This window comes from Impatiens glandulifera, chromosome 1 (genome assembly GCF_907164915.1).
Source record: "Impatiens glandulifera chromosome 1, dImpGla2.1, whole genome shotgun sequence".
In the NCBI taxonomy this organism is placed as follows: domain Eukaryota; kingdom Viridiplantae; phylum Streptophyta; class Magnoliopsida; order Ericales; family Balsaminaceae; genus Impatiens; species Impatiens glandulifera.
The window spans coordinates 68,143,794-68,287,972 of NC_061862.1; the positions used below are offsets into that span (position 1 = coordinate 68,143,794).

At 31.8% G+C, this 144,179-nt stretch overlaps 7 protein-coding genes and 2 pseudogenes across 11 annotated transcripts in view; 5 read left to right on the forward strand and 4 right to left on the reverse strand.

Annotated features, from left to right (window-relative positions):
- The first annotated feature begins 12,276 nt into the window (after positions 1-12,276).
- On the forward strand, positions 12,277-13,745 carry LOC124946249 (F-box/LRR-repeat protein 14-like). Its single transcript, XM_047486840.1, is given in 5 exon segments — positions 12,277-12,507; positions 12,510-13,075; positions 13,077-13,197; positions 13,200-13,524; positions 13,526-13,745. Coding segments are annotated over 5 exon segments (1,404 nt in total). The 5' UTR covers positions 12,277-12,335.
- Positions 13,746-25,041: 11,296 nt separating this feature from the next.
- Positions 25,042-26,444, reverse strand: LOC124931022 (protein phosphatase 1 regulatory subunit 16A-like). Its single transcript, XM_047471410.1, has 4 exons — positions 26,345-26,444; positions 25,916-25,995; positions 25,181-25,276; positions 25,042-25,101 (listed from the first exon to the last, which is right to left on the reverse strand). The coding sequence occupies exons 1-4, from the start codon at positions 26,442-26,444 to the stop codon at positions 25,042-25,044; spliced, it is 336 nt and encodes a 111-aa protein (XP_047327366.1).
- A 4,614-nt stretch (positions 26,445-31,058) lies between these two features.
- On the reverse strand, positions 31,059-51,263 carry LOC124931031 (annotated as a pseudogene).
- Positions 51,264-55,252: 3,989 nt separating this feature from the next.
- Positions 55,253-56,482, forward strand: LOC124931040 (annotated as a pseudogene).
- Positions 56,483-66,449: 9,967 nt separating this feature from the next.
- LOC124918806 (26S proteasome non-ATPase regulatory subunit 12 homolog A-like) lies at positions 66,450-71,749 on the forward strand. Its single transcript, XM_047458855.1, has 11 exons — positions 66,450-66,608; positions 66,724-66,918; positions 67,507-67,614; positions 67,709-67,813; positions 67,892-67,948; positions 68,045-68,238; positions 68,765-68,864; positions 68,968-69,080; positions 69,189-69,342; positions 69,423-69,500; positions 71,246-71,749. The coding sequence occupies exons 1-11, from the start codon at positions 66,606-66,608 to the stop codon at positions 71,462-71,464; spliced, it is 1,326 nt and encodes a 441-aa protein (XP_047314811.1). The 5' UTR covers positions 66,450-66,605; the 3' UTR covers positions 71,465-71,749.
- Positions 71,750-95,573: 23,824 nt separating this feature from the next.
- LOC124922170 (ethylene-responsive transcription factor ERF110-like) lies at positions 95,574-99,102 on the reverse strand. Its single transcript, XM_047462900.1, has 4 exons — positions 98,748-99,102; positions 97,548-98,130; positions 95,772-95,868; positions 95,574-95,608 (listed from the first exon to the last, which is right to left on the reverse strand). Exons 1-3 carry the CDS (start codon positions 99,043-99,045, stop codon positions 95,814-95,816), a joined length of 936 nt encoding a protein of 311 aa, XP_047318856.1. The 5' UTR covers positions 99,046-99,102; the 3' UTR covers positions 95,574-95,608; positions 95,772-95,813.
- An 8,106-nt stretch (positions 99,103-107,208) lies between these two features.
- On the forward strand, positions 107,209-114,569 carry LOC124918807 (protein LIKE COV 2-like). 2 transcript variants are annotated; one of them, XM_047458857.1, is made up of 8 exons: positions 107,209-107,407; positions 111,621-111,673; positions 111,968-112,077; positions 112,285-112,452; positions 112,941-113,038; positions 113,612-113,738; positions 114,278-114,383; positions 114,472-114,569. In XM_047458857.1, exons 1-7 carry the CDS (start codon positions 107,294-107,296, stop codon positions 114,376-114,378), a joined length of 771 nt encoding a protein of 256 aa, XP_047314813.1. In that variant the 5' UTR covers positions 107,209-107,293; the 3' UTR covers positions 114,379-114,383; positions 114,472-114,569. The 2 variants fall into 2 exon arrangements, with proteins under 2 accessions (XP_047314813.1, XP_047314812.1); XM_047458856.1 differs by having other exon boundaries at positions 107,210-107,407; positions 114,278-114,569.
- Positions 114,570-134,740: 20,171 nt separating this feature from the next.
- LOC124918809 (RNA-binding protein 39-like) lies at positions 134,741-140,723 on the forward strand. The gene is made up of 13 exons (XM_047458858.1): positions 134,741-135,412; positions 136,308-136,386; positions 136,488-136,544; positions 136,950-137,005; positions 137,611-137,836; positions 138,201-138,287; positions 138,363-138,437; positions 138,517-138,600; positions 139,289-139,353; positions 139,676-139,880; positions 139,975-140,063; positions 140,276-140,390; positions 140,474-140,723. Exons 1-13 carry the CDS (start codon positions 134,871-134,873, stop codon positions 140,513-140,515), a joined length of 1,722 nt encoding a protein of 573 aa, XP_047314814.1. The 5' UTR covers positions 134,741-134,870; the 3' UTR covers positions 140,516-140,723.
- A 794-nt stretch (positions 140,724-141,517) lies between these two features.
- LOC124918810 (cellulose synthase A catalytic subunit 2 [UDP-forming]-like) overlaps positions 141,518-144,179 on the reverse strand; it is a 7,682-nt gene continuing 5,020 nt past the window's right edge. For 3 of the 4 annotated variants that reach the window (XM_047458861.1, XM_047458859.1, XM_047458860.1), the window contains exons 11-15: positions 144,045-144,179; positions 143,616-143,892; positions 143,335-143,531; positions 142,578-142,928; positions 141,518-142,327 (exon numbers count right to left, since the gene is read on the reverse strand). The exon at positions 144,045-144,179 is cut by the window's right edge and continues 78 nt beyond it. In XM_047458861.1, the coding sequence (XP_047314817.1) occupies positions 141,746-142,327; positions 142,578-142,928; positions 143,335-143,531; positions 143,616-143,892; positions 144,045-144,179 (1,542 nt within the window). In that variant the 3' untranslated portion in view covers positions 141,518-141,745. The remainder of the gene's footprint in view (positions 142,328-142,577; positions 142,929-143,334; positions 143,532-143,615; positions 143,893-144,044) is intronic. The other variant, XM_047458863.1, reaches the window with a different exon arrangement.

Genomic DNA, 144,179 nt, shown 5'->3' on the forward strand with positions numbered 1-144,179 from the left:
ACGACCCTTGGTTTGAAAATCAGCATATCATCAACAAGGAGGAGTTTCAAAATACTCGTATCAGAAGGGACTGCGCAAAAGCGAAAATCAGAGACATCAAAGACGGGAATTGGAACTTGCTCTTGAGAAGAATTCCAGAAGGAAAGAGGATACTTGATCATATAAGTAACATACAACTACACGACAGACCGGATATTCATGAATGGAAAGCTGAGGACAATGGGAAGCTGGTATTGAAGAAAATATGGGAGGTAATCCGGGAAAAAACGCAGAAAATAGAATGAGCTCCTCTTGTATGGTCAACGAAGATTATCCCTCGACACCAGTTCATCCTATGGCTCACCTTCTGGGAAAGACTCAGCACTCGTGATCGTATCAGTAAGTATATGAGCATCCCGGACGCGAGTTGTCTTCTATGCATAGGAAATGAAGAAACCATAGATCACATATTCGAAAGCTGTCGTATTGCTTCGGAGCTTTGGGACAGATTCTATAAAAGCCTGGAGCTGATCAGTTTCCCGAGCGAATGGAATGAAATCAAAGAAGCAACACTACTCAAAGACAAGGGAAATAGATTTGCAACAAGCGTGTTCAAGTGCGGCTTTGGAGCAGTGGTGTATAACATTTGGCAAGAACGGAATGCAAGGGTATATGACAGAACCCGTAGGAGCATTGACGAGTTATGGAAAGATATTGTATCGGATTGCAGCGCCCTCGCGGGAACGTGGATAAGAATTCCAAGCACGGAGCAGAACTGGAATATCTGTAGGAACTGAAATTTACCGTTTTTTAAACTCACTAGAATTGAAAGCATTGTAAACAGATAATTCATTTACGTTTTTAGCTTTTTAACCTTTTTTTAGAATGTTACGACTTTGAAATCATTCTAGGCCTGTCTAGAATGATCTCTTAAACTCGTGGTTTTTTTCCCATTTTTGGGAATTTTTAATGAAATGACGCTAAGTCGTTTTTCCCCCCAAAAAAATCAACCATCTCCACCAATATTACTAATATATTTTTACCAATCCCCAATCGAACTTCTCATCGAGAGTCAAACTATTTTACCCTCACTTTGTCCCACCAATCCTCAATCAATTTAACTCTCTTTTCTCAAGACCTTATATTCAATTCGGTCAACTCCAACATTATCAAACTCTTTTTCCTCACTTTGGCCCACAAATCTCTAATCTAACTCTCATCTCGTAACTTTATTTTCATCGACTAACCAACAATCTCATTCAATATTTTATCCACCAATCTCAATTGAGCTCTTCTAGAGACCTTACATTCACTTCGTTCAAACAACCAATCTCTTCACATATTTACAAAATACAACCCAACTTTTCTTATCCTCACTTCAAATAATCTCATTCCACACTTATCCATCCCCTTAATATTTCTAATCTCCTTCCACTTTTACTTCGGTCAAATCAACCATCTCCATCACATCACTTTTCTCAAGACCTTACATTCACTCGGTTAACCAATCTCCACATATTTGTAATATACAACATAACTTTTTTTAATCAAACAACTAATCTCCTCACATATTTTAACTACAAAAGTTGTGCATAGTGGGATTTGAACCTTAGTCTTAATATGTCTCATAAATAATTTAACCACTAGACCACTCAAGATTATTAATTTATAATTATAATTTTGTGTATACATATATAATTTACGTGATTAATAATTTAAAAATCACATATATGTTTATACATAATAAATATTTATTATTTTATTATAATTTAAAATTAAATTTTAAAATATATTAATTTTTGTACTATTATGTTGATTATATATATATATATATATATATATATATATATATATATATATATATATATATATATATATATATATAATATTTAATATATTTTTGTTTTATTATTTGAAAATATATATTACCAATTTATTATATTTTTTATCTCTTATTTATAAAAATATATTTATATAAATGAATGATGAAATATATTTATTATATATAGGGGTGTTTAACGGTCGGTTAATCGGTTAACCGGTTAAACGGTTTTGATTAAGTTCAATTTTACCTCATATTTTACAAACCGGTTAACTGGTCAACATTGGTATTGGTTTTATCTGTTTTTGTTCTACTTGTTCCGGTCGGTTAACCGGTTTAACCGTGAACCGATAATTTAATTTTTTAAATTAAATATTAAACTTATTAAATGATTTTGTTTTTCAAAAATCCTTGTTTGCGCCGTATTTTATGTTCTTCTTTTATCTATGTAATAATATATTATATTATTTGTTATAATATATTATATTTTTTTTATATTTCATAAATATATTTAAAAACATGTGATAATATATTATATTATTGGAATAATATAATATTTTAAAAGTCTCCATTTTTAAACTAATAGGTATATAAATTAAATTTTTAAAAAATAATTCTATACAAATTATAATTTAAAATAACTAATATATATTATTTACAATATATCTAATATTTACAAAATAATTAATATAAATATATATAATTAAATTATTACCGGTTTACCAGTTAAACCGCTATAAAAATAGTTTAATCGAAAACCGAATCATTTAACCGGTAAAAAACCAGTTAACTGGAACCGTTAAAACCGGTTAACCAATAAACCTATAAAATGAAATCGGTAAGCTATTGATTCGGTTGGATTATCGTTTTCCAGTTTTAAATTGTTATAATATCTATTAATACTTAATTATTAAATTGCCTCTTACAGGTCATGTCAGGTCAGGTCAGTCGAAAATTGTGCGTGATTAATTTGAATATTAGTGTTAGTATAAATGGGTACCTGATTATATTTGAGGATAGGTGAATATATTTAAATACAAAATGGAACGATTTAACTATTGGTATTCTTTACATTAATATATATATTTATCTATATATATCTATATATTAAACATTATATTATATATAAAATCAATTGTAAGAATTAATAATTTTTAAAAATTAAATTAAAATAATAAATATATGAGTAGTTTAAATTATTAATCATATAAATTATATCATTTTCTTTAATTCACTTTTTATTTTCTATTTTTCATATATATATATATATTATAATTTTTTTCAATCTTAATATTATTAAGTTGATAATATATATATATATATATATATATATATATAATATATATATATCCACAAGCTGTACCCATTTATACTCACCCAAATTTCAAATCAACGACAACTTTCAACTTTCAACGCGATCTTTAAAGCAATTTAAGAATTAAGCATTATAAGATATATAGACTTTCAACTTTCAACGCGATCTTTAAAGCAATTTAAGAATTAAGCATTATAAGATATATAGATGGTTAAGTTTGTTTGTGAACCATTTTCTTAACCACTGGAAATAATACATTATATATTATAGAAGTAAAATCCAGCGTTCTAAATTTTCTTTTATAAAAACTCCCCAAATTTTACCAAATTAATAAAAAAAACTTATGAAAAATCAACTCTCCAAAACAAAAATAACGTACAAATGGAGTTACTATCTTAGAAAGAAAATTCAAGTTAGTGAAACATTTTCAAAAAAATCCTATGAGAACAAAAGTATCCAACTTTAGATAATAGATAAAATAGAGAATGTTTTTTTTAATATATTTTAATTAAGGATATTTTATTTAGTTCAATCATATATTTTATATCATATATAAATAAATTATTTTTTATTTATTATTTCGACAATTTTCATTTTAATTTTAAAAAATGCTAGTAAAAGTACAAATTGGTGTTATAAATTTATGAAGGGTACATAGGAGTGTTCAATCGATCGGTCAATCGGTTAACCAATTAAAAAGTTTCGATTAAGTCCGATTTTACCTTTTATTTTTACAAACCGGTTACGACCAATATTAGTATTTTACTGGTTCTGTTTCTACTGGTTCGATCGATTTCAATCGGTTAATCAGCTTAACCGTGAACCGATAATTCATTTTTTTAAATTAAGTATTAAATTTATTAAATTAATTTTTTTCAAATTTTTTTGCGCCATCTTATTTCATTCTCGTAGATTTATTTAGAAATATGTTATAATATATTATATTATTGTAATAATATAATATTTTTTAATTTTTTAATTAATTGTTATATAAATTATTTTTTTTAAACAATTCTATATAAATTATAATTTAAATTTTAAAATAACTAATATATATAGATATATTATTAAATATTATTTATAATATATAATATTTACAAAATAACTAATATAAATTATAAAAATATAAACATATAATTAAATTACTATCGATTTACCGTTTAAACGGCTAAAAAATGGCTTAACTAAAAACCGAACCGTTTAATCGATAAAAAATAATTAACTAGAATCGTTATAACTAATCAACCAATAAACAATAAGTTATCGGTTCAGTTATTAGTTTTCTCGTCTTTTCATATCCCTGAGTGCACTTATCATTTGCTAATTGATGATGGGTTTTAAGATTATATATATTTTCAAAATTTTATCACAAGAACTTGTATGGAGGATATGTGAATTTTTTATTATCATAAAATATGAGCACGTTTAGTTTAGCATTTTAATTCGAGTGTATAACATTTACATAATATTCTAGTACATTAATTTTGCGTAATGAGCATAAAATTATAATTAAACATATTTTATGTTTAAATATAATTTTTTTTATTACTCTCTTATTAGAGAAAGATCTATGTGATGAGCTGAAACGCATATAAAATAATATTTTTTTTAAATTATGCTAAAAATGTGATATTACCTTATATTTTTTTTTAATATTTTCAATAATATTCACGGTTTTGTTTATCTAACTATTAAAAAAATTATAAATTTTATATTTATTTACTCGTTTTATTCATATTTTTCTCAATATTTATTTAAAGTTCACCCTAATTTTTTCAAGCTCATCCCACCTCTGAATTCCGAGTCTAATCCTGAGTCTTTTCTCTTAGTATTTAAACTTATAAATTATAATCATAGTATATATTCTCTCGTGACATTTTAATATTTAAACTTATAATATTTTTGTTTTGATTATTTTTTTTTTATTTTCTCTTTCAATTTTTTATATATATTTATATAATAATAATAATAATATATATATTTTAATTTTAATTTTTTTACACACAAATACAAAGGTTACATATTATATGTATATACTCTCCTCACTTTATTTTTATTTTTTATATATAATAATATAATATTATTTTAAAAAATATTAATTATAATTTTTTTGAACACATATTAATAAAAAAATTAAAATAATGTATGTTAGATTTTACAGACTTATTATAATATTATATATACTTTTACTTTTATATACATTAATAAATTAAAATTTATAAACTTTTATAATGAATAAATTACATGATGAATAAAAAATAGAGAGTATATTTAGAATATAAAAAATAATATTATATATTTACTTAATTACTTACAACAAAATATAAAAATATACTGAAAAAATACTTATTTAAAATAATATATACAGGAAAATTAAGTTAATAAAAAAATATACAAATATAACATAATATATAATATTAAATATTATTATAAATATAAAAATAAATAAGATGAGTGTATAAACTTAACCAAACCTATCCAACTATAACAATTAAAATAAACTGAATCATTTCAAATGTAATTAAGAATAAGAATTAAACTTGACCGAATAAATTGAGCATAAGCTAAATCAAACTTACTCTACTTAAAAAGTAATTAATTCTTCCTATTATATTTTATAATTGTTAAACTTCTTATTTGGTAAATTTACATCACATTTAACTATATATATATATATATATTTGTTTAAAATTTATTTATCTAATTTAATCATATTTTTCATATCAAATTAAACAAAATTATTTTCAATTTTTATTTTCACTTTTTATATTTTACATTTTTTATAATAAAAAAAATTGATTGTGATAACACAATGATGGTAATAAAATATTATTTTAAAATATGAATATGAATATGAATATGAATATGAATATGAATATGAATATGAATATGAATATGAATATGAATATGAATATGAATATGAATATGAATATGAATATGAATATGAATATGAATATGAATTAGAGAGTTGGTGAAGAAATCCGGGTGTCTTACACTTACACTTATGGTTGAATCTGTTAGAAATCTTGTCTTGAAAAAATACAGAAATATATATATAAACGATGTTACAAACAAATTAAATAAATACAATGTTACAAAGAACGAAATCACCAGATAAAATGTTGATTCGAGGCATGTGCTTAGCACATTTCCCTTAAAACAGTTCCATCGTCTCCCGTTTGTGCTGGAGCTTATCGCGGATGGCTGTCTCCCAGGGTACAACGAATCCTGTAGTGATTCTGCACTAAAATCACTACTCATTGAACTTGATCAGCGTACCTGAACTATCACCGGGTTTCAACGGAAATATCGAGCAAAGAACTCGAAGAAAATTCACAAAACAAGAAGAGGGCTTTTGGAATTCTAGAGTGAGAAAAATATAAGATGATTGAATGATGTGAAATGAATAATGAATGGGTATATATTGTTGAGAATTAAACCTTCAAATAAAACCATCCAAACGTTTATTAGCAATAAATATTGCTCATTCATTTGTTAATTAGTCCATAACTAATTAACATCGTTGCCTATACGTTAATTTGTTGAAATACAATGTTAGACATTCAATCCTAGCAAATTGAAGAGTCTAAACCTTAGCCAATTGATAGGCAATTAAAGTTAAATGTTTATCATAACATTATACTTTAATTTTCTAATTAGGCATTAAATATTAATTAAATAATTAATATTTAATTGTAGTTTGGATTAAATTCACCGTTAATTCACGTTTGAATTTGTGTGAATTTTATTTGATTTTATTTATTCACAATCTTATTTCCATTTATTAATGGAATTAGCTTAATTCCAACAATCCCCCACATTAATGGAAATTGAAAGATTAACCCAGTGAAAGGTTCAACAGTTGAATTCTACATAGGATAGGTAGGTGTAACCTTTGAACCTTCCCTTGTGAAAGCATATAACTTTACTAGCTGATTAGTAGACTTGATGTCCTTGAACTATTCTGCCTTTTGTGTAAACGATTACACACTTTCACATAGAATTCTCCCTGATACATGTCAAGCTCTCATGGTTGTGTCCGTTTTGGCCATGGAACACGCGCCTGGTTCTGTGAGAGGGTCTAGAATTGAGCCGTGCAATTCCTTCAAAGCGGCCCCACTTCTCCCTCACATAGGTGATCTCTTTGTTCACAAATAATCATTAAAAGCGATATGCTTATCCTCGTCAAAATATATATTGTTTCATTATAGGATTAATCCTCAACAATAACTTTCCAAGTCAGTACAATTAGGTTGTCCCATTGAACCTAGTTCTTGGGATCTCCAGTCTGCATAGGTTGGGTTTTCCTTCATACCAACTTATAGTAGGCTAATGTCTCAAAAGACTCCAAACTATCTCTCTATTCAATAATCTGATTAGTGGATCCACAATGTTATCTTTGACTTACATAGTCAAATTTGATAACTCCATTAGAGAGTATAGTCTAATGACATTATGTCTAAGACGTGTATGTCTAGACTTGTCACTGACTCTAAGCTTGTCCAATTTCTAATTACTATCACAATAATTAGAAATTTATGTTGGTACATTCTTAGTTAACCTTGGAACATCTTCTAATAAGAAGCATAGTCATTCGTACATGCTTATCATTTAATTTTTTTATGAAAATATTGTTTACTTGGCTAACTAGTAGACAAAATGTCTTTGAACTATTCTGCCTTCGTGTAAACGATTATATATTTTACATAAAAATATTTTATTTTTCGACATAAGTCAAAAATATAGATTATAACGTTTAATCTATCCATCATAAGTTTCTTAGAATATTCCATACGTAGATTGCACTTCTAAGTATAAACATATTCACTTTAAGACGTAAAGTCTTTCATTTAATAATATCAATATATCATTTGATAACAATATGATATTTCGTGTAGTGCAATTCAAATCCTTAATGGATTTAATCATTTTTATCGTAATTTTCAACGATAAAAATATCGTACAAAAGACACGTAATGAAATAATTTTCATTGTCTTCATGATATATATAATTGTCACATCCACTTTTTAATAAAAGTATGATCAAATTTTCATATTATTATTATAAAATTTGTTATAAGTCATATCATGACTTTATAAACTTTCTTTTTCATTTATTTCATAAAATCCTTTTGAAGACATTGGTTCTTCAAAGTTTTATGAAAATAATGTCAAAATATGACACGTTTCTTGATTTCAAAATCCTCAAATCTAAAATATCGATTTGAACACCAACTCAGCAAATATAAACAAGACATTTTCTTGTTATTTTCTTTCTTTTTGTAAAGTTGCACAACTTTATCTTTTATAGAGAACATATTTCTCTAACAATAAATTATATTTTTATTTATCATAATATACACAATTATTTTTGTGTTATAATCAACAAAAATATTTGCCCCCACATTCGTGTTGGTACCATTTTTTTTAAATCACACACTTATATGATTTAAATCAATGATTTTCTAATCAAGAAATTGTCACACAATTCTTCTACAAATTTCTTTTGTTATACTTATCATACAATGAATAAAATAACTATATCATAAATAATTAATTGAATAAAATATAATTTCTATACAAGAGATTAGAATGTTTATTCATATATAAATCATTCTTCACATAATCTCCACATAAGAAATTTAATCAATTAAAATATTTATTTCAACACTTAATTTCTATAAAAGAAATTAGAATATTTAATCAAATAAATATTCACCAAATTATATGATTTTACAAAAGAAATCATAATATTTCAAGCATCTTTGGCCAAAGCCGCTTAAACATTTATTTTCGGTTGCACGTTTGCATACCGCAATATCGGCACGTTTGCCACATTATTCTCAAATCAAACAAGACTCTCCTTGTAATTGTTTGATTTCAAGATTATCAAATTAAGTAAGTCTTAATGATGCAATTGAACAATGTATATCAAATATATTATATTAAACCAAAATTAATATATCCATATATATATGATATTATATATTATTGCTTCTTTCATTTTAGTCACCACAATGACAAAACAACTATAATATATATAGTCAATAACATAGAAACGTAATCAGGTAAATAATATGTCATATATATTATTAAATAAATATATATACAACTTCATTTATCATTAAAAATACATGATAAATAATTAAAATATTAATTATTACACTTAATTAGAATGTTGATCATTTATCTTTAATCAAATATAAAACTAACTAATTATATAAATAAATATTCATGTCATCAATTATTCATTTCTTAATTAATTAGGTGACATTTAATATTCTATAACAAATCTTTGTCAATCAAAGAACACATGTGACAAATTTCAAAATTATCTATTAAAATAAAAATAGATAGAAAATAAATCTTAATTTATATATATATATAAATTTCTAGATAATCATACTTATTATGAAAGAACATGAATCATCATATTATTAGCTAATATGCATGATATATATAAATAATCACTTAGCAATATAATCAATTAAAACATAACTACAAATGTACCTCATGTCTTAATCGAAGTAATTACATTATCGTGTTATGAACGATAATCCACGTGACAAATCTAGGTGGATCATTCTCACCGAGATAATTCTTGCGAAAATATTTCGACTTACATAATTGTCTCTTTCAATGCATGATTAGAATAAGTTCTAACACAAACAACTTATTTAATCTTAAGAAATTAAAATTTCTATACTCAATTTATTTCATAATTTCTACATAAGAAATTATAATGATTTCAACATTCATAATTAATGTCATTTAGACAAATCATGTTTTTTTTTTATAAGAAATCATTATCGACCTCATTCATCTCCAACATATAGAGTCATTTTAAAATTCTGATTTCTACCAAGAAATTATTGACTATACATTCATCTCATAATTTCTACACAAGAAATTGGAATGATTTCAACATAAATGACTAGTGTCATTTTATAACACATCAAATTTCTTTACAAGAAATTTGAATGGTTCCATCAAAGAAATCATTGGCTAAATGGGATTCGAACTAGGGACCTTTAGCCTCTTCACACCCTTGCGTCTGAACTTTGAACCACTGTGCCAATACGCCCTTTTATTGTTGTATTACTGTTTACGAACTTTTGTCTTCTCTTCAGAGAAACTTATTTTTCTCTTATTTTTGACTTAAACTCTGTCAAACAAAATTGATAACTTAGTATCATAATCAAACGGTAAATATATAAGACAATTTATATGTACATATATAAATAGACTATATTTCGTTAATAATCAACATATCACATTCTTATTAATTATCACGCTTAATTAATTTAAGAATGTACATATATTATAATTAATTATTTTAAAACTGAAACCATATGTTTCAATTATAATTAATTTTAATTACTATTAAATATAACCACAAATTTCATTTTATTTTGAAAATTATAAGTTAACCTTTTAGTTACCTTTTCATTTATTAATAATAATAATTCTAGTAACTCTCAAACTTTTAATGAAAAGGAAAATAAATTATTGTTTTCTAAATTATTTTCAAGATAACATTTGTATATTGAATATACAATTTTTTTCTTGAGAAAATTTATATGTCAAACATATATCAGCTTATAAAATTAAGCTTTTAATAATACAAGAAAAATATTAAAAATTAACATTATACGTGTATAATAAAGACTTATCTTTATTAGTCGATTCTTCTTGTTATTAAGATGAATAATTTCAACTTGTCGAAATGAGCCATCATCTCTTTTGCAACATCGTGACTCGTATTTTTGAAACATCAAAGACAAAGATTTTCGACGACAAAAGCTACTAAATAACTTAGCACATGAAACTGTTTTAAGATTGTTAGAAATCTTGTCTTGAAAAAATACAGAAATATATATATAAACGATGTTACAAACAAACTAAATAAATACAATGTTACAAAGAACGAAATCACCAGATAAAATGTTGATTCGAGGCATGTGCTTAGCACATTTCCCTTAAAACAGTTCCATCGTCTCCCGTTTGTGCTGGAGCTTATCGCGGATGGCTGTCTCCCAGGGTACAACGAATTCTGTAGTGATTCTGCACTAAAATCACTACTCATCGAACTTGTTCAGCGTACCTGAACTATCACCGGGTTTCAACGGAAATATCGAGCAAAGAACTCGAAGAACATTCACAAAACAAGAAGAGGGCTTTTGGAATTCTAGAGTGAGAAAAATATAAGATGATTGAATGATGTGAAATGAATAATGAATGGGTATATATTGTTGAGAATTAAACCTTCAAATAAAACCATCCAAACGTTTATTAGCAATAAATATTGCTCATTCATTTGTTAATTAGTCCATAACTAATTAACATCGTTGCCTATACGTTAATTTGTTGAAATACAATGTTAGACATTCAATCCTAGCAAATTGAAGAGTCTAAACGTTAGCCAATTGATAGGCAATTAAAGTTAAATGTTTATCATAACATTATACTTTAATTTTCTAATTAGGCATTAAATATTAATTAAATAATTAATATTTAATTGTAGTTTGGATTAAACTCACCGTTAATTCACGTGTGAATTTGTGTGAATTTTATTTGATTTTATTTATTCACAATCTTATTTCCATTTATTAATGGAATTAGCTTAATTCCAACAGAATCTCCATCTATATAATTAATGTTTTCTCTTTTAATAGTTCGCATTGCCGAGTTGAAGTGAGCGATATAGATAAACAAGTAAACACAATTTGCTACTTATATAGGATTTCCAAATCCTATATCACAAAACCGTGCATTTTACTATGGATTCACGTACATTTATGCAACTTCTACGCATTCAATGTTTTAACAATCATGATTTTCTCAACGTTTTCATGTTCTTACATTGAGATTACATGTTTTTCTTGTGCGCGACTTCCAAATATGTGAAATCTGAAAATATTAATTGAGAATGTAAGATGTTTTAGGTTTATAAATTGATGCTATAATAATTGATGACTAAGATATATATTACCATTTTTTATCTTGGATTTCCAGATATTGGACAATTCATTTTCTTCATCATTAATCATGATACAGCCCTAATTAATTGATGTGTCTATATGTAGTAATACCAAACTGTCTAGCTAAAACCCCCTAATTGTGGTGTATATTCATTTTTTTTTACATATATGTTATTTGTTTAATGATAGTTGTACAAATGTGTAAATAAAGAATGTAACAAATATTGATGTGTTATAAATGGTTTCCATTTTGCTTGTAACAGGTTTAGAAAAAGGCATGATATTCTTGGTGGACAAATTACCGGATCATATAATATGGGAAATCATGAACAGGTTGGAGAAGACAAATGATAGAAACTCGGCATCATTAACATGTAAGCTTCTCTATCAAATAGATAACAAACAAAGGATTTTCTTCGGGTTGGCTGTGGACTAAACCCAGCAAACGAAGCCTTGATTATGCTCTGTAATAGGTTTCAGATTATTCAAAATCTGGAAATTTCATATTATGGTTGGAGTCCTGCATTAGGAAACCAGTTGGACGACCATGGTATCCTATTACTATCAAAACATTGTCCTAATCTGAATGAGCTTTCTTTAACTCATTGCACTTCTATAAGTGATCAATGTCTGACCCCAACCGGTTCTTTCTCAAATCTCTCTGCTTTGAAGTTGAGTTTTATATCGGGGATAACTGCAACTGGGATATTGCATTTAGTTGTTGGAAACAAAAACCTCAAACTTTTCCATCTTATCGAATGTGAAAATGTCAAAAGTTTGGAATTTCTTACAAATCATGAAATACTTGAAGATCTATGCATTAAGAACTGTAATGGGATTAAGGAGTCTGAATTATTCACTATTGGGCAGTCATGGCGTAGCCTAAGGCGTTTATGGTTAGAAGTTGTTCGCAATACTCGAAACGAAAACTCTATTGATACAATCCCGGACAAAATTTGACAGAAAGAATTGATATGTTTTTGATAATTTGGAAGAAGTTTATCTGAAGAACTGTGTTTTCAATTCTGGAAGAGGAGGCATGGTTTGTGTACTAGAAAACTGTATGAAATTAAAGAGTGTCAATTTGGATATGTGCTTTGGGTGAATGATTATCATCTTCACCAATTATCGCTACAATCTAGTGATCTTCGAGCATTTATAATTAAGATTCGTTCAGATTTCATTATCCCATATTCAAGTTTAAAGGAAATAGCTAAAAATTGTTCTAAACTTGAATGGGTATCTATTACTTATGATCCGAACCTGCTAAGTTATTCACCATTCAGATTACATGGAATTATGGCCTTGATCCAAAAATGTCCTCTACTTTACCTATCTTTGGATTTGACTTACCCTTTTATTGATTTTGGGATGGAAGCCTTTTCTTCAGCTCAACACCTTGAAACCTTAGAAATCAGGAGATGTCAGGGGAATGAAGGTTTTGAGTTGTCTCCCTCGATTGCGTTGCTTGTTGATAGTCCAATGTATGGGGGGGATCACCGACAACGGGTTCAAGCCGCTGGTTGGATCTTATAAACTCGATGTGTTGGGTGTTTATGATTGTCCTAAAATATCGCCTCAAGGAGTTTTGGAAAGAGGAATTGCCACATCTGTGAGGTACAGACAAGATTTGGCTTGGATGCATTGATAGATGATGTTTTTTTCTATAATCTATAGTACGTTGTTTAAACATTATGAAGACAAAATAAATCCTTCTTTCATATTCTTATGTAAGAATTCTATTTTATACTTTCTGTATTTAACTTTATGGACAAACCAGTTTCAGTATTAATTTTGGATTGGATTTCAAATGTTGGTTAGCATAGAATTGCAGAATTAATAACATATTAAGAAAAAAAAAATTGATAGGGAGCACTACTTTGAGGAGCGACTCGTACAGCGAAAATGACATCGTTGTTATACGAAAGTGACTTCACTGTTATACAAAAGAGACCTCGTCCCTTTTGTATAACAACGAGGTCTCTTTTGTATAACAACGATGTCACTTTTATATAACAACAATGTCACTTTCGCTGTACGAATCGCTCCCCAAAGTAGTGCTCCCAATCCTTTTTCATTAAGAAAATAATGCCATTTAGTCTCAAAAGATGGTGTTAATTTCACTAATCTCCTTATAGGCCAAAAATAAATTAAATGATTTTAAAAGAAAACATTAACAATGAAACCAGAGAATTTGAAGAGGAGTTATATTATCAATGTCAATATGAGCTATGGTTAAATTGTTAATTGATGAAAGTTTATGTTAGTGTTTGTATATTGTATGTATACATTAAGTGATTCTCTCCATTTGTTTTAGAGAAATATATTCTTACAATTGATTAGTTTTCAAGTAAAGTTCATCGTGTGATATGATTTTAGTGGGTTTCCCAAGGATTCCTTTTTATTCTAATTTTTACTTGCATTGTCTTCTTTGAGGTGGATTATGCTATTAATGACGATTTTGTAGTTTGTTTAGCTAGATACCCACAATAATACTTCTCTATCTTACATAGTTTTAATTGTTGGCCGAGCCTAAAAATTTAATGTATATGTAAACATTTTGTTTGTGTTGCATGCTCTCTATTTCAACTATTTGCACATTCAAATATAAGTTTATATCTCAAGAATAAATTTCTATATTAATCGTTATTAAAAATTAACTCACTAGAGTAACTCAAGTAACAATAATCTTACTTAGAAATTATAAATTTTATTTTCATTAAAACTCTCATTTAAAAAGGTTATATTAGCGATATGAAGAATAAATTTAGGTAAAAAAAATACACAAAAGATCATAAGTTCGAGTCATACTAAGAACTGTCTTAATTTCAAATTTGGAGTTGTCTAAGGATGAAAATTATAATCCGCTTTCTGATTTTCGATTTGAATTGTCTCGTTTGGAACGGTTTTTCTCAATTTGGCTGGTAGTTAACCGGAATGGAGTGAGAATGGTATTTGTGTTCCCTACCCGATCTCGACATTATTTTTCTCCAAACATTAATAAACACAATTAAATATATAATATCACTGATATATTTATTTATTTTTTATATTTTATAATAATATGAGTTTCATAGAAGCATTAGACATGATTGTGGGGTGTCATGCTAGTTCTCTTTAATTCAAAAAATAATAATAATATGTGTTTTAAGTCGAATCTACTCGACAAGTATTTGAAGGAGTTGGGAAACTGTATATAAGACATGTCTTGGAGATTATGAACCTAGGTAACACATAAGCCTATATATTTTTTAAAAGTAAGATATGTCTCGGAGATTATGAACCTAGGTAACACATAAACCTATATATCTTTTAAAAATAATTAAGTAAAACTCAGCCGTTCCAAATATAATTTCTTTGCTTCCAACCAGCAAATCCATGCACTATTTAATGATTATCATTCAAGCCGGTAACAAAAGCTTATTGTTTTGCAGGATCATCAAAAGGCATCGATGTAGTTTCTTCTTCAATGTGCTCAACTGGCTCGTCGTCGTTAACATCATCACTGTCGCCTTCTTGAGTGTATCTCCTATGATCAAAACTCATGGCAAGTGGAGTTGCATACAAATTAATAGAAATCTTAGTAGATGAACTAACTTCTTCAACCTTTATACTATCACATGTAACTTGGTCTTTAAGAAACACAAAATCTACTTCTCACGATCTTCTTATTCATCGGATCCCATAACTTGTATCTAAACTCTTCGTGATCGTACCCCATGAAGACTCAAGGTTTCACTTTTATCGTCAAACTTTGATTTTTCATCTTTTGAGATATGAACGAAAGCTCATCAACCAAAGACTCTCAAATTCTTGTAAAAGACATCTTTTCATGTCCAAATCTTGTTCGGAATGTCATTGTTCAATTTTGCTAAAGGAAAAATGCTTATCAAGTTAATTGCGGTTCTTGTTGCCTCTCCCCAAAAGGACTTAGACAACTTCGCATTAGACAATACACCGCGCTATTTTTTCAGCCGTTCAATTTATTATTTCAGTCACACTATTGTGTTGATGTGTTTTTGAAGACGTTTTCTCCGATCTGATACAATGATCTTTATAATATCATTCAAACAACCCCTATATTCATCGTCGTTTTCTGACTTCACGCATCGCAATTTCCTACTTGTTTCTCTCTCAACTCTAGCATGAAAAATCTTTAAAAATTTCTAGAACATGGTCTTTAGTTTTCAAAGTATAAAATCAAACATTTCTAGAGTGATCATCAATAAAGGTTACGAAATAGTAAGCTCCACCGATAGATTTGTCTTGAATAAAACAAACATCGGTTTGAATCAAATCAAGAATATTTGATTTTCACCCTTATGCCCTTCATTTTGCTCTCGTTTCAATATTCGACATTCTCTCTTCACGTGTCACAGTTTGTTAGTTGTTATAGTGATAGCATTTAAGACCACCATGAGACATTCTTTCTTTCCTTTATGTCGCGTGGATATATAATTTTACTCCTTCAACACGACTTTGAATTTTCACCTATTAAAGTTTATGAAGTTGGTTCACCTTTCTCTCTTCTTTTAGCATCTTCGTTGAAAATACTATCTTTAATCACGTTCATTGTTAGAATTACATCTATCACTAAATTGCTCAATGAAATCTTGCTCTTGCCGATAACTTCAATAACCCCATAAACCCTATCGTTTTAGTAGAGCCCACATCTTGATCTTCCACTTTATCCTCTCCTCCAGAATGACAATCTCAACAGTTGTTCTTCTCCTACCAATAACATCAGCAACAACATAAGCCTTGTCGTTTTAGTAAAGCCCATATCTTGATCTACCACATTATCTTTTCCTCCGGAATGACAATCTCAATGGTTATTTCTGCTCATGTTGACAGCTTCAGCGACCCCCATAAGCCATGTTGTTTCAGCAAAGCCCGCATCTTGATTTGCCACATTTCCTTCTCCTCCTGAACTTGTCGTCTTGATTCTTACTACTGCCATCTCAATTAAAAGAACAAACAATCGAATAACTGAAGCTCTGATACTAGTTTGTTGTAACAGGATGCGTAAGATGACGTAAACAATAAAGAACAACACAGATTTTAACGTGGTTCACCAAGATAAAACTTGGCTACGTCCACCAGAAAGAGAGAATCTTATTAGGAGATTAGAATAGAGATTACAATAGTACAAACTTGGGTTATGACACGAGTTTATATAACACTCGGTCCCCTGAAACCCTAACAGATATAGAACAGGGACTGGAAACGATGCTCTCAAGGAAAAGACTTCAACTTTCTAAAGTGCCCGACTACACCTTTAAATAGTCTTCAACTAGGTCAACACAATATTTTGGCAAATAATCTCCAAAATATTATCACAATAATTTCATAGTTATATTACCATAACAAAATATCACATTTTCTTCTGTGTTAATCTTATTTTCTTTAAATTAAGATTACACACCAAAAATATATATACTTTCTTTTTGTTCAATATTCTCTTTCCTTCCTTGCATCATCAATTCAAGACATCTCAACAGTGGTAATGCTAGCTATTACCCTTATTTTTACTAGTGAGAGGAAGAAGGAAAAGAAAAGTCAGAGAAGAAAGAAAGCAATGAAATTAAAGAAACAAAGGATGCCGAAGAAGTTCAATCTGAAGACAAGGAAGATGAACTAGGGCTGCAAATGAGTCAAGCCGCTTGTGAGCTACTCGCGAGCCGCTCGGTCAAAGCTCGACTTGAGCTTGACTTTAATCGAGTTCGAGCCGAGCTCGAGCCGACTCGTTTAATATTCGAGCCGAACTCAAACTCATATAATGCATGCTCGATGGCTTGTCGAGATTTTTCGAGCCTGATAATATAATATATTTTTTATTTATTTTTAATATTAAAATTTAAAACAATATTTTTTCTCTTTCCTCCTCTCTTTTCAAAGCCAGCCCAATCCATATTATTATATTATCTAAAGAAAAACCCTAATTTTAATCTACATAACTCTTCATTTTTTTTTCTTCTCTCTCTTCTGTTTTCAAAATTTCTTCTTCTTCATCATTGTCATTTCATCTTCTTCTTGAAGCATTTCATCTTCTTCTTATCTTCTTATTCTTTTTCACCATTTCATCTTCTTTTTTTTCGTCCTTACTATTTCTTTCACTCATTGATAATAGGTTGATTTCATTTTTCATATTATCTTTTATCTACAATATTTCTCTCATTCATTCACAAGGCTTACAGGTAATTAAAATCTATCTATTTTTACTTCTATTATAGATAACATTGATTTCTTAGGTATGATGAGAAACTAATGCTTATAAGATGAATATAGAAAAACACTAATTATTATATATATATATATATATATATATATATATATATATAAAAGCATGAAATTATATTAGAGGTTGGATAAATATAGAAACATTATTAAATATAATGATCTTCAATTTATATCAGAGTTTATATAAAATGATTTTCAATTTATATTATGGTTGGATTAATGATAAAAAAAATAAAGATATAATAATTAGTATATAATATTCGAAGGAGATAAAAAATGTTAGTATATATTTTATATATTATATGAAGGGATAAAAAAATTATAGTATATATATTATATATAATATGTTGAAAGAAAAAATGAATTTATAAGATTAATAGTATATTTATATATATTTATATATATATATATATATATATATATATATATATATATATATATATATATATATATATATATATATATATATATATATATATATATATATATATATATATATATATATATATATATATATATATATAAATTAGTAGATTCTAGCTATAAATAAGTTTATAAATATTTTTTCGGCAATATCTACTCCTTAATATATAAGTTAAATTTAAGATATTTTTTAACATGTATTTTTATATTAATTATTTTTAAGCTTAAACATTTCATATTATTGACTGCAGGTAAGTACGTGTGTTAATGCTTGAAAAACATACTTAAAAAAGATTAATATATTGATTGTTCAAACAATTTATATTATTTTGTACTTTAATTTTGAAATTTTATGTTTTAGAATTTTGATTAGTAATGGTGGTTTGATGTTTTTAAAGTTTGGACTTTGGATTATCATTTTTGAATTTTTTAATATTTATGATTGTTTAATATTTTATTTTGAAATATAATGTTTTAAATGTTGAATATGTATGAAAGTTTGATATTTTCATTTTGAAAATAAATTTGGGTTTGGGTTTGGGTTTGGGTTTGGGTTTGGGTTTGGGTTTGAGTTTGAGTTTGAGTTCGAGCTCGAGTTCAAGCTCGAGCTTGAGTTTGAAAATTTAATTTTAGTTCAAACTTTTCGAGTCGAGCCGAGCTTGTAGGTTAATAGTCGAGCTCGAGTTCGAGCTCAAATTTATAAACTCGTTCGAGCTCGAGTTCGAGTCGAGCTAATAAATACTAAATCGAGTCGAGCTCGAGCTCAAGCTGGTTCGAGCTCGATTCGGCTCATTTGCAGCCCTAAGATGAACAAACAAAAGAAAAAAAGCAAAGAACTAATAGAGGAGAAGAGTGAGGAGGAAACTAGGGTTGTTGATCCTCAAACCCATAAAACCGAAGTAAAGAAAAGCATTGATAAAAGTCCTGTAATTCTGAAAAGAATTATTTTTATCAGATTTGTATAGGTTCATTTAGAGGTAGGCTAAACAATGGGAGTAGACATGTATTATCATATGCTACAATTCAATCACCTTTCGTGAAGTATGAGCGAGGAAGGGGACGTGGAAGAAAACAACATGACCTACAATATGAATATGGAAATAACAACAAAGATTGGGAACGTTAATTGTAATCTTTGATTGTACCGTTCAGGTCGTTTATTTGTTATCTTATAATCAAATCTAAGGTTTGTCTACTTTTGATTTTGACCCTTCTATTTTTTTGACTTCTTAATAAAATGATGATAAACCGTTTAAAAAAAGGAGAATGTATAAATCATATTAATAAAATACATAAATGTATATTTTTTAAATATATATATATATATATATATTAAATTATATATATATATATGTTAGGATCTAGGTCGCGGCTGGGGGACCGGAGTTGGACCGGTTAGCGCGTTTCACTCAAATGGTGGTGATTAATCCGGTTAGAGATTAACACCGGGGTTTCAATACTACACAAACTGTCACAAACCCTTGAACTAGGTTCAAGCGCGGAAGTGGTTTGTTTCAGGTTGAAGCAGCACACTCACAGGATAGGCAGAACCGGTTTTTGAATAGGACAGGTTTGGAAATTGATGGGTCGGTTTTTGTAACTTGGTGATTCTATTTAGGTGGTGTAGAGTCGGTTAAAGCGGTGTATGTAGGTTAGTACAGGTCGGTTAGAATGTAGAACCAGCAAAAAGTAAATAACAAGACAGGTTTTTATGGATGTTCGGAGATAAAACTCCTACGTCACCCCTTCCTCTCGAAATCGCGAGAAGGATATTCACTAAGGAATACAAATACAATCTGATCGAGACTTATTTTCTGCTCGATAATACCCGTACAATTTATACCGAAATTGTAAATACACACTTCAACTTTAGCACTTAAGCCTTTTCTAGAGAGAGAACACACTCTTATCACTTGTAAATTAATTGTTCACTGTATCTCCCGTAAAATCTCTTGTCTCTCACATTTACTCTTCTTCAGCTGCTCCTTTTATAGGTGAAATATGTCAACGGTCATATTTCACTTCCTTGAATTTGATTGGCTGAGCAGAGGTTTAGTGTTTCAGACCTGGCGGTCAACCTTTCAGACCTGATGGTCTGATCTTCCAGTGTGTAAGACAAACCTGCTAGGTTTGTCTTTTACTCAATATGGTGACTGTTGGTTAGACAGTTGTCTGTACTTGGAAGATTGCCTTTCTGATTTATCCTGAAGTAGAAAGATCTTGTAGGACGGTCTTCTGCAGCCTGCAGACTGTCCTCAGACTTGTATGAATATGGCAATGTTCAGTCTGTTCCTTTGGTATCGTTTTCAACAGATACCCAAAGTATCTTCTTATGTTGGTCGGTCATTTGACTTAACCGGATGACTTCCGGTTATGACTTCTGAATGACCGGCTGTCTGGTGTTTCCAGCCTTCTTTGAGCGGTCATGTTTCTGGTCGGTTTGATAGTTTGACCGGTTGAGCTTCTTAACCGGTTGGGTACTTTGACTGGTCCGGTTCTTTGTTCCTACATGGAAGGTTTATTTGTGTTAAGTTCTATTAATCGGTCTAATTTTATCTAACAATTTCTCTCTTTTTGATTATTTTATTTAAAATTATCAAAATCATGTAAGATTGCAAACGTAGGCCGGTTCTTTATTTGACCGGATTTTTGAAACTAACTTGAGAGAATTTTTCGAAAAATTTGAAAAATTTTGAGAAAAAATTTGGAAAATTGTTATCTTTTATCTTATCAATTTCTCCCTTTTTAATTATTTTATTTAAAATTATCAAAACCATGTAAGAATGCAAGTGTAGGCCGGTTTTCAAAAAATAACTTTATATATATATATATAAGTAACCGAAAAAGGGAAAATATTATATATATATAGAAACCGAAATAAACATAGATTAAGAAAATAGAGCCCCTATTCTGATTCGGATAGCATGAAGTCTCTCATCATGTCATCGGTCGATTGTTCCTCATCCGGTTGAGCCGTTTTTGAAGATGATTCTCCAGCTTGCGGTTGACCAACCATGCTGATTGGAACCGCATTGAGAACTCGCTGTCTTGTAGATCGCGGCTCGAGATTCTCTTCGTTTTCATCCTCGGATTGTAGAGCTGGGTTCGGTTGAGTTTCAATAATCGTTTTGGTAATCCTTTCCAGCATCCTGGCTACCTGAACATTCCTTGATGATGTTTTCCTTTTCCGTTTTGCCGGAACCGAAGAGGAAGAAGCCGCCTTGGTCTTCTTGTGAGCCTTGGCATATTCTTCAAGCCCTTGTTTTTGTGCGTTTAGCCGCTCTGCATCTTTTGATGCTTGAGCTGCCATGGACTTCGCAAGTGCCGGATATTTAGCCGTTATGTTTTGTTCGCGCACGGCTATTTCCTCTTTGGACAATCGTGGTGCCTCCTTTACTCTCCGCGTTTCTTCATCCAGCGCATCTTGAACTTCCTTAGTCGCTCGGGCGTTTGCCTCCTCAACCGCTGTATCAGCATTAATCTTGGCCTTGATTAATTCATTTACCTGTTCGGTGAGCGCCTTGAGATCGGTTTCAAGTTGGGTATTCCGGTCCTCAAGGCTTGCATTCTTTTCCTCGAGGCTGATGACTCTGTTAAGTGTGGAAGCGGCTTCGTTGCTTGACTGCCCCAGGTCTTCATCAACCTTTGTGAGCTGTTGTTCGGTTTTCTCTTGAAACCGATCCATGTCATCCACCATTTTGGAGGTCTTTTCTTCCAAGTCTTCGGTTCGCTTAAGATGTTCGTTGTGTAGAATGGTGTCGTCCCGGTAGTCGGCTTCGATTTTTGAGATCCGGTCATCTGCCTTCACAAGATCATCCCTCGTCTTTTCAGCTAACAAGATTGTTTGGCGCGCGGCTTTCTTGATTTTCCTCTTCCACGGTCGAACCTTTGAGTTGGCAAACTCTTGGATAAGAGTCTTTACTCTTTCTTCTGTGACAACCGGTTCTGAATCCCCCGGTTGACCGGTTTCAAGTGGCCCGGTGAAAAGATTCTCTGTCCTTTCGTCGGTTTCGTTTATGACCGATCCTCTAGAGGAGGCGTTTCACCTCGATTCTGACCGTCATTGGTCTGAGGACGCGGAGAGTGCGCTGTTTCTCACTGTCTGCGCATCGCGTCAAGCCGATCTATTTCGTCAATGACTTCTCCTTTCTTGACTTCAAGCATATCCAACACCAAGAGTTGTAACTTAGCCTTCGGTGTTCCCGCAACATACCTTTCTGTAAGCTTTCGTATGTGTACGGTTAGCTTTTATAGCCGAGCACGCGGTTTCACGATTGCGTGTCGGTCCATGGCTTCGTTAGGATCCTCGGCGTTTGTGAGGCTTATAACGTTTTCTTCTATCTCCTTCAGCCTTCTGAAACTTTGTTCATCGATTAGGCCCGGTAGCATGTGTTTGAAGAATTTGTCGCATCGGTACTCGTATCACTTGTAAATTAATTGTTCACTATATCCCCCGTAAAATCTCTTGTCTCTCACATTTACTCTTCTTCAGCTGCTCCTTTTATAGGTGAAATATGCCAACGGTCATATTTCACTTCCTTGAATTTGATTGGCTGAGCAGAGGTTCAGTGTTTCAGACCTGGCGGTCAACCTTTCAGACCTGATGGTCTGATCTTCCAGTGTGTAAGACAAACCTGCTAGGTTTGTCTTTTACTCAATATGGTGACTGTTGGTTAGACAGTTGTCTGTACTTGGAAGATTGCCTTTCTGATTTATCCTGAAGTAGAAAGATCTTGTAGGACGGTCTTCTGCAGCCTGCAGACTGTCCTCAGACTTGTATGAATATGGGAATGTTCAGTCTGTTCCTTTGGTATCGTTTTCAACAGATACCCGAAGTATCTTCTTATGCTGGTCGGTCATTTGACTTAACCGGATGACTTCCGGTTATGACTTCTAAATGACCGGCTGTTCCAGCCTTCTTTGAGCGGTCATGTTTCTGGTCGGTTTGATAGTTTGACCGGTTGAGCTTCTTAACCGGTTGGGTACTTTGACTGGTCTGATTCTTTGTTCCTATATGGAAGGTTTATTTGTGTTAAGTTCTATTAACCGGTCTAATTTTATCTAACAATATATATATATATATATTACTAAACTTTTTCTTTTTAAAATTTATTTCTCTTTTATATTAGTTTGAGTTGAATCATAAAAAAATTATCTTAGATATAATTTTAAATTAAGTAAATATGTATAATAATTTTATAATTCAAAATTAAGAGAGATTAAGTACTAATTAATTTTTTTAAATATCAAAAAATATTAAAGAGAAAGAAATTATTAAATAATTTTATATGACATGTAAAATTTAAAATTAAAATATAAATGGATACAAGACCCTAACATATAAATCTTTTGCTTCTTTTATGGTTACTCTTAAATAATATAAAATAATATATTATTAATCTAAGCCTAAGGGTGACACCCAATGACTAAACATTATTAGTTATTTGTGTTTTAGAGTAGTTTATTTTCAAACTGTTATTTATATCAATTAGTAGTATATAAAATTATAAATATAAATTAACAATATAAAATGTTTGAATCTCAGTATAAAAATTTATATGTAATGATCCTATTTAAATATATGAATGAAATTTTTCAAAATGAGATTACGAGATTAGTAATGATAAGTCAATTAAGGAATAAGAAATATATTGTGGCTAAATATGTTAGTCGACCGAAGTGAGATGATAAAAGTCGATAAAATTAAAATGGTTAGATGTAAAATGTTCTGAATTTGTCCAGACGAGGTGAAGTCACTAATATGATAAAATGACTGAGTAAAATTTTTGGAAGTGTTGTAAAAAAATTAGTAATCCCAAACTTTATTTGGGTGGCATAAAAATATTCAATATGAAATTTTAAGTAAAAAAATAGTATTACATAAATTTTATACGATAGTGATGATATTTAAAAGGTGAAATTTGAAAAGAAAAATAATAATCTATGTTAGTTATATGTCTTGATTTTGTCCATTTTTGAAAACTTTAAGTGGATTTATTTGATTGGAAATTTGAATAATATATATACTTTGCATATTAATGTACAAAATATTGTACTTCAAAATTCTTGCATTCCTAACATGAAAAATTGTTTATCATGGCATTAAGGAATATTAAGAAGAAAATCTAAAAACTGTAACCGAATTCTAGATAACTCAAATTGACCATAAAAATCATAATAAAATCTTAAATAATATAATATGTCACATCACTAATCACTTGTTTAAATAGAAAAGAACCAAAATTATATTTATAATATATTAAAAAATCAAAAAAGTCATTTTAGTTTCCCTCAAGTATTCTCTTAATTTCTGAATCAGGTTTGGCTAACTCATATGGAATCTACAAAATAAAACAAAAAACTATATAAATATTTGAAATAAAAACAAAAATAAATGAAAATATATTTTAATAAATTTACTTTTCCATCACGGTTCGTTTTATATCTAGAAGCACCAACTTCCAACAATAAAGTTACAATTTTAGCATTTCCAAATAGAGCTGCTTTGTGTAGAGGCTATCCAAAAAAGAAAAAGAAAATTATATTACACTTTAAATATAAAAAATTATTTCACTTCTAAATAATAACAATTAGCAAACTTACAGTTTCACCGTGTATATCAACTGATTCTACCAATTTTGTTGAACTATCAGAATAATTGGTCTCAATATCTAACAATAATTTCACAATATTGATACTTCTACCGACTACTGCTTCATGCATAGGTTATTCAAAACAAATAATAAATTTTAAGTTATAATTTTTTTAGTCTTAACTTAAGAGATGAATCCACTCACCGTTTTACCAAAGATATCGGTTGAGTATAACATTCTGCGTATAATATCTCCATTGTTATTATTGAATATAAATTCAACAGTTTTAAACAAACCTACAAATATAATATTTTATTAAATATTATATATATAAATACATTATTAAATATTATATATATAAATATAATGTTATTATAAAATTAGAATAAAGATAAAAATTAACCTAATACACAAGCTGTGAAGAGGAATAGCTCCATTTATATTTGTAGACTCTAAATTAGCCCCCCTTCCAACTAGTAGCTATATAATAAATTTGTACATCTTCTTTAAATTTCTATATTAATTTGTTAGAATATTTAGCTATTGATGATTAAATGCTTACCTCACTGAAACAAATACATGCATGATGAAGAGCAGTTTCACCATCTATTGAATCTTCGTCTATACATCCAATTAAATTATCTATAGCAACAAACAAATACTATAATAACAAAATAATAATATAAGATTTTTGTGAAAATATTTATTTATAAATTTGTATACTCTAGAACATATATTCTTAATATTAATAAACTTTAAATATTCAAAAAACATTAAAAGTTACATAAAGATATATAAAAAATATATATTCAATTAAAGTGTTATTATTATTGGAATCGATAAAATCTAGCACATACATACCTATAGCTAGGTGAAGTCCATTGAGATCTCCTTTATTAATAGTGGTTGCTATGTCTAGGAAATGGGGAGAAGTATTAAATGCAATCTCGGCCATAATTAAGCTGTTTTCACATAATTAAGCTGTTTTCACCGAATCCCTCTTTTTCGTCGCTACTACTGAAATCATCGTTGATGCTACTAAAATCGTCTACATCACTTATATTGGAATCAATCAAATCGGGTATAGCCATTATTTATTTTTGGTTGAAATTGAAAAAATAGTTTTGTATTGATAAATATATATATATATATATAAATATATATATATATATATATATAACAACCCTAACAAACAATGAGATATACTAGGCTAGGGGGAAAATAAAATTAATTATATATTTATTAGTATATATATATATATTAAAGTAGAAATTAAATTTCAAATAGTTTAGTTGGGGGGCGTTTTCATTCATCCGAAGAGTGTGCGCTGAAAACCCTAATGCTCAAACAATGCGGTTGAGTGAGTCCCTCCCTCACTTTCATTTTTTTTTAATTAAATTAGTTTAGAATTATTAGTTTGATTTAGCTTATAACCACAAATAAGTCGCTAATAAGTTGTTACAATAAATTAACACGAATAAATAAAATTAAACATATTTAAACTTTTAACTAACATGATAGATAATTTTAAAATAAAATAAAAAGAATAAGTCTTAACATTAAACATATCTAACACGTTATAATATTCAATGTGCTATAAATATATCTCTAATCATTTAACAAATTAATGAATTAAACTAAATAAAACTAGGTCGTCTCTCGTATGTATATATAAATATAATTTGATTATACGCGTTAATATGGAAAGATTGGCCATGTAAATTGCTCAGTAGATAGTTTCTGATAAAGTGAGCAACCTTTTATAATAATAAAACCAGTTTATAAATATAAAAAATCAAGATTCTGGAATTCTCTTATAAATCATGGGTAAAAAAACTAAAGGAAACAACTATAGCTAACTTCAAACACTCTCCTTACCTTGACCGTCTAGTCTTAATATCACAGGTTTTATGTTATATATTTTTTCTTTTCGAGTGAATTGTAAAGTGAGAAAAGAGGAGGGTATATTATTAATGTTTATCTCATATTGAAATACAACACTCTTGTTTCTTAAATTAATTAAAACGAATCGGAAATTGGATGCCTATCACGATTAAGACACATAGGTGAAAAAGGGTGGCACCGCTTGTATTCACTACTTGGTTTGAACTCACTAATCTCATTGATTCCACATACTTAATATTTTGCCACGCCACGGCCGTATATTAGATCCCACATTCTCACCACAGGACGTTTCATCCGAAAAATGTGTACATAACCAACATCGAAGTCTTACACCAAATAGTACTTTTCCGGCATTTATTTGTCGACATATATTAAGTGCCGGACAACTATATAAAATTAAAAAAAAATTAGATTTACATTTGCGCGTGATAACCTTTTAATTTTCTTTTCTTATTTTAAATTTAGTGACCTTTCTTTTTATCATTATTGTTTTTTTATTAACTTTTTTTAATGAAGAAGACATAAAATTCATTTAGACCCTTATAATAAAATCCTTTTACGATATCTTACTCTATCAAATAGATTATTTTGCCTTAAACTTATCTGACGTTGAGGCTGGTGATATTGGAGATGTTCTTAAATCGAAGACTCGAGGCTGCAGGTGAAGACAAAGCCAACGTGAATAGAATGGATTTGTGTGTTCATAATGGATTTTTTCGAGTTGGACTGAAATCGCCTTAGACTGTATAAGAAATTTAATAAAAGAATGGACATTATTCAATAATAAGAATCGTGTTCCTAGTAATATAAATGTGAATTGCATAATTTTATGGTGTTAATTCCACATTTCTTCAACTTATTTATTTGCACATTATAATGAATTCAGCAAAATTCTATTAATCAATTTTAATTAAGGCCGCAAAAGTTGTGATTTTCATTTGAGTCAAGATTTTTATCCATAATTTAGATGCATCTGACATTTCTAAAACAAATTGATCTAACTGAGATCTATTGCAAGAAAATCACTGGTTTATTCTGGAGCTCTAAAATAATCCTATTTTAAAATGATTTTTTAAATGATATGTATGGCTAGAGAAACAAACTAGGGCATTCTTTCTTCATGTGTTGTAGTTTGTTAGTTGTTTAAGTAATAACATTTAATTAGATCACCACGAGACATCGATCTTCTTCTATTCGAGTCATTCCTTTCTTTTCTGACGTGTGGAGATCTATTTTCACTCCTTCCACACGACTCTAAATTTTCACATACTAAAGCTGCTGAAGTTGGTTCACATTTCTCTCTTCTTTTAGCCTCTTCGTTGAAAATACTATCTTTAAACATGTTCATTGTTAGAATTTCATCTATCACTAAATTTCTCAATGAAATCACCAACGTTTCCCAATTGTTCGGTAACGAGCTAAGAAGTAGAAGAGCCAATAATTTATCATCGAGAGTCTAATTCACAGTGCCAATAAACTTGCTAGTGTGCTTTTTCATACTCCCACTATCTTTGTGCTTCTATATTATTTGTCGGTGGTTGAAAATCTCTTGAAGAATATCATATTTTTCATTATCACTTTAATCTCTAATGACATGATTTTGTTCATCACTTGTTTCTTCATCTCTAATTCATTTTCTCATTATTTATGTCTTCATCTTTAAGAATCGAACATTAAGAATAAAACTTTATTTTTTTTCATTGAATAGTTTAGAAATCGATCCAACTAGTGACTTTTTCATTGCATTAAGCTTATTTATTCTATTATAAGATCCGGAAGTTTGTTTTAAAAAACCTTACTCTATTTTGATTTTTATTCTTGATCGTTACTCATAAAATACCTATATTAAAATAATTGATTTTTTTTATAACAGATAATAAATAACAATTTAACAAAAATGTTATGAGTTATATAATTATTTTTATTTAACATAATCCTAAATTCTAATTTCTAAACTTGCAATCTAATAACTATATATCATATTAATTACTAAATTTATTAGCCTAATAAGCTAACCTAATTGTTTTGTTTTTTTTACAAAAGTGAGGTAACATACTCAATTTGTAAATGACAACAATGAAAAATTAGTCAGTCGAAGTTATGACATTATTTATATTTAACATAAATACATAATTCCCTAAATCCTAATTTCCAAACTCAAAATTTAACATAAATATAAACTAACATTATTTACCAAGTTTATTACTCTAACATGCTAACATAATTGATTTTGTAAAACTAAACATAGTTTCTTTATTATTTTAATAATTAGATATTATCTACAATTGAGATAATTATCAAATACAAATCTTTCAAAGCTACACATAGGCCATAGTCATTACAACAATATTGAATATAAGGGTTGAATGTAAGGGAAATTAAGTATTTTAAAAATAAATTCCTAATTTCCTTATATTAATGCTAAGTAATTACAAAACTACCATATTATTATACTAACATTAACTATTAACAATGTAATATTTAACTTAAATACTTAATTTTCAAAAAATCAAAATCATATAACTATAATAAAAGATTAAAGCATATTTTAAATTAGAAAATTCTTTAATAAAGTTGAAAACTAATTCAGAAATTAAAAACAAAAATAATAAAATTAAAATATAATCTATTGAATTTATAAGTAAATATAAGGAGTTTATAGAATTTATAAGAAATATATTAAATTAAGAAATTATGAAAAAATAATATAAAAGAAAAAGATTTATGTTTGATGCGGGCAAATATATAAATTAGATATTATTTGAAATTATAGAAGAGAGAAAAGGTAAATAAAAAAGAAAAAAAAAAAGATTAAAAAAAACTCGTTACAGGCTAAGAAAAGGTATAAAACAGTTACAGTAATTTTTTTTAGAATCATTGGGCTGTCCCGTCTGCTCTAGCCCATGGGCTTATCTCTGGGCCGGCCCTGGTGGTACGGTCAATCATCACATGAGTTGGACTAAACCCTAAACCGATATTAGTTATTTGAAGTTTAGAGTAGTTTATTTTCAACTATTAGTTATATCAATTATGTAGTAAAATATAAAATTATAAATATAAATTAATAATATAAAATGTTTGAATCTTGGTGTGAAAAAAAATTTATATGTAAATATGTGAATGAAATTTTTCTAAATGAGGTCACGAGATTAGTAATGATAGGTCAATTAAGGAATAAGAGAGATGTTGTGGTTAAATATGTTGGTCGACTTAAGTAAGATAATAAAAGTCGGATAAGTTGAGATTGTTGGATGCAAAATATTCGGAATTTGTCAAAATGAAATGAAGTCACTAATATGATGAAATGATTGAGTAAAATTGTTCGAAGTGATGTCAAATTTTCAATATAGAATTTTAAGTGCAAAAATTATTATTATATAAATTTTATACGATAGTGATGGTATTTAAAAAATATAATGTATATATTTTGTTTATATCTTTTAACTGTATAAATGTAAAATGAAAAATAATAATCTATGCCTTAATTTTGTCAATTTTTGAAAACTTTGAGTGGATTTATTTGATTGGCAATTTGAATAATATATTAATTTTGCATATTAATGTACAAAATATTGGCCTTCAAAATTCTTGCATTCCTAACATGAAAATGGTTTATCATGACATTAAGGAATATTAAGAAGAAAATCTAAAAACTTTAAGCAAATTCTAAGGACTCAAATTCACCATAAAAATCATAATAAAAACTTAAAAATATAACATGTCACATCACTTGTTTAAATAGATCACTTGTTTGAATGGAAAAGAACCAAATAAAACAGAATTATATCTATAATATCATTTTAATTTCCCTCAAGTATTCTCTTAATTTCTGAATTAGGTTTGGCTAACTCATATGGAATCTGCAAAATAAAACAAAAATTGTATAAGTATTTGGAATAAAAACAAAAACAAATGAAAATATATTTACAAAAAATTACTTTTCCATCGTGATTAGTTTTATATCTGGAAGCACCAAATTCCAACAATAAAGTTACAAGTTTAGCATTTCCATATATAGTTGCTGTATGTAGAGGCTGATTCCAAAAAAGAAAAAATGAAAAAAAATTTGTGTTACACTTTAGATATAAATAAAATATTCCACTTCCATATAAAATATCACTAACAAATTTACCGTTTCACCGTGTATATCAACCGATTGTATTAGTTGTTTTGTACTATCAAAATTATCGGTCTCAATATCTGACAATAATTTCACAATATTGATATTCCTACCGGCCACAGCTTCATGCATGCATAGGCTGTTCGAAACAAATAATAGAGTTATGTTATAAACAGTTTTATTTAATTTAAAAAACAATCTTAATTTAAAAGATGAATCCAGCTCACAGTTTGACCAAGCACATCGGTTGAGTATAACATTCTTTTTATAGCATCTGCGTTTGTATTATTGAATATAAATTCAACGATTTTAAACAAACCTACAAATATAATATTTTATCAAAAATATTATATATATATAATGTTATCATAAAATTAGAATAAAGATAAAAATTAACCTAATCCACAAGCCGTGTGAAGAGCAATAGCTCCATTTATATTCTTAGTCTCTAAATTAGCCCCTCCTAAATTAGCCCCTCTTCCAACTAGTAGCTGTAATATAAATTTTTACATTGTCTTCAAATTTCAAATATTTAGTTATTAATGATTTAAATATTTACCTCAAAAGATCGTCGGCTAAAACAAATACATGCATGGTGAAGAGCAGTCTCACCGTCTATTGAACATTCATCTATACTTCCAACTAAATCATCTAATAATAAAATAATAATATAAGTTCTTTGTGAATATTATTTATTTATAAATTTGTATACTCTATAAATATTCTTAATATTAATAACTTTTATGAAAAATATATATATATTGAATGAAAAAAAAAACATTAAAGTTTCATAAAACTATATAAAAAAATATATATTCAATTAAAGTATTTTTTATTATATTATTAACAACTGCACCTACAATTAAATAAATAATATGAAATTAAAAAATTATTAAATAAAACATATCAAAAAATATAACACATACCTATAGCAATGTTAAGTCCATTGACATCTCCTCTATTAATGGTGGTTGCGATCTCTAGGAAATTGGAATGAGTATTTAATTCAATCTCGGCCATAATTACACTGTTTTCACCAAATCCTTCTTTTTCGTATATTGGAATCGATCAAATTGGGTATAGCCATTATTTATTTTTTGGTTGAAATTGAAAAACATAGTTTGGTATTGATAAAGATACAGTATATATAAAACAACCCTAACAAACAATGAGATATTCTAGGCTAGGTTAGCGGAAAATAAAATTAATTATATTTTTATTAATATATATATATATATATTAAAGTAGAAATTAAATTTCAAATAATTTGGTTCTTTCCGGAAGAGTTCGTGGTGTTTTCATTCCTCCGAAGAGTCTGCAGCTGAAAACCCTAATGCTCAAAAAAGCGGTTGAGTCCCTCACTTTTAATTTTTTAATTAAATTAGTTTAGAATTATTAGTTTGATTTAGTTTATAAACACAAATAAGTCGCCAATAAGTTACAAAAAAAAATCAACACGAATAAAATAAAATAAAAATATTTAAACTTTTAGCTAACATGATAGATAATTTAAAAATAAAATAAAAAGAATAAGTTGAAACATTAAACATATCTAACACATTATAATATTCAATGTCCTATAAATATATCTCTAATCATATAACAAATTAATGAATTAAACTAAATCAAACTAGGTCGTCTCTAATATGTATATATAAATTTAATTTGATTGGCCATGTAAATTGCACTGCAGATAGTTTCTTACAAAGTGAGCAACCTTTTTTTAATAATAAAACCAGTTTCGAAATATAGAAAATCAAGATATTCTGGAATGCTCTTATAAATCATTGGTCAAAAAACAAATGCAGTAAAATGTCATGCATTTTCATAGGAAACAGCTATAGCTAACTTCAAACAGTCTCCTTACTTAGACGGTGTAGTCTTAATATGTCCATTCTTATATTATTTTTCCTTTTCGAGTGAATTGTAAAGTTGAGAAAAGAGGAGTGCATATTATTAATGTTTATCTCATATCGTAATACAACACACTTGTTTCTAAAATTGAAAAAAAATCGGAAATTAGATGCCTATCACGATTAAGGCATATATGTGAATATATAAAGGTGACACCGCTTGTCCTTACTAGTTTAGAACTCACTAATCTCATTGATTCCACCTACTTAATATGTTGGCACACACGGGCCGTATAATAGATCCCTCCACATAACGTTTCATTCGAAAAATGTATACATAACCAACATTGCAGTCTTACACCAAATAGTACTTTTTCCGGCATTTATTTGCTGACATATATTAAGTGCCGGACAAATATATAAAATGAAAACAAATTAAGTTTACATTTGCGTTTCTTGATAACCTTTTAATTTTCTTTTTTTCTTTTAAATTTAGTGACCTTTCCATTTATCATTATTGTTTTTTATTAACTTTTTTAATGAAGACGACATAAATTCATTTAGACCCTTATTATAAAATTCTTTTACGATATCTTACTCTATCAAATATATTATTTCGCCCTAAACTTAGCTGACGTTGAGGCTGATGATATTGGAGATGGTCATAAATCGATGACTCGAGGTTCCAGGTTAAGACAAAGCCAACGTGAATCTGGCGATAGAGAAGAACAAGAGCGGGGAATCTGAGTGTGGATTTAGTGTATCCATAATGGATTTTTCGAGTTGGACTGAAATCGTTTAGACTGTTGGAATTTTTAGGGTCACTTGTATAATAAATAATTGTGCATGTGTCATATTTAATATAAGCCAAAATAATGTGATTCAATGTGAAATTAAGTTTATGGCTTATGGGTGTATTTGTCATGAAAATAAAGTGAGGATACCTAAGTGACATTTCTAATTTTATGAAGGGGTTAAATTAGAAATTGTCAAACTATAATAACTAACTTATTGTTGGTTATATGTAACGGTAATGGTCCCCATTTGAAGTAACGTCAATTCTCCTTTGTGTCCCCATCAACAGAGAGAAATCTATTGACTTACTCATCAAATGCAAGAACCATTCCATATAAGGAAAGTTTAAGGAAAGAATCATTCAATCCATGCAAAGTTTAAGGAAATAGAAGATTCATTATTCATGCGATTAATTAAGGTACGCTTCCGCCTCATTCAGATTTTAATTTCTCATACATTATTAAATTATGGTATCAGAGCCATCCTAATTTAATTATGTGAGAAAATTATATCGGTGATATATATGCATGCAATTTATATGATTTATATGTATGAAATTCATAATAAAAGCATGTTATTAGGAATAATTTTTGATAATTTCAAATAAAGTTGGTATAAAGATATAAAGATTTATTTTATATTTATGAATATTTAGTTTCTCTGGTTTGATTAAGTTCATAAATATTTAGATTTATGATATTTAGATTCGGATAAGGTCAGATGAACGATTATATATTAATTAAGATTGACGATAGATTTAAGATATATTATAATTATCTATTTTGACTAGTTATTATATTATTAAGATAAGATCCCTAGATTCAGGGATATTTAGATTCTTTGGAATGATATATGCATTCATTTATGAATTGGGATTAATTAAGATAATTTAAAAGCATGTATGTTAGTCGGATTATATATATATATATATACGACGATAAATTAAGGGATATTTAAATTTTATGATTATTAAGATAAGATCTCAATATTCTAATTTTCTCTCTCATAATTTCGGAATATATGGATATTGATTTCGGAATATATGGATATATTGATTTTTCCAATAATATGGAATAACTGATTAAAGAATATAAAGATTTATGATATTATTTAATAATGTTTACTAGATTTAGATTCATGATAATTAGATTCTCGTTTAGATTTTCTAGTTAAAAGAGGAATTTTCTGTTTTAAAGTTTAGATTTTATCGTTAAAGGGAGAAATTCTCTGTTTTAAATTGACGGTTGATATTTGTTGTTAAGGGATTAAATAATATATAATATATATTATAAATCAAAAGATAAGGAATAATCTTTAAGTTTAATTTAAGTTTAAGTGTATATATATATAAATCAATATATAATAAAATTTTAATTATATCCTTTATTTTAGGATTAAAATTTTTAATTATATCCTTTATTTTAGGATTAAAAGATTGAGGTTAATAATGATTATTAATAATTGGATTTAGGCTAATATTTGAAATTTGGTCAAATAAATCTTGAAGATTTATTATTTAATTTAATTAATATAAGATATTACAAATTTCAAATTCAAGAAGTAAGATTTGACTTACGGTATAATTTTATTTTTTATACTAAAATAAACTATATGTTTCTTTGGAAAAATATATATTATTGATTTGGGTTATATATAATAATATGACATTTAAATTTAAAATAATGATATTATTGTTCATTATTTAGATTGTATTGATTGATACAAATAATCACCAAAAGTGACAATGACAATGTTTGTTGAAATTAATTCAAGACAATTTTGAATGGTAGTATTGTGTAATTCATGTGATTATATTATTTGGCCCAAAGGCTGATAATTAATTGACAGAATTGCATTAATACTTGTGATGATAAATATGTAATAATTATAAAGTCTTATTTATGTAAATAATTAATCCATCCAAAGATAGATTGATTATTTGACATGTCTTATTATTAATGTTTGATCATTACACCAAAATACTATTAGCAATTAATATTACTGTCCAAAGACTTGATATTAATGTTGCATTAAGTATTTTGAGATGGGATAAATCATTATTTGAATTTAATTGTTACTTAAGTTTATAAATGTGATCAACTATTTTATTAAATATTCTAAGTGATTGAGGGCTATAATTTTTTATTATGTCAAGTTGAAAATAGTTTTTTTTTTAGACGAGACTGAAATATTTTTTTGAGGATATTGAGTTTGAGGGGAGAAATGATTGTGTCTTTAAAAATGATTTAGATCAATAATTCCTATTGTGGAAGATTTGATTTATATCTCAAGTGTTTTTTGACATTGATAAGGATTTTATTGATATTGAGGATAATGTTCAAAAATCAAGAGTAACAAGACAATACGATCAAACTCATTAAGTACAAACTCAACAACCTCAAAATCAAGTGTCTTTATGACAATTCAATTTAATTGAATTACTCTTTAAGAACAATTTATGGTACCCGTTACATATTTTGATATGGAGCTTCACCATAGTAGATGTTAAGGGGTTTTTCAATAGAGACATTGAAAAAACAATTTGGTGCAATGAGAATACTTTGTGTCGAGAGACCAAATTAATATGGTTTGCAAATTAAAGAAATTCATCTATAGACTTAAAGAAGCGTCTCGTTAGTGATACCATAAATTCCACAAAATAACAATTCTCTCTTTTGGTTTTGAGGTGAATTTAATTGATTATTTGTGTATCACAAGTTTAGTGGGAGTACACGTCCATTTATGGTTTTATATGGGTGACATTTTGTTTGTCACAAATTTTGCTTGACATTAAGTAGCCAATAATTATGAGATATTTGAAAAGAACTAAGAATTAAATGCTCACATATAGGAAGTCGGATAGTCTTGAGATCATTGAGTATTCTAACTCCGATATTACGGGATGCCAAAATAGTATGAAATCCATTTTTCGCTAGCTGGTTTTGACACTTATGGCGTCATCCACTATTGCAGCGAAATTTATAACATGTTACTAGGCATCAAATTAAGTGATTTTGACATCAAGTTTATTTTATGAAATAAATGATACAAAGTGGATAAATTTCTATAAAATATATATGTACAAACTCTATGGTTATGAACCTCATGCCAATAAGTTTATCATCTAATATCTTTCATGAGGATATTGCTCGTATGAGTGTTGTAGAGATCAACGATCTCTAACTTCAGTGGGAGTTTGTAATTTTGACATCTTCCAGTTTAATTATTTTATAGATATTTATAAAGTTTTTATTCTGATCAGAACTTAAGTATTATTCAGTTCATTACACTTTGTATAATTATGTTTAAAATATGATCTCACTAAAGTTAAGTAGGACCAGTTGAAAATTGACATGAAAAGATCGCCTTGCATGAAATTTTCATTCCTCACATTCATGATATGATTTGTCAATTAATTGTATTGATTTATGTGATCATTGTTGGGTCTAGTTGTGCTTAAATACAACGATGAGCTCTTTGGTCCTATATTGATATAATTAATTGATAAAATTGTTTATACAACATATGATTAAGATGACATAAAACTTCAGGCGCATTATGGTTGATACATTTATTTGTGTACATACGTGACCCAGTGGGAGATTGTTGTAATTTTTAGGGTCACTTGTATAATAAATAATTGTGCATGTGTCATATTTAATATAAGCCAAAATAATGTGATCTAATGTGAAATTAAGTTTATGGCTTATGGGTGTATTTGTCATGAAAATAAAGTGAGGATACCTAAGTGACATTTCTAATTTTATGAAGGGGTTAAATTAGAAATTGTCAAACTATAATAACTAACTTATTGTTGGTTATATGTAACGGTAATGGTCCCCATTTGAAGTAACGTCAATTCTCCTTTGTGTCCCCATCAACAGAGAGAGAAATCTATTGACTTACTCATCAAATGGAAGAACCATTCCATATAAGGAAAGTTTAAGGAAAGAATCATTCAATCCATGCAAAGTTTAAGGAAATAGAAGATTCATTATTCATGCGATTAATTAAGGTACGCTTCCGCCTCATTCAGATTTTAATTTTTCACACATTAAATTAGGATCTAATCAGGATAATTCTAACATAGACTAGATAAGAAATTTAATAAAAACATGGACATTATTCAATAATTAGAAAATCATAAACTTAATTAGTCAACAAAATCGTGTTCCAAGTAATATAGATGTGATTTGCAGAAATTTAAGGTGTTATTTCCACATTTCTTCAACTTATTTATTTACCCATTATAATGAATTCAGCAAAATTCTATTAATCAATTTTAATTAAGGACGCAAAAACTGTGATTTTCGTTTGAGTCAAGATTTTTATCCATAATTTAGATGCATCTGACATTTCTAAAACAAATTGATCTAGCCGAGATCTATGGTAAGAAAATCCCTTGTTTATTATGGAGCTCTAAAATATTCCTATTTTAAAATGATTTTTTAAATGATACCACCACGAGACATCGATCTTCTTCTATTCGAGTCATTCCTTTATTTTATGTCATGTAGAGATCTATTTTTACTCTTTCCTCACGACTCTGAATTTTCACCTACTAAAGGTTTAAAGTTGGTGTTGGAATTATTTCCAATATTTGGGTACATATATTATTTAATAGTTGCATATTAGTTGTTATCATAATAAAAATTAAAGCTCAATTAAAGTGATCTATTAAAGTATAAAAATTATGGGGGCTTATTTAGACACCTATAATAAATGTGGGGATTATTTGTGTAGAAGTAGAAATACTATTTAATTTTTTATAATAAATGAGTATATTAGGGCTAGGTCCCCAACCCATATTGATAGCCTACTTAATTTGTTTTTTCTCATCAAATAAAAAATTTATGTTCATCTCTCAAGAACATTCAAAAGGACTATTGATATAGGGCTGGAAGACTTAAACCCCGCCCACATCAGACATTCTAATTCAGGTCCATATCCAGAACAAGAAAATCCAAGATCTAGAGAAGATCCAAGGTCTAGAGAAGATCCGAAGAACGACTTAATGAATCGTTCTTCATTTTAGATTCAAGTATGTTTCCACAACTTATGTTTGTCTCAATTTATCGACATAGAGTATAAAAATTATAGACTTAATGATTAAAGATTAAAGATCTAGATTACAGATTCTAACAAGTGGTATCAAAGCCTTCTCTATGTCTATCTATTGAGATTTAGGTTTATAAGATTTTTAAGAATATGAACCGACATTTTTTTATATGTTCTTGATCTAATTCGACTAGAACTTATAAGGACATATATTATTAATAGAATGGTGTTAAACCGTTTTCTAAAAAAAGAATAAATGAATCAAATTAATTAAATATATAAATGTATATTTTTAAAATATATATTAAATTATAAATATATATATATATATATATATATATATATATATATATATATATATATATATATATTACTAAACTTTTCTTTTTCAAATTTATATCTTTCTTTTTTTATTTTCATTTTTTTAAAAGATGTATTAATAATTCAATTCAACCAGATCTTCTATTTTGTACTAGTATGAGTTGAATCATCAAGAAATTATCTTATAATGATCTAATTTCAAATTAAGTAAATATTTATAATTAAAAATTAAAGTGATAAATTATTAATTAATTATTTTTAGATATTAAAAAAGTTAAAGATAAAAAAATTATTAAATATTTTTAGATGTAAGGTAAAATTTTAAAATTAAAGAGAGAAATGAATACGTTTCATTGCTTCTTCCTTCATCATTCCTCTTAAATAATATAAAATAATATATTATTATTTTAAGCCTAACGGTGATAGAGTCAATCCAACACTCATCACATCACCTGAGTTGGACTAAATAATTATTAGTTATTTGTGTTTTAGAGTAGTTTAATTTTAACTATTAGTTATATCAATGATGTAATAACATATAAAATTATAAATATAAATTAACAATATAAAATATTTGAATTTCGGTGAATTTGAAATAATTATAAAAATTCATATTGAGTAATCCTAGTTGAATATGTGAATAAAAATTTTCGAAATGAGATCACGAGATTAGTAATATAGGTCAATTAAGGAATAAGAGATATGTTGGTCGACAGAAGTGAGATAATAAAAGTTGAGATAGTTGAGATAGTTAGATGCAAAATGTTCAGAATTTGTCAAAATGAGGTGAAGTGTAACGAAGGGTCTGTCTAATGCGGAAAAACTCACCAAAATTCAAAACTTTGGTTAACCCTTTGTCCGGCTCAGGTCCTCCTCGCAAGCACCTGATCAGCCAACTCCTTACTTAAGATTTCGCCTAAGTAAACAACTTCCCAGCAAAAATATTTTTCCAATAACGAACAAAATAAAACGAAGATAGAAAACAGCAAAGAGGCAACACAATTACGGCCGAAGCCAACCCTGTATCTTACTATTGATTCACACTCAACCAAAGAAGTTTACAAGGAACCCACGGGTAGGCACAATCCCCAGGCTCAAGAATATCTCTCTAGTTCTTAATTGATGACTTGATCGATTTCTTGATTGAATGCCTTAGGGTCGCCTCCTCTAGAGATATAAATAGGATAGAAAACGTGTACAACCAACTTTGCATAAGTCTACGCTGAATAAATCATCTAAGACTTAGTCTTCCGAAAATATAGGGACTTTGACCGGACCTTCCCGAAATACTCGGTCTCGGCCAAGACTTTGACCGGGCCTTCCCGAAATACTCGGTCTCGGCCAAGACTTCTTCCGTCTTTGACTTAACGCTGCGCCTTTCTTCGGTCGCCCAGTGGATCGGGACTTTAACGGTCCATGACTGGCCCAAGGCCCAATCCCTGGTCGAGGCCTAATCCATGCACAATGATCTGGCCCATGCTGAAACGCTTCGGTCCTCGGTCTTCTCTTTCCCTCGGTCGGATGCGTCGGCCAGGCTACCTTCTCTCGGTCCCTGCTTCAGCCAGGTTACCTTCTCTCGGTCCCTGCTCCTTCCTGCACACTTTTCCGCACCTATGCCAAGGCCCCCACACGCGTGCCTTGGTATCTCCGGTCTGGTGCCCGAGCTCCACACTTGGCTCTTTTCTGGGCACCTCCTCTCGGTCCTGGCCTGCACTCAAGTTGGCCAGGCCGAGAGTCAGCAACTAGGGTTGTGACAAACCAGCCCCACCCACCGGACTCAACGTCCGCGTTGAGGGGTTCTCCACCAGACCCTTACTCGTCAAGTACGCCTGCACCTTATCCGCAAACTGCCACAGGTTAGTATTACGTACCCATGTAGCATCCTCCCGGCTCTCTCCGTGCCATTGGACTAAGAAGTCCGTGGGCCTGTTCTTGACACTATGACCGGCTGTCCTGTGATCCAGAATCTGGGCCACTTCTTTTTCGGTCTCAAACTGCACCACGGGTGGGGCTCGCCTAGCCTGCACCCTGGTACCATCGGCCATGTCCTCGTGAAACTTCTTCAAATAGCTCACGTGGAATGTAGGGTGGATCTTCAACCGGTCTGGAAGAGACAACCGATAGGCCACCCGACCGACCCTTTTCAACACCTCAAAAGGCCCGTCATACTTAGGAATTAGTGCTCGCTGCCGACTCTTAGCACTAATCCGCTTCCAAATCTGTGGAGTCAGTTTCAACAAGACCTGATCTCTGACCTGGAATTCCACTTCTCTTCTACCCGCATCAGCATACTTCTTCATACGCCTCTGAGCCTTCTCCATGCTCTCCCGAGCCAAGTCTAACATCTCTTGCTTAAGCTTGGCGAAGCGGTATGAAGCAGGACAATCACCCCCACCGTTCCTTGAAGCTACTGTGTGCGGGGTATTGGGCTGGACCCCCAATACTATCTCAAACGGACTCTGGCCCGTTGATGAAGACCGATGCAAGTTGTAACTGAACTGTGCAACATCTAGCAAGCCGAGCCAATTCTCTTGGCTGCTTGTCACATAATGCCGCAAGTACTCCTCGAGCACTTGGTTGATTCTCTCCGTCTGGCCATCGGTCTGCGGGTGATTGGCCGTCGAGAATTTGAGTTATGACCCCATCATATTGAAAAGAGAAGTCCAGAACCTGCCTGTGAACCGAGCGTCCCGGTCGCTCACCATGTCCTTCGGCACTCCGAAATTTTTCACAACATTCCGGAACAATAAGTCAGCTGCGGTCTCGGCTGAACACACCTTGGGCACCGGTATGAAGACCGCATACTTCGAAAACCTGTCCACCACAACTAGGACCGAGGTCTTCCCCTCCACCTTGGGAAAACCGAGAATAAAGTCTAAGGAAATCGACTGCCACGGTCGATCAGGTATGGGCAGGGGCTGCAGCAAGCCCGCTTGTCTCCTCTTCTCGGTCTTGTCTAGTTGACACACCAGACACGTCTTGACATAGAATTCCACGTCCTCCAACATATTGCTCCATGTGTAGGACTGTGAAAGAAGCGCCATCATTCGACCTACTCCAGGATGACCGGCCCATTGTGGATCATGGGTCTCTCTGAGTAGTTTCTGACGCAAGGGCCCGGTTGGAACGACCGCGCGCCCTCCTTTGGCAAAAAGCAGACCATCTTCAAGCCAATATTTCGTGTTTTCTCCCGCAAACACCTGCTTCACCGTAGCTTGGTAAGCAGCATCATTCTTGGCAGCTTCTCGGATCTCATCCATGAACCCTGCCTCCACCAGTGTCAAGGCTGCCACATATTCCTCGGTCGTCTGGCGGCTGAGTGCATCGGCCACTTCATTACTTTTCCCGGGCCGGTGCAGCCATTCGAAATCAAACTCGCTGAGAAATTCTTGCCACCTCGCTTGCTTAGGGGACAGCTTCTTCAGAGTCTTGAAATAAGTGTTAGCCACGTTGTCGGTGACCACCACAAACTTGGTGCCCAAAAGATAGTGGCGCCATGCCTCAAGGCAATGCACAACCGCCACCATCTCCTTCTCATGAGTTGAATATCGAGTCTCAACATCTTTGAACTTCCTGCTTTCGAATGCAACCGGATGCCTCTCCTGCATCAGCACCCCGCCCAAAGCTCGGTCGGATGCGTCGGTATGTACTTCAAAAGGCCTGTCAAAGTGTGGCAGTTGCAACACGGGCTCGGTCGCGACCGCGTGCTTCAGGGCTGTAAATGCGTCTTCACATCTGTCTGACCAGACCCACTCTCGGTTCTTCTTTAGCAAATCTGTAAGGGGCCCGGTCTTCTTGGAATAATCTTTAATGAACCTGCGATAATAGTTGGCAAGACTGAGGAAGGACCGCAGCTCGGTCGCTCGGCTTGGTCGTGGCCACTTTTCGATAGCAATAACCTTGACTGGATCCATTCTGATTTCACCATGTCCGACAATGTGCCCCAGAAAATTGATTTGCTCCAAACAGAACTCGCATTTGCCCTTGTTTATGTAGAGGTGGTGCTCTCGCAGCTTCTCAAACACCCACTCCAAGTGGCTATAGTGCTCCTCGGCCGAGGCACTATAGACTAAGATGTCATCCAGGTAGACCACAACGCTTCGGTCTAGCCTTTCATACAAGACATCATTCATCAGGTTGCAGAACGTAGCAGGCGCATTGGTTAGGCCGAAAGGCATAACTAGGAACTCATATGACCCATAGCGAGTCACACACGTAGTCTTGGCCACATCTTCGGTCGCCACCCTAACCTGCCAGTACCCTGATCTCAAGTCTATCTTTGAATAGACCCGCGCCTGTGCTAGTTTATCAAATAAATCCAACACGTTAGGGATCGGGTATTTATTTTTGACTGTTACCTTATTGAGGGCGTGGTAGTCCACGCACATCCGCAAGGAGCCGTCCTGCTTCTTCTGGAACAGAATGGGAGACTCGTATGGCGCTTTGCTGGGCCTGATCAACCCACCTTCCAGCAGCTCGGTCAGCTGCTTCCTCAATTCCACCAACTCTGATGGACCCATCCGATAGGGAGCTTTAGCCGGTATCACTGCCCCGGGCTCCAGCTCGATTCTGTGGTCGATGTTCCTCTTCGGAGGCAACACCTTAGGTAACTTGGGCGGCATGATATCTTCATACTGCCCCCATCAAATCTGCAACTCTACTCGGCACATCCGAGTAAACGTCGGGCTTCATCTCCACTAATGTCGCCACGTAGGTACGCTCTCCACGCCTCAAGCCCTTCTTGAGCTGCATGGCAGATAGCATGGCCGTCTTCTTCTCCTTGGCTGCCTCATAGCGCCCGGCTATGAAGGATGGATTCTCTGGCGCCGCAATGAAAATCCCTCCTAAGTGTGGCATAACCGCCACATGGGCCGCGGCTAGAAATTCGATTCCTAGGATGACGTCGAAGTCATCAAGGGGGATGGCCATGAATTCCACCCGGCCCTTCCAAGACCCAATTTGTAGCTCCGCCGTGGCCTGCCCCTTGACTGGCTGAGCTTCCGAATTCACCGCCTTCATCTTCGAGCGGTGTTGAGCAATCTCTAGCCCAAGCTTGCTGATCTCTCTATCAGCAACAAAGTTATGGGTTGCACCGGTGTCAACCATAGCCATAACTTCCTTCCCATTGATCTTGATCTTCACGTACATCAGACCACGGGGGCTTTATGTGGCACATAGGCGCCGGCCTGCATTGCGCCTAACATCTGCAGCGGGTTCACCCTAGAAGGCACATCATCTTGTTCATCCTCTTGACCCTGGATCGCACTTACTCTGCCGCGCTGCGGGCATTCCCGCATCAGGTGATCACCATTGCACAGGTAGCATCCAGCTTGTCTTCGGGCCGGACCGGCTTTACTCCCTCGGTCCGACTCTGTTTTCTTTCGGTCATGACCGGCACTTTTGCCTCGGTTATGACTTGTCTTTCCCCCTGGTCCTCGGTCTCTACCTTGGACTCTGCCCTTCCCCTTGTCTCTGGCGGAGGGCTTACTTGGCTCGGCGCTGACCGCGCCAATTGTTCTGTAATCGGCCAACCGATCGGCCCCAGCTATGGCCGAAGGTAGGTCCTTCACATCCAATCTTCGTAGCTCGGTCTGGGCCCACGGTTGCAGTCCGGCTAGAAAGTTGAACAACTTATCCTGCTCTGACATGTCCCGAATGTCCAGCATAAGGGAACTGCAGCTCTTTACATATTCTCTAGTAGAACCAGTATGGCGTAGACGGCGGAGGGACTCGCGGGCTAGCCAAGAAGCATTCCCCGGGAGGAATTGCTCCTTCAGTTCTCGCTTCATCACATCCCAAGTGTCGATCTTGTCGCGCATCGCACTAGCATCATCTGAAAGGCGGGCTCTCCACCAAAGCTTGGCATCGCCTACTAGATACATGCTTGTTACCGACACCTTCTTATCTTCAGGGATCTTGGAGGTCTCGAAATAGACTTCCATATCCCAAAGGAAATTCTCTATCTCCTTAGCGCTCTTGGCTCCTCCGAAAGAACAGGGCTCGGGTACCTTGAATTTCGTCGATGGAGCTGCTGCGTTCGGGGCATCCGAACCAGCCGCGCGCCTAAGCAATCGCACCTCGATCTCCAGCTCTTCTATCCGTGAGATGAGTGCGTTCTGCCTAGTAATCTGTTTCTGCTCTAACATGTCGCTCAAACGCCCAATGTTCTTTTGAGCAGTTTCCCATTGCGCCTTCAACTCGCCCACCTGACCGAACAGGGAGGGCTCGTTTTCTTCAGCAGGCATGCCTACGAGCTCCTCGAGCTCGGTCAGCCGCGTGTCCGTTTCTGCTTCGAAATCTTCTTGGACCGCACGACTGCTGCTACTAGTCTTCTTCATTATTTTCTTTCGCACAAAATATACGTCGCTGTGCTCTGATACCACTTGTAACGAAGGGTCTGTCTAATGCGGAAAAACTCACCAAAATTCAAAACTTTGGTTAACCCTTTGTCCGGCTCAGGTCCTCCTCGCAAGCACCTGATCAGCCAACTCCTTACTTAAGATTTCGCCTAAGTAAACAACTTCCCAGCAAAGATATTTTTCCAATAACGAACAAAATAAAACGAAGATAGAAAACAGCAAAGAGGCAACACAATTACGGCCGAAGCCAACCTTGTATCTTACTATTGATTCACACTCAACCAAAGAAGTTTACAAGGAACCCACGAGTAGGCACAATCCCCAGGGTCAAGAATATCTCTCTAGTTCTTAATTGATGACTTGATCGATTTCTTGATTGAATGCCTTAGGGTCGCCTCCTCTAGAGATATAAATAGGATAGAAAACGTGTACAACCAACTTTGCCTAAGTCTACGCTGAATAAATCATCTAAGACTTAGTCTTCCGAAAATATAGGGACTTTGACTGGACCTTCCCGAAATACTCGGTCTCGGCCAAGACTTTGACCGGGCCTTCCCGAAATACTCGGTCTCGGCCAAGACTTCTTCCGTCTTTGACTTAACGCTGCGCCATTCTTCGGTCGCCCAGTGGATCGGGACTTTAACGGTCCAAGACTAGCCCAAGGCCCAATCCTTGGTCGAGGCCTGATCCATGCACAATGATCTGGCCCATGTTGAAACGCTTCGGTCCTCGGTCTTCTCTTTCCCTCGGTCGGATGCGTCGGCCAGGCTACCTTCTCTCGGTCCCTGCTTCAGCCAGGCTACCTTCTCTCGGTCCCTGCTCCTTCTTGCACACTTTTCCGCACCTATGCCAAGGCCCCCACACGCGTGCCTTGGTATCTCCGGTCTGGTGCCCGAGCTCCACACTTGGCTCTTTTCTGAGCACCTCCTCTCGGTCCTGGCCTGCACTCAAGTTGGCCAAGAGATATGTTGGTCGACAGAAGTGAGATAATAAAAGTTGAGATAGTTAGATGCAAAATGTTCAGAATTTGTCAAAATGAGGTGAAGTCACTACTATAATGAAATGATTGATTAAAATTGTTGGAAGTTATGTCACAAAAATTAGTAAGTACAAATTTATTTGGGTGGCATAAAAATAGTCAATATGAAATTTTATGTGCAAAAAATAGTATTACATAAATTTTATATGATAGTGATGGTATTTAGAAGATATAATGTATATATATTTTGTTTATATCTTTAACCGTAGAAATGTAAAATGAAAAATAATAATATAGGTTGGTTATATGTCTTCATTTTGTCAATTTTTGAAAACTTTAAAAGTGTGTTTGATGAGGGGGAATTGGAATTGGAATTGAAATTGGCATTGGAATTCTAATTCCAATTTCATAAGAATTGGTAGTGAATTACAATTCAATTCCTATGTTTGGAAAAATTATATAATTATAATTCAATTCCAATTCCTATATTTGGGAAAATGATAGAATTGTAATTCAATTCTAATTCCTATGTTTGTAAAATAAAATATCGGTTCAAAATATTAACTTTTTAAATATGTTTTCACGTTTTTGGCACGTTTAATACGTTTTTGACATGTTTAACACGTTTTTGACATGTTTAACACGTTTTGACATGTTTAACACATTTTTACACGTTTTTGGCACGTTCAAACACGTTTTTGACATGTTTAACACATTTTCACACTTAAAACACATTTTCACACGTTTAACATGTTTTTCACGTTTTTAGTATGTTTAACACGTTTTGACATTTTTAATACGTTTAACATGTTTTTCACACGTTTTAACAAGTTTAACACGTTTTTCATGTTTTTGGCACGTTTTTAACATGTTTAATACATTTTTCACACGTTTAACATGTTTTTCACGTTTTCAAACGTTTAACACGTTTTATACATTTTTGACACGTTTAACACGTTTTTTCACGTTTTGGCACATTTAACACGTTTTTCACACATTATCACACGTTTAACACGTTTTTCACATGTTAAACATGTTTTTCACGTTTTAACACATTTTTCATGTTTTCACACGTTTTTCACGTTTTTCACACATCTTCACACGTTTTAACATGTTTTTCACGTTTTTCACACGTTTTAACAAGTTTCACACGTTTTTAACGTTTTTCACACGTTTTAACAAGTTTAACATGTTTTTCACGTTTTTCATATGTTTTCACGTTTTTCACACATTATAACAAGTTTGACACGTTTTTCACGTTTTTGGCACGTTTTTAACATGTTTAATACATTTAACATGTTTTTCACGTTTAACACATTTTTGGCATGTCTAACATGTTTTACACATTTTTGACACGTTTAACACGTTTTTTCACATTTTGGCACATTTAACACGTTTTTCATACGTTTTCACACGTTTTTCACATTTAACACGTTCTCACATGTTTAACATGTTTTTCACGTTTTTGGCACGTTAAACACATTTATGGCATGTCTAACAAGTTTTTCAAACGTTTTACATATTTTTGACATGTTTAACATGTTTTCACGTTTTTGCAAGTTTAACATGTTTTTCAAACGTTTTCACACGTTTTCACATGTTTTTCACGTTTTCACACGTTTTTCACACGTTTTAACACATTTTTAACGTTTTCCACAATTTTTTAACATATTTTCATGTTTTTGGAACATTTAACACGTTTTTGACATTTTTAATATGTTTAACATGTTTTCACACGTTTTGATAGGTTTAAAACGTGTTAAACGTATTTAAAATGTGTTAAACGTGCCAAATAAGTGAAAAACTTGTTAAACGTGCCAAAACGTGAAAAATATGAAAACGTGAAAAACGTGTTAAACATGTTAAACGTGTCAAAAATGTGGTAAATGTGTCAAAAATGTAAACAAATGTGTTAAATGTGTCAAAAATGTGAAAACGTGTCAAAAACCTGTTAAACGTGTCAAAACGTGTTAAACGTGTTAAAAACGTGAAAATCATGTTAAACGTGTTAAATGTGTCAAGGACGTGAAAAACGTGTCAAGGACGTGAAAAACGTGTTAGGTGTATCAAAACGTGTTAAACGTGTCAAAAACGTGTTAAATGTGTCAAAAACGTGTTACAAACGTGAAAATCATGTTAAACATGTCAAAAACGTGTTAAACGTGTTAATGACGTAAAAACGTGTTAAATGTGTCAAAAACGTGTTAAACGTGCCAAAATATGAAAATATGTTTGTTAGGATCTAGGTAGCCGCTGGAGGACCGGGGGTTGGACCGGTTAGCTGTTCTCACTCGAAGAGTGGTGGTTAATCCGGTTAGAGATTAACACCGGGGTTTCAATACTACACAACCTGTCACAAACCCTTGAACTAGGTTCAAGCGCGGAAGAGGTTTGCTTTCAGGTTGAAGCGGCACACTTGTATGATAGGCAGAATCGGTATTGTATAATGGAGGTTTGAGATTTGATGGGTCGGCTTCGGTAATCTGGAAATTCGGCTTGGATAGAGTTAAGTCGGTTATAGCGGTACGGATAGGTTAGATAATGAAACCGGCAGACAGTAAATAACAAGACAAATTTTATGGATGTTCGGAGATAAAAACTCCTACGTCACCCCTTCCTCTCGAAACCGCGAGAAGGATATTCACTAAGGAATACAAGTACAATCCGATCGAGACTTATTTCCTGCTCGATAACACTCTTACAATTTACACCGAAATTGTAAAACACACTTTAACTTTAGCACTTAGGCTTTCTTAGAACAACACAGTCTTATCACTTGTAGAATAAATGCTCTTATAGTTTCTCACTTGTCCCACTGTGCCGCACATTTACTCTTCTTCAACTGCCCCTTTTATAGGTGAAATATGCCAACGGTCATATTTCACTGCCTTGAATCTGATTGGCTGAGCAGAGGTGCAGTGATTCAGTGTTTCAGAGATTCAGACCTGCGGTCGTTTCCTCAGACCTGATGGTCAACCTCAGACCTGGCATTCTGTCTCAGACCTGGCGGTCTGTTCTTCCGGTATGTAAGACAAACCTGCTAGGTTTGTCTTTTACTCAATGTAGGCACTGTCTGTTGGACAGTTGTCTGTACTTGGAAGATCTTCTTTCTGACTTATCCCGAAGTGGAAAGATCCGGTAGTACTGTCTTCTGCAGCCTGCAGACTTTCCTCAGACTTGTATGGATATGGAAGTATTCAGTCTGTTCCTTTGGTATCATTCTCAACAGATACCCGAATTGTCTTCTTGTACTGGTCGGCCATTTGTCTTAACCGAATGGCTTTTGGTATGAGTGATGTAACCGGACTTCTTCTGGTTATTCCTCTGCCTTGTGGCTGATCGGCTGTTTGATGTTTCCGGTTTTAAGCTTTGGCCGATCCTTTCTTTGTGAGGTCAAGTTCCAGGTATTCTTGGTCGGTTTACTAGCTTGACCGGTTAGTTTTCTTTAGCCGGTTCTTTTTGTTTATCCGGTCCGGTTCCTTGTTCCTGCATGGAAAGTTTATTTAAGTTAGGTTTATTTGAACCGGTCTGATTTTATCTAACAATTTCTCCCTTTTTGATTATTTTATTTAAAATTATCAAAATCATGTAAGTTTGCAACCGTAGGTCGGTTGTTTTATTTGTCCGGATTTTTTTGAAACTGACTTAGGAGAATTTTTCGAAAAATTTTGAGAAAAATTTTGATTTTGGAAAAATCTTATCCTTTATCTTATCAATTTCTCCCTTTTTGATTATTTTATTTAAAATTATCAAAACTAAGTAGAAACGCAAAAGATGGCCGGTTTCAAAAGTAGCTTTATATATAAGATAGATAACCGAAAATAACATAATATGTAAAAACACTAAGGCAAGTAAAGGAAAGAAAGCCCTTATTCCGAGTCCGAGAAGTCATATATGCTCCGCTTTTTCTTCTTCGGTTGCGGTTGACTGGCCGGTTCGGAAAATCGTTGTCTTGTAGACCGGGCCTGCAGGTGTTCTTCAACTTCATCCTCTTCGACTGGAGTAGCATGCTGCGATGTACTCGTGATGACCGTTTCAGTGACCTCATTGAGCAGGTCGGCTATTTGAACTTTCTTAGGGGCTTCCCTCTTTCGCTTTTTCGGCGCTGAAGCAGAAGAGGCCGCCTTTTTCTTCTTGTTGTCGGCTGCGAAGCCTTCCAGCCTCCGTGTTTCCCTTTCCAACCGCTCAGCATCCTTCGCAGCTTGAGCGGCTGCTTTCTTAGCAAGTCCTGGGAACATGGCCTCTGACCTTCGAATCTGTTCGACTTCCTCTTCTTCTTCGGTAAGTTGGGATGATCGCGGTGCCTCCTTCTCTTTACCCGCTTCGGCATCCAGCGCATCCTGGACCCTCTTAGCCGCTTGAGCATCATCCGCTACAGCCGCGGCGTCCGCGTTCATCTTTACCCTTAGCAATTCGGCAACTTGTTCGGAAAGCGCCTTAAGTTCGGCCTCGAGACCCTCATTTTTCTTCTCGAGTTTGGAGACCCGTTCGAGTGTTGTGTCGACCAGGTCATCAGCCATCGTTGTCAATCGTTGATCGGTCTCTCTTTCAAGCCGGTCGAAGTCTTTCTTTAACTCGGAGGTCAAATCCTCCAGAATTGCGGTTCGCTTAACATATTTACTGCGCAGAGCCGCCTCTTCCTACAGATCTTCGTCCATTTCTGAGATCCGTTCCTGATTTCTGTTCAAGAGATACCTTGTGGTGTCGGCGAACTTGAGTGCCGAGCCAACGATTCTTTGGGATCTCTCCTTGAATGGCTGAACCGCGGAGTCTTCAAACTCTTGAATTCAGCTATCAATCCGTTCTGCGGTTGAGTCTTCAAGCCTTTGGAGACGGCCCTCAACCCATTCCTTTGTGAAGTCTGATGCGAAGAGTTCTGGTTGTGAAGGAGGGGATTGCCCGGTGGGTTTAGGATCCGCTCTTTCATCGGTTTCTTTTGATGCCGCATTCTCCCTTGGAGGTGTTGGACATTGATCCGGACTTGTTTCGATCCGGGGAGTAGTGTAGACCGGTATTTTTTTTGACTGCATATTGCTTCTAGCCGGTCAATTTCTTGAATGAGGTCTCCTTTGGCTTTTTCAAGCCTTTCTAACACCCGCGGTGTTAAGGTGTCTTCTGGTCCCACCGCTTTGAACTCCTCCGTAATTTTCCGGATGCGTGTGGTTAGCTTCCGTAGTTGGACCTTTGGTTTTAAGAGGCAGGTTCGGTGTAATACCTCTTGAATTGTGTTGGAGTTTGTAAGATTCATGATCAAGTCCTCAACTTCCTCTAGTCTGTGGATGCACTCCAAGTCTGTGTGGCCCGGTAGGATTTCCCTATACGGTGTGCCGAACCGGTGCTCGTGCCATTCCAGGTATAACTCCTCAATCGACTCGGCTCGCTCTTTGGCGATCTTTAGGAGTTTTAGAGTTACCCTATCGGTCTCTGCTTCTTCGGCCTCCTCCTTATCTTTGTCGCCGCCTTCATCACCGGCTTCTTCACCATCCTCCTCACCATCCTCTTCACCACCTTCAGTGGTCTCAGGGTTGGTGTTAGGTCCAGCATTATTGGGGCTCTGGGCCGAATGCTCGTCTTCATTGACCGATCTTTCGTCCTCGGTCTTCTCTGTATCAGTTCTTTCAGAGATGGAAGCCGACTCCTCATCCTCCGTCTGCTGCGGCGGTTCCGAGAAAGTTACTTTCTCTTTTCCTTTGCTTTCGGCCTTTGCTTTGGCTGGAGCCGCTTTCTTGTCGGCTTTCTTCTTTCGGCCACCTGTGGAACCGGGGGCCGGCTGCTTCCTTTCTAAGAATTGTTTCGATCTGATGAGGCATCTATTTGCGACGGTGACGTCGGGACCGATGTTGAGATTGTGGTGAAGGAAGATCTTACCGAGAGGAACGACGTATCCCCATGACCGGTTTGAGTCCGGTTTCACCATATCCATTAAGTTGTTGAACACCGCTTTTGCCTAGTTAACCTTTGTTCCCTCTATCAGGTCGATCAGCATCCTGATTTTGTCCTTTGTTAGGCTGCTATAGTTTCCTCCCCTTGCCAAAATCGCCCTTGCGAAGATGTCACATATTGGGATATACTCCGGCTTCAACGTTGATTTGCTACCGGATACTTTTATCGGCTCCTTAGTCGCCGAGAGAATCTGGCAAGCCGCCTCAAAGGTTTTGATCTCTATGTCCGCCGTTGCATCCTGGCCGGTTGTTGGAAGGTGTAGGCTCTCTGCCACTGATGCCTCGGTGAGCTCTATTTCAGTACCGCATACAGTTGCGGTGATTTTTTCATTGGAGATAGTTGCTCTGATACCAATTGTTAGGATCTAGGTAGCCGCTGGAGGACCGGGGGTTGGACCGGTTAGCGGTTCTCACTCGAAGGGTGGTGGTTAATCCGGTTAGTGATTAACACCGGGGTTTCAATACTACACAACCTGTCACAAACCCTTGAACTAGGTTCAAGCACGGAAGAGGTTTGCTTTCAGGTTGAAGCGGCACACTTGTATGATAGGCAGAATCGGTATTGTATAATGGAGGTTTGAGATTTGATGGGTCAGCTTCGGTAATCTGGAAATTCGGCTTGGATAGAGTTAAGTCGGTTATAGCGGTACGGATAGGTTAGATAATGAAACCGGCAGACAGTAAATAACAAGACAGATTTTATGGATGTTCGGAGATAAAAACTCCTACGTCACCCCTTCCTCTCGAAACCGCGAGAAGGATATTCACTAAGGAATACAAGTACAATCCGATCGAGACTTATTTCCTGCTCGATAACACTCTTACAATTTACACCGAAATTGTAAAGCACACTTTAACTTTAGCACTTAGGCTTTCTTAGAACAACACAGTCTTATCACTTGTAGAATAAATGCTCTTATAGTTTCTCACTTGTCCCACTGTGCCGCACATTTACTCTTCTTCAACTGCCCCTTTTATAGGTGAAATATGCCAACGGTCATATTTCACTGCCTTGAATCTGATTGGCTGAGCAGAGGTGCAGTGATTCAGTGTTTCAGAGATTCAGACCTGCGGTCGTATCCTCAGACCTGATGGTCAACCTCAGACCTGGCATTCTGTCTCAGACCTGGCGGTCTGTTCTTCCGGTATGTAAGACAAACCTGCTAGGTTTGTCTTTTACTCAATGTAGGCACTGTCTGTTGGACAGTTGTCTGTACTTGGAAGATCTTCTTTCTGACTTATCCCGAAGTGGAAAGATCCGGTAGTACTGTCTTCTGCAGCCTACAGACTTTCCTCAGACTTGTATGGATATGGAAGTATTCAGTCTGTTCCTTTGGTATCATTCTCAACTGATACCCGAATTGTCTTCTTGTACTGGTCGGCCATTTGTCTTAACCGAATGGATTTTGGTATGAGTGATGTAACCGGACTTCTTCCGGTTATTCCTCTGCCTTGTGGCTGATCGGCTGTTTGTTGTTTCCGGTTTTAAGCTTTGGCCGATCCTTTCTTTGTGAGGTCAAGTTCCAGGTATTCTTGGTCGGTTTACTAGCTTGACCGGTTAGTTTTCTTTAGCCGGTTCTTTTTGTTTATCCGGTCCGGTTCCTTGTTCCTGCATGGAAAGTTTATTTAAGTTAGGTTTATTTGAACCGGTCTGATTTTATCTAACAATGTTAAACGTGTGAAAAACGTGTTAAACGTGTTAAAAACGAGTTAAATGTGTTTAATGTGTGAAAACGTGTTAAACATGTCAAAAACATGAAAAATGTGTTAATTTATAATTACAATTCCGACCTAAAAAGATTGAAATTGAGAACTATCAAATTACACTATATTGAATTCCATTGGAATTCTAATTTCAATTCCAATTCTTAATATTAAAGTGTCTAACAAACATCAGAATTTGAATTGGACCCTCCAATTCCAATTCCAATGCCAATTCCAGGGTTATCAAACGCACCCTTAAGTTTTTCTAGCCAACATAAATAGTTTTTGATTTTTGAAAAAAAAATTGTTATAATTAGGACTATTATGTATCATAAATTTTACACTTGAAATAGGAAATACTTTTTCAATGTGAAATTTGACAAAATGACCCTAAAAAATGGGTTAAATGCGCTAGTGACCAGCGCATAAATTAAATTGAGTTGGTGACCACTTAAATTTTTTTTGACGAAAATATCCCCTTCGCGTAACGCAAATGGAATGATCGTCACGCGAAGAATTTTAGTGGGTTGGTCTGGTATGAGAAGTTATGGGAAAGAGTATATTACAGCATTTCTAATTCGTGAATTTCTAATGATCGCCGCCCTAATTCTTTATATAAATACTCAAAAAAATCATTTCGTTATTTTTCTTTCTTTCTCTCTACTTCGCGTTCTCTCTCTCGCGACGGCGAAACCTTAAATGAACACATCATACAGATCGACGACGAAAATCGTTCTAATATCATGTGATTTATGTTCTTATTTCCATTATAGGGTTATTTAATGTTTTTGTGTCCATCTTCAATGCATGTTGGATGTAGATGAAACCCTAAACGATGGAACCTTAAACTATGATATTTGCAGATGCATACAGATGACGTTGTTCTTATTGTTCATCTTCAATGCAGGTTGTATGTAGATGAAACCATAAACAATGGAACCCTAAACCATGATATTTATAGATGCATGCAGATGAGGTTGTTATTGTTGTTCATCGTGTTCATCGTGTTCATCTTGTTCATCTTGTCGATGATGATATTTGCAGATGATGCTCTGATTCGGTTCCATTTTAGGGAAGATTCATGTGATTCTCGCGATGGGGTTTCTCGCGAAGGGTCGCCCCTTCCCTTCTCTCTATGGTGCTTCTCACGATGGGTCATCCTTTCTCGCGATGGGCCTTCTTGTGACGGGCACAATTGTCTCGCGAAGGGCCCGATCTTCTCACGAAAGACCGTCCCTTCTCGCGATGGACAGTCTCTTCTCGCGATGGGTTTAGGGTTTAGGGCATACCGTTACTCTCCTTGTTGTTTCTTGAAGAAGGGAATGACTTGATGGGTGAATTTCTTTTTCCTTTCTGCTTTGCTTTAAACATTTATTTTCCGTGGCTATGCCTATGTATTTTGTCTACTTGTTTCACCATTATTGTCGTGGAGGGATCCTTGGAAGCTTTGGGAAGTTAATGTCTATGGGACTTTAATTGTTACTGTCTTTCTGGCAGCGTATGGGTCTTTTGTGTACCATGGACGTGTACTTGTTTCATTTCTTTCATGATTATTACAAAGATCCTCATGCTCAAATATATTATTATTGCCAGATCCAACAAGTTCTAAGTTGGGTATTTCCATTTGGTAAAGGACTTTTCCATGCTTATTGGGCTCCAAATTTCTGGGTTTTCTTTATAATATTAGACAAAACATTAGCATTCGGATTAACAAAGTTGAGATTCAGCTTCCAAATTCCATCAACTTCATTCACATGAGGGCTAGCTGGAGATTCCTCACCATTTGTTGTTCTACCAATGGTAACTATCATATGTTAAGTATCATTAGCTTATTTGATGTAAGGTTATTTGTTGACATTTGTTGTTATTTGGGTTAAATTGGTTGACATGTTCACGAGAAAGTGTCACTCCACTTTGTTATCCCTTTAGTTATTGTTGCAGTGCAAAGTGTGGACGATGCTAAACATTATTTCTTATTGTCCATTGGTATGATTTTACTTTTTTTTGAACTTCTTAGAAATTGAATTGATTTGATTGACCCTTTTGTGTTTGACATATGTTTTTGTTGTTACTGTGCAGTATCCACGAGATAATCTAAATGCAAAGGACACGAATGACCATAGATTCAACATCAGGTGGATTGAGAAAACTTATTTGTTTGGTCTTGTGCTTGTAGAGATTTGGTGTCAATTTTTTGCATCCTCTTTTTTAGGAAACAAGCTTCATTTCCTTCCTCTTACGACGATTTATGTATATTGCACTTTTGGGATGGCATATTCTTGGATTTGGCAATTTAGACGAATTATTGAGTTATCATGATTCATATAATTTATACAGAATTGACTTCACCTTAAAGTTTTATGAATCCATTGTTGTGTCGTTTATTATGTTTTGATTTTGTTGATGAATTGAAAAAAGATAGAATAAAGATTCAAAGGTTCATGAGCCTAATTCAATAAAAAAAATCCAACTTTCTAATCCTGCTTTATTATTATTTTTGAAAACAACTAAACTTGCACGTTCGTTCTCATTCAGTTGAATAACCTGAGAAGGGTCGATTTGGAGGAAACTATAATAATATATCAAGTGATTTTAACAAAATAAAAACTATTAATAATAATAATAATATTGATTTATTATATTCAATAGTAATATTAATATATTTTGAAAAAAAAATACATTTTTTATATAGGTAAATAATTGATCTTCATCTTCATTCTTTTTCTCTTCATCTTTATTCTCCTTCTCCTCATCTCCTCATCTCTTTATCTTCATTCTCATTCTCATTCTCATTCTCATCATCTCATCATTTCTTCATCTTCATTCTCCTTCTCTTCATCTCTTCATCTTCATTCTCCTTCTCCTCATCTCTTCATCTTTATTCTCCTTCTCCTAATCTCCTCATCTCTTCATCTTTATTCTCCTCATCTCTTCATCTTCATTCTCCTTCTTCTCATCTCTTCATCTTCCTTCTCTTTCTCTTTCTCTTTCTCCTTCTCCTCATCTCCTCATCTTCATTCTCCTTCTCCTCATCTCCATTCTCCTCATCTCTTCATCTTCATTCTCTTTCTCCCTACGCGAGACAATCGTTCCCTTCGCGAGACCCCTTCGCGAGACGATCGTTCCCTTCACGAGACGATCATTCCCTTCATCATTCGCGATACACGACCATACAATTTTTAACGAAAACAACAAACAGGTCAAGGAAGAAAAATACAAGTTCCCACAGTGCTCATGCTCGTGCTCATGGTTGTGTCCGTCGAAGATTGTCGTCGTGGTTGTCCGTTGATCGTCGCCGTTTAGGTCTTCGTTTAGAGAGAATGAGGAGAAGAGCGGGAAGAGAGAGAAGGAGGAGAAGAGAAATGAAAAAAATAGAAGTTATATTAAATAGTAAGAGTATTTTGGACTTTTCACAGACCTTCCCTTCGTGTGACGATTTTCCTCTTCGCGAGTTCGCGTTACGCGAATGGGATATTTTCGTCAAAAAAAAAATTAAGTGATCACCAGTGCATTTAACCCTTTTTTAGGATCATTTCGTCAAATTTCTCTTTTCAATGATTAGTTTAAATGCACGCAAATGACCAAGATACCCTTATGTATAACAATGTTTTATTTTTTATTTTGTAAATAAAGTTAATTTGTAATTTTTTAATACACAGTTAGTTTTAATTCCATGCATTGTACAGTCGAAATTATAAACTTAATAATAACTTAATAACTAAATACACAATTATAATCAACAAATAAAATACATAATCATAACAAATTTTTAAGAAAGAAAATATTATAATCTAACAAGTAAAATTTACAATTTAAGATTATTTAAAATATGATTTTAATTATATATCATGAGAATAGTAGTCATTTTAGAAGTTGAAAAGTCATCTTAATGGTCCCCAAGAAATGACTTGTTTATCTTTTCACTACTCAGATTTGAGTTAATGTTATGTTTAGCTTGGTACGACAATCTATTTAGTCGGAACGAATGTGTTATCTCGAAATTTTGTAATATGAATAATACTCTCAATCTTTAATAGGTCGTTTGTTGTTTATCTTCAATCGTGTTGGTGACCATTTCTCGAGTTTGTATTCATCTCCTTTTTGCAACAAATGAAATGATGTTGTCAAATCTAAAGTTCTTTCTTATTTTCTTATAAGGAGTTTTTTAAATTCATCTTTCATTTTCATTTGAAGGCCATTTTACATGTATCTTTTAACAATTTTATGGGTTTGTCGCTATCTTAATCATATTTGTATATGGTCAGTTATCATTTCACAAAACAAATTTCAGCGTTGGTTACCAACTCTTGGTCAATGATAAATTTTACTATTTCTCAGAATTCTGTGTAAAAATTATTCTGACACCGCTTAATTAGTTTGTTTGACTTGTTCTCCTTCGTCACTCATTGTTATTAAATTCAAATGAGTTCGTCAGTTGACTTATTCTTATAAATTGCGTGATTGGTGGATTACTTCCATTAGAATCTTAATTTCTTTAAACTTTTATTATCTAACTTCTAGATTTAATTTTTTTTAGATTTTATTTTCTTTTATTTGTCAATTAATTAATATTCTATATCTAACCTCTTATTTGATTTAATTAGAATTAATTCTTTATTAATACATAAACAAATATTTTATCTCATTTTAGATGCATTTATAATATTTTATTTATAATATTCTAGTTATTGACTCTTTAAAATTAATATGTAAAAATAATAATAAAAAAATAGAAGATAATACTAAAACCAAAAGAAAATAATAGTCATATAAGTGAAAGTTATATTGTTGAGTTAGACAAATGAATCATGTCAAAATTTAAAAGTATTTAGTCGTTTATTTTACCTCCTTTTAGATTTATTTATCATTTTCCTTCTCTAATCTTTTAATTGAAATTTTCAAGATATCTTACACATTTTCAAAAACTAATAGTAAAACTGACATAAAAACATATTAAAATAGGATAGAATATACTTAATTTTTACAAAATCATGTTCATACAGAATTTACATCTTTTCTTTTAAATTTTAAACATTAAAGAAAATTTAAAAAATAACGCAATACAAGAACAAGAGTTTTTTACCCTACCAAATACGTAGTCTTTCGCACTGTAACGCACAACTTTATGTGTCTGTAAGCGGGTTGACCCGTCCACAAAACTTGGAGGATTTAATTTTAAAAAAATAAGATTAAAATTAATATACATGTTTTGAACTTAAAATATATATATATATATATATATATTAATAAGATTATTCAACCAAATATTTATAAAAGTTTTTTGTTTTCATTTGATATGAAGAGTGTTGTTGTTTACAGTATATTGAAATGTTGTATTCATAGCGTATACCGTATCAAATTCTCGGTATATGTAACATGCCGAATTTTTGCGATATACCGAGAATTCAATACAAAAATGGTATCATACCGTGCATACCGAAATAAGTGTCGGAGCACCAACGAGGACGATGTAGCGATAGATGTGGAGTCTGACAAAGGTGCAAAAGAGATTTGACGCATACCTAATATTATTGCTGAAAAACATATTTGTCGCGAGGACAAACAAGAGTGGTCGATGGTAACAAAGTGATCTATTCTTTAATCAAAGAAAGATTGTCGGGAGTAAAAAAAAGGGTAAGTTATAAAAGAGGGAATATATATTTTGAGAGTTCATCGTCAAAAGATTGAAATGAAGCCGGTGAGCTTGGTTGATCTATTGATTGGCAGTTTATTCTTACTAAAAACTCTCCCTTGAATATAATTAAATAAATGAAAATTAAGGCTTTATTATTCAACAATTTATAATTATTTATAAATATTATTTCGGTAATTTGATACCGTATCGATAATTTCGGTATCGATATTATATATCAAAAAAATAATATTTTTAATGTTTATTGGTATAATATTTTTGATTCACAAAAATAACGATAATTTTTTAACTTAAAATATGAAATATGTGATTAAATTAGATAAAATGTTTGTAAGAAATTTTTTTGAAAAAAAATAATTTTTTTGATAATATTTTTTTACACCAAAAATGATTTAATCATTCTTTTACAAAAAAAAATAAAAAATTAATCAATTTTTTCCTAATAAACTTGACCGTTAATTTGTTGGAATCACGCTTAAAAAATTTGTATTATCGTTAAATATTATTTATTAATTAATTATATATATATATTATAAATAAATAAAAAAAATCAAGATCGATCAAGAAATTTTAATTTTTTTAAATAAAATAAAATTTAGAACTATAAAAACTGTCCTGTTCAGTTTTCAATCAGCAACTCATGTATCGTACGACGTTATGTCTTCGCCGACGAGGATGCCTCCGAAGTCTTCTTACGCCACCTCCGACGATGACGATGATGCCTCCAAAGTCGTCTCCGATTATGCCGCTGTTGTCTCCTCCGCGGATTATGCCGCCGATGTCGCCTTCCCCGCCGCAGATGTTGCCTCGGCTAGAGAGTTAAATAAAGCAAAAACAAAATTGAAGAATTTACAACTGCAAATGGCAGATCGATCCATTTCTCGGAAAATTTTCCAAAAACAAAAGCTCAAGTGTAGAAAAAATATTAGAGGTTTTCAGAACATGGCAAATAATTGTTAGTATTTTGTTTTCTAGATTTTTTTTTCTGAATAATTTTGAAGTGTTTTGTGATGTGATTGAGATTACAAGAGTTTGAGAAAAGTGTACTTACTACTTACTTACTGGTTCTTGATTTATAATTTCTGAATAATCTCATAGTATTATGTAATTTATTATGGAAAATCAAGATTATACCTGTTATTGCACATGGACACACATAGTTATAATACTACAAATATCAATAAAATGAAAAATACCGTTCTAAAAATTATACAAATTTAATGAGAGAATAATTCCAATATAGAACCAACAAATTAAATTTTTTAAATTTTGTGTATTTTTTATTAAAAAAATAATTTTATAACTTTTATTGGGTGGGGGCAATTGACTCTTTTATTGTTATATAATAATTACATAATTCTTAATTATGGGCCATCCGTAATTTATTCATAATATCAATATGCTATAATTTCAATTCTTACTAATATATTTATTAATAAATATATCATAATAATTTAACTCGGATAATTATAGCACAAAATATATTAATACTTCATTTTCTTAGTCAAACAGACTAATATTTAAAAAATATTTAGATGTCTAACAAACTTTACATGACAAATTAAATAATTTAAAATAAAAATATTAAATTAATTTTATTTATTAAATAAAAATATAATTTATAAAATTAATAATTATCCTAAAAAATTCCGATAATAAAACGAGACTATATTTTCTACTGAAAAATATCAATTATTTTTAATTATATAAAATAAAATAAAAATTAACTTTTATATGAGTTCTTATATTTTATCCTATAAATCTCTTAGCTCATTCAATTGGATTACAATGCATATAGAACTAAGTCAATCAACACAAAATAGTAAAAATCAAAATTTGAATTCATCCCAAAATCCAATTATTTCTATTCACATATTCTTAAGAATGGAGTGATACAAATCAACATTCTAAATTTTACAACTAATAACATAAAATATATTAATATCTCTTTTTCTATTTTCTATTTTGCATTCGGAACAACTAGTTTCTTTATCAAATAAATTTGTTAATTTAAAAAATTATAAATAACATTTAAATGTGTTAAATTAGTTTGATACAAAAATAAATGAAAAACATAATTATCTTATAAACAAGAAAAATAATTATTAAAAGAAGATGATGTACAAAATTAATAAACATGTGCATAGATAATTAGAAAAAAATACCTACAAATATTATTTAAAGAGATATTTTACTTACAAATAATGTTTTATTTTTATTTCTTTTTACCCACAAATTACTTATGATTTTAAAAAACATATTTTAAATAAATGACATTCAAATTATTAGTTAATATTTTTACAAACTCAATTTACATATTTAACATATTAATTAGTTGTTTTAAATAACATATATTTACATTTAACCTATTAATTAATTTAATTTTTTTTAATTAATAGAGATAAATTAATAATTATATTTTATGATTTTTATTAACAATATAATTTAAAGAATATGTAAAAATATATAATCTCAACCATCATATATATATATATATATATATATATATATATTAAATAATTATTTTTTTTCCTCTTTCAAACTGTTTCGTTTGATATATATTTGGTAGTTTAAATGATTAATTTGATCACCTTATAATTTGAAATGGATAATTCAATAGACTAAGTTCACCCACAATAATAAATAAATATATATATATACATATATTTGATATTTGGACAAATTAAATAAATAATAAAATCATATGCATTAATTAATATTACAATAACAAGACAAATGAATTTGAACAAAATAAAATGATTAACTTAAAATCACACGTGAAAAGAGGATTGAATTCTACACAATATGATTCGGCCGACATGATGATCGGCTGACAATATGACACACGAATTTAAGCACTAATTAGAACGACACTAATAAAACTATTGACATGAGTTAGCACAACACAAATAACTCGTGGATAGTGGTATTTTGAGTGAGTCAATACATAATACGACACAAATGAGAACTCGTGGATCGTGCTATTTTGAGTGAGTCAATACATAATACGACACAAATGAGAATGAGTTTTGACACGATATGAATAGAAAATAAGACAAAACTCTTTAGACACTATGTACAACTCTAATTCCGAACTTACAACTCACAGAAATCTTACCATCTATGTTACAAAAATTTCACAATTATTACAAAATTTCAAATTAATTTTATTTACAAAATCAAATAAAAAAATCATGATGGTACATAAGTGGTATCTTGTTCATTTGCATACATTTAAACTAATCATTGAAAAAATATACGTTTACTGTTTATTTAAATTTATGATACATAATAGTCTACACTTATTTATTACTTTTTATTTTTATTTAAATTAATTTATTATCAAATTACTTTTAAAACATATAATTTAATCATATTTTTGTACCAAATAAAAATAAAATCACTCCCAATCTTTAATTAACCATTTTTAAGAATGATCATGAAGGAGTGATGTTAACTATGATAAAATATTAAATTATAACTTTAATTAAATTTATGGTTAAAGATTGTTTTAGTTTCTAAGATCTACACCAACTTGATGGGTTTGTTTGATCTTTGCCTTTATAGAGTGCTAATATATATATATATATATATATATATATATATATATATATATATATATATATATATATATATATATATATATATTTTATTTTAGAAAGAGTTTTGAACTTAAACATCTTGTGAAGACGGGAGAAAATAAATAAATTGTATAAATATAACAAATGAAAATTATTTGTTTAAAAGCTTAAAAAAATATAAATGTAGTTAATAAGGGAAATTGGACTAAATGACTCTAAAGATAGGGGTATTTGCGTCCGTGGTCACTGATAATTAAATTTGATCTGGTGACCACTTTATTTTTTTTTTGACGAAATTACCCTTTTCGCGTAACGCGAAGTGGCTTCGCGAAACGCGAAGTGAATTAGGTTAATATAAATACTTAAAATTTTTATTTCCTTCATTTTGCTTCTCTCTCTTTCTCTCTCTTCTTTCTCTTCTCTCTCTCTGCTCTTGTTCGTCGGCCGGCGACGGCGAAAACTTTGGCGACGAGGACTACGATTATGCCCCATGAATCTACAAAGATAAGAAAACTTTAACCTAAATTGATGTTTATAATATAGATTTATGTTCTTATTTCAATACCTTCATTTCAAACCCTAACTCTAACCCAAATCGATTTATGTTCATGTTTCCAGCATCTCCATCTGAAAACCTTAAATCAATTAAATCTGTTCATATTGGTTCATACTGGTTCATATTGATTCATTTTTTTGTTCATCTTATTGTTCTTATGTCGATGATGATATTTGCAGATCATATGAGTTCTGTTTCGCGAAGTGCTTCTCGTTACGCGAAGGGCTTCTCGTTACGCGAAGGCTTCTCGTTACGCGAAGGCTTCTCGTTTCGCGAAGGGCATACTACATAAGCACTACGAATACTAAAGGGCTGGTCGTCATGCAAACCGGTAATACTACATACACCCTTGGTGCTTTCATTTGAATTCTTAGTTTTAAATTGTTAAACAAACAAAAGAATTGGAATTGTACCTCTCCCAAACACAGTTAGTGTTTTTTAATCTGAATTTCAGTTTGTGCATTTTGATATGAATGCTTCTAATGTTCACCCCCATCATGTGTAGGGAAAAATCCCGTGAAAAGGGAAGAAATAGAGAGGGTGATAGGGAGAAATCTCGTGAGCGATCTTATGAGAAGCCAAAGGATCGTGAGGAACCGGAGGATGAAGTGGAAGGATTGTATGAACATGAATATCGTCGACGAGGACAAAGAAAATCAGACAATCATAATAATGGGCGTGGTGGTGCGCAATATGAACAACTAGAACAAATTGACGAGGACAAAGAAAATATTAGGTGAATGATTAGGTGAATGAGAACAATTTTTCATTTCCATAATAGACTACCACCAATATCCAAAGAAAAGATATATCTTATTTGTTCAAATAATAACTAGACTGGTCCTCCATTTTTTGTTTTTTTATAGCTTTATAAATGATAACTCTCTAGTCTAGTTTGAAACTTCTTGGTGAGTATGAATGATAAAAACATTACATTTTGGTGAGTTTTGTCTTAAATTTCTATCCCAAATGTAAATAACAAAAATATGTTTATCATTTGATTTCTTTAGGTGATAGGATGAAAGTACAATATTACATTAATAATTAGAAAAACTTTATATATATCTGATTAAAAAAATAAAACAGACAAAAGAAATGAAGCCTCATTTTAATTAGAGAATTTGAGTAAATGAAACTTATTTTAATGTCCATTAGGATTAAGTTTAATAATGCAAATTGGATTAAAGTCCCTTAATATGAAAGAGAAATTTATCCAAGTCCAATCTCAATTTCTCTATGTCTCCCCCTTTTCAAAATGCAATTCTATAAATAAACCCTTTTAACATATAATTATAGAACACCTAAATGAAAACAACTCAATTGTATTGACTATTGAGAAAATCCTTCATCTATAACGTCGACACTTAGCCGGTTTCCGTCTTGCTGTAAGTACTTCTTCACTGAATCCAGACCCATATGACGAAACATAAAGCCCTTCGCGAAACGAGAAACCCTTCGCGAAACGAGAAGCCCTTCGCGTAACGAGAAGCCCTTCGCGTAACGAGAAGCCCTTCGCGTAACGAGAAGCCCTTCGCGTAACGAGAAGCCCTTCGCGTAACGAGAAGTACTTCGCGTAACGAGAAGCACTTCGCGAAACAGAACCCATATGATCTGCAAATATCATCATCGACATAAGAACAATAAGATGAACAAAAAAGTGAATCAATATGAATCAATATGAACCAGTATGAACCAGTATGAAACAATATGAACAGATTTAATTGATTTAAGGTTTTCAGATGGAGATGCTAGAAACATGAACATAAATCGATTTGGTTAGAGTTAGGGTTTGAAATGAAGGTATTGAAATAAGAACATAAATCTATATTATAAACATCGATTCAGGTTAAGATTTTCTTATCTTTGTAGATTCATGGGGCATAATCGTAGTCCTCGTCGCCAAAGTTTTCGCCGTCGCCGTCGCCAAAGTTTTCGCCGTCGCCGTCGCCAAAGTTTTCGCCGTCGCCGGCCGACGAACAAGAACAGAGAGAGAGAAGAGAGAGAAGCAAAATGAAGGAAATGAAAATTTTAAGTATTTATATTAACCTAATTCACTTCGCGTTTCGCGAAGCCACTTCGCGTTACGCGAAAAGGGTAATTTCGTCCAAAAAAAATAAAGTGATTACCAGATCAGTGACCACCGACGCAAATACCCCTATCTTTAGGGTCATTTAGTCCAATTTCCCGTTAATAATAACTTTTATTTGATTTCATTAAAAAATAAATATTATTAATATTTTTAAATCATCTTCTCTTCTCGCGTAGTCATATTCTTGGCCACTACGAAAAGCAATCAGCAGGTTAATTTCTCTCTCCATATTTTCTCTAGGGTTCCCAATTCTTCCCACCGTCAATATCCTTTCAGTGGGAAATCTTTCTCACACTTAGACTCAGAATCAGGTCTTTGATCCATAGCTGAACGGAAAATGGTATGTTTTCTTGAATTTCTTTCAACTGTTCAATTTCAGATCCGGCATTAGTCTCTTCCATGTCTACTGCTTTTGCTGGATGGATAGATAGATTTCTACTATATTTTCATTACAGGAAGGTGGAGGTGATTTGGATGCGAAGATAGAGTCGCTGTTGAATGTGGAGAAACAGATGAGACTTGCCGGCGATGTATCCGGGACTAGGAAGGCTGCTACTGATATATTGCAGCTTTGTTTTGATGCTCGTGCTTGGAAGACACTGAATGATCAGATTGTTCTCTTGTCAAAGAGGCGTGGTCAGTTAAAGCAGGTATGATTGAAATCGGTTTGAATCAATCTGGGAAATTAGGTATGATAGAACTAAAAAACTTTCAATTTATTTTATTATGGTGGTAGAGTTCTCATGAATTTCCTGGTCCTTCCTGTATTAGTAAATTAGGTCTTTATAGCAGAAAAACCTTTTTTGGTGCCCTTGTGACTGTGTAGAGAGTATTAAACTGTAATTCATAAGAACTGAGTCAATGGTTTAGAAGTTACTTGAGAACACACTGTGCAACTTGACATCTTCAATTAGATGTAAATTCTATTCCTCTGTCTAACGTGCTTTCTCTTCAGTGATATATCAATCTGAGGTGGACATGTTTTGTATATTTTTTTATCTTTATCATTGCAAAAGATGTATTATTATGTAAATTTTAATGGCAATAGCTTGAGATGACATAGAATTGATGTTTTGTAAGAACTGACTTAAAATCTGAGAATTTGTTTCCTTTTGCTTTATTTTTATTCCTTGGTAGAGTATGGTATTTCTTTCATGTTTCCTTATCTATGCATTTTCTATTATACTCTTTAATTTCTCAAAGATTTATTTTCTAAGAAGTTTCTTGTTCCCAAATAGGCTGTAACTGCAATGGTCCAGCTAGCAATGCAATATATTCAGGAGACACCAGATATTGAAACTAAGATTGAGCTAATTAAGACCCTTAATAGCGTATCTGCTGGAAAGGTGAGCAAAAGTTTTTTTGCATTGATACCCTTAATGGCACATAGATTGCTGCTTCATCTGTTTCTTGTTGGTTTTTTGTTGTTGTATGATGCAGATATATGTTGAAATAGAGAGAGCACGTTTGATTAAGAGGCTTGCAAAGATTAAGGAAGAACAAGGAGAGATAGCTGAGGCGGCTGAACTTATGCAAGAAATTGCGGTCAGTAGTGTACCTTGTTTTTCTTTCCTGGTCTTTAGTTCATTTATTTGAACCCATCCTCATGGTATTGAGTTGCAGGTGGAGACATTTGGTGCAATGGCAAAAACAGAAAAAATCGCCTTCATTCTTGATCAAGTAAGTTTTTTTTAGTTATTACAGTTTTTCTTCTAATTGTTGTCTCGTGGCAGTCTTAAGTGGGCGAAATAAACACATTGATTTTTTATTATGTAGGTTCGCCTCTGCTTAGATCGCCAGGATTATATGCGTGCACAAATTCTTTCTAGGAAAATCAGTCCAAGGGTTTTTGATGCTGATACAAAAGAAAAGAAAAAACCCAAGGAAGGTGAAAATATTGTGGAAGAAGCTCCTGCTGATATACCATCCCTGTTGGAGTTGAAGAGGATCTACTATGAATTAATGATAAGGTAGAATGACATCTTTACAGTTAGCTACAAACATCATTCAATTGACCATTGGTTAAATCGGTTTAATAGAAGCAACTATGCTGAAAGTTTAATAATGGCTTCAATTGTCCATCTAGCGTCTTGGCCAATATAATGGCTTGGACTTCGATTTAGCTTTATTCATATTGGTATATCATCACGCCATGAACTCCTATTAATGTAAAATTTCAGCATAAATTGTAGATGTCATATAAAGCAAAAGAAAAGTTCCTTTGCAATGTGCGCAGCTTGTGTTTTTGAAGACCACACTGTGGGGCTCTTTGTTTTTAGTCTTATTTAATGTTAGTCATGTGAATCAAGGTATTGATTACTTTCTTCTTTTCTAAAATGAAATACAAAATATTAGTCATGGACAAGAGCTTATGCTTATACTCTTCAAATTTGAACAAAAACTTATGTTTTTATTGGTTTACTATCAGCAATTTGTTAATTGTGCATAATGTTCAAATAAAAAGAAGTAGTTTGTTAATTATAATTGTTTATGCAGGTATTACTCGCACACCGATGATTACCTTGAAATGTCCCGTTGCTATAAAGCAATATATGATATTCAATCAGTGAAAGACGACCAAGCTCAATGGGTACCGGTAAGAACAAAAAACAAGTTTGCTTGTTCAACAGAATTATCATTTTGTTTCTTAGCATTAAATAACCCAAGGAAATATCTCAGTTAACCATATTTTCATTCAGGTATTAAGGAAAATATGCTGGTATTTGGTTTTGTCACCTCATGATCCCATGCAGTCAAGCCTTCTGAACTCCACTTTAGAGGATAAAAATATTTCAGAAATTCCTCATTTCAAGTATGTTCAGGAACTAAAATGAATTAATCTCAAATTCTCTATTTTGAGTGATGTTGAGTTCTTTTATTTTTTTCTATGTTTTGAGATGCTTACCTGCAAATTACACAGGTTGCTCCTGAAACAGCTAGTTACAATGGAGGTTATAAACTGGGCTGCACTATGGGATATGTTCAAAGATGAATTTGAGAATGAGAAAAACATGCTTGGAGGCCCTTTATCTGATAAGGCAGCTGGTGACCTTAAACAGAGAGTGATAGAACATGTAAGTTATTTTTAGATTTTACTTGTCTTTAAGCTGATTGCAAAATGTGTTCAATTTTCTTAACATCAATTATTTTACAGAACATTCTGGTTGTCTCGAAGTATTATTCAAGGATTACTTTGAAGAGACTTGCACAATTGCTTTGTCTGAGTGTTCAGGTATGATTTATATTTGTATTTATTAGTTATCAAACTATTTAATGTTCTTTTGCACAAAATCAGGTATGATATATATTTGTATTTCTGAAAACTTATTTTCTAACCATTTAAGGCTTGAGCTTGTGTCGATTCTGTAATTTCCATTATAACTTGTAGTTTATTTGCAAGCTTCATAAAATTTAAGGACCAATTCCTATCTTCTTTTCAAATTCTCTCTCTACCTGCTTTGGAACAATCACTCATTATGCACTATCTTTTCCATCAGAACAAAAAAACACACATTCTTTTCTTCCTCTCTATCACCTCTCTCTCTGTTTCCAGCTCATTCTCAGTCACCCAACAACTCTAGCCAAATTTTAAAAGTCCTAAGTAGTTTTTTATTTTTTAAAAGTCAACTTTTCATTAGAAATCAAAAGTGGAACGAAAGAAACGTTTCAAAACAGATTACAGAATACATAAGGGGGGGAAGTAAACCAAAGGATAAGTAGTCCTTTGAATTTAAGGCAAACACTCATTTCTTAAAGATGCGTAAGGGATTTTTTCTCTCCTTTTATTCTTGTTCTTCTTCTACTTAGCAATATCAATGGTGGCTTATTGAACACTTAGTCCATATGAAAACAAGTGTTTTTTTTTAATGAAAATCAGTTTACACACATATGGCACAGATATGCAATACTCAGGCCTGCACGTGTGCCTAAATAAGATGGCAATACCATATTGGCATAAAATGAACAGTACCACTAAACAAGTCTTTTATATGAATTTATTTTAACTTGCAGATGTTGTAAGGAAATTTATTGTGCCCAACAAAATTTCGCATTAAATCTGAATTTTTAATGCAAGTTCAAGCCTCTTTTAGACCAACAATATTTGCACAAAATCTTTTATTGTTGTTCCTAAAAGGTTGTGAGTTTACTACATCACTATCTGGAATTGTACAATCAGAATCTTGTTTGATGTGGGTTATGTGAAATTATTTTCAAATACCTGACTATCTAATTTACAATATAACATTTTAAAATACTAGATAATGAAGACATATTTGATATTTGGCATTTTACCCAAATAACCCATTTCTTACACCAAACAGGGTTTTATGTTTTTTTGGCAATAAGAAACAATCTTTGTATTAATAATGAAATGAATAGATTTACGGAATTTATAATGAGATGCTGAACCAGGTCATTTCTCAAAAGCAAATATGCAAAAGTATCATGACTAGCCTAATCAGAGTTACATTCATGTCTCGTGGATAACATCTGAACATGATTCAATCCCCCATGAACAATGTCTAATTTGTGAAGTTGTTTGGACTCTGCTTACACATTCTTCTATTTTGAAGCATCACATTTGAGTAGATTTCCTTCCATACTTCATCTGCTCCTTATTTCCAAACAAGTTTATTTTGAAATAATTTGACCAAAGTTGTTTTAGCCTGTCTGATAACCAACCACAAAAATTATGTTGCCACATTAATGCCTTACCCTTTTGGATCCCACCTATCAAAGGAGTTGGATTCTATGTTATTGCAATATTATTTGTTTCATTGAAAACACCTTTTTTTGTCAGATTTCTCATCCCGGTGTATATGAAGATGAAATCACATTTGTAAACTAAATTTATTACAAATGTGGTGTATTTTGTCACAATGCAAAAAAGAAATTTGGAATAGATTAAGTTTGACAAAACCTATACCAAAACAGGCCAATGTGTATTCTTACATTATTATTATTGTATAAATTCAGGAAGCGGAGAAGCATCTGTCGGAAATGGTGGTATCGAAAGCCCTGATAGCAAAGATCGACAGGCCAATGGGAATAGTCTGTTTCCAGGCAGCTAAAGATAGCAATGAGATATTGAATTCATGGGCCTCAAACTTGGAGAAGTTACTTGAACTGGTGGAGAAGAGTTGTCATCAGATCCATAAAGAAACCATGGTCCACAAGGCTGCTTTGAAGGTTTAATCACTTGTTGCTTTTTCGGTGAGTTTATTATAACTGCTCTATTCGAAAACTACTAGAGTTTCTAAATTATTCCTTCCTTCAGTTATTTCATATTACTTGCCAGCAGTATTGATAAATTAACTAAAACAATCTGTGACATTTGTATTCTGTTTTGTTACCTTTTAGGTTTTGCTATTTTGCTGATTACTTTTCAAATTACCTGGATAGTACAATTTGGTCATATACTATTTACTCATGATACTTTGCATGTTCTGGATTATTATTAAATCATTTGTTTGTTCTTCATGCTAAGTTTTTTAGTTTTTTTTCTTTCTTTTTTTTGGGGTTAATCTTTTCAAAAGTTAATCATTCAAGTTTTAATAATTTTGTCTAAGAGACCAAAAGTCAAAGCCAAATCTCAATATGGGTATATGGGTTATACTAACTTATTTGGTAAACATGATTTTTTTAAGAAGGTAAAGATTATATACTATTGTTGTAAAATTCAGAGGGATAGAAGAGGGAATGATATTTTTTTAATGAATAAGATTGTGTTGTTTCTCAAAAAAAAATTCCAATAATTTTTTATAAAACAAATACAATCATTATCATTTTATCAGTTTCATAGATAGTTGATTATATTGAAAACATCAAAATAAGTTATCTTTGGAAAAATGATAAATTGTGAGGAGAGAAAAAATTTGTTATTTTTTTAATGAATAAAATTGCGTTGTTATTTTTTTAATGAATAAGATTGTTGCGTTGTTGTTTAATGTTATTTTTTTTAAAAGATCGTTTCAATCATTTTGGATACTTTGTGCTGCATACAATAATTATCATTTTATAAGTTCCATATTTTATAAGTTCCATAGATAGTTGATTATATTGAAAACATTAACATCCTCATTTTACACTCTAACGGCTGAATATGGAATTCCTTATTTTGTTTGAACATTTTTTTTGGTTAACTTGCTTTTCTACATTTTGGGATCAAATTCCATTGTATTTTTTTTAAAAAAATTAATACTGATTTTTGCAAAATATTAATATTTCAAATAAAAAAACATGATTGGAAAATATATAATTGTAATTAAATTCAATTCCTATATTTATAAATATATATATATATATAATAAAAATAATTTAATATATATTATATATTTTATTAAAATATTGATTTATACAATTATTAAGATATTTTAAGTATCAAGTCAACATGATAATTTTATATCTTTAAAAAAATATGATCCAACATGTTAACTTTTTAAATTAAAATATATATTTAAATTAGTTCAAATCCAACAGGTTAACTTTTTAAATTAAAATATATATTTAAATTAGTTCAAAATGTAAACTTACTATATAAAAAATATTGAATTGAAAATGATAAAATTATACTAAATTGAATAAAATTTCAATTCTTAATATTAAATGGACTATCAAATAATTGAATTCTGTAATAAAGATAAACAATGTTAGAGTATTCACACTTATTCCATTTTAGTTGATTAAAAAAGAAGCCTAGATAGGTAAATATATATTTTTTATCCAATGATATCTTAACAAATATTATATTGGATAAAAAAACAAATTCTTTTTATTGTAAGGGAATTTCTATTGTAATATTTAAATCAAATTATCAATATAAATCCACTGAATTTAGTGTAAAGAAAAAAGAAAATAGTTAATTTTGAATTTATGAAACTAGTACAACTCTCATCCTTAGTTCCTTATCATTTATTCTTACATTTGATATTATGAAGTATTTCTACCTTTTTGTTATGATGAGAATTTTTAGCTCAAGTTACATAATCATTGGCAATTAAAACAAAATCAATATTAATGATCATTGTACACATAATGACCCTCCAGGAACATGCAATTTACAATTTATGCATGAACATGTCATCACTAAAAACCAATTTTAAAATATGTTTATATTAAAAGTTTATGAATTTAATTTATAAAGAAGATAATTGAATAATTAGACTATTTTTGGGTGGGTTAATTTTAATATTAAAATATGGCCTCGATTATAAATTGAGGCTTCTTATTGAGTGTCAATTGCAATATCGGACCTCTTATTTAAAACCTCACAAATTGAGGTTTTTCATTGCCAATTTTTACAAAATAAGGCCTCTCACTAACAGAAATGGATGTTTGTTAAAAATAAATTAGGTGGCATTTATATTTATAAAAGAATAAAGACATGTGGCTATACACGTGGCAATTTAATTTTATTTCATAATTGTTATTATCAAACAAATTTATTCATTCAATTAAAAATAAAAATAATTCTCAATCTTCTCTCACAATACACATTCACAATACTCATTCACAATACACACGTTTTTCCACTCCCGGTAAACCCTATCTCCATTTTTCCATTCCTCCAGGTATCATCATCGGCGAATCGGCGCCGCAAAATCCCAGTCGCCGTCGTCGGAGTAACTCTCGACCAATCGCCCTATAACTGCAAAGCTAAACTCGAAGGTCTGCACTATAAATTTATAATCTTTACTCCGCAACTGTTTTTCTAATCAGTCCTAAATTGCGTAATCTATATATATATAATGATGCTTAATTTTTAAAGTGTCCGGATTGGCGGGTCGAGAGCTGTGGTTAATTTGGATACTTGGGTCGGATTGTGGGTTGACCCGTTTTTAAATTTAAAACGGTTAAAAATAAAATTAAAAATGCTAGAGGTATGTTTCGAACTTGCAACCTAACAAAACAAGTACAACTCTTTAACCAACTAGGCTACAAAGACTTTATATTTTAAATTCAACACCAAATTTGATAAACGCGGGACGTTTTAATATTAATATAAGTTCAACTTTTTAACTAACTAATCTATATATATATAATGATGCTTAATTTTTAAAGTGTCCGGATTGGCGGGTCGAGAGCTGTGGTTAATTTGGATACTTGGGTCGGATTGTGGGTTGACCCGTTTTTAAATTTAAAACGGTTAAAAATAAAATTAAAAATGCTAGAGGTATGTTTCGAACTTGCAACCTAACAAAACAAGTACAACTCTTTAACCAACTAGGTTACAAAGACTTTATATTTTAAATTCAACACCAAATTTGATAAACGCGGGACGTTTTAATATTAATATAAGTTCAACTTTTTAACTAACTAATCTATATATATATAATGATGCTTAATTTTTAAAGTGTCTGGATTGGCGGGTCGAGAGCTGTGGTTAATTTGGATACTTGGGTCGGATTGTGGGTTGACCCGTTTTTAAATTTAAAACGGTTAAAAATAAAATTAAAAATGCTAGAGGTATGTTTCGAACTTGCAAACTAACAAAACAAGTACAACTCTTTAACTAACTAGGCTACAAAGACTTTATATTTTAAATTCAACACCAAATTTGATAAACGCGGGACGTTTTAATATTAATATAAGTTCAACTTTTTAACTAACTAATCTATATATATATAATGATGCTTAATTTTTAAAGTGTCTGGATTGGCGGGTCGAGAGCTGTGGTTAATTTGGATACTTGGGTCGGATTGTGGGTTGACCCGTTTTTAAATTTAAAACGGTTAAAAATAAAATTAAAAATGCTAGAGGTATGTTTCGAACTTGCAAACTAACAAAACAAGTACAACTCTTTAACTAACTAGGCTACAAAGACTTTATATTTTAAATTCAACACCAAATTTGATAAACGCGGGACGTTTTAATATTAATATAAGTTCAACTTTTTAACTAACTAATCTATATAGGTGTTGAGTAAATGGATACTTGGGTCGGATTGTGGGTTGACCCACCCATAAACTTAAAACGGTTAAAAATAAAATAAAAATGTTATCCGTAATTTTTTTTCACAATTTTTATATTAATACTCGTGCAAATGCACGGGAAAAATGCTAGTAAGTTACTATAATAGTTTGATCTAATAAGCTATCCAGAATGAATGAGCGATTCAGAGTATAAACACACTCATTGTTTGTTATCGATTCGAATAAGTTCAAGAATAAGCTGAATCAAACTAGATATTTACTGCAGTTTCTGTTGTAATCATTGTATTGATCAATTTTCTGTTAGTTTCTTTAGTCTAAATCTTTAATCCTTAAGTCTATAATCTGTATACTCTATGTCGATAAATCGAGATAAACTGTAATTGCGGAAACGTACCTGGATCTTGAATGCAGAACGGTTCATTAAGCCGTTCTTCGTTATTCTCTTCTTCTTGATCTTCTCTTGATCTTGAATCTGAATTTAGATCTTCTTGTTCCGGATCTGGACCTGGATCGGAATGTCAGATGTGAGTGGGGTTTAAGTCTTCCAACCCTATATCGATAGCCTTCTTCTTGAGTGTTCTTGAGAGATGAACATAAACCTTATTGTTCGATGAGAGAAACAAATAGGCTGACTATCTATATGGGTTGAGGACCTAGCCCTAATATACCCATTTATTATTCGGCCCATCAACGAAATAATGAATGGTATTTCTGCTTCTACACAAATATGTCCCAATATTTATTATAGATGTCTAATTAAGCCCATAACCTTTATACTTTAATAGATCACTTTATTTGGGCTTTAATCTTTATTATGATAACAACTAATATACAATTATTAAAATATATATGTACCCAAATATTGGAAATAATTCCAACAATCTCCCACTTGGGTCATATAATATTTCCTTCAATTGTATATTATAACCTTAAGAGCTCAAAATATTGTTATCATTACAAATACATCTATATCAATCTCGTCCATCAATTATAACAACATAGGATTAAAGCGGTTTTTGTTACATTAATTCGTAACTAAACCCTCAATAGTCACATATGTCAATACAATCAAATGACATAGATTAAACATGGGTGTGTAGTGTGGATTAACATGTAGTGTGATCTTTAACATGTCTAATACCAACTGGTCCTCCTTTATTCCTTATAGAGATCAATCTGAATAACTTTAAAATCTTGATTTTCTTTAAAAACTAAATCTTTAATTTCTTTAGAAACTAATTCTTTAATGTGCACATAAATTCCAAATTGTATCTATACAAGCATCATAATACAAACTCCCACTAAAACTGTATATCATCTAAATATGTAATATCCATATGAACAATATGTTCATGAAAGACCTCGGATAGCAAATATTTAGAGAACGGATCCGTAATTTTAGAATTTGTCCAAATATGCTCAATAGATAAATAAACATTCTGAATTCTTTATTTTCCAAATAGTTCGACTTAGTCAAACTCATATTACTATTAAAGTAAAAGAACTGCAAATTATTGTCACGTAATAACTTTAGTGGTTTTTCTATATCATCCATAATTTGCAACCTCGTGACAAAATTTTGCAGTCAGATTCTTTAATTGGATACCACAAAACACCTAATAAATTCTGCCATCAACTTGAAATAATTCGAGTGTCTACTTAACACTCTTCCAAAAATTAATTCTTTAAACTAAAATGATGTGGCACGAATTTTCGACTGTTTTAGTATCCAACAAAATTCGAATCAATATACCAAATGATCTCTATCCGATTCGATTTCACTATATGAGTATGAAATGTTTTGTTCTTAAAATATCACATTAGTTGTTTGGTTGCTTTCTTAATGATCCAAACCAGGATCCTTCAAGTATTTGTCCAATATCATAAATATTCTTAATTTCTTGATTCATATAATCTAGAGCATACATTAAACTCTTGTTTAAGGAGTATTATATATATATATTTATTTTCAAGGCTAATCTTGAAGTACTTATGAGACTAAATTTATCTCTAGATCTTTCAAAATATCCAATAATTAACATCTAGAAATTCTTTAGTGTAGTTTATTTTCTTTAGACCTATAAGGCCTGACCTTAACTGGACAACCCCAAAAGAATTTACTAGTTGTTTTAGTTGAATCTTTATTCCATATATAAGTTGTAATTCTTAACTCTTCCTTCCAAATGAATCAATTACATGAAGATATTCCATAAATGTTTGTTTCCAAATAAAAAAGTATCTAAAGTAATTCTTTATTTCTTCATCTTTAATATGAATTGTCAATGCCCACGCCGATGTTTCTTTCACCATCAATTGACTTTTGACAATTAACTCAACCGTACATCAACACATTTACTTTAGTAATACTGAAGTTACCATTAAATGTGTATGAGTACTGAAGTTAAATTACTCTTAGAACAAACAAAACAAACTATAATATGTATTCTTTTATGCACCACTTTCTTTAGTAATTTTCTTTTAGGTGCAATATCTGCAATTCTTACAACTTCATTTCTTTATTATGTATTAAGGTATTTGCTAAATGAACACTATTTATGTTATTTTTGTTTCAATCTTTTATTTTTCTTACACACAATTGATGTAAGTTCATATAGAGACTATGTCTCCCTTTAGACAACTACAATTCACATCAATTAACTTAAGTGTAAATAAGAAAATCCAAATTAGATGCATGAGAATACATTATTGTAACTCTGACTTTAATGCATTACTTTTGAAACAAAATAAAACATATATTATTTATGAAATCTTTATTCTAATAATACCCTTAGCAATTTTAACCATTTTAGATATAATTCTTAAAAATACAACAAATTCTAAATATGTCTTAAAAATTATATCATATAAAATGAACTTAAGATGTTGACAAAAAAATAATCCGTATAAGCAGAAGTGTTAACTTGATTAGATAACAAAACAAATGAACAACCATACTCACAAAATTTTAATAATCGCATAAATTCAAAATAATGGTACGTCTCATCATAAGATACCAAACGCAACATTAATATTTAGTCTTTGGACATTAAATATTAACTTGCAAACGGTACTCTTTTGTAGTAATCAAATATTAACAATAAGTCCTGTCAAATAATTGGTTATCTTTGGATATTCCAATTATTCACATGGCCCACCGAATAATTGTTACATATTTATTACCACATGTGCATAATGTTATTCTGACCAATTATTTATCTTCCTTTGGGCCGATTAAATAACCGCATGAAATACATATACACTACCTTCTTAATTTATAAAACATATTAACCTTCACAAGAGGGCCTACTTTGGTAGGATGTTGCTTCAATTAATTGATTTAATAAATTAATAAATTATGTACATACTTTAAGTGTATAACTCGACCAATTATTAAACTTCCTTTTGTCCGATTAATAATCGCATATTTACAAACACAACCGTCTTAATCTTATAAAACAAATATGTTCTATAAATTAATAATTTGTACATTATTTAAATTTGCAATCCGACTAATTATTAATCTTCCTTTGGGCCGATTAACAACCACATAATTACAAATTTAAGTGGGCCTAAAATTATACCAAATTTTGAATGTGTTATTAATACCGAAAATCTGAATGTTGTTTTATGTATCAAAATTGCATAAATTCCATATGTGTTACACAAAACAAATAATTGTGATTTTACTAATCACTCAATTATTTATTAATATCAATCAACACAATATATACATAAAGACCGAAATATGTATATATATTCGAATGTGTAATATAACATGATTGATTATTCATCCAAATATAATAATAATAATAAACAATTAAATAATCAATTACACAGATTACCCAAAATTCTAAATTCTTGATAAATAACTTAATTCTTGATAAATAAGTTATTGATATTTATTTATTCTTTAATTATAAATTATTATTATTAATAAAAATAATAATCTTTCTGAATATATTTATATAAATTGATTTTTTCTTAATTTCTGAATATATTCCATACATTAAATTCATCCGTTTTTATACTAATTCATTAAATATATTACAAACATAATGTAATCAATGATAACTATTTTTCTTTACTTAATTCTCAAATCATAACCTATATTATAAGTATATATTAAAATTCCAGAATTTCATTCTATATTTTATTTATTCTTAATTGTATATAAATGTATTAATACATTAACAATTATTTCAAGAATAAATATTTCTTCAATCTTTAACTAATTAAAATAATATTATCATTATTTTAATTCCTTAAATTAATTATAATAAGTATAATAATTAATTATTATTCTAAAACTGAATTCCTTAATTCTTTACATAATTATATAATTAGAATGATTTATTCTAAAATTCAAAATTCCTTAATTAATAGGTTCAGATTCTTTTATAATTATTATTAAATTCATACACAATTCTGTATATATATCAAATATAACCAAAATATATATAATATATTAATTAATATCTTCTTAATTATCTAATCATATCTCACTTTCTTAATTATATATATATATAACTCTTCAAATATTCTTACTAAAAATTATATATATAATTCTTGATTTTATTTTCGTTTCTATACCTTGTTATCCTTAATTTTTTTTATGACATATACATTAATTATTATAAATAATTAATATCTTAATTAAGTTATAAAAAAACTTAATTAGAATTTGAAGAGTTCTTTATTCCATAATTCCTCAATATATATAATTACATTCCTTAATTAATAATAATAATAATAATTAATTATTATTCTTAAAACATTAAATTCCTTAATTAATTCCTCAATATATATAACTAATTCCTTAATTAATAATATTAATAATTAATTATTATTCTTAAAATATTAAATTCCTTAATTAATTCTTTAATTATTAATTTGACAAATTCTTTTAAAAAAATTAGCATAATTATATAATTAATTAATTCCTTAATTAATAATAATTAATCATAATTAATTATTATTCTAAAATCTGAATTCTTTAATTAATTATAATTACTAAATTCCATATATGTATATATTATATATGTTAGATAAAATTAGACTGGTTCACATAAACCTAACTTAAATAAATCTTCCATGCAGGAATAAGGAACCACACCGGACAAACAAAAGAACCGGCTAAAGAAAACTAGCCGGTCAAGTCATTAAACCGACCAGGAACACTTGGAACATGACCGCACAAAGAAAGGATCGGCCAAAGCTTAAAACCGGAAACATCAGACAACCGACCAGCCACAAGGCAGAGGAATAACCGGAAGAAGTCCGGTTACATCACTCGTACCGGAAGCCATCCGGTTAAGTCGAATGACTGACCAGTACAAGAAGATAATTCGAGTATCTGTTGTGTATGATACCAAAGGAACAGACTGAACACTTCCATATCTATACAAGTCTGAGGAAAGTCTGCAGTCTGCAGAAGACAGTCCTACAGAATCTTTCCACTTCGGGATAAGTCAGAAAGGAGATCTTCCAAGTACAGACAACTGTCTAACAGACAGTGTCCACATTGAGTAAAAGACAAACCTAGCAGGTTTGTCTTACACACCGGAAGAACAGACTGTCAGGTCTGAGGTTGACCGTCAGGTCTGAAAAGATGACCGCAGGCTCTGAATCACTGAATCACTGAACCTCTGCACCCCTGCTCAGCCAATCAGATTCAAGGTAGTGAAATATGACCGTTGGCATATTTCACCTATAAAAGGGGCAGTTGAAGAAGAGTAAATGTGATACACAGCGGGACAAGTGAGAAATTCTAAGAGCATTTAATCTACAAGTGAAAACAGTGCGTTCTATCTCTAGAGAAAGCCTGAGTGCTAGTGTGTGTAGTTTACAATTCCGGTATAAATTGTAAGAGTGTTATCGAGCAGGAAATAAGTCTCGATCGGATTGTATTTGTATTCCTTAATGAATATCCTTCTCGCGGTTTCGAGAGGAAGGGGTGACGTCGGAGTTTTATCTCCGAACATCCATAAAATCGCTTTTGTCATTTACTTTCTGTCGGTTCCATTTTCTAACCGACTCGTGCCGCTATAACCGACTTAACTCTATTCAAGCCGATTCACCAGGTTACCGAAACCGACCCATCAATTTTCAAACCTTCATCATCCGAAACCGGCTCTACCTATTATACAAGTGTGTTGCTTCAACCTGAAAGCAAACCTCTTCCGCACTTGAACCTAGTTCAAGGGTTTGTGACAGGTTGTGTAGTATTGAAACCCCGGTGTTAATCTCTAACCGGATTAACCACCACCCTTCGAGTGAGAACCGCTAACCGGTCCAACCCCGATCCTCCAGCGGCTACCTAGATCCTAACAATTGGTATCAGAGCCAGTTAGTTTCAATACTCAAGCAAGTATGTTTCAGGATAGGCCTCCAATGCTAGAAGGTGATGACTTTGCCAACTGGAAGGCACGCATGCACCTACACCTAATCACTTTGGATGATGAGATGGAGTCCATTCTGGCCGAAGGACCGATAATCATTGATAAGGACAGAAAGGAATGGACAGCTGAAGATAGAAGGAGAAACAACCTGGATAACCATGCTAGAAACAAGATCTCCAATAGTGTGGACAGAAACACATACTGCAAGATCAGAGATTGCAAAACCGCAAAGGAAACATGGGACACGGTTATCCAGATCTTTGAGGGAAATGAAAGAACAAAGGAGAACAAGATAATGGTGGCTACATAGAAGTTTGAAAGCATCAAAATGAAACCGGGAGAAACTATGAAAGAGTACAGTGACCGGTTCACTAGCGTGTTAGATGAGCTAGCAACACTTAGAAAGAGGTATGATAACAAGGAGGTTATCATGAAAGCTTTAAGGTCTCTTCCAAGTGCATGGGACATAAAGACAATGGTGATGAGGGAATCAAACTTCCTAAACAAGATGAAGCTACACGATGTATTCGAAGATCTTAAGTCATATGAGTTTGAAATGAGGTCTAGAACTGAAGAAGAGGTTTCGGCCTCAACCTCAACCAAAGCATTGATCACACCCATAGAACTGGTTGCTCCTGCTCCAGCACCGATCAGAACCGCCGAACAGTTCACCGAGGATTTCATGGCTATGCTCGCACAGAAGTTTGGGAGGTTCATGAAAAGGAGCCAACCAACAAACTATAACTACGGCGATAAATCCAATGTAAGATGTTATAATTGTAATTGTTTGGGTCATTTTAAGTGGGAATGCAGGAAACCAAGGAGGGATACCCGGAAACCGGATAACCAAGATAACCGAAACAATTATCAACAAACCGGTGAAGGAAGTGAGGTACCGAAAGCACTGATAGCCGATGATGGAGGAAGCTTATGGGCTCACAGTGACAGTGATGATGAACTCACATGCCTCATGGAAAATGAGGAACATGTATTTGACTCCACTTGTGATGAATTTACTAAAGATGAACTATACAATGCATTGAATGACATGGTAGAAGAATATAGGAACTTACTAACCATGCTGCCTAAGCACCTCAACATTAGAACCGATCCTATAATACCCATTCCGACAGAACCAGAGGTACCCATTATAACCAAACCGGAGGTCGTAAAACCTGATGATACCCATATTTTAGAAACCGAGTTAGATCCTAAGACCAAACAATCCAGTGAACCGGCTAGAGAACTAACCGAGGAAGAAAATGCCCGACTCCAATATAAGATGGCTGCATATAAGAGATCTAGTGATATAGTAAAGAAAATGTGTAGTCATTACAGACATCCCCGTTGCAAGTTCGGCCTAGGATACACAGAAGATAGCTCCAAAGACCAAAAACCCGTAGAGAAAGTAAGGTTTACAAGAAGTAACCTCCCCCTTATAAGATTCCTTAAAAGCTCCTGGACCGCTGAAGAAGAGTTGACCGCATACTATAGGGAAGAAAAGCTAAAATACGACTATGTTGGTCCAACCGACTCTGAAAAGTGGCTTGATCCTGTAAAAAGAAAAGCCAAAATTCTCAAATATATGAAAGCCAATCCTGAACCGCATAGGTCAAACCAAAGATCACCAAACCAAATATCACCACCATTTAAGACCTTTGTAGAAAAACTGAGATACACAAGACCGAGTGCCAAAAGGACAGTTAAAACCCTAGCAAAGAAGACTGTCCGGTTTGTCAAGGTTTGGATACCCAAGGGACTAATCGCATGTGGACCCAAGTAAATGTGGGTACCAAATAGTAGTAAATATGTACATTTTGTAGGATCTAAAGAAACGGCTAGGAAACTCTGAATGGTTTTTGGACAGCGGTTGCTCCAGGCACATGACCGGAAACAACAATTTGCTAACCGACATCAGAATAGAAACTGGTGCTCCTTCGGTGATAACTCAAAAGGTAGAACTGTGGGCAAGGGTAAGATTGTCCATGGTAACTTAACTATTGATAATGTACTTTTAGTTGAAAACCTACGTTTTAACCTGCTTAGTATTAGTCAGATGTGTGATGCTGGATACACGGTAGAATTTCTTAAACATGCATGCTTAGTTAAGAACTCTCAAGGTATCGTACTACTAACCGGAAATATGTTAGGTAATATTTACAAGGTAGACTGGAAAACTAAAGTAGAATATCCTATATGCATGATAGCTAAGACTGATCAAACCTAGTTGTGGCATAAGAGACTAAACCATCTGAACATGAAAACTTTAAACTACATTCGCGGTAAAAAGCTAGTTGAAGGTATTCCTGATATAGTATTTAATCAGGATAAGATCTGATCAGCATGTCAAATGGGTAAACAAACTAGGTCAACCTTTAAGAGTAAAGGAAATATCCAATCTAGCCGATGCTTAGATCTTCTTCATATGGACTTATTTGGACCGATTCAGGTCGTTAGCCTAGGAGGTATGCTTTACACCATGGTAGTTATTGATGATTATTCTAGATTTACATGGGTAATATTTCTACCATCTAAACGTGAAACCGCATCAAACCTGATTACACTTCTTAAACGCCTGCAAAATGAAAAATCAACTCGCATTAATAGCATTCGAAGTGATTGAGGTACCGAATTTACCAATAGTACGTTAACCGCATATCTTGATGAATCCGGCATTAGACACGAGTTGTCCAGTGCTAGGACTCCTCAAAAAAATGGCCTGGCCGAGAGAAGAAACCGGACTCTCAAGGAAGCCGCACGGTCTATGATAGCCGATTCCGGCATTGCTCAGAAATTTTGGGCTGAGGCTATCAACACTGCATGTTATACACAAAACCGGTCTTTAATAAACAAGTTTCACAACAAAACACCGTATGAGGTTTATTTTAACAGAGTTCCCAAACTTAAGTACCTCAAGATTTTCAGTTGTAAATGCTATATACATATAAATGGCAAAAACCAACTCTCTGTTTTTGATGCAAAAACCGATACCGGGATCATGCTAGGTTACTCAGCAGTGAGTAAAGCATATAGAGTGTATAATAATCGAACTTCAACCATGGAGGAAACAATTCACGTTGTTTTCGATGAATCGGTTGAAAGTAATACTGCATCATGCTTTGATCTACACAACAGATTGGAAAACAACAATATCCACTCTGATAGTGAAGATGAGACTCCGGTCTTCAGGCGGTTTGTCCATGACCAAATGGGTAACATTGAAACTTAGCCGGATCAAGCTGTCCCACAACAGGAAGCTGACACTTCGGTCTAATCCGAGGAAGTCGGTCGGTCTGACAATCCTGTTCAGCCTACCGATATGTCTAGCCTTGATTAAGTAAACGGTAATTTGGTAGACATCCCTGAACTAAACCTCAGAAGAAACACTAAACATCCTCCTGAGCAAATTATAGGTGACCCTTCAGAACCTGTTCGAACTAGGCGTCAACTTCTGGAGGAATACTTCAATTCCGCGTTTATATCCCAGATTGAGCCGAAAAGAATAGATGAAGCATTGTCAGATCCGGATTGGATCTTGGGAATGCAAGAAGAGCTAAACCAGTTCGAGAGTAGTAAAGTTTGGTACCTAGTCCCTAGACCGAAAGATCAATCGGTCATAGGAACAAGATGGGTATTTAGAAACAAACTCAATGAGGACGGTTTGGTCACGAGGAACAAAGCCAGATTAGTGGCACAAGGTTACAAACAGGAAGAAGGCATTGATTTTGAAGAATCATTTGCCCCTGTAGCTAGGATTGAGGCCATTAGGATTTTTCTAGCCTTTGCTGCTTTCAAAAACTTTAAGGTTTTTCAAATGGATGTTAAAAGTGCATTTCTGAATGGTGACCTACGTGAAGAGGTGTATGTTGAACAACCACCCGGTTTCAAAAGCGCTGCATTTCCAAACCATGTATACCGGTTAAATAAAGTTTTATACGGTCTAAAGCAAGCACCTAGAGCCTGGTATGATACACTAACCGCATTTTTATTACAACATGATTTCACCATCGGTTCGGTAGATAAAACGTTGTTTAAATTTGAAAAGAAGGAACATATCCTACTTGTTCAAATCTATATAGATAATATCATTTTCGGTTCAACCGATTCTAAGCTATGTGATAAATTCTCAAAAATGATGACTGACAAGTTTGAAATGAGTATGATGGGAGAATTAAGTTTCTTCCTAGGTCTTCAGGTTAAACAACTCAAAGAAGGAACTTTCATAAGCCAACCTAAGTACACCAAGGAGCTTCTAAAGAAGTTTGGAATGGACACATGCTCCTCAGCGGCTACTCCAATGAGCTCATCGATTAAATTGGACAGGGATGATGAGGGCCAATCGGTAGACCAGATTGCTTACCGGGGCATCATTGGTTCTCTCCTATACTTGACAGCGAGCAGACCGGACATTCTGTTTGCAGTCGGTGTGTGTGGGAGATTCCAAGCAAATCTAAAACAATCCCACTACACAGCCACAAAGAGGATACTGAAGTATCTAAAGGGCACACCTGATGTTGGTCTGTGGTATCCAAAGGACTCGTCCTTTAATCTAACGAGCTATTCGGATGTAGACTATGCAGGTTGTAAGATCGACAGAAAAAGCACCAGCGGAACATGTCAGTTCCTAGGACCGGCTTGTTTCCTGGCATAGCAAGAAACAAACATTAGTGGCCACATCCATTGTAGAAGCTGAATACCTCGCGGCCGAAAGCTGTTGCTCACAACTCCTTTGGATACAACAACAGCTGAAGGACTTCGGTGTCACAGCCGAAGAGTCCCCGATCTTTTGTGACAACACGAGTGCCATAGCAATCACTTACAATCCAGTTCTCCACTCCAGAACCAAGCATATTGACATAAGGCACCACTTCATCCGGGAAGATGTCACGCTGAAGCATATTCGGTTGGAATACGTACCGACTGATCAACAAGTAGACGATATCTTCACGAAGCCTCTACAGGAAGCTAAGTTCTCTCAATTTAGACTTACTCTCGGTTTAACCGACATTAGTCAGATCCTTCCTAAGGATGCTTAAAGGGAAACCGGTTCGGACAGATAAAACCGGTAGTTCCTTCTAAACTGTTGGACTTCAAATTTTCAAGGTACCTATGGAAGAACCGCCCGGCTTATCAGATAGAGTAAACCGACCGGCTACTTGGTGCATGCACCAAATAACCGCATCGAGATGAACAACTAATAGCTGACCGGTTCGGAAGCAGGCTATCTTAGATTATTTGAATTTCAAACAGAAGTGGAATAATTATCAGTGTTTAAAGATATCTGTTCTGAAACATTGCCTTTTCAAAGTAAAATGGTCGCACCTAAAAAGACGTGAAGATTTGATGATATCTTTCATAGTCCAGGTCTATGACCAACACCCTAGACTGCAAACATGCCTATTCCATGCAATACATATTTATCCTGCAGTTAATAGATATTATCCCATTTAATACCTGGACAATAGGATACTCCGCAAATTAGTATTTAAGTGAATCAAACATTCACCAAAACACTCACAAGACAAAAGATCATCCTCTCACTAAGGCAAAAATGTCTCAGTTTCCCAACATCCTTCAGGTTGATTTTCAATCCTGCTCAAGCATAGAGCACTATGAGGTGTATAAGATGATCAAATACCTGGAAGATACCGGTCTTCGGTACTTCCTGGACGACAAGCACACCATTTATCCTGAATCAATACTAGAGTTTTTCTATCACGCCAGGGTGTTCAGGGGGACCCCCCACTTTGAAACTCACATCCAATCTAAGGTGGGAGGCATCATCTTTGACTTCACGGAGAAAGACTTTGCGCGGTGCTTTAGCCTGCCAAAGCAAGGGTTGACAGATCTCGATGTTCTGGCCAACATAAAGGTCGAGTTCTCCCTCACCCTCGCACGGTCTGACGAACCGGTTGAGGATCACGGTACAAAATCACACTTGAGAGCTGAATATCAGCTTCTCAATGATGTGATCGGTAGGAGCATCTTCGGGAAAGATGTCACAAATACCTACTGTACCTCGACCTTCAACATAATGGCGGCTATAGTCACCGGTACACCGGTGAACTGGTCCAGGGTGTTGTTTGACGTCCTCATCTAGATGGTTGGCATCCAATCAGTCGGCCTCATCCCCCAACTAAGTTGCCTTCTTGTGGAGCTTGGTGTTCCGACCTGTCCCGGAGAAGGTCTGAACCAAGCCCAAGTGCTGACCAAAGAGATAACCGACTCCTTCTATGAGCGGTTTGAGAGGGCCTGGAGAAGGAGGAACCGCCGTAACAACCTTACCGGTGTCGTCAACTCCTACGCACACTAAATCACTCTGTCCTGCACCCGGTCATTTTGCTGCACGTACCGGGTGCATCGTTGTCCAATTCTATTATGATCCTTCGGTGTTATCTTTGTTCTTTTCGGTTTTATCCGTGCCTTCTTCGGTTTTATCTATGTTATTCTCGGTCTCTTTTGATTAACCTCTTTTGTGTTGGTGCATTAATGAAAAGTAATATTTAATTAATGTAGTAACCCCCAACCACCTGAATAATTACTATCCAACTAACTTGGTTACTTCTCAACCAACACCTACCTCGGGCTCCGCAATCAGCCTCTTCCCAATAAACCTTGGAAACATAAAGATTCTCTTTCCTAATAAAACAAAACTGACATTCAAAGTTCATAGTTTCCCTCCAAAACCGACCTTATATAAAGAGCCATCCTCTACTCAACTCAACACACAAAACACTCTTGACATTTCTTGAACTCTATCTCTCTCTACAAAACCGTAATCATGCCGAGCCAAACTTTAGGAAACTTCTTGAGCGTTGACTTCAACTCATGTATGGAAGAGTGGGACGGAAATCATGGAAAGGAATTCATGCTTAAATCTCTCATTGCAACCGGTCTTCGACCCTTTCTCGAAGAGGCCGGTCCCATTCTGTTAGAGGATGTCAAGACCTTCTTTCGAAGCGCTTGCATTAGGGGAAATTACATCGTCTCTACGGTAAGAGACCACACCTTCTGGCTTGATGAAACCGAATTTGCTTCCCTATTCAACATACCCACGGAAGGGTTTTCTGATTTTCCAACTATAGAGGGACTTGCGGAATTTGAACACGCACTATACCTCTCTGCCACTATTGATCCGGTGGAACACTATGGGTTAAAAACCCGACTCGCTAGTCACGGTCAACTCCTCCTTGAGATTGTGACTCGGTCTATCCTATGTCAGTCACCGAATCAGCGGTACTCTAAAAACACTTACAACATAATGACTCACATTGTTGGCAAGACAGCCATCAACTGGTCAACGGTCATATTTCAAAATCTGAAGAACATGGTGCTGACCAAGGAAGGTCTCGGTTATGCACCTCACATAAGTAAGTTGATTCTCAAGTACCGGCCAGAGTTTGGACCGGGTATACCGGCATCCCCTTTAAACATACTTGACGTGGATGTGTTGGAAGAGAAGTTTTCTAAAATGGTTTTTACATAAGCTGTATTTTTCCATCTTATGTATGTCTGTTTTCGCACCGAACTATCTTTCGGTTCTCTTTCTGTATTGTTTCTTAAATACAATTCCATTTCAGTTTAAATGACCGGGTCTTCTAAATCCCTTGAATATCTATCTAAGTAACCGATCAACATTATAACTGCGCCCTTATCCGGTCTCAAAGAAAAACAGCTTAAAGGATTGCAAAACTCTGCTTAAAATAACCGGTTAACTTTAGAAAACCGGTGCATCAATCGGTATCAAAAGAAGATTGCGTCATCAATGGCGAAAGCAAAATTTTTGAGGGAAATTTCCCGCCCAAAACTCCCGCTTCCTGGTTTACCGCCCACGGATTGGCGCCTTTTCATTCCCGCCCATGGTTTTCCGCCCTTTTGGCTTGGAGGGAAAACTCCCGCCAAATATTGATGGGACGGTTGGGCTTCCAAACCGCACCTATAAAAGGGGCTCTCGGCCATTCTATTTCATTCTCACGCGAAACTACTTTCTCTCTCAAAGCTCTCAAACTCTCTAAAGCGGTTATTCTTCTCACTTTCTCAAAATCTCTAAGATGGGGCGCGACTCGGTCTTGTTCAAACACTTGACTCAAGTGGATTTCGAGGAAATCCGACAGAGAGGCACGTCTGCGGCAAAAGAGGTTATTGACCGTGTAGCCGGAGCCGGTCTGAAGTATTTTCTCGGCGGTCCTCATGTTCTATATAAAGATGCGGTTGAGGAATTTTTCAACACCGCAACTATCTCTGACGATAAGATCACCACAACTGTATGCGGTACTGAATTGGAGCTAACTGAGGAATCGGTGGCAGAGAGCCTGCGCCTTCCAACAGCCGGCCAAGATGCAACGGCGGACATAGAGATCAAAACATTTGAAGCAGCTTGCCAGATACTCTCGGCGACTAAGGAGCCGATAAAAGTATCCGGTAACAAATCGACGTTGAAACCGGAGTATATACCGATTTGTGATATCTTCACAAAGGCGGTTCAAGCGAGAGGAGGAAACTACAATAGCCTAACCAAAGACAAAATCAGGATGTTAGTCGGCCTGATAGAAGGCACAAAGGTGAACTGGGCGAAGGAAGTGTTCCACAATTTGAAGGAAATGGTGAAACCGGATTCCACCCGGTCATGGGGATACGCTGTTCCTCTAGGTAAAATCTTCCTTCACCATAACCTCAAAATCGGACCCGGCGTCACCATCCCATCTAAAAGCCTCATCAGAGCCAAACAATTCCTGGAAAGGAAGAAACCGGCCCCCGGTTCCACAGGTGGCCGAAAGAAGACATCCGGCAAGAAATCGGCCGCGGCGAAAGAAAAGGCCGAGAGCAAAGGGAAAGAGAAAATAGTCTTCTCGGAACCGCCACAGCCAACGGAGGAGGAAGAGTCGGCTTCCACTTCTGAAAGAACCGAATTAGAAAAGACCGATGACGAAAGACCGGACAATGAAGAAGAGCATTCGGGCAAAAGTCCCGATAATACCGGTACAGGCGCAAATTCTGAGAACGCCGAGGGCGGTGAAGAAAGCGGTGAAGAAGAGGAGGAGGAGGACGAACCGGCAAAGGCCGACAAGATAGCGCTCAAAACCCTAAAAGTCATTGAACAGCGTGCTGGTAAGATTGACGAGATATATCGGGAATGGCACGAGCACCGGTTCGGCAAACGGTATAGGCACATCCTACCGGGCTACACCGACGAGGAATGTTTCCAAAGGCTGAAGGAAGTGGAGGACGTAGTCATGGATCTCACAAACTCCGATACCATTCACGAGGCCCTAAACCGAACCTACCTCTTAAGACCGCGAGCACAGCTACAGAAGCTAACCATACGGATCCGGAAGATTACGGCAAGGTTCGAAGAGGTAGCATCGGAGGACACCTTAACACCGTTGGTGTTGGAAAGGCTTGAAAAAGCGAGAAGAGAACTCATCCAAGAAATTGACCGGTTGGAGGCGATGTACGGACAAAGGGAAATACCGCACTATACAGCTCCACGGATCGATAGGAGTCCAGCTCACAGTCCAACACCTCTAAGGGCGAATTCGGCAACAGATGAAACCGATGAAAGGACGGACCCTCCTCTCACCGGGCAATCTCCACATAAACAACCGGAAGTCTCTGAACCGGGTGTTACAAAAGAATGGGTCAGGAGCCTCATTCAAGAATTTGAAGACTCGACGGTTAACCCATTGGAGGAGAAATTCAAGAGAACCGTTAGCTCGGCACTCCGGTTCGCCAACACTACAAGGCAACTTTTGTCAAGAACAGAAGACCGGTTCTCAAAAATTGAAGATGATCAACAGGAAGAAGCGGTTCTGCGCAGCAAACACCTTAGACGAACCGTGATTTTGGAAGATACGACCTCCGAGATAAAAGAGAACTTCGACCGGTTTCAAAGAGAGAGCGATCAACGATTAACGGAGGTTACTGAGGACCTGGTCGGCACAACACTTGGACGGGTCTCCGAACTTGAGAAGAAGAATGAGGGTCTCGAGGCCGAGCTCAAGGCGCTCACCGCACAAGTTGCCGAACTACTCAATGCTAAGATAAATGCGAATATCGCGGTTGTGGAGGCCAATGCTCGAGCGGCTCAGGAAGTCCAAAATGCGCTGGACAACGAGGCAAGAAAAGAGAAGGATCCACCGCAATTTCCCGAAGAAGAGGAAGCCGAGCGAATTCGAAGGACAGAGGCTAAGTTCCCGGGATTTGCAAAGACGGTAGCCGCTCAAGCTGCGAAAGATGCAGACCGGTTAGAAAGAGAAAGACATAGGCTAGAAAGCTTTGCGGCCGATAACAAAAAGAAAAAGGCGGCCTCTTCCGTTTCGGTTCCGGCAAAACGGAAAAGAGAATCCTCGAAGAAAGCTCAAGTGGCCGACCTGCTGAATGTGGTAACTGACACGGTTATCGAGAGTATACCGGATCAGGCTACTCACGTCGAAGAAGAGGTTGAAGTGCACCTACATCGGCGACCCACAAGACAATGAGTCTCCGGATCGGCCAGTTGACCGCAACCGATGAAGAAAAAGCGGAACAAGGATCTAATGGCCAGCTATGACTTCTCGGACTCGGAATAGGGGCTCCCTTTTCTCTTACCTATGCTTGTCTTAGTATTTCTATATGTTATTATCTAATTTCGGTTATCCATCGTATATATATATATAAAGTTATTTTTGAAACCGGCCATCTTTTGCATCTCTACTTGGTTTTGATAATTTTAAATAAAATAATCAAAAAGGGAGAAATTGATAAGATAAAAAGATAAGACTTTTCCAAAAAAAAAAATTCCAAAATACTTCTCAAAATTTTTTCCAAATTTTTCGAAAAATTCTCCCAAGTTAGTTTCAAAAATCCGGACAAACAAAAGAACCGGCCTACGTTTGCAAACTTACATGATTTTGATAATTTTAAATAAAATAATCAAAAAGGGAGAAATTGTTAGATAAAATTAGACCGGTTCACATAAACCTAACTTAAATAAATCTTCCATGCAGGAATAAGGAACCGGACCGGACAAACAAAAGAACCGGCTAAAGAAAACTAGCCGGTCAAGTCATTAAACCGACAAGGAACACATGGAATATGACCGCACAAAGAAAGGATCGGCCAAAGCTTAAAACCGGAAACATCAGACAGCCGACCAGCCACAAGGCAGAGGAATAATCGGAAGAAGTCCGGTTACATCACTCGTACCGGAAGCCATCCGGTTAAGTCGAATGACCGACCAGTACAAGAAGATAATTCGAGTATCTGTTGTGTATGATACCAAAGGAACAGACTGAACACTTCCATATCTATACAAGTCTGAGGAAAGTCTGCATGCTGCAGAAGACAGTCCTACAGAATCTTTCCACTTCGGGATAAGTCGGAAAGGAGATCTTCCAAGTACAGACAACTGTCTAACAGACAGTGTCCACATTGAGTAAAAGACAAACCTAGCAGGTTTGTCTTACACACCGGAAGAACAGACTGTCAGGTCTGAGGTTGACCGTCAGGTCTGAAAAGATGACCGCAGGCTCTAAATCACTAAATCACTGAACCTCTGCACCCCTGCTCAGCCAATCAGATTCAAGGTAGTGAAATATGACCGTTGGCATATTTCACCTATAAAAGGGGCAGTTGAAAAAGAGTAAATGTGATACACAGCGGGACAAGTGAGAAATTCTAAGAGCATTTAATCTATAAGTGAAAACAGTGCGTTCTATCTCTAGAGAAAGCCTGAGTGCTAGTGTGTGTAGTTTACAATTCCGGTATAAATTGTAAGAGTGTTATCGAGCAGGAAATAAGTCTCGATCGGATTGTATTTGTATTCCTTAGTGAATATCCTTCTCGCGGTTTCGAGAGGAAGGGGTGACGTAGGAGTTTTATCTCCGAACATCCATAAAATCGCTTTTGTCATTTACTTTCTGCCGGTTCCATTTTCTAACTGACCCGTACCGCTATAAGCGACTTAACTTTATTCAAGCCGATTCACCAGGTTACCGAAACCGACCCATTAATTTTCAAACCTTCATCATCCGAAACCGGCTCTGCCTATTATACAAGTGTGCTGCTTCAACCTGAAAGCAAACCTCTTCCGCACTTGAACCTAGTTCAAGGGTTTGTGACAGGTTGTGTAGTATTGAAACCCCGGTGTTAATCTCTAACCGAATTAACCACCACCCTTCGAGTGAGAACCGCTAACCGGTCCAACCCCGGTCCTCCAGCGGCTACCTAGATCCTAACAATATATAATATATATTTCTTTAATTAATTATTTAAATAATAATTAATATAATTAATTCTATAATTAATAACAAATATATAACTTCAAATAAATATATATAATAGAAATAATTTCTCCTTAATTATCTCATTTTTTATTTTATATATATTATTTAGAATTATTCTCTTCAACCAAAAAAACCTATTCAAATTCCCTATCATTATCATCCTTATCATTAAATCCTTACAAATCCAATGATATATTAATCCTTATTAGTTCTGATCATCCTTACTAATATCATTAAACCCTTACAAATTCAATGATCTATACTAATCCTTATTAGTTCAGATCGAAATAGATGAAGAACATATATGAATATGTTTTAAAATTCTTATAAACCTAAATTTCAATAGATAGACATAGAGATGGCTCTGATACCACTTGTTAGTTTCTTTAGTCTAAATCTTTAATCCTTAAGTCTATAATCTGTATACTCTATGTCGATAAATCGAGATAAACTGTAATTGCGGAAACGTACCTGGATCTTGAATGCAGAACGGTTCATTAAGTCGTTCTTCGTTATTCTCTTCTTCTTGATCTTCTCTTGATCTTGAATCTGAATTTAGATCTTCTTGTTCCGGATCTGGACCTGGATCGGAATGTCAGATGTGGGTGGGGTTTAAGTCTTCCAACCCTATATCGATAGCCTTCTTCTTGAGTGTTCTTGAGAGATGAACATAAACCTTATTGTTCGATGAGAGAAACAAATAGGCTGGCTATCTATATGGGTTGGGGACCTAGCCCTAATATACCCATTTATTATTCGGCCCATCAACGAAATAATGAATGGTATTTCTGCTTCTACACAAATATGTCCCAATATTTATTATAGATGTCTAAATAAGCCCATAACCTTTATACTTTAATAGATCACTTTATTTGGGCTTTAATCTTTATTATGATAACAACTAATATACAATTATTAAAATATATATGTACCCAAATATTGGAAATAATTCCAACAATCTCCCACTTGGGTCATATAATATTTCCTTCAATTGTATATTATAACCTTAAGAGCTCAAAATATTGTTATCATTACAAATACATCTATATCAATCTCGTCCATCAATTATAACAACATAGGATTAAAGCGGTTTTTGTTACATTAATTCGTAACTAAACCCTCAATAGTCACATATGTCAATACAATCAAATGACATAGATTAAACATGGGTGTGTAGTGTGGATTAATAACATGTAGTGTGATCTTTAACATGTCTAATACCAACTAGTCCTCCTTTATTCCTTATAGAGATCAATCTGAATAACTTTAAAATCTTGATTTTCTTTAAAAACTAAATCTTTAATTTCTTTAGAAACTAATTCTTTAATGTGCACATAAATTCCAAATTGTATCTATACAAGCATCACAATACAAACTCCCACTAAAACTGTATATCATCTAAATATGTAATATCCATATGAACAATATGTTCATGAAAGACCTCGGATAGCAAATATTTAGAGAACGGATCCGTAATTTTAGAGAACAAATATGTCCCAATATTTATTATAGATGTCTAAATAAGCCCATAATCTTTATACTTTAATAGATCACTTTATTTGGGCTTTAATCTTTATTATGATAACAACTAATATACAATTATTAAAATATATATGTACCCATATATTGGAAATAATTCCAACATTTTCCTCATTGTTATTTCATTGAACAATTCTCAATATGCAGTTTATGATTCATGTTTGAAAAATGAGGATAATATCTGATAGAGGAAAACAAAATCCTTCCCTGTGAATTTAAAACATAACAAACAATGAGTGTGTTTATACTCTGAATTGCTCATTCATTCTGAATAGCTTATTAGATCAAACTATTAAAGCAACTTATTACGCAATTTAGGACTGATTAGAAAATAGTTGCGGAGTAGAGATTATAAATTTATAGTGCAGACCTTCGAGTTTAGCTTTGTAGTTATAGGGCGATTGGTCGAGAGTTACTCCGGCGACGGCGATTGAGATTTTACGACGCCGATTCGCCGATGATGATACCTGGAGGAATGGAAAAATGGAGATAGGGTTTACCTGTAGAGGGAAGACGTGTGTATTGTGAATGTGTATGACGTGTGTATTGTGAATGTTTATTGTGAGAGAAGATAGGGAATTATTTTTATTTTTAATTGAATGAATAAATTTGTTTGTTAATAACAATTATGAAGTAAAATTAAATTGCCACGTGTATAACTATATGTCTTTATTTTTTTATAAATATAAATGCCACCTAATTTATTTTTAACCGGCATCCATTTCCGTTAGTGAGAAGCCTTATTTTGTAAAAAATGGCAATGGAAAGTCTCAATTTGTGAGGTTTTAAATAAGAGGTCCGATATTGCAATTGACACTCAATAAGAAATCTTAACTTGTAATTCTGATCATTAAAATATTATACCAAATCTGTTGTATGTAAATCCCCTTCACCTTTTTTTTTTATAAAACTTATTTTAAAAGTGAAAAAAAAATTAAACAAATTATTCTAAAAAATCAACCAAATATTATTTTATCCTTTTTTTTAATTTAATAATGTACTATATAATATTATATATAAAGTTGTATTATGTTGTTCATTTTTTTCTTCTTTACAATTATAAAAATAAAGTGATCATATCTATCAACTAATTAAAATCGAGAAGAGGAAAGAGAATAGTGAAATATATATATATATATATAGTTAACAAAATATAAATTAACAATTTAATATATAAATTTAAACAAAAATTATTATTAATATTTATTTTAATTGTTTTTATTTAATATATTAAATTATATAATTTAATATATTGAGATTATTAACTAATATAATTATATAATAATTTTAATATATTATTAAACCAATTTAAAGATGGAATAAGTTTAGATATTTCTGTTTAGTTAATTAAAGTTTTTATTCTTAAATATTTAAGTCAATAAATACTCCGAATTATTCTTTAAAATTTATCAAACTCCGCCTTAATAATAACTTTTAACATTTCAACCAAAATAAATAAAAAGAATTAAAAATTGATTAAGTTCTTCACTAACCCACAAATTTTATAATAAGAACTTTTTAAGTTACAATTAAAGTAATCAAGATTCGAGTCGGTTTTGAATAAATATCTTAATTTTTTATCAAATCAGATGAAATAGATAATATTTATTTATTATCTTAATTTAAATTTTTTTTTTTTTCTAAATGCACACTCACTATAATTTTTATATAAAATCAACTTGAATGACCTGTCCAACTCTCTATTTTTTCTGTACTAGTTTGTAATCTTTAATGCTCATTATTTTGCGAGGTTCCTCTAATTACCAATTCTGATTCTAAGGGAGTGTTTCTTTCCTTATCTATTTTGAAGTTAGATTTCATTTGTTGGGTTCTAGATAGATAAGTGTACATATTATGACTCAAATTATGACTCCTTCAAAAAAATTGTTTCCAAAAGAATTCTCACACTCCGAAGACTCTTACGCTAAATTTCTGTCTATGTGTATTTATTGTTTACGCGATTTTTACCTAATTTATTTATTTTCTCATACCAAATAAAAATATAAAATGAATGATTAATAATTCTAATAATGTTTTTTTTTTATAATTCTGAAAAATGAATAAATCCCCGATCATATAAATCAAAATATATTCATCCTCTATTTAATTTCATGTTGAGGGTGGTTTTTTATAAGTAGAATCTAACCACATCGAATTGAGAAAATCATCGGCGGCGGCGGCGGCGGCATCAACTTCATCCGTCTGAACCGGGAAAAGCAGGGGAACGTCCATGTTCTGTTGCGACGACGACGGAATCATATGTTGACCAACAAACGCTGAAGAAGAAGAAGAAGACGATGTCGACGTCAATACCTGATCCAACAAACTCTTAGGAGGCTGCTGCTGCTGCTGCTGATTACGTGTTGTACTTCTCTCCATCATCGTGTGATCAACATACGATTGAGACGGTGCCGCCTGAACTGCCGGAGAAGAAGAAGAAGAAGAAGGGGGGATGACGAATCTGACATTTTCCGGGAAGTTGAGTTTAGCTTTGTTTCCCCTGAAACCTAATGCTGCTTGATCATAAGCTCTGGCGGCGGCCTCCGCCGTTTCGAAAGTACCGAGCCAAACTCTGGAAGCTTTAATTGGATCTCTTATTTCAGCTGCATATTTCCCCCATGGCCGTTGTCTCACTCCTCTGTATTTTCTTCTTCTTGTCTCTGTTTTTCCTCCAGAAGAAGAACAAGGTGGCGGTCCTTCTCCTTCATATGAATAATAATTACCTTCCTCTGTATAATAAAAACAAATTCAAATAAAAATTTAATATTTAATATTTAATTAATTAAGTAAGAAATAATCATGATTCATAATTAGTAATTTGAGATTAGATCAAGGCTTAAAATAATAATAAGAAGAAAAAAGATATATGAAAATGGCTATGAGATTATTATTATTATTAAAAAAAATATATTGTCAAGATAAACAACACTCCAAAGTAAAGTGATATTTTAAAAATTATTATTATTAAGTCCACTTTTTGCACAGTCGGTTAAAAAAGGTTTATTCTAAAAAAAATAAGTTTGTAAAGTAAAAGTTACTAGACATAAAAAGTTTTAGATAATAAAGTTCATAATGAGTATCTTAGTTGTTTAATTTATATCAAATTATTTATTTAACTCAATTAATACACTTAACTTATTAATATTGTGATAAGCATGAGCTAATTTACATTAGGTCTAAAGCTTATCCAAAAAAATATTAATATTTTTTTTTAAAATTTTGGTAGAGGTGATATATAAATATATATATTCCTAAAACAAAAGGATAAAAGAGAAATCTGATAACATAATAGCAGAATAAAAATATAAAATAATTTATCTAAAGATTGAATGAAGTATATACGTACCAAAAGGGAATCCAGATGTTGAAGATACAGAACCACCACCGCCACCGGCGCCATTGGCAGCGGCGGCGGCGGCCACGTCTTGATCCATGGGCGCTGTTTCTTCTTGTTCTTGTTCTTGTTCTACTACTCCAGATCCAGATAGAACACGAGTGAGAGCAGAAACAATCGTTTGCGATTCCCTCTCCCTGCTGTAACCTGAACGCATCGCCGGTTTAAGAATCAATTCCAACATTTCATTCCTCCGTCTCTCTTCTTCCCACCCATCGCCATCGCCATCGCCATCGCCATCTCTCTTCATATATACTTCTTCTTCTTCTTCTTCTTCTTGAAACAGAAATCTCAAGATAAATGAAAACAAAACAGATCCAAGTGTGTATACGCAACTTAAATTCAAATTAAATAACTGCCGCTTTCTTAAGTCGGTTACGTCCTAATTATGTCTTGTAAAAGAAGTCTAAGCCTACTTTCTAAATCACACTAAATTTAAAAACAAATTTGATTACAATTATTCAAATTAATTAAAATATGTTTCCTTATTCACTAATGTGAAAACGTAGTATAGTTTCACACCATCATGGTCGGTTTAGACTTAAGCCGACGTATACTTGGGCTGATTTATTTGGGCTTCTTAATAAAGTGGTGGGCCAAAATATATAAACAAATCAATCAAGAGTCAAACTCAAATACCAATTGCATAGTGCATGCTCTATTTTATTCAAATAATTCTTTTTTATAAACATTCTAATTTAATATTTTTAATCTCATTCCTTCAAATTTAATAATTATATTTATTGAGGGAGAGGGAAGTGTGTTTTTTTTATATATTTTTTTTACTAAATAAAGTAAAAATATGTTTGGTCCAAATAAATTATATATTAAAAGAAAAACATAATTTTAAATTTTTAATAATTTCTAATAAAAATGATAAATTTCAATGAAATTATAAAATATTAATAGTTACATGAGCTCATAAAATAATCTTATTAAAATAGCTTAAATAATGAAAGTGATTCTTAAGAAATTAAATATCACAAATACAATTATTTAAGTTGGTAACTAAGGATCATATTAATTTCAAATATATAAAAAAAAATTAAAATTATGAGATAGGACACCTAATAAAATGTCAAAAGTGACTTAATACATTTTTAAATAAAAAAAAAAAAAAAAAAGCAATCAATTTGTGTGTGTTATGCCTTCAAGTTTAATATATTTTTTGTTCGGATCTCAAATTACAAAAACAAAGTGATTAATTTAATAACTTAATAATAAAGTATTAATATATTATAGATATTTAATTAGAATTTAAAACATTTAGAAATATTTATATATTGAATAAATAATAAACCAGCTATAGAACTGATGAACTCTAATTCTGCAATCCAAAACAAAATTTATTTATTAAAAATTGTTATTCATTTTCTTTAACTTTATTTAAAATTTGGTCTAAATTCACTTTTTAAATTATGACTTTAATTAAATAAATAAATAAAATCCTCAGTATTTGAACAATGACCGAGTCCTAAGTCCAAAGTCCAAATTTTAAACAATGACTGAGTGAAAAGCAAAAGTGATCTTCTCTTCATATTTGAACTAGTTTATTTTTTGTCTGCATAAGTCTTAAATAGGTATGAATAATAATTTTGATATTGGGTTATTTGTGATTTTTATTATCATTTTTTTAATTATGTTAGATGTAAAAAGTAGGCTATTTGAATTATTATAAAAAAAAATTTAATTTAAAAAAATTAAAATAAGAATATTTTACTATTTTAGTTGATAAGTTAAATGATTAAATAGTTGAAAATAAATAAGATTTAGATAATTTTATTTTTAATAAAATAAAAACTAACATCAAAATAGCAACACTTTGTTTCAATTGGGTTATTTGAATCAACAAGGAATTAAAAAACATAAAATAAAGAATAGTAATATATAATATAAAAATAATTTTTTTTAAATTATATAATATTTCTATAAATGAATTGACTAGTGCAATTATGATGAAATAGAAGTCAACAAGTGTTACAAGTCAATAAATAATATTGACAAAGAAATCTTTAACAACCTCCCATAGTAACAAATAAAAAATCACATGTTAAAAATGCAAATAACTTTTAGGTCTAGTTTGATGTGATTCATTTAAATATAATTCAAATAAGCCATACTTAATATCAACTAAAATATATTTACTTAATTTAATATATATGATTATTCCTTTTATTATAAGTTTATAAGTAACTTCATATTTTAATTCAATTTAGATATTTTCTTATTATACATTCTTATTATTTTTTAATAAATTTTATAATATATATATATATATATATATGGAATATAAGAATCTCTTAAAAATAATCTATAACTTGAGTTACTTTAGTAGATTAAAAAATTATATACTAAAATGAGAATGTGATGTTTTGAACAGAGCTAACAATATAACATGACAAACAAAATATAAAAAAACTACTTACAAAATATAATTAATAAATTAAACACAAAATGATAAACAGTCAAACATAAAAAGTAAAAAAAATAAAAAACATTTTTCAATAATTCAAAATATATAAGATTAATTTAAAAAATAATCAATGACTATCCAACGTGCAAACCTAGTTTCCTATTTTTAAAATCTTCAAAGTTTATAATGTTTCTTATAAAAAAATAAAAAAATGTTTAAATATTTTTTGATTATATATGAATAATTTATTTTTTTCATAATATTAAAATTTTGTTTTTCAAATAAATTAATTTCAAACTTTATTTTATTATTTTATATTTTGATTTGAGTTATGAAAAAATGAATAATTCTTAAATTAATTTCAAACTTTATTTATTTATTTTTTATCTTCATCTAAATGTTTGTATAGATCATGCCTATGTGTGAGACAAAGTACTACTTAACTTACACCCTTCAAGATATCTTAAGTATCATGGTTTATGATTAAGAATTTAGGGTGAAGTAAATTATATTATGATTTAGGTTTCTCTTTAATTTGATTATAAGCTGACAACCATCTTCAAAAAAGGCACTATGAAAGTTGAATGGAGTTATTAAAAAATGGAAATAATAGTGAAACTATACAATTATACATGTTTAGTGGTGAATGGGGGCAATACAAGAAAATTCAACATTTTTAATCGATTTTTAATTTTATTTTTCATAGGCCTAGTTCGAGATTGAATTCTCCGAATGGTTTATAACTGTTGGTAATGTATGCGGAGGATCAATGAGTGAGCAATAAATATGACCGACTCTAACTACCTTACCCTCTTCAATAAATTAACTATAAAGTTTCTAAATTTGTATCTTAAGTATATTTTATCAATTTTTGTGTAAATATTTTAAAATTATTTATATTTTTTTAATATTAACTTCACTTTTTTTCTTTAATGTAAATGATTTTACTTATGCGACGTTTTTGCATCCTTCTCGGGTGATGTACATTTTGTTTCGTTGTTCTTAATTTTTGTTGTTACGTTGATCAAGAAAGAAATGCATTTGTTTTTATGTGCAATTCAAAAATCATCATTTTCCTTCTATTCATATATATATATAGTATCTCTAATATCTTTTCATTTTCTATTTTAATAATATATTAAGAGATAGACTGATCATGATTGAAGGTATGTAAGCAGGTAAAAGAATTAGCTTTCACATTGAATGATCCCAAGCCTTCTCTATGTTAATCTTCATTTTTTTTTTGTTAGAAATAATTTGAACTGTCAAAATCGAATCAAATCATAGTTAAAATTATAATAGATTAGGTGAAAAACTGAATTATATTCAAAAGTAACTAAATCTCTCTCTTAATAGTTGAGTTCTATAAATGTAATATATGTTTGAAAAAATATATAACAATAAAAGTAAGGCATTTTTAGAAAAGAATTTTTTTTTATGCTAAATTGATTTATAAGCAATTTTTTATTTTTGTTGTATCTTAAAAGTAGTTGATTTTTTCACCAACAGATTAACTTAATTGAATCGATCATATTCTAACTTCCATCATTTGATTGAACATTTTGATTTTGTGTAGAAAACTACTAGTTACTAAATTTATTTGTTTATTGTGCTCATAAGAGCTTTATGGATATGTTGAGTTGCTTTTGGAACTTATTTGTTATTGATAATAATGTTGTTGTTTTTTTCTTTAAAATTTAATAATATTCTTATTTAAAAATTAAATTCGAGACATTTTGATGCTATAAATATTTATTCTTGCCACTTAACATTTTAGACAAATTTAAAATCTTAAATATCAAATCTTAAAAAAAATTAAAAAAAATCATTTTTCGAGTTTATTTTTTGTTGGGTTATTTGAGGATTTTATTGAGTTTTTGAAAAAAAATAATGAAAAATAATAATCTTTTTAAAATTTTAATTGTTTATTATAATGTATTTTATATTTTATATTTTATAAATATAAAATAAAATTATTTTAGTGGATACACATTTGAATTATTTTTTTGATGTGAAATATATATTTTTTAAAATACAACATCAAATGAACTCATGAGTTCATTTGATTTTTGTTTTGTAGTCTTTTTAATATTTTAACTTCTCTATTATATTATTATTATTTTAATTTATTAATTAAAATATTAAAATACATTTATTTTATTTTTTAATTTAAATTTTAAATACAAACAAGATATTTTTAATATTTTAACTTCTCTATTATATTATTATTATTTTAATTTATTAATTAAATTATTTAATTTATTAATTAAAATATTAAAATATATTTATTTTATTTTTTTAATTTAAATTTTAAATACAAACAAGATATTTTAATAATTATTTTAAATAAATATCAAATAATAACATCACCATAGTTGAGGAAAGTGCTTATAAATGTGATACAGAATGTAGTTATTTATTTTATCAAACAATATTTAAAAAAAAAAACTCAAAAATATCTTTAAAACACACAAGATCAAAGTAGTACTAAGAGTCAATAAATATAGACACATCCCATCCTACCAAAAAAAAATCAAGTTCATACTTTAATAGGATAAAGTTTAACCTTAAGAAAACTTTGTTTTTCATTTACAGTAAATTTGGGGTCACAAAATAAATTGTTGAAATACAATCTATCCAGAGACAACCTAAGTCATGAAAATGAAGATAACGTTCAATAATATAACAAATTTACAGACAATATTTATATCATGCTAACGCATTTGCATTTAAAAAAAAAAAACAATAAATAAAACTCAAGCAATCAAGCAAACAAATATATTCTCACTTTCAGAAATAGCCAAAAAGAAAATTGATTTTATGAGCTTTTAAAGTCAATAATATAGAAAAACTCGTTTAGTATGTTCACATGTTAAGTGCATGAGTGTAACATTATTTTCACATAATATTAATTGACAACTATACTCTATATAGAATCAAGCAAAAAAATAAAATAAAATTAGATCACGTAATAATAAACTATACTATATCTATATCTATATAGATAAAGAAAACATCTAGTCTTCTAGGTCTTGATTGATGTGAATTATTTAACTATAACCCAAATAAGTCAACTAAAATATATGTACTTAATTTTTTACAAATAAAATATTTTGAGTATTTAATTCAAATAATTCATTTTTTCCAAGGCAAACATTTTAAAAAATTGTTTGTTGTAACAAAGCTAAAACAGATCAAACAAGGCCTTGTTGACTACATTTGAGTCAATGGATGCTTCCTGCCAATACGATGAGTCATCAAATCAATGATTAAACAGATAAAAATGTCCTTATAACTCATCAAAATATCAAAGAAATATCTCCACATAAACCTATATATCATTTATCATTTTTTATTTTGGATGAGTTCTAAGTCAATGTCAATTACAATCGGTCTTTAGGTCTTGTTTTTTTTTGATTTATTTAAAAACCTAAACAAAATCAATTTTCTAATAAATTATTTCTCAACATTCACATCACTTATTTCATTAACCAAAATATTAAAATACATTCTATTTTAAATTATTATTTTTTATTTTATTTATATATATCAATATATTTTAAGTCTTTTTACAAAAAATAATCACCACCTCCTTAAAATCATCAACAATAATTATTTTTTTCTCCCTCTAGGTTTTTAAAAAACCCCAATCCGAAAATAAGGCCTTAGACTCTTAAAAGAATGGACTGATATCAAAGAGATAATCATCAAGATTCAAGATAAATGGTAATGACTTTAGTTCAAATGTTTTTTTTACAAACATTGTTTATCATATTTGGATTGAAATAAACGCAAAAGTATTTCAAGGGTTTGAAATGATGTGGAGTTTGTTTGGAATGGGACTATCTTTGATGGAAACTCACTCTTTCGAACATGGAGACGAATTCCCACTTGTGAAAAAAATTGGTTGATTTGTCAAAGATGAAGTATTGCATATGAGAAAATCACAATTACTTCTGATTTCAAGACACTCTAAACTTCGTTGTTTGTGACATTCACTTTTGTTCTCATTCTGATTGTTTTTTCTAAATTCATTTTTGGCAAAATTTGTTTTACGTGAATCCTGAACTAGTGTAATCTTTTATATTTTTGGGTCTTTCTATTTAATGACATTACGTAGTTTTTTTTTGGATAAAAATATCTATTTTTATATCTAGTTTATATAATTAAATAAACTTTATTATTTAAATAACGGGATAAAAGGCAGGTCACTTAAGGTTCTTATATTTCTGAGGTTGTTTTACAAATTATTATTTTGTTACTTTCATAGTTAACATTATTGATAATTGTTAGAATAAAAGTAAAAAATATATATTTTTTTGGTATGTAAATTTTGATTGAAATAATGATGTTTTGGGTTGAGAAGCTTATTCTTTTATGATAAATAGAGGAAGTGATATCTATTAGAGCCCGATGAATGGGTTATTTAGAATTTATCTGAATTTTCTCTAAATAACTCTTGTTTAACGGAAGTAGAAAAAAAAATCTATTTTTTTTAATTTTTATTATCATTAATAACTCTGCACATATATTCTCTATATATTTTATTTATAATTAATAATATTTTTTTAGATAAAATGATTTAATTTATATTAAAATAAATTTTAAAATATAATAAAATAAATATTAAAAGCTATACCTATGTTAATATTAACTTTTATAATATTGAAATAAAAATTTAAATGAATATTAATTTAAATGAGATATATCTATAAATTAATTAATATTTTTTTATTCAAATATATCTCAATTTTATTTTCTAATATAATAAATTATTTATTTTAAGTATTTAAAATTTAAATATTATATTAAATAATATAGTAGGTTACCGTTATATTTATATTGTATTTTAATTTTAATTTAATATAAATAATATAAATTTTAAAAATGAAATAACTTTATTATTTAATTTATATTAAAATAAATTTTAAAATGTAATAAAATAAAGAGAAAGGATTAAAGAAGGAACCTGAAAGGAAATGCTATGGTTAAAAAAATAAAATAATTTATCTTATATATTTTTATCTTATATATTTTTTTCACATCTTTTCCATTTTACAAATTTAATGTCATTTTCTTTCCAATTCCATTCATAAATTCTCTTCTTTATCATTTTAATTTTTATTAATATAAAATAAAATATTTAATTAGAATATAATTTTAATATTTAAATTAATAAAATAATTTATATAATGATTGAGTTTTAAAATAAAAATCTGATTTTATCAAACTAACTAAATATCAAACAGTCCCTAAATAAGTCATTCTACGCTGATCCTCTCGGAGATTTGCATCCTTTCAATTTTCATTTTTAAATTATGACAATATATTTTGTTTTGATTTGATTTTAACAATAAATAAATAACTAATGATTAGATACATCTATAATTCAAAATTTAATATAAAGAGTAAACTAGAATATTGGAGGAATATAGTTTGTTTGATTTTTTATTTGAGATTTTTATTTAAAATTTGAAAATATTATTTTATAAAAAAACAAATAAGTTATTTAGATTTTAATTGATTAAATTATCTTAGTATTTAATTTTATTTTAAATTTTAATTCTATATAACTAAAGTAAAAATAATTTTATTTTTTTTTGGTTAATAATTAAGTGATTAAAGAAAAAATATATTATAAAAATATTTTGAATAAGAAACTAACAGCCAATATTTAGATTGTTTTGTCATTCCAACAATAGAAATTAATTAAGTAGACCATTTCTCAAGTTTAATTGACATATACTGATTTATTTCTATATATGCAATATATGTAATATATATATAAATTAATAGATAAATTGAGTTTGTAATATTTAGTCTAAATGAGTTAAAGAGTTAACCATGTATGTTTTAACTTTATTTAATGATTAAAGTAAAGTTATTAAATTTACTCATAAAATTATTAGCTTAATTGAATATTTAATTAATGAAAATAAGCAAAAAAAAATAAAAATAAAAATAAATAAAATTGGATGTAAATGCTACAGTTGAGTTCCTTCCTTCCTCCGATTTCTTGTGTGGTCATCTTGTTGGGAGATCCATTGTTCGTCGTCCGATTCGTATTCTCTCTCTAGAACCACAAATGGCGGATGAGAAGGAGTCCACATCCGTTCCACTTCAAGGCGTAGTTGACGGCGAAGATCCCGAGGATCCGGTCAAATCTCCGCCAAACCTTCCCAACTCATCCACTCGTAAGGTCGGATTCCTCACTATTTAAGCTACTTTCACTTAATTGCAATAGTTGATGTTGCTAAACACGCTCGCTCGTTCATGAATCATAGATATAATCATGGAGTGAGTGAGTGAGTGACCTTTCAAATCGATCTGTATAATGTATGATTGGGAATTATTTGGTTCTAGGATACTAACCTTGATTTAGGGGACTGGCTGACGAGATTTGAAGGTTATATGCGCTGTAGAATTGACATTTAACACTTTGTGTGACATTTTCGCACAATCTGATTATTCGGAATTGATTTTATTGATTTTACCTAACGAGAATAATTTATGTATAGTGATGCTGGAAAGAAACATAACAGTTACATTGATAGACTGAAAAGGTTTCATGAGAAAAAGAAAATCGAGCCTAAGCTCAAGTTTTTCATACAATTTCCGGAGTAGGCTATAAAAAAGGATCCTTTCTTTTATTTATTTGCTTTTCAGAAGCAAACTACGGAACTGGAGAATACTTATGTTCAGTGTTCATGTGTGGGTGACCTATAGGAACTAGAAGGGTTTGTAATTCAATTTTTTTAACTATCTGTAAAGCACAAACACAATCTTTTCTTATACTTCATAGAGGTTGCATTGAAATTGAACCAACTTTAGAAAGGAAAGCTGGCCTTTGATATTGAATGTAGTCTTGTCAAGGACGAAGATTTGGAACATTAGAGAATATATATAATCATTGTTTAACTTTGTTGGTGGACGGTTTGTGCAACCAAAAATATTTTTGGAAGTAGACTTTTTGAAGGTTGGTTTGATAACTTTTCTTTGGGTGATCTTGGTGCTCTTTGTTACTTTTGGCCCTTGGGGGAACTATTTTCTGCATGGGATTGAGTGTTTGGTTGAAGAGAAGTAAGTGAATATATTTTAACAAAACTTTTGTACATGAAAATGAAGACTTTCCCGGGAAATGATGACATGAAAATGAAGACTTTCCCGGGAAATGATGTGGGATCTTGATAACTTGCCAGCAATGGACATGAAGATTGTGGTGTAACTGGTCCAGTTTAATCGGGTTTTTCATAGGAGATTTCATTCAAACCGTTGAGATCAGTTTTAGGCTGACTTTATTAAATTAGCAAACATACCAAAATCACAAAAACTTTATACTTTTACACATCAACTCAGTTTTCATTCAATACAATATTTGGCAACAATCTCTAACATATAATTAAATAATGTTCAAAACTCCCAGCAAAATGCAAATATCTTGCTAAAGGTTGAAGCATCGCATATTAGGTCGAAGAAAACAATATTAAAATGTTTTATGTTTTATTCTCTGTTGTGAACGATGCTCTGTGAAGTTAATATACAAATTATGAATTTTTAATTAGATACATTAAGTTCAGATGACAAGGAAAGCTATTAGATAATATATGATATATCTAGATGATTTTAAAAGGAGATCAAAACCATTGCTCAAGAACAAACAACTTATCATTTTGATGATTTACGCAAATGACATATAATTTAGCTACGTAAAACTATCCTAAACAAGTTATATAGGTACTGCAAAAATTATGGAGTGTTTAATTGTGTGTTAAACCTGATCCGTGGGTCATGCCCTTTAAATACACAATGATTCTTGGAGATGCACCCTTTCCTAGAATAATGGGATAGGTAATTTTTTTTTTAATAAAGGGTAAACTTTTCATTATTGAGAAAATTGTTGTGAATGCGAGAAGTCTGTTAACTTATAGATAACTATTAATCAAATGATTATTCTTTACATTAAATATTTGGTCAAACCTAATATCTCTAATTTATATCATCCAAATTAGAGATTGAGGTGTAAGCAGTTGAGTTGAGTAGATTTTTTCACTGAAAAGTTCACTCCAAACTCTAGACATCAATTTTTTTTAAATCTTCAATCGCCAGGCGGATGAACGACCAGTTCAGTTTGGTCAATTATATGGTCCATTAGGTTTGAGCGTTTAAAAATTTTCACCCCTTCATGAAGGTGCTTGGAAAAGCTATGCATTTGGTTTGGGGTGCAGTTAGAATCATGTACAGGGCATGCATTTTGTGGAGGCTTCTTTTTGGATCTAACAGCAGGACTGGATCAATTTTTAAGTTGTCTGTTTTTATTATTTGGATGCTCTCATTGCTTACTTTTATTTCCTTTTGCTTGTAACTAGGAGTCTAGGAATTCATAACCTTTGTTTAGTTATACAAGCTTACATTAAAAAAAACATAGCAATCTAGTTCATGAAACCAGTGTTACACAACCCACATACCTCCATGTAGGCTGAAGAAATCTGTTGTATGTGGGATGAAGCGAATAAAGTGGAGTTTGTTTATAATTTTTGGGCAGCTTCTGGCTGCAGGATTGAAGGAATGTCTCATCCACAATTGCTGATAAGCTTCTCTAGCTTCTATACTCTCCATCACTTTCTCCTAGTTGTAATATCTTCTCTATCTATTCTTTTTGTGTGGGATAGTTGATCAGCTTAGTGACGGAGGCTATTACCAGTCCGTAATGAGTATACAGCCATCTGGGGCTATAGTGCAGTGTACTCGTTTGACATTCACTTGTATACAAGACAAATGAGATCGGGTATTACCTCTACTAATGGTCTGACAGTCTTACTTAAAAGCAATTATGCATGTCTAGGATTGGTACAAGGCCAATTGCATGTAAACCGCCTTTAGGAAATCATGGATGAAAGGATATTTTTCAAATTTGAACTTTCCACCTCCCTATGGGGTTTGACATCATTCTAATCTTTATATAACAAACATACTGTAACAAATAGATTATGAGAAGACCTATGAGCTAGGGTGTGGAGGATAAATGCCTAGTATCTACCTCAAGGCCAGCTGACATTAAATAACAAATTAGATTCTAGTTGTTAGTGACCTTGCAGTAGTTTGTTATGCCAGGTTCTATATAGGAAGGCGACTCCCTATTCATCACTGATGACCACTATGAATGGTGTAGAAGTCTGTTTCCTCTCCCTATTTCAAATTCACTCCTTACTTCTCTTGCTCTCTTCTATATTCTATATTTTGTATTATACTTGTTATACATATACACAGTGATCTTAGATATATCTTGTGCGTTCACAAATGGAGAAAGAACGAGAGAGCAAGTTAAAATTCAATTAGGTGAAAGACTGACAAACAAAATTTCTTCTCTAATGCTACACTACTAACATCAGCAATCCAAAAAGCTTTTTATATATTTTCTGCATGTACCTCCCTGATTGCAGAAGACATAATAAAAAACATATAGAAGTATGTTTGCACCTGTCCTTGAAAGGACTAATTATTTTCCTTTTGTTTTCCAAGAGCAAATGAAAAATTAGTTAAAGATGATAATAAAAAGGCATGTAAATTTTATTTTATTTTGAGACCAGGTTTTTTTACCTAGGGAGGCTAGCACAACATCTCACCGCCATGACCCCACTTCAATCAACGTGTTTTCAGTGAGAATCGAACTTGTGACCCCAACCTCTTAAGTTCAATACTCTTACCAATTGAGCTACCATGGGTGGGTCAAAAGCATGTAAATTGATGTGCTGCCAAACAAGCTAATATATTGGTAATTTTCAAATTTAATTGTCTCTAATATTTGACAAAAAAAGTTTAAGAACATGTCCAATAACAGAAAGATTGAATCAGGTCCCTATTCTTCCAGCTCATTTGGTTTTCCTTTTTGAAGATTCCCTACAAATCTTAGTATGCCATAAAATTTGCAGACATCTTCGCAGAAGGTTGATTACTTGTTATATAAAATGGCCTCAAATTAAATAATTCCTTAGCTCTAGATGTATAAACATGTTATTTTTCCTTCTTGTAGAGTATTCCCTTTGTCTATTTTTTTGTGGTTTTCTCTAGAAGAATCGTGATTGGACTTGTATTAAATATGTGGTCATAGTAACAGTAGGTATTATTTTTAATTATGTTGATTCACATTGGTGTTGATGAAAGAGAACAATTATATATTTTTTTAAAGGTAAAATGTAACAAGGGTAGTTGGAGATTATAAGTGATTGAATGGACATAAATGATAATTTTAATTGGTATGATTTTTGAGAATAATGGTTCCCATAAAATGAGAAGGAGGGAGTATAGAATAAAACAATGTCGCACTTGGATTAGCTTTGGTGTTGCTCGCAAGTTTTCTCATCCATTAACTTGATCACTTGATGTATGATGTTTGCGCTTTACCTAATTTTCAGGCTTGTTGCTATGTCCTCCAAAGCTGGGTGTCCAAGAAATTCATGACTGGATGGTAATTATGGGGTTGTTTGATGTAATTTTTTTAAATAAACCATTTTTCTTGGAAAAAAAACTTGTTTGATAAAAAGTGTAATATTTGAGTTAAATGTCTAAAATATCCTTTGTATTTAATATTTTAAAATGTTATATAGTATTTTAATTGTTGATTTGAATGATGAAGTTATTGTTGATGGGATACAACCCAAATAATCCTTCATCAAACAAGGCCTAGTTCAGAAGGAGGGTTCCAACATACACTTTTTCCTGTCAGTTTTGACCTCCTGACATGTTGGTTTTCTGTCTCCAGTTTTGTTCTGTTCCCTGTAGCAGTTACCTTCTTTGTCACTTGGTGGTTTATTCAGTTTGTTGATGGTTTCTTCAGTCCATTGTATGATCAGCTGGGGATCGACATATTTGGTAGGTTTGGAAAAATTAATGCATCTGCTTTATTTTTGCTCAGGATAATTATTAAATTATGCAAATTGGTAGGCATGTGATCCTTAGGAGCTCAATCACCTGTATTCTTTTTTAAGCATCAAGAACAGTTATTTTCAGAACAATCACATGTATGGATTGGTTATTCATGATAGCATTGTAATTAATTTTATATTTTTATCCATGCAGGTCTTGGTTTCATTACTTCTTTGCTATTTGTCTTCTCTGTTGGTGTTTTTGTTTCATCATGGGTTGGGTCCACTGTTTTCTGGATTGGAGAGTGGATTATTAAGAGAATGCCCTTTGTTAGTTACCTATATTCTGCTTCAAAACAAATTAGTGCAGCAATTTCTCCAGGTATGAAGTTGTATCTCTTTCTAGCTTATTAGTGTTTACAGGCTTTTATTATAGGAATGCTGAACCAACTCTTCTATCCTTTAGGGTGCGTTTGATAAAACTGAAAATTAAGTGTTAATGTTGAATACTGAATCTTAAGTTCCTAAGTAGCTAAGGGTGGAAAACAAATGCTGAATAAATCAAGTGGAACTAATGTCGGGAAAGTACTTAAAGATGATTTTACCCTTCGAACAATTTAATTTGATTATTACAAGTCTTAAAGTTGTTAATTTTATATTCTTACTATATTTCCGATTTAAGTTATCCATAACTACCTAATTAAGTCAAATTTTCTAGATTAATTTGAACTGAATTTAAATAATTAAGTAATTTTAGATTACATCCATCAAATGAATATAATTCAAATAATACTTAATTATTTTGATTAAATGATAAGTTATATTATCAAAGACTGTTTAACATGTATTATTTTGTTGATTTTTTTCCAGACCAGAATACAACTGCTTTCAAGGAAGTCGCCATAATTCGTCATCCACGCGTGGGAGAATATGCATTCGGCTTTATCACATCATCAGTTACCCTTCAGGTATTTTCCTCTAGATGTTGGCAGCATTCTAATTTCTACCGTTATTCTAGTTCATACATATCTCCACAAAGCTGGTGTATTTTTATATTTGACAACTTTTTGTAAAGGTAATAGTAGGATATATTAGTAGTTTAGAGGTAGTATGGTAATTAGTAGGTCAATTGGTTAGTGCTTTATAAATAGTAAAAGTATGTGCTATATTTGAGTTATGAATGAAATAGCTTGAATCTTGTTTATTTCTCACCAACTTACTTGAAAGCAAAATAAATAAAAAACCCTACTAACTTTTTTAATTACCATACTGTCCCTATACTACTGTTACACTTTCCAGTAAGCAAAGTTGCATGATGATGAATCTGATTCAGATATGATCAAATACCCTTATTAAAGGACAAAAGACTTGATTAAAACAAATTCTCTATTTCTCTGTTATTTTTACTCAAGTTTAACAGTCTTGCGTGAAGTTTGGGTTAAGTAAGTTATTTCTGAATGGTGATAATTTGATATGAACAATTTTGCAAACTTCTTGTGATAATCTTAACTAATTTTGATTCTTTTTTTTTCTTTTTGCAGAGAGATGATGGAGATGAAGAACTATGTAGTGTATTTGTCCCAACAAACCACTTATATATCGGTGACATACTTTTGGTCAACTCAAATGACATAATCAGGCCAAATCTATCAATTCGTGAAGGCATAGGTATTGTCAATACTTTTGAGGTTGCTTACATTTTTCCCAACGTTAATGTTTGTTAGTGCGCATACCAAACGTGATTATGTTACTATTATGCAAGACCTCGTTTGGAGACTCTCTTTGAATCTGGATTCATATACATAAATAATTATTCGAATATATCTCACTAAGTTTAGTTACCAAACGCTGATATACGTGGTTCCAGATCCAGATACAAAAACGAAAATAAAAAGATCATTCAACGTCACTCTAATACAACAGTTCTACCATAATAATCTTTTGAAAACCATGATTTATTTTCTAGATGAAGTTAGCACGACCCCCACTTACCCTAATAATATCTTTTTTATAACACTAGGGTTTATTCTCGGGAGGAGCCTAGTATCTATTACTGTATAACTATTAATTACCATAATACCCTTACTACAATTTTAAGCATTTCAATAATGCCATTTTGTATATATATTTTACAAGAAGCCCTAACCCTGTAATGGTTGTTAAGTAGTCTCATTTATGTCATTATTATGTGTCTTGCCCAAATGCAGAGATCATTGTATCGGGTGGAATGACAATGCCACAGAGGATTTTGCCTGTGGAGAGAATTGGTCGACCGGGGGACAGGGTTCCATTGAATAGAGTTGTCTAGATTTGGTATAAAAGGAAAAAAAGAAAGGAAGTCGATATGATTGTAACTACTTGATAGTATAATATTCTTATCAACTACTATTATTGATGACAGGTATTTTCATTAGCAGAATTCATAGGAAGGCCCTCCTTCTACTCATGTATGTTTCATATTACTGGAGCCATTATATTCATATTCATTTAGTATTTTAATGTTTTGGTTGGCTTGTTAATCCTTTTCATGTTTTCTATTGAGGACAATAACAAATGAAGTGTGTGACTGACTGTTTTGAGGCCATAATCATAGTGTAAAGATATTGTCAATAACTTGTAAATTTGTACCTTATTTTTCATATAAAGTTCATCAACAACTTTGATTGTGACTTATGTTGGAATCAAAGACGAGGAGTGTATAGAAAATAAATGAAGACTTCAAAATCCATAAGAGCTATGATCGGCATCTGCTAAGAGAGTCGAGCTTCAATTGAGGACTCTCATAGTGAGTTTTCTTTTTATAATGTTTTTTCTTATATGATAATTGATGTCATAACTTGGTTTATAAAGATTTAGTTTTTCTACTGTTGATGAGATCATGTAACTTTTGTGTTTATTGTGCATCAATGAAAAAAATTATCACCTTTTAAAATAAAACCATTTGTTGAGAACGACAATGCAATATTCAAATGCCTCTTTAACGATAATCCAACTGTTTCTTTATCATATGGTTTTAAGAGCAATTGTATTGTTGGCATATTTGTTTAGGTGTTCATGTTACCGAAAATCCACACTAAGATGAGAAAATTGGAGCACTATTATGTGGAGTATGAAAGTCATGTTTCCTTATGCTTTCGTAGAGATTATATTTTATAATAAATTCCACATTAGGGTTCACTCTCATTTTTAAATTTTATTTTATTTTAAATTAATAAAAGAAATTTAACATTTATTTTCTTTTCCACTAATAATGACCTAACCATCATCAACATTGTAGTTGAGAATATTTGGCTTAATACAAGTTATCCAATTAATGTTTAAATTATTATAATTTTAAAATAATTAAAAAAGTAAATAAATACAAACTTTTACTTTTATACAATTATAACTTATAAATCAAATGCCATGTGTATAAATTGATAATTAGTATAAGACTTTTCTTATAGTTCATAATTTTAGTTATATCATTTATTATTTATATTAAAATAGATGTTGATATAGAGGTCCTGTTATTTTTTTCGTTGTATTTTTATTATATTTTAAACATATAATTAATAAAATCTATTTTTATATTTATTAATATTTATCATGCTATTATATTTATTAAAATATAAATAAAAAGTATTATAATTTGATTATTTATAAAATGACATGTATAATTATAGTATAAAAATAGTAATATATTACAATCAAAATTGATATATTAAATTAAAATGTAATAATCAAGAATATTAAATAATAATATTTAAATGATATATAATAGTAATAATAATAAATAAGATAAAAATATAGTAATAAAAAAGAAAAAGAATAACAATAATAAAATTAAATAACAAAAAAATTGAGATACCAAAAATATATGTTTTTTCATATTTTTGTAATAATTGTACCTAACACTAAATTATAATATATATATAAACAGGTATAAATTAATAACCTGATAAAATTAATAATTTGTCAATTCCCAACCAATACAAAATTGTCGATAAAATAATAAGATAATTTTTGAAATCTCAGTATATATATTAGTCCCAGTGAGAGTATAAATTAATCTTGTTGCACATTTCTCCCTTGAGACGCCAAATTGATAGCATCTAAAACATTAATCTTTTCCAGAGAAGAAATGTCCAACTCACATCCTTCCAAAATATTATGGTAAAACCTTTTACGGTAGTACATTTAAAGGCTCTAATTATCCTAGCATCCTATTGTTGAATTTTTTAAGTTATGTTTGGCAATAAAAAAAATAACTCAATATTTTGCAACCCTTGGATATTATTTGAATGAGCTAGACAATTATCCAGTATCAAGAGAATTTTTTACCGTGCATTTGTTAATCCAACCAACGAACATATTCTTCGAAAGCAACCCAATCATCAATACTCTTTTGTTGGCACGGTATTCACAATATAGGCTAATCATGTTGATATTCTTAAAACAACGTGGCTTTGCATACTTATCAATGATCATAGAGGAATTTTTTCGAGTCATCCTCATTGCAACAAATAGCAATTGTAAGTCTTTTATTGTCTTGTTTCCTACCTTTAAATTGTTTTGTTGCAAGTGAATTCTCAACTTGTAACCTATAAAACAAACTAGTTTCATCCATATTGAAAACATCTTTTATAAGAAATTGATCAATTTTTCCATTATAGACTCAAATTCACTTCTCTGAAACGACGATATGATTTGATACTATGCCTTAATTTGAATTTCTCAAGCCAGCTTTATGAAAGTTTTATGCTCTGAAAATTTAAATTATTAATTTGTCGATATAATATAATAATATCTCGTTAAATTAATAAAATATCTCCAGTCCCAACATTATTAATTTATAGTGGTTTTATTGTATAATTTATATTTTATATAGTACAAACTGATAATTGATAATTGGTGCATAAAAGACTAAACATCATTGTTTCAATTTGTACTAAAATTATTTTAAATAACTCAAAGTGACAATAGAATGTGTATAAGAGACTAAATACAACATTTTCACTAAAATTATTTTAAGTTAGAGTAAAGTTATTGCTATTTAAATTTCATAAAATATTTTCATTTATGATAATATCTCCATATTTGTGTTTATTTTTTCATATTTAGTTCCATATTTATATTTATGTATTTTCAATATTTCTTATACGTTTAAATTAATATACAACTCTTTTTAAAGTTGGTTTAAGTATTTATTTTGTTCATAACAAAAATTATACTTTATTGATATTAAAAAAATATATTTTGAAATTTAACAAACATCTACTCAGAACTCTGGGAGCGAGGGTATTCAAAGATTATACTAGTTTATTATTATTATTATTATTAATTTTTAATTTTAATAAATATAAATAATTAAGAAAAAAATTTATACCAGACACTTAATTAGTTTAAAGTATTTTATTTAATAATAATTGAATTAGTGACATTTATTATTTGATTTATTTGAGAGTTCACTTTTGCCATCTTAATATCTTATTGAGTGATATGAATCAAGATTGTTAAAATATTGAATTAATTATTAAAATACAATGATTTTAGAGAAAACTAACCAGTCTAATTTAAGTAAGCTTTTCAACTAGTTAGACTTTTTCGATTTTATTCAAGATTTTACAATTTGTGAATCTCATAAATAGTCTCGATTTTACATAGAAAAAAATGAATTTATATTTATAAATTAAAAAATATTATTATTTATTCAAATAAATGAATTAATATAATTAATTTTGTAAATATATATAAGTGCCTTATTACTTATTATAAAATTTTAATTAATTTTATACTTAATTATATATATATTTTAAAAAATGATAATGTATACAAATACCTTAATTTGTTTGGTAGGAATTTTTATTTAATTTCTATCTAAAGTTAAATTTTCAATAATCATCTTATCATTAATCAAATTATTTAAAATTACTTTTAAAATACTAAAATAACCCTTTTAACTTATTTTTTATATAATAAATATTTTAATATTAAATTATGATTGAAAATTATTCTTGAAATTTCATTTATTTTTTATTAGGCCTAGTTTGTTTTATATTTTACTATATTGATTATTGTAACAAAAAAATATAATTAATTTATTTAGTAATTTTAATTTATTATATTATATTTAATAAATTTTTATTTTCTAAATAAATTCAAAATCAAACAAAATCGTATAAGAACACATATAGAAATCATTTTAATTAATGGAATCACTATAATTTTTATTTATTGAAGTTAATTATTATTTTTTATTTAAATACATATTTTTTCATAAAATTATTATCACGTTATTTATTTATTTATTTTATTTTTATTATATATGAACAATACTATAAAAAAAATACAAAAGGTTAAGATTCATTAATACATCAATAAATTTATATGGCAATTTTATCTAAAAAAATATTCAAAGTTTTTGGTTGAATATATCTTTCATCTTACTCGTCTTTTCATGTAATCGTCATTATTAATCATAATTCTTCCTTCATTCACTATCATGCAATGCAGTTGTATTAGTAATATTCAATTGTTTTTCAGTTGAAAATCTCAAAGAGAACCCGAATAAAATATAATGTCATTTGTTTTTTAAAATTTCAAAAGTCATCTCAATTACCTATGATGGACTAGTGTTATTTATTGATCGCCTCATTTGCGAGTTGTATGGTTGTTGGCAATATGGTGCCATGTAATGAGTCATATTTTTATAATCTGCATCAACTAGGTAATATTTACATACAAAAACAATACATAAGTTTGTTGCATATTTTATTTAACAATCGAAATAATGAAGTGAATAACCTACTAACGACAAAATATGTAAATAACATATTGTGGTCACATATCACTATGACGTTTGTAGTTGTATAACCAATTCGACCATTTCAATTTAGTGACTCATTTGCCTTAGAATGTACTTGTACATGAGTGACATCAATAGCACCAATACAATTTTATTAAATATAAGACATCAAATAATATAATATTAATAATATATGAAACAATGGACTAATTTCGTTAAACGTGGAAAATGATAAAATATTAATCTTAAATATTTTTTTTGAATGTTAGTTGTGGTGAACTTGACATCTCATCCGTGTATAGTTGTATTAATGATTTGAACACTTTTGATACTATTGTAGACATTGTAGACTTCAAATGAAAAAAAAGATGATCACTACTCCCATACTTCCACCATTGAAAAAATATACCAAAGTCATTAATATTTCCTATTCAATTGAAATTTTACGTCCACCAACTAAATTGTAATATGTTACACAACGATTTATCAGTCGTCTAATACATTCACAATTCATTCTTAAAATTCAAAAATATTAATTATCATTATTCATTAAGATTTGTTACAATTTCAGCACCGCGAGTAGAAGTATCTTTAGGTAAACGTTGAACTTGCTCATTGAATAAGTAATAATCTACAAACGTTGTAAAACAAATTGCGACCAAATAATTTAGAAAATTATTATCAGATAAAGTACTCGTGTCAATTTCATCTAAATTGTTCATTCTTTCTAATTTTGTAAAACAACATAAAAGTACTAATAATTAAGGAGACCTAAATAAACAAACTCAACAAAGAAGGGAGAGATGTGTTATGATTTGTGTAGGAGAAAAAATATGGTTATAAAAGAGACGGATTTCTTGTTTTTTTATAGGATAAAAACTCAATAATTATTTGTTTTTTTGTCCATAAGATAAAAAGATATATACTTATTGTTGTTTTCATGAAATTAAATGATATATGTACTTATTTGTTCATAGAGTAAATTGATGTTTGTACTCCAGAAATACATTGTGTAAAAGATGTTAACATTTGATTTTTCTACATAGGGTAAAATGTTGTACGTGAGATTATGTTCACACATATTTTACTTAATATATAATAAAGTTAAAGAAAAAATATGAAAGAAAAATAGTTCTCATCACAAAAATATGTCATTATAGGTATATATTTGAAGAATGATTAGTCTGTGAATTGAGTTTTTTTTTTTTTAATTCTATTGATCCTTCAAAATAATATATATCTTAACTATTATTATTGATTTATTATAAATCAATTTAAAATAATCATACTACTAATATAACTGAATTTACTATTTAAATTAAACTCATCTTCATTTAACAAAATAATCGTACATTTTATCATTATTCTAATAAAATTCATAAAAAAACCAAAAGATTATAGTTTATAATTACAAAAATATAAGTAGAATAGATAATTTACAAAAATAAGTCAAAATTTCAATTTCAAAAACTAAAAGAAATAGAACTATCAACTCAAAGTTGGGTTGGTGGAAAGTTCAGGTCATCAAAGCATACGCTTAAGCGATTTTGTGCGAAAGTTGTGTCAATAATATTTGCAACTTTAAGCTCGTGCTTGATCGAACTCCATCGTATTCATTATTTTCAAGATTTAAGAAAGTTTCAATAAAATTAGAATTCACCGCAAAAATATGAGATATGTGATTGAAAGTTTCAGATCCACGTTGAAGACATAGTTGTTCAAGCAGTATTTCTAAATAATTTTTCATTGACGTAGGTGAAATGATCGAAGGAGAATGGCGGGTAATATTGTGGCGGCGATTGTTGTTGCATTTGTTTTTCCTATCTAGGAGATATACAAATATTTTCTCAAGTCTTTTTATTGGAGAATATTTTTTTTTGTTCTTTTACTCTTCCTAGATGAAGACATTGACCTTTTTTTACCACTAGACCCGGCGATAGATTCCGTTGCTTCAACACGAATCCCGTCTTGAGGGTCAATGAATTGATTTTCTAATGACTTATTAGAGTCATCTGATCCCTCTTCGACAATAGTTGTAAATGGAAAATATTGAAATTAGAACAGATATAATTATCATTTTCACGGTCACGAGCAAAAAGACGTTCCAACATTGGCATAGTTTGGAATATACTTTCCTCTCAAAGATTTTTTATTTTCCTAGAAAAAATAAACTCAAAAGATTAAAATTTGGAAATTTAAATATCCAAGAAATGTTTAATCCAAAATTACTTACCGAAATATAGTCCCATCAAGTATGGATTGCATCAATCATATTATGTATCAAATCCCATACTAGGCCGGTTTGAAATGTAGCCATCGTAATTCAGACAAAATATTCTTTATAGTATGAAAGTGGTTTTTGAATTGCTCTTTCGTATGATAGAGCATATATTTATCTCAAAATGATTTAATCAAGACATTGTACGTTGGATTAGTTGATCATGAATGTCTGACAATCATTTTTTCTTTCTACCACCTTGCAAGGTTTGATTTATTAATACCTATTTATTTCTAAAGTTACATTTTTCTGATACAAGCAATTAAATAGTTCATATTTAACATAAATTAAAAAAATAGTGTAATTTATCTAACCAACGCATATATACTTTTATTTAATGAAGGAGAACTAACATGACACCCCACAGACATGACCCCCGCTTAAACTCAAAGCGCTTCAAGATAGAATCGAACTCGTGACATTTTGGTCTTTAAGCTGACTCTTACCACTGAGCTACCTTGGTGGGTAAACAATGCATATATTACTAATACATATTTATTGAATTAATAAAAAATAAAATTACTTTATTACAAAATTCTCGCAATGAGTTTGGTTCTTAAACTTTGAGAATCTTTGAATCTTAAAATATACCGTACACAAAATATTATAGGATTGAACATCAAGAAAATAACTAACATAAAAGAATAATGGATTGGTCATGTATTTTCGACCAACAAAATTTTCTAGGTATATTTCGTTTCTGAATAGAAGAGCCAAGGTTTCATAACAAGCACGTTGGATACGCCTTAGAACTTTGTAAAAATTAAAATATGTAAATATCAACATGTAGGGATAAGAAAACAAAGCAATTTTAAAATCCCAACAAAACAAATAATTTCAAAGTCTTCCATTTGAACCTCAAAATAGAGGGGTGAAGTATTCTTCTCCCAGTACTGTCTGCTCCCATGTTATCTCTCACATGGGAGGGACATATATGTAATCTTTGTGTTAGGTTGAACCAAAGATTACATATATTCCCCTCCCCTATGAGAAGGAACAGAAAACATGCAGCATATGGGAATATAACTTCTCAATTGCAAAATAGACTGTACATCAAATATAATCTGATTGAACATCTTTCATGTAAATGTAAAAGAGAATCCTGTAAGAATTAAAATATGTAAATGCTAACATGTAGGAATAGATAAGAAATAGATGATTCATGCAATTTCAAAATTCCAACAAAACTTTAAGTTAATACAATATCTAAATAATGAAAAATACAAAATTTGAGAAGAAAACAATTAATTTCAAAGTCTTTCAACAAGATTTTAGATAGACCTATATAATAAGAGATGCAAAATATGAGAAGAAATAGATAGATTTGTACCATTCAAAGTTTCCAACAAAATTTTAAGTTAATACAAACCCTAAATCATTTGAGATACAAAATATGGGGGAAAAAATCAATAAATTGATTTTACATAACAAATAAAATTATATCTTTCCAAAATGGAAGAGAATCATTTATTAAGAAGAATTTAGAAATCCTTCATCCTTTGTATGCACTTTGAAACAGATGAAAAAAGAAGGATTGATAGCACTGTAGTAATTAAAACATTCGGCAGAAGGTAAGTAAGTTAATTTATAAACCTTTATAGCAGTAATTGAAGTAGATTTCATTTTAGACGAAGATCCAAGGTTAAAAATATGGCAGGTGGAGGAATAATGAAAGATGGTGAAGAATAAATAAGATGAAAAAGGAATGAAAAGTTTTAAAATTCGTAAAGTAAGAGAAGTTGGGAGGAGTTGAATGAAGGAAAATTAAATGAAAATGAGAGAGGTAGAAGAAAGATGCTAGATGAAATAATTACCATTCGGAAAATGTGTAAAGAGAGGTATATTAAAAAATCAATGTGATTAATTTTGAGGGTAAAATGAGAAATAAATAAAATATTATTTAAATTATTTAATTATTACATTATGGTTTTTCAATAATCACTCTAGGTTATTGAAATAACCCGATTCTGAACGAGGCCTTAATTTTATATAAAAATAATAATAATACTAATAATAATGCAGAAAACTCGGGATGAGACTCATCCGTGAGTTGAGATGTGGGTTAAGAATATATTCTTTTATCATATCATATTTGATTTTCGTTAATGACATGTTCTACATGGTTCAGACTCCTTATATAGTTTTAAACATCTTTCGGATATTTTATGGTTATTCGGCGCATGTTCCGGTCTTCGAGTTAATCTTAATAAGTTGAACATCTTTTTTATTTCAAATTTTGTTTCGAATAGAAGAAGGATAAAGTTAGCAAATGTATTGAAGTTCAGAATTGGTGATCTTCTGTCAACATATTTGGTATATCATTAGGTGCTAAATTACGATGCAAAGTCTCTTGGGACACGATTATCACTAAAATCGAATGTAAATTATCTAGATGGAAAATTAAAATAATCTCGAAAGACAGTAAACTAATCCTCATTAAGAGTGTGTTGTCATATATGCCCACATATATGATGTCTTTATTCATTTTTTTCCCAAGAGTGTGACAGTGGAAATGAAGAGAATAATGTGTAAATTTCTATGGGGATTTTCTAGCTCATCGTTTTGTCATCTAGTTAGTTGAGATAAGGTTAAATGTTTTAAAGATCAAAGAGGTCTAGATATTCGAGATCTTATTTCTTTTAATAAAGCTCTTCTATCAAAATGGTGTAGTAGATTTACAATGGAGCCAAAGGGCATCGATAATCAGATGTAAGTATGGTAATGATTGATCAAGTTGGTTCATCAAAATGTTTAATTATCCAGTGGGGTGTAGCATTTGGAGGAAAAATTATTCTATGTGGAAAAGTTTTCATGAGCAGTCTAAATTTATTTTGGGGGATGGTTCTCTGATTAGATTTTGAGACAACATTTGGTGTAGTGTCAAAAGTCTAGCTACGACGTATCTTGAGCTTGCTTCCATTCTTATATGTAGAAATGCCACAGTTAAGGACATGTTTGATTCTCGGTCTAGTAGTTTCTCTAGTCGAATTATATATAGATGGAGATTAAACATTATGTAGATTGTGTCCCATAATAGAGATTTACTTTTGGTAGGACGCAAATAAGTGTCACCGTCTGAACAAGACATTATGCGTTGTCAAATATTGATAGTTTCTATGTGGGGCATTGCTACATATTGTTCGCTAAGATGATTCCATATAATTTTTATTGGGAAAAACTTATGAGTCAAAGATTTCATCCAAGATCTTGTTCTTTGGATGGAGCGTTATTCATGGTGCAATTCTAACAGATAATGTGTGAATGAAAAAATGTTGTATTATGGCTAGTCGTATGTGTCAAGAAGAGGTTGAATCGACAATTCACTTAATTTTGCATTGTCGAGGGGTTACTAGTATTTGGAGTCTTTTGTGGAGTATTATTGGGACTCATTGGGTGATGCCAAAGTCTTTAGGTAGTTGCTGGAAAGTTTGAATTGATGTGACTGATATGGTAGGCCTACATTTTGGGGTTATCATTCCAATTATTCTTTGGTGGACTATTTAGTTGGAGAGAAATCGTCGAATTTTCAATGATCCTAGTCATCTGATGCGTATTATTCATAATACTATTATTATGATATTTTTTAGATCCATTCAAAAAATCCAGTAGAGTCTGTCGGAGAGTTAATCGTTCTTCTTAAGAATTTACGAGTTCGATAACTTATTAAGTACTATTTTTTCTTATTTTTTATTTGTTATTTTCATGTCATGTTTTGTCATTACGTTTAAACGATTTTTTTTCCATTTTTAATATACATGGACCTTTAAAAAAAAAAATAATATATAACTAATATTATTTTAAGGCTCGATTATCATTTATGTCTCGAATTTTGAAGCGTTTTTACCATACAAAGCACGAACTTTGATTTGAGTCATATGAGACTCCAACTATCAAACCTTTGGCCATTTAAGACTTCTTACTGCACGAAAATTTGACATGTCTTTTTATTTGACGTGACAATCTTCTTTTTCAAATTATTTGTTACTTGAAATTTTTTTAAGAGATTGTGAAATATAAAAAATTAGAGCCCCTCCCCTCACGCGGGCGACAAACTTACTCTTTTATTTCTCCTCTTCTCTAAACCTTCCACTACTCTCCATTGAATAACTCGACGACCAATGGTTTCGACAACCCGTCGAATATATTGACCAATGATTTCGATAGTCCACTAAATATTTTGACCAACGATTCCGACAACGAAGATGATCATTCTCCAATCATCTCTCTCGATTTAATTATGGTTTGATTTATACTGCTTTAGTTTTACCACTAACTCTAAAAATTATTTTATAATTTATTAACTTATCTGAGTCTTCAATGAAAAACCAAAAGAAGAATAAAATATAAATGTTAATGAATTATTTAAGAGTCTTCAAATAAAGAAAGAATACATAAGCTGAGTAGAAAAAATTGTAAAGTTTGATGCTTCTATTATCACAAATAAGTGTTACACATGTTCTCGCAACAAAAAACAAATCACGAGGTTCCACTAGGTATCATCTTCTTCATGTTCGGTTTTGGGCTCATATTTAATTAGAGTTTATATATTGTAATGGGCTTTAAGCCTTTATTGGGCTTAGGAGTAGTAATTTTTTTTTTTTGGGAAAAAACAACTTAGTAAAAATTCCCAAAAACGAGGAAAAACACACGAATTTAAGAGATTATTCTAGACAGACCTAGAATGAATTTGAAATCGTATCATTCTAAATTAAAGCAAAAACGTAACTGAATTATCTAATTACAATGTTTTTGTTTCTAATGATTTTAGTAAATGATAAATTTCAATTCCTGCTGATATTTGAATTCTGCTTCGTACTTGGAATTTTCTCCACGTTCCCGCAAATGCGTCACAATCCAAGACTATGTCTCTCCATAATTCTTCAACACTTCTGCGGGTTCTGCCATAAACTCTCGCATTACGTTCCTACAAAATTTTATAAACTACTGCTCCAACGCCGCACTTGAATACGTTTATTGCGAATCTGTTTCCTTTGGCTTTGAGTAGTGCTGCTTCTTTGATTTCTTTCCATTCCTTCAGGAAACTGATCAACTTTAGGCTTTTAGAAAATTTGTCCCAAATTTCCAATGTTATACTACAGCTCCCAAACAAGTGATCAATGGTTTCTTCACTTCCGTTGCATAGAAGACAACTCACATCTGGGATGCTCATATACTTGCTGATACGGTCACGAGTGTTGAGTCTTTCCCAGAAGGCAAACCATAGGATGAACTAGTGTCGAGGAATGATCTTGGTTGACCATACGAGAGGAGTTCATTCCACTTTCTGCATTTTTCTCGGATTACTTCTCATATTCTCTTTGAGACCAACTTCCCATTGTCTTATACATTTCATTCATGAACGTCGGGTCTGTCTCGGAGTTGTATGTTACTGATGTGATCTATTATCCTCTCTCCTTCTGGATTTCTTCTCAAAAGTGAGTCCTAGTCTCCGTCTTTTATGTCTTTAATTTTCGCCACTACGTAGTCCCTTCTAATACGTTTACTTTTGAACTCCTCTTTGTGAATGATTGGCTGGTTTTCAAACCAGGGATCGTGCCAGAATAGAGTGCCTTTCCCGTCCCTTAGCTGAATGTCGTAAATGTCTGCAATATCACTTCTCAATTTAAGAATTTTTTTTAGTGACCAGCTCATACCTTCATTGATTTTACACGTCCAGATACTGGTTTCTTGTTTCATAAATCGCGTGTGTACCCATTTGATCCATAATGATTCCTAGTTGTGTTCCAATGCCCATAGATGCTTGAAGGTTGGAGCATTGTTCCACTCGACGCAGTTCTTTAGGCCAATGCCTCCCTCCTCTTTCGGCTTACAGAGAGTAGTCCATTTAATTTCCTTTCCTCCTGTCCCGCTACTGCCCCAGATGAAGTTCCTCATTAGCGTGTCTAGTACTTCATTACCTTCTTTGGAATGACCATCTACTGCACCTGGTATCCAATTATGCTCATGACTACGGTTTTGATAAGCTCGATCCTCCCTGCATAAGAAAGTTTCTTCACCGCCCAGCCATATATCGTGTTTTTTACCTTTTCAATCAGCGGTTTGTAGTGTGAGATCTCGATCTATTTCGCGGTTAACGGAATCCCTAAGTACCTTATGGGAAAGATACCTTCCGCAATGCCCATGATATTGAATATGTCCTGCTTTGTTTCGTCCTTCACTCCTCCATAAAATGACACACTTTTGCTTTCATTAATAGTAAGACCTGTAACCTTAGAAAAAAACGTTAGGAGTAGTAGTTTAGTCTTTTGGCTTTTGATGTACTCCTATAAATAGAGACATTAAAACATAGGGTTACTTGAACCATTATTCCATAAAAAATTAATAGAATGGACGACTCCCCGAGGATGTAGGCATTGTTGGTCGAACTTCGTTATATCTTGTGTTCTTTATTATTCTTTACCACTATATCTTTATATCTTCTTTTATTCGTGTGTTTAGATTAGACCGTTTCTCAACAAGTGGTATTAGAGCGAGGCTATTCGAGATGAGAGGAAGCTCAAGAGCTTGGAGGCACGTTTGAGGGTTCTTAACAAGTTCTAGAAAGGTTTCCAAAAGATGTCCAATTTGTAGTTCTTGTTGGTATGAAGGACTGTCAAGTTTGAGGTGGAAGAAGATGTCCAAGGAATAAACCAAGATGGCAGATTGTAGACAAGAAGACAATAGAGAAGACATATTTGCAAGAGGTAAATAACATCATGAGAAAGAAAGAAGAGTAGTAAGACTTCTAAGTCTATGTTGAAGACTAAAGAAAAGGTGAAGTGCTTTCGGTGTTAAGAGGAAAGATACTTCAGAAAAGACTTCCTAAAACTCCATAAGCATAATATAAAAGGTTAGCTTGGAAGGCAAGAGATTGACCATTGCTGGTGAGCAATGTACATTAGTTGTTATGGAATGAGTAAATAAAAACGATGTGTATTCTTTATAAGGTAACTCACAAGTATGTTTAGTTATTATCTCCAAGGTCACTCAATATACATCAAAGTTCTGGCATCTGAGGTTTGGTCTCAAAGGCTTGCAAGAAATTTGTAAGGAAGGAGTTCTTGGTGCAATAACTTTAACTCATGGTAATGCAAGGGAAGCTGGATCCAACGACAAAGAAAATTTTCTTTATTGGATTTCAAAGAATGTCAAAGGGTATAGAGTTTGGCTAGAAGAAGGTGGAGATAAGTTATGTTAGGCCAAGATGTGAAGTTTGACAAAGCTAGAGCACACACAATGAAGACACAAGTAGTGATTCAAGAGGAATCATAACTCGAGGTGGAGATATGTCATTAGAAAGAAACACTACCAAATGAGAATTGTCATGGGACCATAGTGATTTCTTCAAATGTTGGGGAGGAGGATGACCTTGGTGAAGATGTATCCTTGGTCATGGATGAAGAAAAGAATGGTACACAATAAATATTATCAAAAAGGCATTTACTGATGATGACATTGTCCACATATTGACAAAGCAATCATTCAGGCCAAATTGCAAGATTGCATTGAGTTGGTGGGTGATTAAGGATTGACATATTACTAGTTAACACACAATATGAATGAAAGACTAAGAAGAGGAAGACTAATAGAAAACACTTATAAATTTAGGTGGAGACATCATGAAGCAACTCAACGAACCAAGAAGAAATCATTGCATTATCTTTCAATGTGCGAAGATGAATAAGACTTTTAGTGAGATTCCTAGTCATGATAAAAAAGGGGCTAGATGGGAGGCTCGGTTAATTCAAAGGTGATGATTTGGGTACTTCTTTTATTTTATCTTAATTGTCCATGCATTGTGGATCATAGTTAAGATTAATGAGATGATTGATTTATCATCTTATTAAGAAGAAGATTGAGACCTTGAATGAGATTTCTAGTCATGAAAAAGGGGCTAGATGAGAGGTTTGGTCAATTCGAAAGTGAATGAGATCATTGAATTGTCATCTGATGCAAGAAGATGAATAAGACCTTGAATGTGATTCCTAGTCATGAAAAAGTGTCTAGATGAGAGGCTCGATCAATTCAAATGGAAGGACAGTCGCGATTTCTTTCGAAGAAACTATGAAGCATGGGGAAAACAATTGAAGATAATTAGAGAAGTATGCGGTTCAAGTTGGTTGAGTGTTCAAAGTTCAAGGCAAGATGGGTGACAAATGTTTGGTTAAATCTTGAGCTTAAGTAAAGAGATGTTGCCTAAATACCTAATTATTTAGACGATGGATGTTTCTTTAGGGTGTCTTTGGTTTTTGACAGATATCTGATTTTGAAAAAGTAGACGATGAAATTTTGTCTTGGGTCTTCTCGGCTTCGATCAATATCTTATTTTGAGGAAGTAGACGATGTATGTTCGTCTTAGGTATCCTCGGTTTCGATAAATATCTGATTTTGAAGAAGTAGACGATGGAAGTTCTCCTTAGGTATCATTTCCTTGTACTAAGATTGTGTATCATGAATATACCATATTTGTAATATTTGTAAATCCATTCTCAACACTCCACCTTGATTTATAAGTTATCGAGCATGTTTTGAGAATATTTATCTTAATCTATTTGTGAAGATATGATAGAAACTTTAACCACCCTTGAATAAGCTGTTGCGAATTTGTGCTTTTGTTGAAGATTGTTGGTTGTTTGAGAAAACGACATTGGTTGTATAAAAATTAGCCGCTGTGAATATTTGAGTCGAAATCTTCAATTGCCAAGGAAATGTCAACAGTCGTTAAAATATTTCTTAGTTTTTTGTGACGACGTCTTGAGAAGAAGAGAGAAGAAGACAATATGTCTTTTGTTCTTCTCGAAGGCGCCAATGGGTGCAGGTGACGAAAAGTCATCGCGTAGGCATCGACACTAGAATGAAGATGATGAGGTATATTATTTTGACTTATTTTAATTTGGGACATATGATCTATTAAAATATAAAAAGAAAAAAAATATATATCTTCATATATATTCCATATATATCTCTCTGTATATATTCCATATAAATAGATATTATATTATGATATAATATAATATAATATATAGAGAGGAGTCAAGAATCTTTGAAGCGGTCAACAACTAAGACTTTTTCAACTAAGACTTTTTATTTAAGTCTCGTTTGATTTCATAAAATAGGTTGACCTATTTGATTCCAATTTTTACAAGTAAGCCTTGTTTGATTTTAGCCTTGTTCGCTTGGCTTAAAAGCTCAAAACTTTGTATGATTTGATCTTGATTTTGTATTGAGACTTGTTTGACTTGAATTTCTCAAAGATGTATATTTGTGATTTATCTGTTAAGAGATTTGATATTCGTCAATATAAAGATTGAAAATTAGAGTTGAAAAAGAAGGTGGAGTGTTTATTCAATGTTGCAGATTATGGAAGACAATTGATGCAACATGTAAAGGATTTTTTTATTAAAGAGGGTGGCTTTAATGTTTGTTTGCAAGAGTGTAGTTTGATATGTGTGTATAAAGACTGAATTTGGATTTGCATCAAACCTTATGAGTAGGTTTTGATTGGCAATATCTGGTAAGTGTTGGTGCGAAGTTGTCAAGTGGGTGTTGATGCCTCAAGAGTTTTACCAAGAATGATAATTTATAAGGTATGAGTTGATGGTGCACTAATCATATAAATGGTTTGTTAGATTTTTTCTATGCAGGATTTGGCTAGAAGAATGTGCAGAATAAACGATACATCTTCATGTTTGTTGAAAATTAGTTGGAGGTTTTATTATAATTGATTGTTGTATTGGCATACATGAGTGACATTATTTCACTATGTCGAGGGCTTTGACTTGAAGAAATTCTCGGCTAAAATAAGTTTGGAGAGATTTTTCTTTGGAAAACGGTTATTGAAGAAGTCAAAATTAAAAGAGAAGTAGAGAGAAAATGCACTAGCAAATTTTCGCCTACAACTGCGTAGGTTTTATCAAACTGATGATCAGAGATTCAAACGAAGTCCGATTGCGCTGAGATTTTATCGAGAGGGTTGGTAACTCATTCCTCTACATTTTCAATGGTCGGATCAAGGTTTGGACGTCTCGAAGTTTATTTTTATAGGGCTTAAAGTGTCTGCCTAATTTTAGTTTTATTTGACTTGTTTGGGACCAAAATTTTGTATCTTTTTGGTTATGACCTTTTATCTTATTGGAAGAGTTAATCAAGATGAAGACAGTGGTGAGATTATGAGTTTTACACTTGACAAAAATATGATTGAGTATGGAAAGTTGTTATCAAAATGGTGTTTACCAATGACAATATTGTCGACATGTTGACAAGGCAATCTTTCGGGCGAATTTGCAAGATTGCATTAAGTTGACGGGTGATTAAGGATTGACACAATTTCAGTTAACACACAATATGATTGAAAGGTCAAGGAAGAGGAAGACTATTAAAAGACACTTATAAGTTGAGGTAGAGACATTTTGAGAGCAACTCTCAAACGAACTAAGAAGAAATCATTGCATTATCTTCTAATGTGAGAAGATAAATCAAACATTGAGTGAGATTCCTAGTCATAAAAATGGGGCTAGATGAGAGACTCGGTTAATTCGAAGGTGATGATTTTGTTACTTCTTTTAATTTATCTTAATTATCTATACATTGTGGATCATAGTTTAGATGAATGAGATGATTGATTTGTCATCTTATTGATGAGATGATTGAGACCTTGAATGAGATTCCTAGTCATGAAAAAGGGGCTAGATGAAAGGTTTGATCAATTCAAATGGAAGAATATTCGCAATTTCTTTCGGAGAAACTATATATGATCATTTGAAACATTGGTGAAGACAATTGAAGAGAGATAGTGAATCTTGAAATAATATTCTTGGATTGCTAAGCATTTTTGGATTCAAGAAACTAGCAGATTGCAAGCTAATTTGGTCAAGGAGAATTATGAGGTTCAAGTTGGTTGAGTATGCAACATTCAAGACATGATGGGTGACAAATGTTTTGTGAGATCTTGAGCTTGAGAAAAAAGATGTTGTGATAACCTAATTTATTTGTTATGAAGTAGACGATAAGGGTTCATCTTGGATCTTCTCGATTTCGATCGATATCTTATTTTGAGGAAATAGATGATGGAAGTTCATTTTGGGTGTCCTCAGTTTTCGATATATATCTAATTTTGAAAAAGTAGACGATGAAAGTTCGTCTTGAGTCTAATCGGTATTTTTTGGTTTCAGTCGATTGTTGGACTTGAAAAATAAGACACTCGGTTTATGGAAAACAAAGGTAATTATTATTTTGACATAATAAAGAATTGTTAATTCTAGTTTCCGCATATGTTAACGGGATGAACAAAGATTGGGAAGAGTTGTTGAATATCTCTAGTCGTTGAAGTAGCGTAGTTGCCAAAATTATTTGGTATTATAAACTCTATGATTTTATCTTCTAAGAGCTTTTGAACAGAAGTGGAGGTAGGGATTGAAGGGTACGACTCGTGTATTTCCTAAGGGACGTGAAATTCGTCAAGGTGAAGATTGTTGAATTTATAATTTATTCATCACATCTCAATAAGCGCGGTATTCGCCCAAGATGGAGATTGTTGAGTTTTGGGCTCATATTTAATTAGAGTTTATATATTGTTATGGGCTTTAAGTCTTTATTAGGCTTAGAAGTAGTAATTTAGTCTTTTGGCTTTTGATGTACTCCTATAAATAGAGACATTTAACATAGGGTTACTTGGACCATTATTCCATGGAAAATCAATAGAATGGACGACTCCCCGAGGATGTAGGCATTGTTGGTCGAATCTCGTTATATCTTGTGTTTTTTATTATTTTTTACCACTATATCTATATATCTTCTTTTATTCGTGTGTTTAGATTATATTGTTTCTCAACACTTTATTATTATTATAAGCCGAATGATTTGAGGGCACTCTACTACATTATTCAAACCAAACTTCAAATAAAGTTAACATATTTAAATGGATCATTACATAATATAAAAATATAAGAGAACCACGACAATAAATATAATATCAATCTTTAAAAAAAAAAAAAATACTATTTATCATGTTTTGTACGTAGACGTGCACTTCATTTTACAAAGTTGAATTTTATTTGTTTCAAATTATTCTTTTAATTATTGAAATTTCTTTCACTTCTTATTAAATCCATTCTAGATGTTGTAATGTAGCAATTTTAACTCTTTTCATTCTTGAAAAAATTGAAGAGTCTTACTGCTTAAGCAATCTTCCAACCATTTTAATAAATGACAACTTCCTATATTCTGTAATTTTTTTCAGATAATCAAAAGCAATGAAAATTCAATATCTATAAAATGAAATGAACATTAATTACCTTGTAATTAGGACAACATATTAATCTTCTATAAAATTTGACAAATTTCACCACATTAACAATAAACACTAGATAAATCTATATACGAACATTGAGAAGAACCAACACATAATGATTTTTTTGCAACCTAGAAAATTGTTTATCAATATCTAAATCAAATCACAGTAAAACTCAACATGTTTGATTGTGAAACCCTTACAACGAACTGTGGAATAATTTGTTTTTCTTATGATACATATACAAATTCAAATAAAATAAAAACAGATAAAAATTCTAACTTTGTTTCCAATTGTAGAGCTGCCCCAGATCATTTAATTTTTGATCTCTCTATCATCTTTTTGTTGTGTAACACTTGCTTTTCATGATATAAGCATCAAACTTTATAATAATTTGAACTCTGATACTTCTGTATTCTTCTTTATTTGAAAACTGAAATAATTCATTAACATCTATATTTTATTTTTGTATTGGTTTCTCATTAAAGACTCAAATTAGTTAATATATGATAAAAACATTTTTTTTAGAGTTAGTGATAAAACCCTAAAAAGTATAAATCATATTCTAAATCCTAACTAATGGAGAGGGTGAAACAAGTGGAGAATGTTCACATTCAATTTAGTGGAGAGTATTGGAAGGTTTGGAGAATAGGTTCGAGGAGGTTTGTCGCATACGTGATGAAAAAGGCTTCTATTTTTTTATTTATTTAGGCCTCTCTTTTTTATATCAATGTCTCCAACAAAAAAAATTGACATATAATTTGAGAAAGAAAAATGCATATAAAAGATGGATAAACATACCTTTAGTGAAAAAAAAATTAAATATCCAAAAATTTGATAGTTGGAATCCATACGAATAAAATCAAAGTTCGAGTCCCATATAATCAAAATGTTCAAAGTTCAAACCCCATATTATCAAAATGCTCAAAGTTCGAGACCTAAATAGTAATTGAACCATGATTTTAAATTAAATTTTATCGCGTAAACTCTCGATTTTAATAACATATAAAAACGTACTATCTTGACTTTCTTTAGAAACACATGAAATTGGAGTTGAATTATTAAATTTATTAATATATACCTGTTTAAAAAAAATTTAAAATATATTATTTCATTTAAATTAAAATTAATTTTAAAAACAAAATTACACACTCTAACTCCAAGGTCACCTATTAGAATCAAAAGACCGATCGGCCCAATATAAAAAAATATGGGCCATTTAATGGACTTGACCAATGACAGAGAACGAGCCCAAACATATATTTTTACAAAATTCTATAATAGGCTATCCGCTAGCTATTGAGCCATGAGCAGTAGTATTTCCGGTTAATCGATCGCAGCCACCAACTTCCGACTTCCTTTGTTCTTTCATCGAAAAACCCTAGACAGTGACATCAGTTCCAGTTTCTTCTTCAAGAATTTCAATAGGAGCTCAGAGAATTGCAGATGGACTTCGACGAGTACGAATACCTCGAGAAGACCGTCGAGGAAACGGAACGTGACGCGTCGTCCTCAAAGAAGAACAAGGACAAGGACGCCACTGGAGACAAGAATGAGAAAGGTTACAAGAGGAGAGATAGGGACGAGGAGGACGGCAGCGGCGACGACGAGGACCTTAAGATTAAGAAATCGAGAGCCGATTATGAAAATGGCGGGAGACGAGATAAGGATGACCGAGGAGATAGGTCTTCCAGGTCAGAACGGCATCGGAGCAGCAGGGACAGAGATGTTGAGATAGAGAAGGATCGACGTCGTAGTAATAGAGACAGGGATAGAGAGTCCGATAGAGATAAGGATAGAGGTTCGAGAGAGAAGGATAAAGATAGGGATCGAAGGGATAAAGAGAAGGAGAGAGAAAGAGAAAGGTCTCGAAGAAGCAGGAGCAGGAGCAGGTCCAAGTCCTCTAGGAGGATTGATTATAGTGATCGTGACAGAGAGAGGGAGATTTTGAGAGAGAAGGAACGTGAACTAGAATCAAGAGAGAGCAGGTAAAGTTTAATTTATCTCTTTCCCTATAACATTCAAGTTATCATGTTTTTGCATCTTGTCTTTTGCCTAGTTTTTCTATCTACAATTTGATGTTTAGATGTTTTCAGTTCTCTGCTTCATAGTTCATATAATTAATAATAGACTTTCTAAAGATGAAGACCAATTGGACTTTGTGTTTGCTGGGTCTTTGAACACATTTGTCCTAATCGATTCTTTTGAACTTTGTTTTGATATGAACATTTTGGGAATCATTCATTATTCCTAACAACTTTTTATCTACTGTCACGAATGCACCTTGGCCTGGAGTCCTTGGAAGCTTTGCTTACTCTTGAGTTTTGACTACTGTGTGCCTTGCCTTTGGTACTTAAATGCTAAAAAATCCCTTTTCCTAGAAACTATTGTCACTTTAGAAAAGAACAAATGGTATAAGACTTCTTGTTAGTTGTAAGAAATTGAAATAGAGATACATACATCAAGTATTCAACTTCTAACTTGGGTTGAAATCGTAGATGGGATTGTTTGCACATTGTAATGGGCTAACAATGCGGAAAGTTCTCCAAGGCTCAGTGAAGAATGTTTTTTCCACAAACTGAGATTCATAAAGGTCTGTCAAGTTTCTTTCCCAGACTTTGAGATATGGAACGACTGCTGCAGGGATCATCGAGAAATAGATTTTCTGTACTAATATTTATAATGTGCTTCATAAACTGCAATGTGCTGCTAGATCACATTTTCTTGGAGTGGTGAAAGATCGATCTGTCTTCCAGTCTCGTTCTCAAGGAATCATACTAATAGCTACATTTTCCTATTGATCTAACGTTATAATCCAATGTTTATTTATCTCATTTTAACTTCGGGGCTTCTTAAGATTTTGAAACACATTTGATTTTTCAGAAGATACAAAGATAAGAAAGAGGCAGTGGAGCCTGAACATGATCCAGAGAGGGACCAGAGAACAGTTTTTGCCTTTCAGGTACTTTTTTGTTGCTACTTTTCTGCCTTTAGCAGTTGATCATCTGCAGCATGCTTTAGTTTGTGTTATCATTCCAACTAATTACTTATGGATGTTTGCAGATGCCTCTGAAAGCAACTGAGAGGGATGTATATGAGTTCTTTTCTAAGGCAGGAAAGGTTAGTATGATTCATGTGTACTTGTACAATGAATTTGTAAATGTTGTTGAATTTTGCTATGAAAAGTGGCTGACGTGAGTGGTCATAGTTAAGTTCTCTGGTTTATTATGTCTATAGTTGATTCCTTTTGTTTGTAGTGTGTTGTTCTCTTAGTTGAACAATGCTCATAAATTATGCAAAAGAAATAGAAACGGGCATCTCATAATTAATACATAAAGATATTACAATGTTGAGTCTTTGTTTATGCATTTCTACAATAGATATCATTCCTACTTGTATAAATGCACTTTTATGTGTATCATCTGCCTTAAGTTAATTAATCTGCAAGGAGAAGTATAATGTTTATTTTTGTAAACTACCACAAAATTCTCTTTTCCTCTATGATATGATGATTTTTATCTTCAGGTCAGAGATGTGCGTCTGATCATGGACAGAAACTCAAGGCGGTCAAAAGGAGTTGGGTATGTTTTCTATTGTTTGTTTTGATCATTTTTATCCAAAATATTATTATTGTTATTTCTTCAATGTTAGTATCTGTGTTCACAAGCTGCAATCATAATTCGTTTTATCAAGACTTGTCCGATGGATACTTTAGGTTTTCTTGGGCAAGATTGATAGATTCTTGGTCTTTTGCATGGAAGACCTTGTTAGTTCACTTGATATATGTAAAAGAATTTTTAATATTTAAAAAATAAAATGAACACTGAAAGATTTCCATTTCAACAAACTACTCAATTTGACATGACGTTTTTTCTTGTCCGAATTATTATTTTGTTTGAAGCTAAATCTTGCATTCTGTGTTTTGTTAGCATTAACATGTAGCAAACTGTTTTCCAGTCTATGCAATTGTGCCAGCTGCTGACAAATACTTATACCATCTTTCAGCAGATTAATAATATGTGTTCTGATTCAGTATTGTGCTATCCTGACATCTTAATGGTTGACTGTTGAAATAGAAGCAATTGTTTGTGGCATAGCTATGACTAGTGTGCTAAAACATTTTCTGTCTTGGAGCATTCATGTCTTGCAGTTGTTAACACGCTCTGAGCTCCTGATGATGCTTCAGGTATATTGAATTTTATGATGCAATGTCGGTGCCAATGGCGATTGCACTTACTGGACAACTACTTATGGGGCAACCAGTCATTGTTAAGCCATCAGAAGCTGAAAAGAACCTTGTCCAAAGCAACACAACTGGGGCAGGTTCAGCTGTCGGACCGTATGGTGCTGTTGATCGAAAACTTTATGTGGGTAACCTTCACTTCAACATGACTGAACTTCAGCTTAAGCAGGTGCGTGGTTTTTATATGTTATTAAATACCCATGCTTTCATTTGGTAGTTTTATTTTATTTTAGATCTTAGTCCCTTAACTATTAAGACATTTGATGCTTGTTTGTAGTTTTTTTCCAAAATAAACCCCATTTTTTGGAGAAAAACTTGTTTGATGAGAATAGATATTTTTGGTATTTTAGTTTATGATTTGAGAGAAGAAGTGGTCGGTTGTGTGAAGGTGGTTTATTTTGATTAAATCCAATTAATCTACAAGCTTGTTTGATGTAGGTATAGTAAAAATCAATCTTGTTGTCTGATGAAAAAGTGGATTGTTTGGGCTAAATGACTAAAATATCCTTTGTTTATAATATTTTAAATGTCAGATATTTGAGGCTTTTGGACCTGTTGAGCTTGTGCAACTACCTACTGACCCGGAGACGGGGCACTGCAAAGGATTTGGATTTATTCAGGTACCAACTTAAACACTTTTTTATTAGTAGTGATGTCATATAGACAAGTAACTTATATCTAACATTGTCTTATAGTTTGCCAAACTTGAAGACTCCAAGGCTGCCTTAACTTTGAATGGTCAGTTAGAGATCGCGGGTCGGGTTATCAAGGTAAAAGCATTGGCTTCATCTAAATAAATATATTTGTTTGTTTTCACTTTTCAGAACTAATTTCTTAGTTTTACTCCAGGTTTCATCAGTTACTGATCATGTTGGTGTGCAAGATTCAGGAGCCAAAGCAGCTGATTTTGATGATGACGATGGAGGTGGTCTGGTGAGTTACGTTTATCTCAATATGGATATATGCTAAGATGTAATGTGTTAATGTTATAACTTATGATATTATCAATGATTGTTTATCACTTAATGATTAAGGAAATCTTTACAAATGAGACTCAGGGCTCACAACTTATCTTTAATCTAAATGATTAAGTATTTATATGAATTAAATTAGTTATTAATTATTTTAAATCACTTAGTTATCTAAATTTAGTTCAAATTGAGCTAAAAATTTTGGGTTAATTGGATAACTTTGATAAAGTCAAAGACAACTTGAACTTTTTAAATTTAATCCAAGTTAAAATAAACATTATAACTACATTTATCAAATCAATTTACTCAAAAATTTTATAATTTATTTGGTTTATTCATCCATTGTTTTTGAGAATTCATTTGGCACTTAAAACTGAGTATCCAACATTCAATACTTAGAGAGCTTCGATGCAACAGTGGATTATTTATTTTTGGTTAAATGACCAAAATATTTTTTCTATTTAATATTGAAGATGTTATAAAGCATGGGTAATTTGATATTTTGATTAATGATTTGAATGGTGACGTGATCCAAATAACTCTTAATTTTCAGCTTTATACACACTATCATCAACATGATTCTATATTCACATGGCTGTGAGTCAAATCTTTTATGATGCTGCCTCTGATTTATATTATTATCTTGTCAGGCATTAAATGCACAATCGAGAGCGTTGCTTATGCAGAAGCTTGATAGAAGTGGCACTGCAACAAGGTTTGTCTATTATATTTCAGTCGGCTTATTTGAAAAAAATAAAGACTTGTTTCATTTAAATGTGGGATTAACTAAAATATTCTTAGTAACTAATATTTTAAAATGTTAATGATTTAAACGATTGGATTAAAAGTGACGTTTGATCAAACAAGCTCTTGGGCCTCGTTTGATGTGGGTGGGTTAACCCACTATTAAACCAACCATTTACTCGTTCAAACCATTCAGAAAAACATATCCCAAACAAACTAATTTTCTATAACCTAACGAGGCCTTATCATTATATTTCAACATTATTAATTGTTACACGTTTTTGTTGTTTTAGTATTACGGGATCTATTGGAGTAGCAGTGAATGGCACAGGTTTAAGTGAACAACAGGGTGCTATTACATTAGGCATGAATGGAGTAGGTGGCTTTCCAGCAGCCACAGTTGTTCCAGCAATTGTTGCTTCTCTGGCTGCAACAGAGCCTATTGGGAAGCCAAGTGAATGTCTTCTGTTGAAGAATATGTTTGATCCTTCTGCAGAGGTATTCTTTTTATGATCTCCATCATTCTTTGTTCATTGTTTTCGAGTTTTGATCTGATCTGATCTGATCTTCGTTTTGTTTTGTTTTGTTGCAGATGGACCCAGAATTTGATATGGAAATCAAAGATGATGTTGAAGAAGAATGTTCCAAATATGGTCATGTGCTACATATCCACGTTGACAAGTACGTTTATCATTTTATAACTGCAAAATAAAAGTATAAAGAGTTCTTCTGCCAAATGAAAAAAATGAATCACAATAACAGTATTTTTACGTTTCCACATCAATTTCTAAATAGGCTCGTTTTATTACTTTTTTTTTGGCTTGTTTTTCTCCCCAACACGGGTTTATGTGTGTTTCGCAACAAATTAAATTTGTTATAATATATATATGCAGGAATAGTGCTGGTTATGTATATCTGAGGTTTGAAACCATAGAAGCAGCCTCGGGTGCCCAAGCAGCAATGCACAAGAGGTGGTTTGCACGCAGGTTGATTTCAGCCGTATTTTTGGTATGCTTTCGTATCTCTAGTCCATTTGTTTTTTTTTAAGCTATTCTCAATTTGACATTTTCTTTTGTTGGTTTGGTTTGTAGCAACCATACGAGTACGATGCAAAATTCAAACGCTCTGCATGATGTTGCAGAAGAAAACCCTTCTCTTTTATTTTTCCATTCTAGGGATGCCACCAAATGCCGGTTTTCTATTTTTTCCGCCTTATTTTGATCTAGAAAGGACATTTAAAAAAAAAAATATTGCTTATGTAATGTTAGTTATGGAATCTGAAGTTACTGGTGTAACTTTATTGTAAAACCAACCTATTATATTTGTTTCAATTACCTTAGGTTGTTAGGAATTGCATACATGAAATGAAAATGTTCCTTATTACTATTTCCTTATCTTAACTTATGTTTTTCATTTTTAGTTATGTAAATTCATTATTCCTATTTATTCTCTCAAATTGAGTGTAGTTAATAGTTAGTTAATTCTGTATTAATTCCCTTAATTTATTTTTCTGATATATTTAAGTTAGTTTGTTTGGATTTTTATTATTTTTAATGTCGGAAGCTAAAGGACCTATATTTATGAGATTTGTTTCAACTTAAAAGAAACGTTTGAAAATTTGAAAGTGTACAAAATTAGTTTCTTAAGCACCCAAATAAACTCTATTAATTTTTAATAAATTGTAAAATATAATTTTTTTAATAAACAATATAACAAAATTTGAATATTTTTTTAATAAACCAAATTTAGATATTAACATATATATTTAAAATCTCACATGCATATATTCAAGACTGCATTGCAATGAACATTAATAATATGAAAAAAAGTAAAAATAAGGAGATGAATTGGCATGAAATTCAACAAATCCCCTATAACCCTAATATAATTTATTAATTTTAAACGACTGTGACTACACCTTAGTAATACACTTGAGGTCATATGTTATAAGAGAATTTACCTTTATACCCCTCCATGTGAGAGAGGGAACAGGAAAACCTCATGTAATAAAGGATGTCACCTCTTAATAATATGTTCAAAATACATTAGAAAAAAAAAACATAAAAACACACAAAAAAAAAATCAAAAACTTATGAATAACAAGTATATATACACATTTATTCAATAAAAAAACATTATGCAAAACTCAAAATATCTTGTTGTATAAGGACCAATATCTGTCTGTCTGTACATATATGTACACATTTATTCTACACAATTTCCTTGAAAGAAAAGAAAAAGTGTTTTTTTGTTAACCATAAACCCGACTGACTGCTAACCCTTTTACAATTGAACATTTCCCATACCCGATAATATCTTTTGTGTTATATTCTAGTTCAATTGAAAAAAAAAAAAAAAAAGAATCAGTCACAATTCAACCCACATATTTCAAGCACAGGACCGTCTCTCGATACAAACGGGTTAATTCTCACCCACAAAAGAGTCAATATAGAAGACAGCAGAATCGACCAAACCAATATAATCGTGGGCATTCTATCTTGTTTCCCAAGTAATCCCTTCAGGAAAGGATAAAGATGCATAATTACCCATATGGCAAAAAACAACCTACCAAACAACGGCCCCCACGAATCGTATCCATTGTTTATCGCGTTTGAAATCCCAACAACTACGCCAACCACATTCAAGATGAGTAGAGTTGTTGGCGGGATTAAAAGCGAGGTCCATTTGAATAGGTAAAGCTCGGAAAATGCACCATCATCTCCTCCTTTAGAAGTTACTGTGAAATTCGTGTTCACACCTGCTAAGACTTTGAGTAAACCTTGGAAGAGGGCGAAAAGATGGGATGAAACGCCGCCAATTACCCAAAACTGCTCGTTTCTCCACCAATCGTCGATTCCGACTCCTCCCCATTGCATTTCGAGAATGCTTGTGGCAGCGATTAACATGAAGAGGGCCATGAATAGTATACTTGCGTAGTTGCTGATCTGGAAATGGGAAATAAAAATTGAGAATGTGGGGATCGAGCCATTTTGCTAAAACACATTAATATGTTTGTGTGGGGTTATTTGAAGGTTATGCCATCGAAATATTGTTCTAGGAATAAGTTAGTATTTTAGGATTATTTGAGTGATTGAAACAATAGTTTTAAGGGGGGATTTCAAAATTATCTACCTATTTATGGGTCTGTTTACTGATAATATAAAACAGTAAAAATCATTGTTGTTGAGTACATACCTCGGGGACAATAAATTTTCCGGTGAGAAGGCATACAGCTGGCAACGTACAGTAAACGAGCAATGGAATGGAAGTCAATGGATATAAAACAGAGTTTATATAGGAGAATCGTTCCAACCACTTTAATCCACCTCCATAACCATACCAGATAGGACAGTGTTTACTTAGGAAGATCTCCACAGATCCAAGAGCCCATCGAAGAACCTGGTGTAGACGATCTGAAAGGTTAATAGGAGCTGATCCTTTGAATGCAGATCGCTTTGGCATACAGTAAACAGACCGCCAGCCATGGCAATGCATCTTAAATCCTGTTAGAATATCCTCTGTCACAGACCCATATATCCAACCAACCTGATCAAGACGAAAGAAATAAAATAAAATCTATGAACTTGTTTATGCAGCCCAGCCTTTTTAGAAAGTGATATTTTTTGTCACCTTACAGAACTTTGGATAATTTCCAAAGTGAAAGATTTTGTTTGCATTTGGTATAACAAAAAGTGTGATGAAAAATGTCAAATGTGTTTTTTGTCAAATTTGTAGATCATGTTACAAAAAAATTTAGATGACAAGTTTTGTCAAATGGATGGATTATTTGGGGGATGTTAAATGACTAAAATACCCTTTGTATTTAATATTTTAAAATGTTATACAAAATAAAGTATAAGGGTACTTTAGTTGTTGAATTGATTAATGATTGATGAACCAAATAAGCCTTCTTCATCAAACAAGGACTATTTCTGATTTGTTTTTCTATTACCTCTTTACCCCATTCTGTCTTGTCTTCATAGCTACAGCTGACGACATGAATTGCTTCTCTCAACAGATTCGTCGCAGATTCACCAACTTGAGGAATACCTCCATCATCTAATTGCGACATATTAATGAAGTCAAGTGATTGCCCAAACTTTTTCAGTAGCTTCTCGTGTGATTGCTTTAGAAATTCTGTATTTTCCCCTACAACAATTTTTATATGCATGTGCTAGTTTCAGATATACTTTTATTTCAACCATAGAAAAATCGCAGGTCTAAATTTAATACCTTCAATTCCTTCTTCGATCGTTTCGAGTGCATGTATTTGCTTTGATGCATCCCTTTGCTTCATTTTCTTCTTTTTGTCCCCCTTAATGATTCTCCCTTTCTTATTCTTTCTGGTTCCACAACATAGGCAACACCATTTCGGAAAACAGTTACAAGCTTTACCAGGAGGCTTCTTTGTGACAGGAGCATTGTTCCCGTAAAGTGCTTTCCTTCTGAAAACGCATCCAGTCCCAACATATATCGGTCCTTGTAATCCGTCCAATCCCTTCATGTTAATCTATTTATAAACAAGCAATTAGCATTCAGGTTTTTGCAAGAAAACAAAATGTAACATTTTTCTTCTTGAGGCCAGGTTCCACCTTGAGCTACAACAGTGGGTAAAAAAAAATACGTAAAGTAATGACGAAACAACACGAAGAAAACTCATACATCGAAGAACACCACGTTCCGGTTTGAATATCTATCATGGCGATCAATTCCATCAAATCGTTGAGGGAACTGAACATAACAAATATTAGTTCCAGAAATTGGGTCCATAAGGAAACACATGGCTTCTCTTAGTGC

Bases quoted from the DNA above. Each gene is read 5' to 3' on its own strand.
- LOC124931022 (XM_047471410.1), bottom strand. From the start codon at position 26,444: ATGGCTATACCCGATTTGATTGATTCCAATATAAGTGATGTAGACGAT. The intron at 25,996-26,344 runs GTGAAAACAGCT...TTGTTGCTATAG, and splicing joins CGACGAAAAAGAGGGATTCG to ATAATTTAATTGGATGTATA. The intron at 25,277-25,915 runs GTAAGCATTTAA...TTTTTTGGATAG, and splicing joins CATGTATTTGTTTCAGTGAG to CCTCTACACAAAGCAGCTCT.
- LOC124918806 (XM_047458855.1), top strand. The intron at 67,615-67,708 runs GTGAGCAAAAGT...TGTATGATGCAG, and splicing joins ATAGCGTATCTGCTGGAAAG to ATATATGTTGAAATAGAGAG. The intron at 69,343-69,422 runs GTAAGTTATTTT...ATTATTTTACAG, and splicing joins AACAGAGAGTGATAGAACAT to AACATTCTGGTTGTCTCGAA.
- LOC124922170 (XM_047462900.1), bottom strand. From the start codon at position 99,045: ATGAAGAGAGATGGCGATGGCGATGGCGATGGCGATGGGTGGGAAGAA. The intron at 98,131-98,747 runs GTACGTATATAC...TTTATTATACAG, and splicing joins AACATCTGGATTCCCTTTTG to AGGAAGGTAATTATTATTCA. The intron at 95,869-97,547 runs GTTAGATTCTAC...CCATTCCTCCAG, and splicing joins GATTTTCTCAATTCGATGTG to GTATCATCATCGGCGAATCG.
- LOC124918807 (XM_047458857.1), top strand. From the start codon at position 107,294: ATGGCGGATGAGAAGGAGTCCACATCCGTTCCACTTCAAGGCGTAGTT. The intron at 107,408-111,620 runs GTCGGATTCCTC...CCTAATTTTCAG, and splicing joins CCAACTCATCCACTCGTAAG to GCTTGTTGCTATGTCCTCCA. The intron at 113,739-114,277 runs GTATTGTCAATA...GCCCAAATGCAG, and splicing joins ATCAATTCGTGAAGGCATAG to AGATCATTGTATCGGGTGGA.
- LOC124918809 (XM_047458858.1), top strand. From the start codon at position 134,871: ATGGACTTCGACGAGTACGAATACCTCGAGAAGACCGTCGAGGAAACG. The intron at 138,288-138,362 runs GTACCAACTTAA...ATTGTCTTATAG, and splicing joins AAGGATTTGGATTTATTCAG to TTTGCCAAACTTGAAGACTC. The intron at 138,438-138,516 runs GTAAAAGCATTG...GTTTTACTCCAG, and splicing joins TCGCGGGTCGGGTTATCAAG to GTTTCATCAGTTACTGATCA.